The following is a 144,179-nucleotide window of genomic DNA, read 5'->3' as shown; positions in this document are numbered from 1 at the left end:
CCTTGAACCGATACAAAAGCAGCTATTGTCAACAAATCAGAGGAGCGCAACAGTCTTTTATTTTATTTCTCTCTCACTGCTATACTTCCTTTGCACACATCGATTCCCTCAGAACCCCTTCCTGTTTGTTCAAAAACACTTTCTCTACGCTTGTCTCTCCTTACTGTTCCACACCTTACATTTACATTTTGGTCATTTAGCAGACACTCTTATTCAGAGCGACTTACATGAGCAATTACGGTGAAGTGCCTTGCTCAAGGGCACAGACAGATTTTTCACCTAGTCGGCTCAGGGATTCAAACCAGCGACCTTTCGGTTAATGGCCAAACGCTCTTAACCGCTCGACTACCTGCCACTCCTCTTCTCTACATTCCTCCGCTCTCTCTCTATCCATCTCTCATTCCTGGGGGCTCAGCGATTGTTCTTGTTATCGTGGGACGGGTTGTGAAAAATGAGGCAGGTGGTAGCGATTCATCAACGACTGAGGTTCACGCAGCGCCTGGTGTTCTGGGGGAAAGGAGGAGGAGGAGGAGGAAGGGAAAAGAAGGGATGACTGGGTTTTTCATTCCTGAGGCCAAGCTTGATGAAATGATTGCGGATCCACTCTGCCGCATCAGACAGACAGGTAGATACTAGATTGGGGGTCTCCTCCCAATGATTTGCCTGGCATCGGCTTCTCTCCCCTTACACCCCCCACCCATCCCTCATCCCCGATTCCCCGCCTCTCCAGGTTGCGGTACAAAATGCTCATCTCCCTCCCTACCTCTCTTTTTATTCACTGTGTTTCGCCTCTGTCTATTCGGGTGGAAATTGATGACAGAGTAGCAGTAGAAAAGGCAAGAGATGGATGGTTGGAAAGATGGACAACTCCCCCTCCCTCCCCATCTCTCTCTTTTTGTGTCTTTGATTGCGCAGTCCCAGTGCGTGTTGGGGAAGAGAGGCATGGAGGCAGGCGCCGGGTATCCTGCCAACCCTCTTTGTGTCTACCAGAAAGGACCCAGATGCCTGCTGCCTCTCTAGTCTATACTCAATGGGCCTAGAGGGAGGGGTGGGAACGAGAGGAGGGGGCAGAGGGGCGATGGAAATAACCAGAGGGGGGACGGAGGGAGAGAGAAAGAGAAATGGGGCAGACGGAGAGAAAAAGAGAATGAGAAGAGAGAAAGTAAGGGAATTGAGGAGAGTTAAAGGTGAGAGAAAGAAAGAGGAGAAATTAGATTAATGTAAGTGAGGACGACAGATAAGATAGAGACACAGAGAAACAGGAGAAATAGGAGAAACAAAAGAAGGATGAGAGAGAGAGGAAATGAGAGAGGATGAGAGCATCCTTCAGGTTATTCCTATTTGGAGATCAAACCCCCTCATCATGTCTTCGGCTTCAACATCAAAAGGAACACTCGCCTTTTGCCCTTATCAGACAAGCACAATAACATCTGTGTAACTGTCAGGATTTGAACTCTGTTCTCCGACGGGAGAAGCCAACGTCTTGACCTTTGGACCAAGAGGACGTTTCCTTTTGGCTTGAGGGCTGACACTGATCTGGAAGTCGAAGGCCCACCACGTGACAATGAGAAACCATGACCGACTCCAGTCCGCTACACACTTTTCTTGTCTAATTAAAAGGTGTGTTGTCACTGAACCGTATTTTATTAGTGCATCTGAATCCCTGGGGAAATTCAGCATATATACCATCATGCCAGTGTTTTATCATTAAAGGTCGTATGCAGCAGTTTTTATCTCAACATCAAACAATTTCTGGGTAACAATTATATACCTTATTGTTTTCAATTATAATGGTTAAAAATAAACAAAAATAGCTTCTTAGCAAAAATGTTGCTAGAACAGTCTGGGAGTGGTCTGGGTGGGGAGGGGGAAACTGAAAAACAGCTGTTATTGGCAGAGAGATTTGGAACTCCCTTTCTTATTGGTTTATTAACTAATTTACCACCTGGTGAAGTCACCATGGCAGGCCAAAAATCCGTCCCACCAAAACAGGCAGACATTTCAGGCGGTCTTTTCAAACAGCTCTTACACGAAAAGGGCATTATCATAATTTTCACAATTTCACAGTATTATTCCAACCTGACAGTGTGGAAATATATATAAAACACAGAAAAAGCTCATTTTTAGACTGCACTGGCCTTTAAATAATCCAAAACAATCCCTACTTTCACCAAGAAGTTTTCTTATTAATTAGTTGTCCTCCTCCCTGCTGAGTCTATTCATCTCCACAACATTTCCCTGACATTTTGGAGATCAGTGGGAAAGGGCATCAGTGTGTATATCAGCATGAACCTAATTGAAAACTTCAACTCATTTAATTTAGTTTAACCTGAGGTCCACAGTTATTGGTTAGGACTGAGGGGAGGGTGGGGTGATGGAGGAGGATAGAGGGAAATGATTGGTTAAGAAAACACAGCATTGGGCAGCATCCATCAGTTCTGGGAGGGAAGAGCTGTACAGGTCTGTGAGGGACTATCGGTAATGTTACCGTGGTGATCAATGAGGATAAATACAATAGAAAATGTTGTTTTTTCTGCCTCGGATGGGTCACATGATTAGAAAAAAATCTGGGTTCTTGTTTGTAAAAGTTTAAGTAGATGAAAAAGCTAAACTCAGGTATGAATGCACACGCACACACACACACCTACCTCAAACCACTACAATAGCTCTCTCCCATCTGCATTGAATTCCTGTACTCCATTTCTCCCTCGCTCCTCATCCCCGCTCCTGTCGTCCCTCTCCTCCCCTCAGATCCCTTCATCTTCTCTCCTGCTGATCCATCTTTCATCCCCTCCTCGCTCTCTGTCAGAATCCTATTGCTTTCCTGCCACGCTTTCTCTCCCTCCAGCATGAGTCAGTGAGAGAGGTGCTCATTCCCTTTGCCCTGCAGGGGGCTATGAGGGGGCTGTGAGAAACAACAGGAGGCTCACAGTCCAGAGGCTTACAGAGGAATGGGTACTCCAGCTCTACCCAGTGGTCCAGGGGATGATAGGCTCTGGGTATCTACCAGAGGAGCACATTTTCTGTAATGGGATTCCATTGAGATAGAGATTGTGGACTTCAAGGGAGACCGGTTATGGGAAGGGAGCATGACGATTCTCTGCCTAACCCCTACAAGAAACCTGTGGAGTAGCGGAGTGCAATCGTAGAAGTATCCATTATCAATTTCCTTGAATTACTTTGATCTAAACCTGGAGACCCTATTGAGATAGAGCACAATGCTTCTCTGACTAAACTCTATAAGAAGGCTACAGTGCAGGGTTAGGCTACAGTGCAGGGTTAATCATACCAAGTATTTAAAAGCCTGTGCTTATACTGGCCCTTGCAGAGTAAGATTACCCACCATCCCTGTCTGTAGAGAAACGGTATGGGATAAACTTAACAAGACAGAGGCCTCCACTGATGAATAAAGCAACAGGAAGACCGAAACCCTGACCATATTGCCACTGCTAGAAACCACTACTGATCCATGACGCACCAAATCCTCCCCATTTTCTCGTTACCCACCATGTCGGAGACAGTAGCATACTGTACAGTTAGAGGGGTTGATCACAATCCAGCCCTCATCAGAACAGTGCCAGAACCAGAGGTTCCGTGCTAGACTTCTGGGCTGGGGAAAGTCCCACTACAGTAGTACAGAGGATGGAAAATATCTGCCCTGCATAGCTGATTCACAGAGGTTTTTAAATGGAAGGGCGTGAGGGGATTTTTTAAAGGGGAAGGGAGATAAGGGAGTTAAAGCCTGGAGATTCAGAGGGGCAGCCTTGCTCACTCAGCAAAAACCTTCCTGTCTCTTTTCCCTTTGTTGAGAGAATGATCAAAAGAGGACGAGGGGTGAGAGAGAGCATCGCTCCAGCCATGGGGGAGTTCAAAGGGGGATAACTTTGGAATGTCAGGATACGGGCTGCATTTCAAATGGGTGTGTGTGTGTCCAGTGGATGCATGCATCTCCGTGTGTGTGTATGCACGTGACTAAGCAAGAGTGTGCACGTCTCTATGTGTATCTGTATGTGTGCGCGTGCCTACTGTACTGAAACTGGGCATGCGTACATCCTTTGCATCCTCATACGACTCTTGAAGCGCTAGAGCTTTGATGACTCACTAAAAGGAGGGGATGATGGGAGACTGGCTGTTGTCTGGGAGGATGATCTCTGGATCTAAGGCTGCCTTAGCCATCCTTCTTTCTTCCCCCTCTCCCTCGCTCCATACCTCACACCAGTGGCTCCTCAGAGGAGGAGGATCATCCTACTCAGTGAATTTCATAAAAATAGTGAAACATTTAAATATATTCACATCACCAAATAACTGACTAAAACACACTGTTATGCAATGAGGGTCTACAGTAGCCTCAACAGCACTCTGTAGGTTAGAACCATAGTCGGAGGACAGCTAGTTTCCATCCTCCTCTGGGTACATTGATTTCAATACAAAACCTTGGAGGCTCATGGTTCCCATTCCATAGACTTACACAGTAATTATGACAACTTCCGGAGGACGTCCTCCAACCTATCAGAGCTCTTGCAGTACTAACTAATATCTTCTCCATCCAATCAAAGGATCAGAGAATTAATCTAGTACTGAAAGCATAAGCTACAGCAAGCTAGCACTGTAGTGCATAAAATGTGGTGAGTTGACTTAAAGAGAGAGAAAGACAATAGTTAAACAGTTTTGAACAAATTATCTTGTTCAAAAATTAAGGAGAAGCAGCAGAGAGAGCTAGCTATATTTTTCTGTTAGTTTACCTTCCACTTTGTTAGCTAATGCAGCTAATTTAGCCTACTCAACAACCTGACTCAGAGGAATTCTATTTATGTTAACTAGCTGGCTAAGGCTATCAAACAATGCAACTCTTCTAAGTCAAGGTAAGCTTTCGGTTTTGATTATTTATTGCCACCGGGATTCACCGGTGTAACTGCTAAACTGCTTGCTGTATATACACTGTACTGCATGATTGTACACATGGATTGGATTGTGAGTTTATTAACACTTTAGGTCGAGTTTGTAAACTATAACATTAATAAAGTGACAATGATGTAGGCTGTCTATCGGTTAGCGGTATGAAGGTTTGGCTTGGAGAGGTTTTTGCTCCTGGTCACAGACAGCTGTTGTGTTGTGCACTGAAGTCCACAAGCAAAGGGAAAAGGTGAGATGAGGAGAGCGTGTAGACGTGAGAAGGAATTATACAATGAGCAAAGTGATGATGCTGTATGTGGCTGCTATGAAAGTGAACTGTGTGTGCAGGTGATCAGGATGTATTTATTCCACAGATTCTGTTGCAAAATGTTTCTTCAGCTAACGCAAACGGAATGAAACAGGGAAGGACCTACCTACATTTGTCCAAAAGATACTCTTGTTTAAGTTGCAAACTGTTTGGACTAATGATTACACCCCAGATCAGGTAGATGCAGTCAAGAGTGTGCACGGTGGAATTAAATCAGTCACTGTCTGCCACAATGATTACTCCAATTTGTCTCACGAACCTGTGCACCTACATCCTCTCCCTAATCTTGAACGGCACAAACCGCCACTGCCTCACCCCCTTTTCTTTCTTCCCTCCCTCCCTCCCTCCATTCCTCTCTCCATTCCTCCCTCTTTCAGAGCTCAACCCAAGGTGGTCCCACTGGCTCACCTCCCACCCCTCCCCCTGCAGAGAGGCTGTCCTGGGAAAACACTAGTGCCTGGTATACCCTCTGTAAGGACATTAAGGGCTCAGCACTGGGCTGGCAGCCTGGCACAGATCCAAAGAGTACAGAGAGAGAGACAGAAGGGGACAGAGATGTAGAGAGAAAGAGAGAGAGACAGAGACAGAGAGAGAGATGGAGAGAGAGACAGAGACAGAGAGAGAGAAGGAGAGAGAGACAGAGACAGAGAGAGAGAGAAGGAGAGAGAGAGAGACAGAGAGAAGGAGAGACAGAGAGAAGGAGAGAGAGAGAGAGAGAGAGAGAGAGAGAGAGAGAGAGAGAGGAGAGAGAGAGAGAGACAGAGAAAGGGAGACACATCAATACCAGCAATATATCTGTTTGAAATGAGACTGTGTTTTATCTCCCTCCACAGCATTGGGGACTGCAAAAGTGTTAGTATTTGTAAGCCACAGCAAATGCCTGCAATGAGTGCTTTACCTGTGTGTGTGTGTCTGCAGAATCACCTACCCATCTCCTCTATGCTCAGGTGTCTGCAGCAGTTGGGAAGTGGACACGGAGGTACTCTCTGGAGCGCATGTCCGCCTGCAATCCCCAAAAGACAGCAGAGGGGTTAACTTCTGCTGCCGTCAACACCACCGATTAGGCCTCTTTCATAAAACCGCACACCTGTGTATTCTGCAATATCTCCGTGAATATTTGAGTTATGACACTACACCTCTCAACTTAGAATCCCCCCGTCCTCCTCTGCATAGGATTAGAAAAAAAGCAGCCTAAAACAAATCAACAAGAACACCCTCACAAAGATTTGCTGCATGCTTCATCTTGACATGACAATGCCAACAATTCATCCAATAAATTGCTTTAAAAACTCATCTACAAATGTTTATTTGATTTCCGACCTGCCTTTGTTCTTGCTATGTGACTCAGTAAGAGTCGTGGATTGTGTGTGTGTGTGTGTGTGTGTGAGATTTGTTTGTGCGTGTGTGGTTGTGCTTTGGCTGTAAGTGTATGCGTGTGTGTTTCTATGCGTATGTGTGTGGTTGTGCATTAGCTGTAAGTCATGGATGGTATAAGGTCGGTATGAGGATTTAGAATGAACGGGGGTTGAGAACGTGTTTGGTAATGAATGTGTGGCCTTGGTAAAGCCCAAGTGTCAGTTACCTTAATGAGAACCGTCAGAGTGTGAATTCCACTGGGGATTTTTCTTCTCTCTCTGTCAATCAGCAAGGACCCGAGTCATTCCATTTGCAGCTGAAGCCCCTGAATTACCCAGCACCCGCATGAAAACGTTTGTACACACACACACTGGCACATAGACAGACACTGTGCACAGACACACACAAAAAAACTTCACAACTGTGGTGAACAGGCACTCAAACAGATCTTAAAACACCCCCCCCCCCAAAACATCATAAAAGACCCGTGTCAAACTTAGATTCATCTGGAGGCTGGTCCCGTAGCTGTTGGCGTGGCACACTCAGAAATAACAGGTGGGTTCCAACTTCCTCATTATCATAACTTCCCATAGCACTCAGCGAAGCACAGAGACAACAACTCGGCTGATTTGCCACTGCTTTGGATGGGAGAGGGAGAGAATGGAGGGAGCAAAAGACAAGGAGAGAGAATGGAGGGAGCAAAAGACAAGGAGAGAGAATGGAGGGAGCAAAAGACAAGGAGAGAGAGAATGGAGAGAGAGAATGGACAGAGCAAAAGACAAGGAGAGAGAGAATGGAGGGAGCAAAAGACAAGGAGAGAGAGAATGGAGGGAGCAAAAGACAAGGAGAGAGAATGGAGGGAGCAAAAGACAAGGAGAGAGAATGGAGGGAGCAAAAGACAAGGAGAGAGAATGGAGGGAGCAAAAGACAAGGAGAGGGAGAATGGAGGGAGCAAAAGACAAGGAGAGAGAATGGAGGGAGCAAAAGACAAGGAGAGGGAGAATGGAGGGAGCAAAAGACAAGGAGAGGGAGAATGGAGGGAGCAAAAGACAAGGAGAGAGAATGGAGGGAGCAAAAGACAAGGAGAGAGAGAATGGAGGGAGCAAAAGACAAGGAGAGAGAATGGAGGGAGCAAAAGACAAGGAGAGAGAATGGAGGGAGCAAAAGACAAGGAGAGAGAGAATGGAGGGAGCAAAAGACAAGGAGAGAGAATGGAGGGAGCAAAAGACAAGGAGAGGGAGAATGGAGGGAGCAAAAGACAAGGAGAGAGAGAATGGAGGGAGCAAAAGACAAGGAGAGAGAGAGAGAGAGAGAATGGAGGGAGCAAAAGACAAGGAGAGAGAGAATGAGAGAGAGAGAATGGAGGGAGCAAAAGACAAGGAGAGAGAGAATGGAGGGAGCAAAAGACAAGGAGAGAGAATGGAGGGAGCAAAAGACAAGGAGAGAGAGAATGGAGAGAGAGAATGGACAGAGCAAAAGACAAGGAGAGAGAGAATGGAGGGAGCAAAAGACAAGGAGAGGGAGAATGGAGGGAGCAAAAGACAAGGAGAGAGAATGGAGGGAGCAAAAGACAAGGAGAGGGAGAATGGAGGGAGCAAAAGACAAGGAGAGAGAGAATGGAGGGAGCAAAAGACAAGGAGAGGGAGAATGGAGGGAGCAAAAGACAAGGAGAGGGAGAATGGAGGGAGCAAAAGACAAGGAGAGGGAGAATGGAGGGAGCAAAAGACAAGGAGAGAGAGAATGGAGGGAGCAAAAGACAAGGAGAGGGAGAATGGAGGGAGCAAAAGACAAGGAGAGAGAGAATGGAGGGAGCAAAAGACAAGGAGAGAGAGAGAGAGAGAATGGAGGGAGCAAAAGACAAGGAGAGGGAGAATGGAGGGAGCAAAAGACAAGGAGAGAGAGAATGGAGGGAGCAAAAGACAAGGAGAGGGAGAATGGAGGGAGCAAAAGACAAGGAGAGAGAGAATGGAGGGAGCAAAAGACAAGGAGAGAGAGAATGGAGGGAGCAAAAGACAAGGAGAGAGAGAGAGAGAGAATGGAGGGAGCAAAAGACAAGGAGAGGGAGAATGGACGGAGCAAAAGACAAGGAGAGGGAGAATGGAGGGGGCAAAAGACAAGGAGAGAGAGAATGGAGGGAGCAAAAGACAAGGAGAGGGAGAATGGAGGGAGCAAAAGACAAGGAGTGGGAGAATGGAGGGAGCAAAAGACAAGGAGAGGGAGAATGGAGGGAGCAAAAGACAAGGAGAGGGAGAATGGAGGGAGCAAAAGACAAGGAGAGGGAGAATGGAGGGAGCAAAAGACAAGGAGAGGGAGAATGGAGGGAGCAAAAGACAAGGAGAGGGAGAATGGAGGGAGCAAAAGACAAGGAGAGGGAGAATGGAGGGAGCAAAAGACAAGGAGAGGGAGAATGGAGGGAGCAAAAGACAAGGAGAGGGAGAATGGAGGGAGCAAAAGACAAGGAGAGAGAGAGAGAGAGAATGGAGGGAGCAAAAGACAAGGAGAGGGAGAATGGACGGAGCAAAAGACAAGGAGAGGGAGAATGGAGGGAGCAAAAGACAAGGAGAGAGAGAATGGAGGGAGCAAAAGACAAGGAGAGGGAGAATGGAGGGAGCAAAAGACAAGGAGAGGGAGAATGGAGGGAGCAAAAGACAAGGAGAGAGAGAGAGAGAGAGAAATGGAGGGAGCAAAAGACAAGGAGAGGGAGAATGGAGGGAGCAAAAGACAAGGAGAGAGAGAATGGAGGGAGCAAAAGACAAGGAGAGAGAGAGAGAGAGAATGGAGGGAGCAAAAGACAAGGAGAGGGAGAATGGACGGAGCAAAAGACAAGGAGAGGGAGAATGGAGGGAGCAAAAGACAAGGAGAGAGAGAATGGAGGGAGCAAAAGACAAGGAGAGGGAGAATGGAGGGAGCAAAAGACAAGGAGAGAGAGAATGGAGGGAGCAAAAGACAAGGAGAGAGAGAGAGAGAGAATGGAGGGAGCAAAAGACAAGGAGAGGGAGAATGGACGGAGCAAAAGACAAGGAGAGGGAGAATGGACGGAGCAAAAGACAAGGAGAGAGAGAATGGAGGGAGCAAAAGACAAGGAGAGGGAGAATGGAGGGAGCAAAAGACAAGGAGAGGGAGAATGGAGGGAGCAAAAGACAAGGAGAGAGAGAATGGAGGGAGCAAAAGACAAGGAGAGGGAGAATGGAGGGAGCAAAAGACAAGGAGAGAGAGAATGGAGGGAGCAAAAGACAAGGAGAGAGAGAGAGAGAGAATGGAGGGAGCAAAAGACAAGGAGAGGGAGAATGGACGGAGCAAAAGACAAGGAGAGGGAGAATGGACGGAGCAAAAGACAAGGAGGGGGAGAATGGAGGGAGCAAAAGACAAGGAGAGAGAGAATGGAGGGAGCAAAAGACAAGGAGAGAGAATGGAGGGAGCAAAAGACAAGGAGAGGGAGAATGGAGGGAGCAAAAGACAAGGAGAGAGAGAATGGAGGGAGCAAAAGACAAGGAGAGAGAATGGAGGGAGCAAAAGACAAGGAGAGAGAGAATGGAGGGAGCAAAAGACAAGGAGAGAGAGAATGGAGGGAGCAAAAGACAAGGAGAGAGAGAATGGAGGGAGCAAAAGACAAGGAGAGAGAATGGAGGGAGCAAAAGACAAGGAGAGGGAGAATGGAGGGAGCAAAAGACAAGGAGAGAGAGAATGGAGGGAGCAAAAGACAAGGAGAGAGAATGGAGGGAGCAAAAGACAAGGAGAGAGAGAATGGAGGGAGCAAAAGACAAGGAGAGAGAGAATGGAGGGAGCAAAAGACAAGGAGAGAGAATGGAGGGAGCAAAAGACAAGGAGAGAGAGAATGGAGAGAGAGAATGGACAGAGCAAAAGACAAGGAGAGAGAGAATGGAGGGAGCAAAAGACAAGGAGAGGGAGAATGGAGGGAGCAAAAGACAAGGAGAGAGAATGGAGGGAGCAAAAGACAAGGAGAGGGAGAATGGAGGGAGCAAAAGACAAGGAGAGGGAGAATGGAGGGAGCAAAAGACAAAAGACAAGCAAAGACAAGAGGGAGAATGGAGAGAGAGAATGGAGGGAGCAAAAGACAAGGAGAGGGAGAATGGAGGGAGCAAAAGACAAGGAGAGGGAGAATGGAGGGAGCAAAAGACAAGGAGAGGGAGAATGGAGGGAGCAAAAGACAAGGAGAGAGAGAATGGAGGGAGCAAAAGACAAGGAGAGGGAGAATGGAGGGAGCAAAAGACAAGGAGAGAGAGAATGGAGGGAGCAAAAGACAAGGAGAGAGAGAGAGAGAGACAAGGATGGAGGGAGCAAAAGACAAGGAGAGGGAGAATGGAGGGAGCAAAAGACAAGGAGAGAGAGAATGGAGGAGCAAAAGACAAGGAGAGGGAGAATGGAGGGAGCAAAAGACAAGGAGAGAGAGAATGGAGGGAGCAAAAGACAAGGAGAGAGAGAGAGAGAGAATGGAGGGAGCAAAAGACAAGGAGTGGGAGAATGGAGGGAGCAAAAGACAAGGAGAGGGAGAATGGAGGGAGCAAAAGACAAGGAGAGGGAGAATGGAGGGAGCAAAAGACAAGGAGAGGGAGAATGGAGGGAGCAAAAGACAAGGAGAGGGAGAATGGAGGGAGCAAAAGACAAGGAGAGGGAGAATGGAGGGAGCAAAAGACAAGGAGAGAGAGAATGGAGGGAGCAAAAGACAAGGAGAGGGAGAATGGAGGGAGCAAAAGACAAGGAGAGGGAGAATGGAGGGAGCAAAAGACAAGGAGAGGGAGAATGGAGGGAGCAAAAGACAAGGAGAGAGAGAGAGAGAGAGAATGGACGGAGCAAAAGACAAGGAGAGAGAGAATGGACGGAGCAAAAGACAAGGAGAGGGAGAATGGAGGGAGCAAAAGACAAGGAGAGAGAGAATGGAGGGAGCAAAAGACAAGGAGAGGGAGAATGGAGGGAGCAAAAGACAAGGAGAGAGAGAATGGAGGGAGCAAAAGACAAGGAGAGAGAGAGAGAGAGAATGGAGGGAGCAAAAGACAAGGAGAGGGAGAATGGACGGAGCAAAAGACAAGGAGAGAGAGAATGGAGGGAGCAAAAGACAAGGAGAGAGAGAGAGAGAGAATGGAGGGAGCAAAAGACAAGGAGAGGGAGAATGGACGGAGCAAAAGACAAGGAGTGGGAGAATGGAGGGAGCAAAAGACAAGGAGAGAGAGAATGGAGGGAGCAAAAGACAAGGAGAGGGAGAATGGAGGGAGCAAAAGACAAGGAGAGAGAGAATGGAGGGAGCAAAAGACAAGGAGAGAGAGAGAGAGAGAGAATGGAGGGAGCAAAAGACAAGGAGAGGGAGAATGGACGGAGCAAAAGACAAGGAGAGGGAGAATGGACGGAGCAAAAGACAAGGAGGGGGAGAATGGAGGGAGCAAAAGACGAGGAGAGAGAGAATGGAGGGAGCAAAAGACAAGGAGAGAGAGAATGGAGGGAGCAAAAGACAAGGAGAGAGAGAATGGAGGGAGCAAAAGACAAGGAGAGGGAGAATGGAGGGAGCAAAGACAAGGAGAGAGAGAATGGAGGGAGCAAAAGACAAGGAGAGAGAGAGAGAGAGAATGGAGGGAGCAAAAGACAAGGAGAGGGAGAATGGACGGAGCAAAAGACAAGGAGAGGGAGAATGGACGGAGCAAAAGACAAGGAGAGGGAGAATGGAGGGAGCAAAAGACGAGGAGAGAGAGAATGGAGGGAGCAAAAGACAAGGAGAGGGAGAATGGAGGGAGCAAAAGACAAGGAGAGGGAGAATGGAGGAGCAAAAACAAGGAGAGGGAGAATGGAGGGAGCAAAAGACAAGGAGAGAGAGAATGGAGGGAGCAAAAGACAAGGAGAGAGAGAATGGAGAGAGAGAATGGACAGAGCAAAAGACAAGGAGAGAGAGAATGGAGGGAGCAAAAGACAAGGAGAGAGAATGGAGGAGCAAAAGACAAGGAGAGAGAGAATGGAGAGAGAGAATGGACAGAGCAAAAGACAAGGAGAGAGAGAATGGAGGGAGCAAAAGACAAGGAGAGGGAGAATGGAGGGAGCAAAAGACAAGGAGAGAGAATGGAGGGAGCAAAAGACAAGGAGAGAGAGAATGGAGAGAGCAAAAGACAAGGAGAGGGAGAATGGAGGGAGCAAAAGACAAGGAGAGAGAGAATGGAGGGAGCAAAAGACAAGGAGAGGGAGAATGGAGGGAGCAAAAGACAAGGAGAGGGAGAATGGAGGGAGCAAAAGACAAGGAGAGGGAGAATGGAGGGAGCAAAAGACAAGGAGAGAGAGAATGGAGGGAGCAAAAGACAAGGAGAGGGAGAATGGAGGGAGCAAAAGACAAGGAGAGAGAGAATGGAGGGAGCAAAAGACAAGGAGAGAGAGAGAGAGAGAATGGAGGGAGCAAAAGACAAGGAGAGGGAGAATGGAGGGAGCAAAAGACAAGGAGAGAGAGAATGGAGGGAGCAAAAGACAAGGAGAGGGAGAATGGAGGGAGCAAAAGACAAGGAGAGAGAGAATGGAGGGAGCAAAAGACAAGGAGAGAGAGAGAGAGAGAATGGAGGGAGCAAAAGACAAGGAGAGGGAGAATGGACGGAGCAAAAGACAAGGAGAGGGAGAATGGAGGGAGCAAAAGACAAGGAGAGAGAGAATGGAGGGAGCAAAAGACAAGGAGAGGGAGAATGGAGGGAGCAAAAGACAAGGAGAGGGAGAATGGAGGGAGCAAAAGACAAGGAGAGGGAGAATGGAGGGAGCAAAAGACAAGGAGAGGGAGAATGGAGGGAGCAAAAGACAAGGAGAGGGAGAATGGAGGGAGCAAAAGACAAGGAGAGGGAGAATGGAGGGAGCAAAAGACAAGGAGAGGGAGAATGGAGGGAGCAAAAGACAAGGAGAGGGAGAATGGAGGGAGCAAAAGACAAGGAGAGAGAGAATGGAGGGAGCAAAAGACAAGGAGAGGGAGAATGGAGGGAGCAAAAGACAAGGAGAGGGAGAATGGAGGGAGCAAAAGACAAGGAGAGGGAGAATGGAGTGAGCAAAAGACAAGGAGAGAGAGAGAGAGAATGGAGGGAGCAAAAGACAAGGAGAGGGAGAATGGACGGAGCAAAAGACAAGGAGAGGGAGAATGGAGGGAGCAAAAGACAAGGAGAGAGAGAATGGAGGGAGCAAAAGACAAGGAGAGGGAGAATGGAGGGAGCAAAAGACAAGGAGAGAGAGAATGGAGGGAGCAAAAGACAAGGAGAGAGAGAGAGAGAGAATGGAGGGAGCAAAAGACAAGGAGAGGGAGAATGGACGGAGCAAAAGACAAGGAGAGAGAGAATGGAGGGAGCAAAAGACAAGGAGAGAGAGAGAGAGAGAATGGAGGGAGCAAAAGACAAGGAGAGGGAGAATGGACGGAGCAAAAGACAAGGAGTGGGAGAATGGAGGGAGCAAAAGACAAGGAGAGAGAGAATGGAGGGAGCAAAAGACAAGGAGAGGGAGAATGGAGGGAGCAAAAGACAAGGAGAGAGAGAATGGAGGGAGCAAAAGACAAGGAGAGAGAGAGAGAGAGAGAATGGAGGGAGCAAAAGACAAGGAGAGGGAGAATGGACGGAGCAAAAGACAAGGAGAGGGAGAATGGACGGAGCAAAAGACAAGGAGGGGAGAATGGAGGGAGCAAAAGACAAGGAGAGGGAGAATGGACGGAGCAAAAGACAAGGAGAGAGAGAATGGAGGGAGCAAAAGACAAGGAGAGGGAGAATGGAGGGAGCAAAAGACAAGGAGAGGGAGAATGGAGGGAGCAAAAGACAAGGAGAGAGAGAATGGAGGGAGCAAAAGACAAGGAGAGAGAGAGAGAGAGAATGGAGGGAGCAAAAGACAAGGAGAGGGAGAATGGACGGAGCAAAAGACAAGGAGAGGGAGAATGGACGGAGCAAAAGACAAGGAGAGGGAGAATGGAGGGAGCAAAAGACGAGGAGAGAGAGAATGGAGGGAGCAAAAGACAAGGAGAGGGAGAATGGAGGGAGCAAAAGACAAGGAGAGGGAGAATGGAGGGAGCAAAAGACAAGGAGAGGGAGAATGGAGGGAGCAAAAGACAAGGAGAGGGAGAATGGAGGGAGCAAAAGACAAGGAGAGGGAGAATGGAGGGAGCAAAAGACAAGGAGAGAGAGAGAGAGAGAATGGAGGGAGCAAAAGACAAGGAGAGGGAGAATGGACGGAGCAAAAGACAAGGAGAGGGAGAATGGAGGGAGCAAAAGACAAGGAGAGAGAGAATGGAGGGAGCAAAAGACAAGGAGAGGGAGAATGGAGGGAGCAAAAGACAAGGAGAGAGAGAATGGAGGGAGCAAAAGACAAGGAGAGGGAGAATGGAGGGAGCAAAAGACAAGGAGAGGGAGAATGGAGGGAGCAAAAGACAAGGAGAGGGAGAATGGAGGGAGCAAAAGACAAGGAGAGAGAGAATGGAGGGAGCAAAAGACAAGGAGAGGGAGAATGGAGGGAGCAAAAGACAAGGAGAGAGAGTGGAGGGAGCAAAGACAAGGAGAGAGAGTGGAGGGAGCAAAAGACAAGGAGAGAGAGTGGAGGGAGCAAAAGACAAGGAGAGGGAGAATGGAGGGAGCAAAAGACAAGGAGGGGAGAATGGAGGGAGCAAAAGACAAGGAGAGGGAGAATGGAGGGAGCAAAAGACAAGGAGAGAGAGAATGGAGGGAGCAAAAGACAAGGAGAGAGAATGGAGGGAACAAAAGACAAGGAGAGAGAGAATGGAGGGAGCAAAAGACAAGGAGAGAGAATGGAGGGAGCAAAAGACAAGGAGAGGGAGAATGGAGGGAGCAAAGACAAGGAGAGAGAATGGAGGGAGCAAAAGACAAGGAGAGAGAGAATGGAGGGAGCAAAGACAAGGAGAGAGAGAATGGAGGGAGCAAAAGACAAGGAGAGAGAATGGAGGGAGCAAAAGACAAGGAGAGGGAGAATGGAGGGAGCAAAGAGACAAGGAGAGAGAGAATGGAGGGAGCAAAAGACAAGGAGAGGGAGAATGGAGGGAGCAAAAGACAAGGAGAGAGAATGGAGGGAGCAAAGACAAGGAGAGAGAGAATAGAGGGAGCAAAGACAAGGAGAGAGAATGGAGGGAGCAAAAGACAAGGAGAGAGAGAATGGAGGAGCAAAGACAAGGAGAGAGAGAATGGAGGGAGCAAAGACAAGGAGAGAGAGAGAGAGAAGAATGGAGGGAGCAAAGACAAGGAGAGAGAGAGAGAGAGAGAGAATGGAGGGAGCAAAGACAAGGAGAGAGAGAATGGAGGGAGCAAAAGACAAGGAGAGAGAGAATGGAGGGAGCAAAAGACAAGGAGAGAGAATGGAGGGAGCAAAAGACAAGGAGAGGGAGAATGGAGGGAGCAAAAGACAAGGAGAGAGAATGAGGGAGCAAAAGACAAGGAGAGAGAATGTCTTTCTCTCCACCCCTCTCTTTCTGTCCACCCCTCTCTTTCTCTCCCTCCCTCTCTTTCTCTCCATCCCTCTCTTTCTCTCCCTCCCTCTCTTTCTCTCCATCCCTCTCTTTCTCTCCATCCCTCTCTTCCTCTCCATGCCTCTCTCTCTCCATCCCTCTCTTTCTCTCCACCCCTCTCTTCCTTTCCATCCCTCTCTCTCTTTCTCTCCATCCCTCTCTTCCTCTCCCTCCCTCCATCCATCCCTCTCTTCCTCTCCATCCCTCTCTTCCTCTCCCTCCCTCCATCCATCCCTCTCTTCCTCTCCATCCCTCTCTTCCTCTCCATCCCTCTCTTCCTCTCCCTCCCTCCATCCATCCCTCTCTTCCTCTCCATCCCCCTCTCTCTCCATCCCTCTCTTCCTCTCCCTCCCTCCATCCATCCCTCTCTTCCTCTCCATCCCTCTCTTCCTCTCCCTCCATCCATCCATCCCTCTCTTCCTCTCCATCCCTCTCTTTCTCTCCATCCCTCTCTTTCTCTCCATCCCTCCATCCATCCCTCTCTTCCTCTCCCTCCCTCCATCCATCCCTCTCTTCCTCTCCATCCCTCTCTTCCTCTCGATCCCTCTCATTCTCTCCCTCTCTCCATCCATCCCTCCCTCTCTCTCTCCATCCCTCTCTTTCTCTCCATCCATCCATCCATCCCTCTCTTTCTCTCCCTCCCTCTCTCTCCCTCCCTCTCTTTCTCTCCATCCCTCCATCCATCCATCCCTCTCTTTCTCTCCATCCCTCTCTTTCTCTCCATCCCTCTCTTTCTCTCCATCCCTCTCTTTCTCTCCATCCCTCTCTTTCTCTCCATCCCTCCATCCATCCATCTCTCTCTTCCTCTCCATCCCTCTCTTTCTCTCCCTCCCTCCATCCATCCCTCTCTCTCCCTCCCTCCATCCATCCCTCTCTTCCTCTCCCTCCCTCCCTCCCTCCCTCCATCCCTCTCTTTCTCTCCATCCCTCTCTTTCTCTCCCTCCCTCTCTCTCCCTCCCTCTCTTTCTCTCCATCCCTCTCTTTCTCTCCATCCCTCTCTTTCTCTCCATCCCTCTCTTTCTCTCCATCCCTCTCTTTCTCTCCATCCCTCTCTTTCTCTCCATCCCTCTCTTTCTCTCCATCCCTCCATCCATCCATCCCTCTCTTCCTCTCCATCCCTCTCTTTCTCTCCCTCCCTCCATCCATCCCTCCATCCATCCCTCTCTTCCTCTCCCTCCCTCCATCCATCCATCCATCCCTCTCTTCCTCTCCCTCCCTCCCTCCCTCCATCCCTCTCTTTCTCTCCATCCCTCTCTTCCTCTCCCTCCCTCCATCCATCCCTCTCTTTCTCTCCATCCCTCTCTTTCTCTCCCTCCCTCCATCATCCCTCTCTTCCTCTCCATCGCTCTCTTTCTCTCCATCCCTCTCTTCCTCTCCATCCCTCTCTTCCTCTCCATCCCTCTCTTCCTCTCCCTCCATCCATCCATCCCTCTATCCCTCTCTTTCTCTCCCTCCCTCCATCCATCCCTCTCTTCCTCTCCATCCCTCTCTTTCTCTCCCTCTCTACATCCATCCCTCTCTTTCTCTCCCTCCCTCCATCCATCTCTTCCTCTCCCTCCCTCCATCCATCCCTCTCTTTCTCTCCATCCCTCCATCCATCCATCCCCCTCTTCCTCTCCATCCCTCTCTTTCTCTCCCTCCCTCCATCCATCCCTCTTTCTCTCCATCCCTCCATCCATCCATCCCTCTCTTCCTCTCCATCCCTCTCTTTCTCTCCCTCCCTCCATCCATCCCTCTCTTCCTCTCCATCCCTCTCTTTCCCTCTTCCTCTCCATCCCTCTCTTCCTCTCCATCCCTCTCTTCCTCTCCATCCCTCTCCTTCTCTCCCTCCCTCCATCCATCCCTCTCTTCCTCTCCATCCCTCTCTTTCTCTCTTCCTCTCCATCCCTCTCTTCCTCTCCCTCCCTCTCTTTCTCTCCCTCCCTCTCTTTCTCTCCCTCCCTCTCTTTCTCTCCCTCCCTCCATCCATCCCTCTTTCTCTCCATCCCTCCTTCTCTCCATCCCTCCATCCATCCATCCCTCTCTTCCTCTCCATCCCTCCTTCTCTCTCCCTCCATCCATCCATCCCTCTCTTCCTCTCCATCCCTCTCTTTCTCTCTTCCTCTCCATCCCTCTCTTTCTCTCTTCCTCTCCATCCCTCTCTTTCTCTCTTCCTCTCCATCCCTCTCTTCCTCTCCATCCCTCTCTTCCTCTCCATCCCTCTCTTCCTCTCCATCCCTCTCTTCCTCTCCATCCCTCTCTCTCTTCCTCTCCATCCCTCTTTCTCTCCCTCCCCCCTCTTCCTCTCCATCCCTCTTTCTCTCCCTCCCTCCCTCTCTTCCTCTCCATCCCTCTCTTCCTCTCCCTCCCTCTCTTTCTCTCCCTCCCTCCATCCATCCCTCTCTTTCTCTCCATCCCTCTCTTTCTCTCCCTCCCTCCATCCATCCATCCCTCTATTCCTCACCATCTCTCTCTTTCTCTCCCTCCCTCCATCCATCCCTCTCTTCCTCTCCATCCCTCTCTTTCTCTCCCTCTCTCCATCCATCCCTCTCTTCCTCTCCATCCCTCTCTTCCTCTCCATCCCTCTCTTTCTCTCCATCCCTCTCTTTCTCTCCATACCTCTCTTTCTCTCCATACCTCTCTTTCTCTCCATCCCTCTCTTTCTCTCCCTCCCTCCATCCATCCCTCTCTTCCTCTCCCTCCCTCCATCCATCCCTCTCTTCCTCTCCCTCCCTCTCTTTCTCTCCCTCCCTCCCTCTCTTCCTCTCCATCCCTCTCTTCCTCTCCCTCCCTCTCTTTCTCTCCCTCCCTCCCTCTCCATCCCTCTCTTCCTCTCCATCCCTCTCTTCCTCTCCATCCCTCTCTTTCTCTCCCTCCCTCCCTCTCTTCCTCTCCATCCCTCTCTTCCTCTCCATCCCTCTTTCTCTCCCTCCCTCCATCCATCCCTCTTTCTCTCCATCCCTCTCTTTCTCTCCCTCCCTCCATCCATCCCTCTATTCCTCACCATCTCTCTCTTTCTCTCCCTCCCTCCATCCATCCCTCTCTTCCTCTCCATCCCTCTCTTTCTCTCCCTCTCTCCATCCATCCCTCTCTTCCTCTCCATCCCTCTCTTCCTCTCCATCCCTCTCTTCCTCTCCATCCCTCTCTTTCTCTCCATCCCTCTCTTTCTCTCCATCCCTCTCTTTCTCTCCATCCCTCTCTTTCTCTCCATACCTCTCTTTCTCTCCATCCCTCTCTTTCTCTCCATCCCTCTCTTTCTCTCCCTCCCTCCATCCATCCCTCTCTTCCTCCATCCCTCTCTTCCTCTCCCTCCCTCTCTTTCTCTCCCTCCCTCCCTCCCTCCCTCTCTTCCTCTCCATCCCTCTCTTCCTCTCCATCCCTCTCTTTCTCTCCCTCCCTCCCTCTCTTCCTCTCCATCCCTCTCTTCCTCTCCATCCCTCTCTTTCTCTCCCTCCCTCCCTCTCTTCCTCTCCATCCCTCTCTTTCTCTCCATCCCTCTCTTCCTCTCCATCCCTCTCTTCCTCTCCATCCCTCTCTTCCTCTCCATCCCTCTCTTCCTCTCCATCCCTCTCTTCCTCTCCATCCCTCTCTTTCTCTCCCTCCCTCCCTCTCTTCCTCTCCCTCCCTCTCTCTCTTCCTCTCCCTCCCTCTCTTTCTCTCCCTCCCTCTCTTCCTCTCCCTCCCTCTCTTTCTCTCCCTCCCTCCCTCTCTCTCTCTCCCTCCCTCTCTTTCTCTCCCTCCCTCTCTTCCTCTCCATCCCTCTCTTTCTCTCCCTCCCTCCCTCTCTTCCTCTCCATCCCTCTCTTTCTCTCCCTCCCTCCCTCTCTTTCTCTCCCTCCCTCCCTCTCTTCCTCTCCCTCCCTCCCTCTCTTCCTCTCCATCCCTCCCTCTCTTCCTCTCCATCCCTCTCTTCCTCTCCATCCCTCTCTTCCTCTCCATCCCTCTCTTCCTCTCCATCCCTCTCTTCCTCTCCATCCCTCTCTTCCTCTACATCCCTCTCTTCCTCTCCATCCCTCTCTTCCTCTCCCTCCCTCCATCCCTCTCCCTACTCCAGTGGGACTGGGTTTCTGGTTCAAGCTGAAAAAGTCAAACAGAAATATATTAACATTTAGAAAACCTGAGGGCTTCAACAAGCAGCAGCGTTTAATGCTGCAGTAGTATCACCTCCGCCGAGGGATAGAAACACACCTGCAGAGTCAAATCGTTCAAAGTAACTTATTTCTTTCTGCCATATTTTGAATATAAACTATTTCGGCAATATTTCACACATGACAAAACATTAATAACTGGTGATACTTGCTCAGGGCTAAAACGCAAGTTGTGTGGCGTGTAGGCTAGTTCAAATCCCTGGTAAGACCGTAGCTGGACACACGGTATACTTGCGCATGATGCGCTCGAGTGGAGAGTCAAATGTTGAGTCACATCTCCGAGCCTTCGTCAAGAAATCTTACCGTACACCCTGATCACCCGCTACGGTAGAACATGTGGCGTGCACTAAGCACACTAACCACCTTAAGTGAGATGCATTTGTCGCACTCAATCCCCATCCACGATAACACAGCAGGAAGAGGACAGCAGTTAGTGTGATGACTCTGCTGGTGTAATTCCTCATAGTTAGTGTCTAGCCTCTCTCCTGCATTGTGTTTTCTGCGTCTGCACTGTCATTTGTTTCCGTAGAGGAGAGGAGATCAAATACTATTTTAAATCATTTCAAAGCTGAGCTTGATTGATCTTGCCTGGATCAATGGACCAATAGAATAGTCCAAGAAAATTATTCTCGCCCATCTGACACTCCAGGCAGAGGAGTGTTTGAACCCAGGTCTGCAGTAGACTGAATGTGTTTGGGTTTGAACCCAGGTCTGCAGTAGACTGAATGTGTTTGGGTTTGAACCCAGGTCTGCAGTAGACTGAATGTGTTTGGGTTTGTACCCAGGTCTGCAGTAGATTGAATGTGTTTGGGTTTGAACCCAGGTCTGCAGTAGACTGAATGTGTTTGGGTTTGTACCCAGGTCTGCAGTAGACTGAATGTGTTTGGGTTTGTACCCAGGTCTGCAGTAGACTGAATGTGTTTGGGTTTGTACCCAGGTCTGCAGTAGACTGAATGTGTTTGGGTTTGAACCCAGGTCTGCAGTAGACTGAATGTGTTTGGGTTTGAACCCAGGTCTGCAGTAGACTGAATGTGTTTGGATTTGTACCCAGGTCTGCAGTAGACTGAATGTGTTTGAACTCAGGTCTGCAGGAGACTGAATGTGTTCGGGTTTGAACCCAGGTCTGCAGTAGACTGAATGTGTTTGAACTCAGGTCTGCAGGAGACTGAATGTGTTCGGATTTGAACCCAGGTCTGCAGTAGACTGAATGTGTTTGGGTTTGAACCCAGGTCTGCAGTAGACTGAATGTGTTTGGATTTGTACCCAGGTCTGCAGTAGACTGAATGTGTTTGGGTTTGAATCCAGGTCTGCAGTAGACTGAATGTGTTTGGGTTTGAACCCAGGTCTGCAGTAGACTGAATGTGTTTGGATTTGTACCCAGGTCTGCAGTAGACTGAATGTGTTTGGGTTTGTACCCAGGTCTGCAGTAGACTGAATGTGTTTGGGTTTGAACCCAGGTCTGCAGTAGACTGAATGTGTTTGGATTTGTACCCAGGTCTGCAGTAGACTGAATGTGTTTGAACTCAGGTCTGCAGGAGACTGAATGTGTTCGGGTTTGAACCCAGGTCTGCAGTAGACTGAATGTGTTTGAACTCAGGTCTGCAGGAGACTGAATGTGTTCGGATTTGAACCCAGGTCTGCAGTAGACTGAATGTGTTTGGGTTTGAACCCAGGTCTGCAGTAGACTGAATGTGTTTGGGTTTGAACCCAGGTCTGCAGTAGACTGAATGTGTTTGGATTTGTACCCAGGTCTGCAGTAGACTGAATGTGTTTGGGTTTGAACCCAGGTCTGCAGTAGACTGAATGTGTTTGGGTTTGAACCCAGGTCTGCAGTAGACTGAATGTGTTTGGATTTGTACCCAGGTCTGCAGTAGACTGAATGTGTTTGGGTTTGAACCCAGGTCTGCAGTAGACTGAATGTGTTTGGGTTTGAACCCAGGTCTGCAGTAGACTGAATGTGTTTGGGTTTGAACCCAGGTCTGCAGTAGACTGAATGTGTTTGGGTTTGAACCCAGGTCTGCAGTAGACTGAATGTGTTTGGGTTTGAACCCAGGTCTGCAGTAGACTGAATGTGTTTGGGTTTGAACCCAGGCCTGCAGTAGACTGAATGTGTTTGGGTTTGAACCCAGGTCTGCAGTAGACTGAATGTGTTTGGGTTTGAACCCAGGTCTGCAGTAAACTGAATGTGTTTGGGTTTGAACCCAGGTCTGCAGTAGACTGAATGTGTTTGGGTTTGAACCCAGGTCTGCAGTAGACTGAATGTGTTTGGGTTTGAACCCAGGTCTGCAGTAAACTGAATGTGTTTGGGTTTGAACCCAGGCCTGCAGTAGACTGAATGTGTTTGGGTTTGAACCCAGGTCTGCAGTAGACTGAATGTGTTTGGGTTTGAACCCAGGTCTGCAGTAGACTGAATGTGTTTGGGTTTGAACCCAGGTCTGCAGTAGACTGAATGTGTTTGGGTTTGAACCCAGGTCTGCAGTAGACTGAATGTGTTTGATCACAGGTCTGCAGTAGACTGAATGTGTTTGGGTTTGAACCCAGGTCTGCAGTAGACTGAATGTGTTTGGGTTTGAACCCAGGTCTGCAGTAGACTGAATGTGTTTGGATTTGAACCCAGGTCTGCAGTAGACTGAATGTGTTTGGGTTTGAACCCAGGTCTGCAGTAGACTGAATGTGTTTGATCACAGGTCTGCAGTAGACTGAATGTGTTTGGGTTTGAACCCAGGTCTGCAGTAGACTGAATGTGTTTGGGTTTGAACCCAGGTCTGCAGTAGACTGAATGTGTTTGGGTTGGAACCCAGGTCTGCAGTAGACTGAATGTGTTTGATCACAGGTCTGCAGTAGACTGAATGTGTTTGGATTTGAACCCAGGTCTGCAGTAGACTAAATGTGTTTGGGTTTGAACCCAGGTCTGCAGTAGACTGAATGTGTTTGATCACAGGTCTGCAGTAGACTGAATGTGTTTGGGTTTGAACCCAGGTCTGCAGTAGACTGAATGTGTTTGGATTTGTACCCAGGTCTGCAGTAGACTGAATGTGTTTGGATTTGTACCCAGGTCTGCAGTAGACTGAATGTGTTTGGATTTGTACCCAGGTCTGCAGTAGACTGAATGTGTTTGGATTTGAACCCAGGTCTGCAGTAGACTGAATGTGTTTGATCACAGGTCTGCAGTAGACTGAATGTGTTTGGGTTTGAACCCAGGTCTGCAGTAGACTGAATGTGTTTGGATTTGTACCCAGGTCTGCAGTAGACTGAATGTGTTTGGGTTTGAACCCAGGTCTGCAGTAGACTGAATGTGTTTGGGTTTGAACCCAGGTCTGCAGTAGACTGAATGTGTTTGATCACAGGTCTGCAGTAGACTGAATGTGTTTGGGTTTGAACCCAGGTCTGCAGTAGACAATGTGTTTGGGTTTGTTTTGGTGGGTGGGTGTTGTTAATGTGTCAGTGTCAACAGACAGAAACACAAAGCTCTGTGGGGGTTGAATTATTCAAAGGAGAGGGGAGAGAGAGGGCGAGGGAAGGACAGCAATAGATTGGAGGGGGGAGAGAAAGAGAGCGAGAGAAAGGGAGAAATGTGACAGGCATGCGCACCCACACAGACACACACACAAACATTGACACAAAGAGAGAGAGAGAGAGAGACACAATAGGCATGAGTTTCTGTACGTAGACTGTGCGTGTATCTGCTGCAGTAGGAAGAGAGAGACGCCCACAAAACACAAAACACAGATTAAAGCCTTCCCTTTAAACAAACACAGAAGCCAGAGTCCCAGCGGCACACCGGCACACAAAACTACCATCAGCATCCCTACCTCTGTCTACAAAGACCCACCCCGGCCCAGCGCTAACGCTGCCTCCAACAATCGCTCACTTCCAAATTCCATTTGTTACGGCAACAACCTGGGGAGCAGCATTTCCTGTTGATTTGGATGCAGAGCAGAGTAATGGATGAGTATCTCACCTCAGGGCTCTCAGGGCCGCAGGAAACACAATGTTACAGGGCAGGTGTGATGAGCAGAGCAGATATAGGCATAGTGTTGTGACATTTACACTCCCGAGTCAAATGTTCATATTTGCTGTTGAATAGAACGACTACCTCACTAGAGCAGCGAGTCATTGTTTGTTTTAGGCGTTTTTCACCAGTCTATCCTTTTAACATGGTTACCCTGTCTGCAGGACTTTTAACATGGTTACCCTGTCTGCAGGACTTTTAACATGGTTAACCTGTCTGCAGGACTTTTAACATGGTTACCCTGTCTGCAGGACTTTTAACATGGTTACCCTGTCTGCAGGACTTTTAACATGGTTAACCTGTCTGCAGGACTTTTAACATGGTTACCCTGTCTGCAGGACTTTTAACATGGTTACCCTGTCTGCAGGACTTTTAACATGGTTACCCTGTCTGCAGGACTTTTAACATGGTTACCCTGTCTGCAGGACTTTTAACATGGTTACCCTGTCTGCAGGACTTTTAACATTGTTACCCTGTCTGCAGGACTTTTAACATGGTTACCCTGTCTGCAGGACTTTTAACATTGTTACCCTGTCTGCAGGACTTTTAACATGGTTACCCTGTCTGCAGGACTTTTAACATGGTTACCCTGTCTGCAGGACTTTTAACATTGTTACCCTGTCTGCAGGACTTTTAACATGGTTAACCTGTCTGCAGGACTTTTAACATGGTTACCCTGTCTGCAGGACTTTTAACATGGTTACCCTGTCTGCAGGACTTTTAACATGGTTAACCTGTCTGCAGGACTTTTAACATGGTTACCCTGTCTGCAGGACTTTTAACATGGTTACCCTGTCTGCAGGACTTTTAACATGGTTACCCTGTCTGCAGGACTTTTAACATGGTTACCCTGTCTGCAGGACTTTTAACATGGTTAACCTGTCTGCAGGACTTTTAACATGGTTAACCTGTCTGCAGGACTTTTAACATGGTTACCCTGTCTGCAGGACTTTTAACATTGTTACCCTGTCTGCAGGACTTTTAACATGGTTACCCTGTCTGCAGGACTTTTAACATTGTTACCCTGTCTGCAGGACTTTTAACATGGTTAACCTGTCTGCAGGACTTTTAACATGGTTAACCTGTCTGCAGGACTTTTAACATGGTTACCCTGTCTGCAGGACTTTTAACATTGTTACCCTGCCTGCAGGACTTTAACATGGTTACCCTGTCTGCAGGACTTTTAACATTGTTACCCTGTCTGCAGGACTTTTAACATGGTTACCCTGTCTGCAGGACTTTTAACATGGTTACCCTGTCTGCAGGACTTTTAACATGGTTACCCTGTCTGCAGGACTTTTAACATTGTTACCCTGTCTGCAGGACTTTTAACATGGTTACCCTGTCTGCAGGACTTTTAACATTGTTACCCTGTCTGCAGGACTTTTAACATTGTTACCCTGTCTGCAGGACTTTTAACATGGTTACCCTGTCTGCAGGACTTTTAACATGGTTACCCTGTCTGCAGGACTTTTAACATTGTTACCCTGTCTGCAGGACTTTTAACATTGTTACCCTGTCTGCAGGACTTTTAACATTGTTACCCTGTCTGCAGGACTTTTAACATGGTTACCCTGTCTGCAGGACTTTTAACATGGTTACCCTGTCTGCAGGACTTTTAACATTGTTACCCTGTCTGCAGGACTTTTAACATGGTTACCCTGTCTGCAGGACTTTAACGTTGTTACCCTGTCTGCAGGACTTTTAACGTTGTTACCCTGCCTGCAGGACTTTTAACGTTGTTACCCTGCCTGCAGGACTTTTAACGTTGTTACCCTGTCTGCAGGACTTTTAACGTTGTTACCCTGTCTGCAGGACTTTTAACGTTGTTACCCTGCCTGCAGGACTTTTAACGTTGTTACCCTGCCTGCAGGACTTTTAACGTTGTTACCCTGCCTGCAGGACTTTTAACGTTGTTACCCTGCCTGCAGGACTTTTAACGTTGTTACCCTGCCTGCAGGACTTTTAACGTTGTTACCCTGTCTGCAGGACTTTTAACGTTGTTACCCTGTCTGCAGGACTTTTAACATGGTTACCCTGTCTGCAGGACTTTTAACATGGTTACCCTGCCTGCAGGACTTTTAACATGGTTAACCTGTCTGCAGGACTTTTAACATTGTTACCCTGCCTGCAGGACTTTTAACATGGTTAACCTGTCTGCAGGACTTTTAACATTGTTACCCTGCCTGCAGGACTTTTAACATGGTTAACCTGTCTGCAGGACTTTTAACATTGTTACCCTGTCTGCAGGACTTTTAACATGGTTACCCTGTCTGCAGGACTTTTAACATTGTTACCCTGTCTGCAGGACTTAACATTGTTACCCTGTCTGCAGGACTTTAAACATTGTTACCCTGCCTGCAGGACTTTTAACGTTGTTACCCTGCCTGCAGGACTTTTAACATGGTTACCCTGCCTGCAGGACTTTTAACGTTGTTACCCTGTCTGCAGGACTTTTAACATTGTTACCCTGTCTGCAGGACTTTTAACATGGTTACCCTGTCTGCAGGACTTTTAACATGGTTAACCTGTCTGCAGGACTTTTAACGTTGTTACCCTGCCTGCAGGACTTTTAACATGGTTACCCTGTCTGCAGGACTTTTAACGTTGTTACCCTGTCTGCAGGACTTTTAACGTTGTTACCCTGTCTGCAGGACTTTTAACGTTGTTAACCTGTCTGCAGGACTTTTAACGTTGTTACCCTGCCTGCAGGACTTTTAACGTTGTTACCCTGCCTGCAGGACTTTTAACGTTGTTACCCTGCCTGCAGGACTTTTAACGTTGTTACCCTGCCTGCAGGACTTTTAAAATGGTTACCCTGCCTGCAGGACTTTTAACGTTGTTACCCTGTCTGCAGGACTTTTAACGTTGTTACCCTGTCTGCAGGACTTTTAACGTTGTTAACCTGTCTGCAGGACTTTTAACGTTGTTACCCTGTCTGCAGGACTTTTAACGTTGTTACCCTGTCTGCAGGACTTTTAACGTTGTTAACCTGTCTGCAGGACTTTTAACGTGGTTACCCTGTCTGCAGGACTTTTAACGTTGTTACCCTGTCTGCAGGACTTTTAACGTTGTTACCCTGTCTGCAGGACTTTTAACATGGTTACCCTGTCTGCAGGACTTTTAACGTTGTTACCCTGTCTGCAGGACTTTTAACGTTGTTACCCTGTCTGCAGGACTTTTAACGTTGTTACCCTGTCTGCAGGACTTTTAACATGGTTACCCTGTCTGCAGGACTTTTAACATGGTTACCCTGTCTGCAGGACTTTTAACATTGTTACCCTGTCTGCAGGACTTTTAACATGGTTACCCTGTCTGCAGGACTTTTAACGTTGTTACCCTGTCTGCAGGACTTAACATTGTTACCCTGTCTGCAGGACTTTAAACATTGTTACCCTGCCTGCAGGACTTTTAACGTTGTTACCCTGCCTGCAGGACTTTTAACATGGTTACCCTGCCTGCAGGACTTTTAACGTTGTTACCCTGTCTGCAGGACTTTTAACATTGTTACCCTGTCTGCAGGACTTTTAACATTGTTACCCTGTCTGCAGGACTTTTAACATGGTTAACCTGTCTGCAGGACTTTTAACATGGTTAACCTGTCTGCAGGACTTTTAACGTTGTTACCCTGCCTGCAGGACTTTTAACATGGTTACCCTGTCTGCAGGACTTTTAACGTTGTTACCCTGTCTGCAGGACTTTTAACGTTGTTACCCTGTCTGCAGGACTTTTAACGTTGTTAACCTGTCTGCAGGACTTTTAACGTTGTTACCCTGCCTGCAGGACTTTTAACATGGTTACCCTGTCTGCAGGACTTTTAACGTTGTTACCCTGTCTGCAGGACTTTTAACGTTGTTACCCTGCCTGCAGGACTTTAACATGGTTACCCTGCCTGCAGGACTTTTAACGTTGTTACCCTGTCTGCAGGACTTTTAACGTTGTTACCCTGTCTGCAGGACTTTTAACGTTGTTAACCTGTCTGCAGGACTTTTTAACGTTGTTAACCTGTCTGCAGGACTTTTAACGTTGTTACCCTGTCTGCAGGACTTTTAACGTTGTTACCCTGTCTGCAGGACTTTTAACGTTGTTACCCTGTCTGCAGGACTTTTAACGTTGTTACCCTGTCTGCAGGACTTTTAACGTTGTTACCCTGTCTGCAGGACTTTTAACATGGTTACCCTGTCTGCAGGACTTTTAACGTTGTTACCCTGTCTGCAGGACTTTTAACATTGTTACCCTGTCTGCAGGACTTTTAACGTTGTTACCCTGTCTGCAGGACTTTTAACATGGTTACCCTGTCTGCAGGACTTTTAACGTTGTTACCCTGTCTGCAGGACTTTTAACGTTGTTACCCTGTCTGCAGGACTTTTAACATGGTTACCCTGTCTGCAGGACTTTTAACATGGTTACCCTGTCTGCAGGACTTTTAACGTTGTTACCCTGTCTGCAGGACTTTTAACATGGTTACCCTGTCTGCAGGACTTTTAACGTTGTTACCCTGTCTGCAGGACTTTTAACATTGTTACCCTGTCTGCAGGACTTTTAACGTTGTTACCCTGTCTGCAGGACTTTTAACATTGTTAACCTGTCCGCAGGACTTTTAACATTGTTAACCTGTCTGCAGGACTTTTAACATTGTTACCCTGTCTGCAGGACTTTTAACATGGTTACCCTGTCTGCAGGACTTTTAACATGGTTAACCTGTCTGCAGGACTTTTAACATGGTTAACCTGCCTGCAGGACTTTTAACATGGTTAACCTGTCTGCAGGACTTTTAACATTGTTACCCTGCCTGCAGGACTTTTAACATGGTTAACCTGTCTGCAGGACTTTTAACATGGTTACCCTGTCTGCAGGACTTTTAACATGGTTACCCTGTCTGCAGGACTTTTAACATTGTTACCCTGTCTGCAGGACTTTTAACATGGTTACCCTGTCTGCAGGACTTTTAACATGGTTACCCTGTCTGCAGGACTTTTAACATTGTTACCCTGTCTGCAGGACTTTTAACATGGTTACCCTGTCTGCAGGACTTTTAACATTGTTACCCTGTCTGCAGGACTTTTAACATGGTTACCCTGTCTGCAGGACTTTTAACATGGTTACCCTGTCTGCAGGACTTTTAACATTGTTACCCTGTCTGCAGGACTTTTAACATGGTTACCCTGTCTGCAGGACTTTTAACATGGTTACCCTGTCTGCAGGACTTTTAACATGGTTACCCTGTCTGCAGGACTTTTAACATGGTTACCCTGTCTGCAGGACTTTTAACATTGTTACCCTGTCTGCAGGACTTTTAACGTTGTTACCCTGTCTGCAGGACTTTTAACGTTGTTACCCTGTCTGCAGGACTTTTAACATTGTTACCCTGTCTGCAGGACTTTTAACATTATTACCCTGCCTGCAGGACTTTTAACATTATTACCCTGCCTGCAGGACTTTTAACATTGTTACCCTGTCTGCAGGACTTTTAACATTATTACCCTGCCTGCAGGACTTTTAACATTGTTACCCTGTCTGCAGGACTTTTAACATGGTTACCCTGCCTGCAGGACTTTTAACGTTGTTACCCTGTCTGCAGGACTTTTAACATTGTTACCCTGTCTGCAGGACTTTTAACATTGTTACCCTGTCTGCAGGACTTTTAACATTGTTACCCTGTCTGCAGGACTTTTAACATGGTTACCCTGTCTGCAGGACTTTTAACATGGTTACCCTGTCTGCAGGACTTTTAACATGGTTACCCTGTCTGCAGGACTTTTAACATGGTTACCCTGTCTGCAGGACTTTTAACATGGTTACCCTGTCTGCAGGACTTTTAACATGGTTACCCTGTCTGCAGGACTTTTAACATGGTTACCCTGTCTGCAGGACTTTTAACATGGTTACCCTGTCTGCAGGACTTTTAACATGGTTACCCTGTCTGCAGGACTTTTAACATGGTTACCCTGTCTGCAGGACTTTTAACATTGTTACCCTGTCTGCAGGACTTTAACGTTGTTACCCTGTCTGCAGGACTTTTAACATTGTTACCCTGTCTGCAGGACTTTAACATGGTTACCCTGTCTGCAGGACTTTTAACATGGTTACCCTGTCTGCAGGACTTTTAACATGGTTACCCTGTCTGCAGGACTTTTAACATGGTTACCCTGTCTGCAGGACTTTTAACATGGTTACCCTGTCTGCAGGACTTTTAACATGGTTACACTGTCTGCAGGACTTTTAACATGGTTACCCTGTCTGCAGGACTTTTAACATGGTTACCCTGTCTGCAGGACTTTTAACATTGTTACCCTGTCTGCAGGACTTTTAACATGGTTACCCTGTCTGCAGGACTTTTAACATGGTTACCCTGTCTGCAGGACTTTTAACATGGTTACCCTGTCTGCAGGACTTTTAACATGGTTACCCTGTCTGCAGGACTTTTAACATGGTTACCCTGTCTGCAGGACTTTTAACGTTGTTACCCTGTCTGCAGGACTTTTAACGTTGTTACCCTGTCTGCAGGACTTTTAACATTGTTACCCTGTCTGCAGGACTTTTAACATGGTTACCCTGTCTGCAGGACTTTTAACATGGTTACCCTGTCTGCAGGACTTTTAACATGGTTACCCTGTCTGCAGGACTTTTAACATGGTTACCCTGTCTGCAGGACTTTTAACATGGTTACCCTGTCTGCAGGACTTTTAACATGGTTACCCTGTCTGCAGGACTTTAACATGGTTACCCTGTCTGCAGGACTTTTAACATTATTACCCTGTCTGCAGGACTTTTAACGTTGTTACCCTGTCTGCAGGACTTTTAACATTATTACCCTGTCTGCAGGACTTTTAACATTGTTACCCTGTCTGCAGGACTTTTAACGTTGTTACCCTGTCTGCAGGACTTTTAACATTGTTACCCTGTCTGCAGGACTTTTAACATTGTTACCCTGTCTGCAGGACTTTTAACATGGTTACCCTGTCTGCAGGACTTTTAACATTGTTACCCTGTCTGCAGGACTTTTAACATTATTACCCTGTCTGCAGGACTTTTAACATTATTACCCTGTCTGCAGGACTTTTAACGTTATTACCCTGTCTGCAGGACTTTTAACATTATTACCCTGTCTGCAGGACTTTTAACGTTATTACCCTGTCTGCAGGACTTTTAACATTATTACCCTGTCTGCAGGACTTTTAACGTTATTACCCTGTCTGCAGGACTTTTAACATTATTACCCTGTCTGCAGGACTTTTAACATGGTTACCCTGTCTGCAGGACTTTTAACATGGTTACCCTGTCTGCAGGACTTTTAACATGGTTAACCTGTCTGCAGGACTTTTAACATGGTTACCCTGTCTGCAGGACTTTTAACATGGTTACCCTGTCTGCAGGACTTTTAACATTGTTACCCTGTCTGCAGGACTTTTAACATGGTTAACCTGTCTGCAGGACTTTTAACATGGTTACCCTGTCTGCAGGACTTTTAACATTGTTACCCTGTCTGCAGGACTTTTAACATGGTTAACCTGTCTGCAGGACTTTTAACATGGTTACCCTGTCTGCAGGACTTTTAACATGGTTAACCTGTCTGCAGGACTTTTAACATGGTTAACCTGTCTGCAGGACTTTTAACATGGTTACCCTGTCTGCAGGACTTTTAACATTGTTACCCTGTCTGCAGGACTTTTAACATGGTTACCCTGTCTGCAGGACTTTTAACATTGTTACCCTGTCTGCAGGACTTTTAACATGGTTAACCTGTCTGCAGGACTTTTAACATGGTTAACCTGTCTGCAGGACTTTTAACATGGTTACCCTGTCTGCAGGACTTTTAACATTGTTACCCTGTCTGCAGGACTTTTAACATGGTTACCCTGTCTGCAGGACTTTTAACATTGTTACCCTGTCTGCAGGACTTTTAACATGGTTACCCTGTCTGCAGGACTTTTAACATGGTTACCCTGTCTGCAGGACTTTTAACATGGTTACCCTGTCTGCAGGACTTTTAACATTGTTACCCTGTCTGCAGGACTTTTAACATGGTTACCCTGTCTGCAGGACTTTTAACATTGTTACCCTGTCTGCAGGACTTTTAACATTGTTACCCTGTCTGCAGGACTTTTAACATGGTTACCCTGTCTGCAGGACTTTTAACATGGTTACCCTGTCTGCAGGACTTTTAACATTGTTACCCTGTCTGCAGGACTTTTAACATTGTTACCCTGTCTGCAGGACTTTTAACATTGTTACCCTGTCTGCAGGACTTTTAACATGGTTACCCTGTCTGCAGGACTTTTAACATGGTTACCCTGTCTGCAGGACTTTTAACATTGTTACCCTGTCTGCAGGACTTTTAACATGGTTACCCTGTCTGCAGGACTTTTAACGTTGTTACCCTGTCTGCAGGACTTTTAACGTTGTTACCCTGTCTGCAGGACTTTTAACGTTGTTACCCTGCCTGCAGGACTTTTAACGTTGTTACCCTGTCTGCAGGACTTTTAACGTTGTTACCCTGCCTGCAGGACTTTTAACGTTGTTACCCTGCCTGCAGGACTTTTAACGTTGTTACCCTGCCTGCAGGACTTTTAACGTTGTTACCCTGCCTGCAGGACTTTTAACGTTGTTACCCTGCCTGCAGGACTTTTAACGTTGTTACCCTGCCTGCAGGACTTTTAACGTTGTTACCCTGTCTGCAGGACTTTTAACGTTGTTACCCTGTCTGCAGGACTTTTAACATGGTTACCCTGTCTGCAGGACTTTTAACATGGTTACCCTGCCTGCAGGACTTTTAACATGGTTAACCTGTCTGCAGGACTTTTAACATTGTTACCCTGCCTGCAGGACTTTTAACATGGTTAACCTGTCTGCAGGACTTTTAACATTGTTACCCTGCCTGCAGGACTTTTAACATGGTTAACCTGTCTGCAGGACTTTTAACATTGTTACCCTGTCTGCAGGACTTTTAACATGGTTACCCTGTCTGCAGGACTTTTAACATTGTTACCCTGTCTGCAGGACTTAACATTGTTACCCTGTCTGCAGGACTTTAAACATTGTTACCCTGCCTGCAGGACTTTTAACGTTGTTACCCTGCCTGCAGGACTTTTAACATGGTTACCCTGCCTGCAGGACTTTTAACGTTGTTACCCTGTCTGCAGGACTTTTAACATTGTTACCCTGTCTGCAGGACTTTTAACATGGTTACCCTGTCTGCAGGACTTTTAACATGGTTAACCTGTCTGCAGGACTTTTAACGTTGTTACCCTGCCTGCAGGACTTTTAACATGGTTACCCTGTCTGCAGGACTTTTAACGTTGTTACCCTGTCTGCAGGACTTTTAACGTTGTTACCCTGTCTGCAGGACTTTTAACGTTGTTAACCTGTCTGCAGGACTTTTAACGTTGTTACCCTGCCTGCAGGACTTTTAACGTTGTTACCCTGCCTGCAGGACTTTTAACGTTGTTACCCTGCCTGCAGGACTTTTAACGTTGTTACCCTGCCTGCAGGACTTTTAAAATGGTTACCCTGCCTGCAGGACTTTTAACGTTGTTACCCTGTCTGCAGGACTTTTAACGTTGTTACCCTGTCTGCAGGACTTTTAACGTTGTTAACCTGTCTGCAGGACTTTTAACGTTGTTACCCTGTCTGCAGGACTTTTAACGTTGTTACCCTGTCTGCAGGACTTTTAACGTTGTTAACCTGTCTGCAGGACTTTTAACGTTGTTAACCTGTCTGCAGGACTTTTAACGTTGTTACCCTGTCTGCAGGACTTTTAACGTTGTTACCCTGTCTGCAGGACTTTTAACATGGTTACCCTGTCTGCAGGACTTTTAACGTTGTTACCCTGTCTGCAGGACTTTTAACGTTGTTACCCTGTCTGCAGGACTTTTAACGTTGTTACCCTGTCTGCAGGACTTTTAACATGGTTACCCTGTCTGCAGGACTTTTAACATGGTTACCCTGTCTGCAGGACTTTTAACATTGTTACCCTGTCTGCAGGACTTTTAACATGGTTACCCTGTCTGCAGGACTTTTAACATTGTTACCCTGTCTGCAGGACTTAACATTGTTACCCTGTCTGCAGGACTTTAAACATTGTTACCCTGCCTGCAGGACTTTTAACGTTGTTACCCTGCCTGCAGGACTTTTAACATGGTTACCCTGCCTGCAGGACTTTTAACGTTGTTACCCTGTCTGCAGGACTTTTAACATTGTTACCCTGTCTGCAGGACTTTTAACATTGTTACCCTGTCTGCAGGACTTTTAACATGGTTAACCTGTCTGCAGGACTTTTAACATGGTTAACCTGTCTGCAGGACTTTTAACGTTGTTACCCTGCCTGCAGGACTTTTAACATGGTTACCCTGTCTGCAGGACTTTTAACGTTGTTACCCTGTCTGCAGGACTTTTAACGTTGTTACCCTGTCTGCAGGACTTTTAACGTTGTTAACCTGTCTGCAGGACTTTAACGTTGTTACCCTGCCTGCAGGACTTTTAACATGGTTACCCTGTCTGCAGGACTTTTAACGTTGTTACCCTGTCTGCAGGACTTTTAACGTTGTTACCCTGCCTGCAGGACTTTTAACATGGTTACCCTGCCTGCAGGACTTTTAACGTTGTTACCCTGTCTGCAGGACTTTTAACGTTGTTACCCTGTCTGCAGGACTTTTAACGTTGTTAACCTGTCTGCAGGACTTTTAACGTTGTTAACCTGTCTGCAGGACTTTTAACGTTGTTACCCTGTCTGCAGGACTTTTAACGTTGTTACCCTGTCTGCAGGACTTTTAACGTTGTTAACCTGTCTGCAGGACTTTTAACGTTGTTAACCTGTCTGCAGGACTTTTAACGTTGTTACCCTGTCTGCAGGACTTTTAACATTGTTACCCTGCCTGCAGGACTTTTAACATGGTTACCCTGTCTGCAGGACTTTTAACATGGTTACCCTGTCTGCAGGACTTTTAACGTTGTTACCCTGTCTGCAGGACTTTTAACATGGTTACCCTGTCTGCAGGACTTTTAACGTTGTTACCCTGTCTGCAGGACTTTTAACATTGTTACCCTGTCTGCAGGACTTTTAACATGGTTACCCTGTCTGCAGGACTTTTAACATGGTTACCCTGTCTGCAGGACTTTTAACATGGTTACCCTGTCTGCAGGACTTTTAACATGGTTACCCTGTCTGCAGGACTTTTAACATGGTTACCCTGTCTGCAGGACTTTTAACATGGTTACCCTGTCTGCAGGACTTTTAACATGGTTACCCTGTCTGCAGGACTTTTAACATGGTTACCCTGTCTGCAGGACTTTTAACATGGTTACCCTGTCTGCAGGACTTTTAACATGGTTACCCTGTCTGCAGGACTTTTAACATTGTTACCCTGTCTGCAGGACTTTTAACGTTGTTACCCTGTCTGCAGGACTTTTAACATTGTTACCCTGTCTGCAGGACTTTTAACATTGTTACCCTGTCTGCAGGACTTTTAACATGGTTACCCTGTCTGCAGGACTTTTAACATGGTTACCCTGTCTGCAGGACTTTTAACATGGTTACCCTGTCTGCAGGACTTTTAACATGGTTACCCTGTCTGCAGGACTTTTAACATGGTTACCCTGTCTGCAGGACTTTTAACATGGTTACCCTGTCTGCAGGACTTTTAACATGGTTACCCTGTCTGCAGGACTTTTAACATGGTTACCCTGTCTGCAGGACTTTTAACATGGTTACCCTGTCTGCAGGACTTTTAACATGGTTACCCTGTCTGCAGGACTTTTAACATGGTTACCCTGTCTGCAGGACTTTTAACATGGTTACCCTGTCTGCAGGACTTTTAACATTGTTACCCTGTCTGCAGGACTTTTAACATGGTTACCCTGTCTGCAGGACTTTTAACGTTGTTACCCTGTCTGCAGGACTTTTAACGTTGTTACCCTGTCTGCAGGACTTTTAACATTGTTACCCTGTCTGCAGGACTTTTAACATGGTTACCCTGTCTGCAGGACTTTTAACATGGTTACCCTGTCTGCAGGACTTTTAACATGGTTACCCTGTCTGCAGGACTTTTAACATGGTTACCCTGTCTGCAGGACTTTTAACATGGTTACCCTGTCTGCAGGACTTTTAACATTGTTACCCTGTCTGCAGGACTTTTAACATTGTTACCCTGTCTGCAGGACTTTTAACATTATTACCCTGTCTGCAGGATTTTTAACGTTGTTACCCTGTCTGCAGGACTTTTAACATTATTACCCTGTCTGCAGGACTTTTAACATTATTACCCTGTCTGCAGGACTTTTAACGTTGTTACCCTGTCTGCAGGACTTTTAACATTGTTACCCTGTCTGCAGGACTTTTAACATTGTTACCCTGTCTGCAGGACTTTTAACATTGTTACCCTGTCTGCAGGACTTTTAACATTGTTACCCTGTCTGCAGGACTTTTAACATTATTACCCTGTCTGCAGGACTTTTAACATTATTACCCTGTCTGCAGGACTTTTAACGTTGTTACCCTGTCTGCAGGACTTTTAACATTATTACCCTGTCTGCAGGACTTTTAACATTATTACCCTGTCTGCAGGACTTTTAACATTGTTACCCTGTCTGCAGGACTTTTAACATTGTTACCCTGTCTGCAGGACTTTTAACATTATTACCCTGTCTGCAGGACTTTTAACGTTATTACCCTGTCTGCAGGACTTTTAACGTTGTTACCCTGCCTGCAGGACTTTTAACATTGTTACCCTGCCTGCAGGACTTTTAACATGGTTACCCTGCCTGCAGGACTTTTAACATGGTTACCCTGTCTGCAGGACTTTTAACATTGATACCCTGTCTGCAGGACTTTTAACGTTGTTACCCTGCCTGCAGGACTTTTAACGTTGTTACCCTGTCTGCAGGACTTTTAACGTTGTTACCCTGCCTGCAGGACTTTTAACGTTGTTACCCTGTCTGCAGGACTTTTAACGTTGTTACCCTGCCTGCAGGACTTTTAACGTTGTTACCCTGTCTGCAGGACTTTTAACGTTGTTACCCTGTCTGCAGGACTTTTAACATTGTTACCCTGTCTGCAGGACTTTTAACGTTGTTACCCTGTCTGCAGGACTTTTAACATTGTTACCCTGTCTGCAGGACTTTTAACATTGTTACCCTGTCTGCAGGACTTTTAACATGGTTACCCTGTCTGCAGGACTTTTAACATTATTACCCTGTCTGCAGGACTTTTAACATTGTTACCCTGTCTGCAGGACTTTTAACATTGTTACCCTGTCTGCAGGACTTTTAACATTGTTACCCTGTCTGCAGGACTTTTAACATTATTACCCTGTCTGCAGGACTTTTAACATTGTTACCCTGTCTGCAGGACTTTTAACATTATTACCCTGTCTGCAGGACTTTTAACATTATTACCCTGTCTGCAGGATTTTTAACGTTGTTACCCTGTCTGCAGGACTTTTAACATTATTACCCTGTCTGCAGGACTTTTAACGTTGTTACCCTGTCTGCAGGACTTAACATTATTACCCTGTCTGCAGGACTTTTAACGTTGTTACCCTGTCTGCAGGACTTTTAACATTATTACCCTGTCTGCAGGACTTTTAACGTTGTTACCCTGTCTGCAGGACTTTTAACATTGTTACCCTGCCTGCAGGACTTTTAACATTGTTACCCTGCCTGCAGGACTTTTAACATGGTTACCCTGCCTGCAGGACTTTTAACATGGTTACCCTGTCTGCAGGACTTTTAACGTTGTTACCCTGTCTGCAGGACTTTTAACGTTGTTACCCTGCCTGCAGGACTTTTAACGTTGTTACCCTGTCTGCAGGACTTTTAACGTTGTTACCCTGTCTGCAGGACTTTTAACGTTGTTACCCTGTCTGCAGGACTTTTAACGTTGTTACCCTGTCTGCAGGACTTTTAACGTTGTTACCCTGTCTGCAGGACTTTTAACGTTGTTACCCTGTCTGCAGGACTTTTAACGTTGTTACCCTGCCTGCAGGACTTTTAACGTTGTTACCCTGTCTGCAGGACTTTTAACGTTGTTACCCTGCCTGCAGGACTTTAAACATTGTTACCCTGCCTGCAGGACTTTTAACGTTGTTACCCTGCCTGCAGGACTTTTAACGTTGTTACCCTGCCTGCAGGACTTTTAACGTTGTTACCCTGCCTGCAGGACTTTTAACGTTGTTACCCTGCCTGCAGGACTTTTAACGTTGTTACCCTGCCTGCAGGACTTTTAACGTTGTTACCCTGCCTGCAGGACTTTTAACGTTGTTACCCTGCCTGCAGGACTTTTAACGTTGTTACCCTGCCTGCAGGACTTTTAACGTTGTTACCCTGCCTGCAGGACTTTAACGTTGTTACCCTGCCTGCAGGACTTTTAACGTTGTTACCCTGCCTGCAGGACTTTTAACGTTGTTACCCTGCCTGCAGGACTTTTAACGTTGTTACCCTGCCTGCAGGACTTTAACGTTGTTACCCTGCCTGCAGGACTTTTAACGTTGTTACCCTGCCTGCAGGACTTTTAACGTTGTTACCCTGCCTGCAGGACTTTTAACGTTGTTACCCTGCCTGCAGGACTTTTAACGTTGTTACCCTGCCTGCAGGACTTTAACGTTGTTACCCTGCCTGCAGGACTTTTAACGTTGTTACCCTGTCTGCAGGACTTTTAACGTTGTTACCCTGTCTGCAGGACTTTTAACGTTGTTACCCTGTCTGCAGGACTTTTAACGTTGTTACCCTGTCTGCAGGACTTTTAACGTTGTTACCCTGCCTGCAGGACTTTTAACGTTGTTACCCTGTCTGCAGGACTTTTAACGTTGTTACCCTGTCTGCAGGACTTTGTGTGACACTGGACACATCAGTGTGCTTTGTCTCGTCAACAATTCACCCCTTTGGGTACAGTAAAGCTTAACTAAATTGAATTGATTACTACTACTAGCCCGAGCTGATTGGCAATGGTCAGTGCCACAATACTGGCGCTGTTCCTGAGCTGCAGTAATCAACTTCCCTGGTGAGCCCTCTGAGTCCTTCCTCCCTAAAGGAAAGAGAGCAGAGTGGTGTTATGTCTTTAGCATTAGTTCCTTGTTGTCCATTAACAACTTTATGTCTTCCTGTCAGTTAGTATGGATTTCTGCTGTCCGGAGATAATTACCAGACAAGCGGATGTGGCCATATATATATATATATATATATCAGTGTGCTTTGTCTCGTCAACAATTCACCCCTTTGGGTACAGTAAAGGCCACATCCGCTTGTCTGGTAATTATCACATGTGTGTGTGTGCACACAGTTCACTGGGAGTGTGTGAATGGTGCGGCGTTATTCACTGTACGGTCTGCATGGCCTCCGTCAACATTCGGTGAAAGGACTCTTACTGTCCATTAGCTTTGTTTGTGGCCTCATTAGGAAAGGCTAGGAAGAAGGGAGTGTGTGTGTGTGTGTGTTATTGACACAGACTTGTCAATCTTCCTCTCAGGGCGCGAGTGGGTGAGATGGAGAGCTTCATCATGTCCATGTAAAAGTGCGTGTTCCTCCGCACTCAACGCACTGTGCATACAGACTCTGCTGCAGTGCCTTGACTCTTCCCTCAGCCCTCTGCACCATCAACTCTTCACTGCAGACTCCAACCATGATGTCACCTTTCTCTTTCATCTCTCTCTCTCGCTCGCTCTCTCTCTCTTTTAACTGTAGAGATCAGACAGACTGAGGGTTTTTCTTTCTCTCAGCTTTAACAGGTACAGTGAGGAGGGGAGGAGGAGAGGAGGGGAGGGGGAGAGGAGAGGAAAGAGAGGAGGGGAGGGGGAGAGGAGAGGAAAGGAAAGAGGAGAAGAAGGGAAAAGATGAAAGAAGGGAAGTGGAGAGGACAGGAAAAGATAGGAGAGGAGAAGAAGAATGGAAAAAGAGGCAAGGGGTTTAAGTTTACATTCTGAACAGGTGCCACTGCAACCTAGTTAAAATAATTTTGCTACAGTATGATCCCCAACCTACATACCCAGGTTCTTACCCCAACCTGTCAACCCAAATCCCTACTTCCGTTGCCCCAAAACACCTCATTAACGTACACGCTCCAATTTGTCCCTCTTCCTGAATGCATAAACAATGCCTGTGCCCTTATTTGGCAAACCTCCGCCACCTGCTCCTGTGTTTGGGTCCCAACAGTAAACTGCAATTAAACGCTGAGGAGCACGAGCATATTGTTGTTTCCACAGCACAAGAAAACTTGGCAACCTGTCGCTGCTGGCTCTGAGCTATCATCAGTGTGCGTGTGTGTATGTGTACACACCTGTTTGAGTGCTGGCTGGCAGCAGTACAGCTTATCAAGGGTCAACGTTGATGACCGTCTGGAGAGAGAGGTGTAGAGAGACAGAGAGAGGTGTAGAGAAACAGAGAGAGGTGTAGAGAGACAGAGAGAGGTGTAGAGAGAGAGAGAGAGGTGTAGAGAGAGAGAGAGAGGTGTAGAGAGAGAGAGGTGTAGAGGGGGAGAGGTGTAGAGGGGGAGAGGTGTAGAGGGGGAGAGGTGTAGAGGGGAGAGGTGTAGAGGGGGAGAGGTGTAGAGAGGGAGAGGTGTAGAGAGAGAGAGAGAGAGAGGTGTAGAGAGAGAGAGAGAGAGAGAGGTGTAGAGAGAGAGAGAGCGAGGTGTAGAGAGAGGTGTAGAGAGCGAGAGAGGTGTAGAGAGAGAGGAGAGGTGTAGAGAGAGAGAGAGAGGTGTAGAGAGAGGAGAGGTGTAGAGAGAGGAGAGGTGTAGAGAGAGGAGAGGTGTAGAGAGAGGAGAGGTGTAGAGAGAGGAGAGGTGTAGAGAGAGGAGAGGTGTAGAGAGAGGAGAGGTGTAGAGAGAGGAGAGGTGTAGAGAGAGGAGAGGTGTAGAGAGAGGAGAGGTGTAGAGAGAGGAGAGGTGTAGAGAGAGAGAGGTGTAGAGAGAGAGAGGTGTAGAGAGAGAGAGGTGTAGAGAGAGAGAGAGGTGTAGAGAGAGAGAGGTGTAGAGAGAGAGAGAGGTGTAGAGAGAGAGAGAGGTGTAGAGAGAGAGAGAGTGTAGAGAGAGAGAGAGGTGTAGAGAGAGAGAGAGGTGTAGAGAGAGAGAGAGGTGTAGAGAGAGAGAGAGGTAGAGAGAGAGAGAGGTAGAGAGAGAGAGGGGTGTAGAGAGAGAGAGAGGGGTGTAGAGAGAGAGAGAGGGGGTGTAGAGAGAGAGAGGGGTGTAGAGAGAGAGAGAGAGGGGTGTAGAGAGAGAGAGAGAGAGAGAGGTGTAGAGAGAGAGAGGTGTAGAGAGAGAGAGGTGTAGAGAGAGAGAGAGAGAGAGAGGGGTGTAGAGAGAGAGAGAGAGAGGGGTAGAGAGAGAGAGAGAGAGAAGTGTAGAGAGAGAGAGAGAGGTGTAGAGAGAGAGAGAGAGAGAGAGAGAGAGGTGTAGAGAGAGAGGCGTAGAGAGAGAGAGAGGTGTAGAGAGAGAGAGAGAGGTGTAGAGAGAGAGAGAGAGGTGTAGAGAGAGAGAGAGAGGTGTAGAGAGAGAGAGAGAGGTGTAGAGAGAGAGAGAGGTGTAGAGAGAGAGAGAGGTGTAGAGAGAGAGAGAGAGTGTAGAGAGAGAGCGTAGAGAGAGAGAGAGTGTAGAGAGAGGAGGTGTAGAGAGAGAGAGAGAGTGTAGAGAGAGAGAGGTGTAGAGAGAGAGAGAGGTGTAGAGAGAGAGAGAGAGGTGAGAGAGAGAGAGGTGTAGAGAGGGAGAGAGGTGTAGAGAGGGAGAGAGGTGTAGAGAGGGAGAGAGGTGTAGAGAGAGAGAGGTGTAGAGAGAGAGAGGTGTAGAGAGAGAGAGGTGTAGAGAGAGAGAGAGAGAGGTGTAGAGAGAGGGGTGTAGAGAGAGGTGTAGAGAGAGAGGGGGGTGTAGAGAGAGAGAGAGTGTAGAGAGAGAGAAAGGTGTAGAGAGAGAGAGAGAGAGGTGTAGAGAGAGAGAGAGAGGTGTAGAGAGAGAGAGATGTAGAGAGAGAGAGGTGTAGAGAGAGATGTGTAGAGAGAGAAGTGTAGAGAGAGAGAGGGGGGTGTAGAGAGAGAGAGAGGGGTGTAGAGAGAGGGGGTGTAGAGAGAGAGAGAGAGGGGTGTAGAGAGAGAGAGAGGTTTAGAGAGAGAGGGGTGTAGAGAGAGAGATTTAGAGAGAGAGAGGTGTAGAGAGAGAGAGAGATGTAGAGAGAGAGGTGTAGAGAGAGAGAGAGAGGTGTAGAGAGAGAGAGGTAGAGAGAGACAGAGGGGTGTAGAGAGAGAGAGGGGTAGAGAGAGGGGGGTGTAGAGAGAGAGAGGGGTGTAGAGAGAGAGAGTGTAGAGAGAGAGAGAGGTGTAGAGAGAGAGAGAGGTGTAGAGAGAGACAGAGGGGTGTAGAGAGAGAGGTGTAGAGAGAGACAGAGGGGTGTAGAGAGAGAGAGGGGTGTAGAGAGAGAGAGGGGTGTAGAGAGAGAGAGGGGTGTAGAGAGGGGTGTAGAGAGGGTGTAGAGAGAGAGGGGGGTGTAGAGAGAGAGAGGGGTGTAGAGAGAGATGTAGAGAGAGAGAGAGAGAGGTGTAGAGAGAGAGAGAGAGATGTAGAGAGAGAGAGGTGTAGAGAGAGAGAGGTGTAGAGAGAGAGAGGTGTAGAGAGAGAGGGGGTGTAGAGAGAGGGTGTAGAGAGAGGGGTGTAGAGAGAGAGAGGTGTAGAGAGAGAGGGGTGTAGAGAGAGAGGGGTGTAGAGAGAGAGAGGTGTAGAGAGAGAGAGAGAGAGAGAGAGAGAGAGAGAGGTGTAGAGAGAGAGAGAGAGAGGTGTAGAGAGAGAGAGGTGTAGAGAGAGGTGTAGAGAGAGAGAGGTGTAGAGAGAGAGAGAGAGAGGTGTAGAGAGAGAGAGAGAGAGAGAGGTGTAGAGAGAGAGAGAGAGAGAGGTGTAGAGAGAGAGAGAGAGAGAGAGGTGTAGAGAGAGAGAGAGAGAGAGAGGTGTAGAGAGAGAGAGAGAGTGTAGAGAGAGAGAGAGAGAGGTGTAGAGAGAGAGAGAGGTGTAGAGAGAGAGAGAGGTGTAGAGAGAGAGAGAGAGGGTAGAGAGAGAGAGAGAGGTGTAGAGAGAGAGAGAGAGGTGTAGAGAGAGAGAGAGAGGTGTAGAGAGAGAGAGAGAGGTGTAGAGAGAGAGAGAGAGTAGAGAGAGAGAGAGAGAGGTAGAGAGAGAGAGAGGTGTAGAGAGAGAGAGAGTGTAGAGAGAGAGAGAGGTGTAGAGAGAGAGAGAGGTGTAGAGAGAGAGAGGTAGAGAGAGAGAGAGGTGTAGAGAGAGAGAGAGAGGTGTAGAGAGAGAGAGGTGTAGAGAGAGAGAGAGGTGTAGAGAGAGAGAGAGTGTAGAGAGAGAGAGAGAGGTGTAGAGAGAGAGAGAGAGGTGTAGAGAGAGAGAGAGAGGTGTAGAGAGAGAGAGAGGTGTAGAGAGAGAGAGAGAGGTGTAGAGAGAGAGAGAGAGGTGTAGAGAGAGAGAGAGAGGTGTAGAGAGAGAGAGAGAGGTGTAGAGAGAGAGAGAGGTGTAGAGAGAGAGAGAGGTGTAGAGAGAGAGAGAGGTGTAGAGAGAGAGAGAGGTGTAGAGAGAGAGAGAGGTGTAGAGAGAGAGAGAGGTAGAGAGAGAGAGAGGTGTAGAGAGAGAGAGAGGTGTAGAGAGAGAGAGAGGTGTAGAGAGAGAGAGAGAGGTGTAGAGAGAGAGGGGTGTAGAGAGAGAGGGGTGTAGAGAGAGAGAGAGAGGTGTAGAGAGAGAGAGAGAGGTGTAGAGAGAGAGAGAGGTGTAGAGAGAGAGAGAGGTGTAGAGAGAGAGAGAGGTGTAGAGAGAGAGAGAGGTGTAGAGAGAGAGAGAGGTGTAGAGAGAGAGAGGTGTAGAGAGAGAGGGGGTGTAGAGAGAGAGAGAGGTGTAGAGAGAGAGAGAGGTGTAGAGAGAGAGAGAGAGTGTAGAGAGAGAGAGAGGTGTAGAGAGAGAGAGAGAGGTGTAGAGAGAGAGAGAGGTGTAGAGAGAGAGAGAGTGTAGAGAGAGGGGGTGTAGAGAGAGAGAGAGGTGTAGAGAGAGAGAGAGGTGTAGAGAGAGAGAGGTGTAGAGAGAGAGAGAGGTGTAGAGAGAGAGGTGTAGAGAGAGAGAGAGGTGTAGAGAGAGAGAGAGGTGTAGAGAGAGAGGGGTGTAGAGAGAGAGAGAGGTGTAGAGAGAGAGAGAGGTGTAGAGAGAGAGAGAGGTGTAGAGAGAGAGAGAGAGGTGTAGAGAGAGAGAGTGTAGAGAGAGAGAGAGAGGTGTAGAGAGAGAGAGGTGTAGAGAGAGAGAGGTGTAGAGAGAGAGAGAGGTGTAGAGAGAGAGAGGTGTAGAGAGAGAGAGAGGTGTAGAGAGAGAGAGAGGTGTAGAGAGAGAGAGAGGTGTAGAGAGAGAGAGGTGTAGAGAGAGAGAGGTGTAGAGAGAGAGAGGTGTAGAGAGAGAGAGTGTAGAGAGAGAGGTGTAGAGAGAGAGAGGTGTAGAGAGAGAGAGGTGTAGAGAGAGAGAGAGGTGTAGAGAGAGAGAGGTGTAGAGAGAGAGAGAGATCGACAAAGACAGATAAGTGAGATGAACCAAATAAAGCGGGGAACGAGAGACGAGGGAGAGAGTTGAAGAGAGGGAGAGATACGAAGAGAGAAAGAAACATTGTTGTTATCTCTCTGCCAGTCCCCTTGCTCTCAGCGATGTCCAGGTTCAATCTTATTGGACAAACCCCTAGCACCTACTAAACACATTAGCACACTCACTGATGAAATGAACACACACACAGGAGGAGATGAGTTAGCCAAGGATACACTACTGCTGCAGCTCTCCTGGCAATATACTGAGAATAGAGGTGTGTGAAATGCTGTGTGTGTGTGTGTGTGTGTGTGTGTGTGTGTGTGTGTGTGTGTGTGTGTGTGTGTGTGTGTGTGTGTGTGTGTGTGTGTGTTGACTGCAGTGGAGAAAAATGACAGTGAGAGACAGAGAGGGGGGGGTAGAGAGAGTGAGAAAGAGCGAGTGAGTGAGTGAGTTTATGTGTGTGTGTGTGTGTGTGATAGCACTGGGTGCAGTGCAGGGCTGATTTTGACAGCAGCACAGTGTGTAAGGCAGATGAGTTATGGCACCACACTTTTCTCTAAGGGAACAGCACAGTCTAGTGGCAGGAATGCAGAATAACACTAACAGACTCCAAATCAAATCAAATTTATTTGTCACATACACATGGTTAGCAGATGTTAATGCGAGTGTAGCGAAATGCTTGTGCTTCTAGTTCCGACGATGCAGTGATAACCAACAAGTAATCTAACTAATAATTCAAAACTACTGTCTTATACACAGTGTAAGGGGATAAAGAATATGTACATAAGGATATATGAATGAGTGATGGTACAGGGCAGCATACAGTAGATGGTATCGAGTACAGTATATACATATGAGATGAGTATGTAGACAAAGTAAACAAAGTGGCATAGTTAAAGTGGCTAGTGATACATGTATTACATAAGGATGCAGTCGATGATATAGAGTACAGTATATACGTATGCATATGAGATGAATAATGTAGGGTAAGTAACATTATATAAGGTAGCATTGTTTAGTGGCTAGTGATATATTTACATCATTTCCCATCAATTCCCATTATTAAAGTGGCTGGAGTTGGGTCAGTGTCAATGACAGTGTGTTGGCAGCAGCCACTCAATGTTAGTGGTGGCTGTTTAACAGTCTGATGGCCTTGAGATAGAAGCTGTTTTTCAGTCTCTCGGTCCCAGCTTTGATGCACCTGTACTGACCTCGCCTTCTGGATGATAGCGGGGTGAACAGGCAGTGGCTCGGGTGGTTGTTGTCCTTGATGATCTTTATGACCTTCCTGTAACATCGGGTGGTGTAGGTGTCCTGGAGGGCAGGTAGTTTGCCCCCGGTGATGCGTTGTGCAGACCTCACTACCCTCTGGAGAGCCTTACGGTTGAGGGCGGAGCAGTTGCCGTACCAGTCGGTGATACAGCCCGCCAGGATGCTCTCGATTGTGCATCTGAAGAAGTTTGTGAGTGTGACAAGCCACATTTCTTCAGCCTCCTGAGGTTGAAGAGGCGCTGCTGCGCCTTCTTTCACGATGCTGTCTGTGTGAGTGGACCAATTCAGTTTGTCTGTGATGTGTATGCCGAGGAACTTAAAACTTGCTACCCTCTCCACTACTGTTCCATCGATGTGGAAAGGGGGATGTTCCCTCTGCTGTTTCCTGAAGTCCACAATCATCTCCTTAGTTTTGTTGACGTTGAGTGTGAGGTTATTTTCCTGACACCACACTCCGAGGGCCCTCACCTCCTCCCTGTAGGCCGTCTCGTCGTTGTTGGTAATCAAGCCTACCACTGTTGTGTCGTCCGCAAACTTGATGATTGTGTGCAGACTGCAGGTGGAGATGAGCATAAAGTTAGAAAGAGAGCCAGCCCACCCTGTTTTTGCCATTATAAACTTCAATGGCGCTGCCCATGCTACAACAGGCTTTGTGGCAAGTGCAGCCGCTATCCCGCTCTATGAGAGAAGCATAGACAGGTGAACTTCACATGGTGTCCCCTGTCCAGCAAGCCGTATTGATTTGCTCTGTTCCTCCCAGCCATTTGACATTTAACAGGGTTCATCACAGTTGGCTTTCATTGATCGGACTGACTTCTAATCTGGTGACGGAGTGGCTCTTTTCGTATGCGTGTGTTTTGTGTACCTGTCTGATATGCTCTGGGACACGGTAGCAGGAGTGTGTGAGGCGCAGGGCCGTGTCCAGGTTGATCTTTTGACCCACTGAAACATACACTGGTTTGGTACTGCCGTCAGGACTACGCAGGGCCTAGAAAGAAAGAGGACGAAAAGGGATGAAGCGAGAGAGAGGAGAAACAGAGAGACAGACAGAGGAGAGACTGTATGTTTAGAACTACTGATTACGTGTTTGTGTGCAAACGGTGAACGTGTGTGTGAGTCTAACCCTCCCCAGCACTTTTCCTGAGTCGGTAGTCAGAGGGAATCTGTCTCCTCCCTTCTGCAATGAAGCAATCTGAGGAGGAGGAGTGGAGTCAGACCATCCTTCATCCACACTACTACTGTCTGTCCGACCGTCTGTGCATGTCTGACTTTCTGTCTGTGGGTGTATTTTTCTTGCAATATCAAAGTCTCTCTCTCTGCCATCTCCTCGGTCTCTCTTTTCTTTGAGGGGAGGATGAGGCCCTGACATGTTCTTCACAGCCCCGTCAGCCATGTTCCTGTCTTTCTCACAAGGCAACATACTAGTAGCTGTCCTGTTCCCTTCCTGGTAATATACTATGTATTAACTGAGCAAAAAAAGAAACGTCCCTTTTTCAGGACCCCGTCTTTCAAAGATAATTCGTAAAAATCTAAATAACTTCACAGATCTTTATTGTAAAGGGTTTAAACACCATTTCCCATGCTTGTTCAATTAACCATAAACAATTAATGAACATGCACCTGTGGAACGGTTGTTAAGACACTAACTGCTTACAGATGGTAGGCAATTAAGGTCACAGTTAAGAAAACTTAGGACACTAAAGAGGACTTTCTACTGACTCTGAAAAACACCAAAAGGAAGATGCCCAGGGTCCCTGCTCATCTGCGTGAACGTGCCTTAGGCATGCTGCAAGGAGGCAAATAAATTGCAATGTCGGTACTGTGAGACGGCTAAGACAGCGCTACAGGGAGACAGGACGGACAGCTGATTGTCCTCGCAGTGGCAGACCACGTGTAACAAAACAATATCAAATCGTACACAATGTGTAATGGCGGATGGTTGTAAATCTGAGTCCATAGAGGTGTGCTCAGGTTCTATCTGCAAGGTTCTATTTTGGGCCCACTGTTGTTCATTTTGTATATCAACAACATTGGGGACCTTATTGAAACAGAGGATGTTCACTTTTATGCAGATGATACTGTTCTTTATTCAAGTGGTAGTAGTTTATCTTTAGCTTTTGAAAATGCCCAAAGAGCATTTAACATTATACAACAGAATCTGTGTGATTGTAAAACTGGTTCTAAATTCAGGTAAAACAAAATGCATGGTATTTTCAAATGCCCGGCATGTTACCAATCATGTCATTGCTACATTGGCTGGACATACTATACAGCAAGTTAAAGTGTAGAAATATTTGGGTGTGTGGGTTGATTATAAGCTGAGCTTCACTGTGCATGTAGAGAACTTGATAAGGAAGCTCAAGCTGAGAATAGGTTTTTATTACCGGCATGAGGCTTGTTTTTCTTTTGAGGCCAGGAAGGAGCTGGTACGATGTACATTACTATCGGTTTTAGATTTGAGTGATGTTGTATATACAGTGGGGCAAAAAAGTACTTAGTCAGCCACCAATTGTGCAAGTTCTCCCACTTAAAAAGATGAGGCCTGTAATTGTCATCATAGGTACACTTCAACAATGACAGACTGATATACACTGAGTTATAAGGCCATATTGGGTAAAAATGCCATTTTATCTCTGTTCTTTAGTCAGGTCGGTAAATAAATATAAATGACGGTCCCATTCTCATTTGCTTCTAACAGTACCAAACATCAGAACAGGTCATGGTAGAAATAGTTTTAGTTTACTCAGCTCCGTGGCCCTGGAATTCTCTCCTGAATATTAAAAAATGTGATGATCTAGTTTCGTTGATGGATTTTAAACACTTGATCAATGAATATATCACAGAAGAGTGTAATTGTCCTTAGGCCAGACTTTCGTGTTATTAACGTAAAATGTTTTTGTTGTACTGTATGTGTGATTATAGTTTTGTTTAATGTTGTGTTAGTGTATGTAAGTTGTTTTGTCTGAAACGTTGTTCCCCCTGCTGCTATTGGACCAGGTCTCTCTTGGAAAAGAGAAGTTCTCAATGAGAAAAAACCTGTATAAATAAAAGGTAAAAAAACAACACCTGCACAGGATCGGTACATCACACCTTCACAGGATCGGTACATCACACCTTCACAGGATCGGTACATCACACCTGCACAGGATCGGTACATCACACCTGCACAGGATCGGTACATCACACCTTCACAGGATCGGTACATCACACCTGCACAGGATCGGTACATCACACCTGCACAGGATCGGTACATCACACCTGCACAGGATCGGTACATCACACCTTCACAGGATCGGTACATCACACCTTCACAGGATCGGTACATCACACCTTCACAGGATCGGTACATCACACCTGCACAGGATCGGTACATCACACCTGCACAGGATCGGTACATCACACCTGCACAGGATCGGTACATCACACCTGCACAGGATCGGTACATCACACCTGCACAGGATCGGTACATCACACCTGCACAGGATCGGTACATCACACCTGCACAGGATCGGTACATCACACCTGCACAGGATCGGTACATCACACCTTCACAGGATCGGTACATCACACCTTCACAGGATCGGTACATCACACCTTCACAGGATCGGTACATCACACCTGCACAGGATCGGTACATCACACCTGCACAGGATCGGTACATCACACCTTCACAGGATCGGTACATCACACCTTCACAGGATCGGTACATCACACCTTCACAGGATCGGTACATCACACCTGCACAGGATCGGTACATCACACCTGCACAGGATCGGTACATCACACCTTCACAGGATCGGTACATCACACCTTCACAGGATCGGTACATCACACCTTCACAGGATCGGTACATCACACCTTCACAGGATCGGTACATCACACCTGCACAGGATCGGTACATCACACCTGCACAGGATCGGTACATCACACCTTCACAGGATCGGTACATCACACCTTCACAGGATCGGTACATCACACCTTCACAGGATCGGTACATCACACCTGCACAGGATCGGTACATCACACCTGCACAGGATCGGTACATCCGAACATCACACCTGCACAGGATCGGTACATCACACCTGCACAGGATCAGTACATCACACCTGCACAGGATTGGTACATCCGAACATCACACCTGCACAGGATCGGTACATCCGAACATCACACCTGCACCAGATCAGTACATCCAAACATCACACCTGCGGGACAGGTACAGGATGGCAACAACAACTGCCCGAGTTACACCAGGAACGCACAATCCCTCCATCAGTGCTCCGACTGTCCGCAATAGGATGGGAGAGGCTGGACTGAGGGCTTGTAGACCTGTTGTAAGGCAGGCCCTCACCAGATATCACTGGCAACAACGTCGCCTATGGGCACAAACCCACCGTCGCTGGACCAGACAAGTCTGGCAAAACGTGCTCTTCACTGACGAGTTGCGGTTTTGTCTCACCAGGGGTGAAGGTCAGATTTGTGTTTATCATCGAAGGAATGAGCATTACACCGAGGCCTGTACTCTGGAGTGGGATCGATTTGGAGGTGGAGGGTCCGTCATGGTCTGGGGCGGTGTGTCACAGCATCATCGGACTGAGCATGTTGTCATTGCAAGCAATCTCAACACTCTGCGGTACAGGGAAGACATCCTCCTTCCTCATGTGGTACCCTTCCTGCAGGCTCATCCTGACATGACCCTCCAGCATGACAATGCCACCAGCCGTTCTGCCATGGCCAGTGAAGAGCCTGGATCTCAATCCCATTGACCACGTCTGGGACCTGTTGCATCGGAAGGTGAGGGCTAAGGCCATTCCCCCCCAGAAATACCTGGGAACTTTCAGGTGCCTTGGTGGAAGAGTGTGGAGATGCACTGCAGCACTTAATGCAGCTGGTGGCCACACCAGATGCTGACTGTTACTTTTGATTTCGACCCCCCCCTTTGTTCAGGGACACATTATTCCATTTCTCTTAGTCACATGTCTGTGGAACTTGTTCAGTTTGTCTCTCAGTTGTTGAATCTTGTTATGTTCATACAAATATTTACACATGTTATGTTTGCTGAAAATAAATGCAGTTGACAGTGTGAGGTTTCTTTTTTTGCTGAGTTCAGTATGTGCACACCCCTTAAAGTGAGTGAATTCGGCTATTTCAGCCACACAGTGTATACAATCGAGCACACAGCCATGCAATCTCCACAGAGTAGAATGGCATTACTGAAGAGCTCATTGACTTTCATTACGGTACCATCATAGGATGCCACAAGCTCACAGAACAGGACCGCCGAGTAATGAGGTGTGTAAAAATCATCTATCCTTGGTTGCAACACTCACTACCGAGTTCCAAACTGCCTCTGGAAGCAACAAGCACAAGAACTGTTCATCGGGAAATGGGTTTCCATGGCCACACACAAGCCTAAGATCACCTTGTGCAATGCCAAGCGTTGGCTGGAGTGGTGAAAGCTCGCCGCCATTGGACTCTGGAGCAGTGGATATACGTTCTCTGGAGTGATGAATCACGCTTCACCATCTGGCAGTAGAGTTTGGTGGAGGATGAATAATGGTCTGGGGCTGTTTTCCATGGTTCAGGAGTCTTAGTTCCAGTGAAGGGAAATCTTAACGCTACAGCATACAATGACATTCTTGACGATTCTGTGCCTCCAACTTTGTGGCAACAGATTGCGGAAGGCCCTTTCCTGTTTCAGCATGACAATACTTGACCGGCCTGCACAGAGCCCTGACCTCAACCCCATCAAACACCTTTGGGATGAATTGGAACGCAGAGCCAGGTCTAATCGCCCAACATTAGTGCCTGACCTCACTAATGCTCTTGTGGCTGAATGGAAGTAAGTCCCCACAGCAATGTTCCAACATCTAGTGGAAATCCTTCCCAGAAGAGTAGAGGCTGTTAGAGCAGCAAAGGGGGGACCAACTCCATACTAATGCCCTTGATTTTGGAATAAGATGTTCGACAAGCAGGTGTCCACTTATTTTTGGTCATGAAATGTATATCTCGTTTGAAGTGCATAGGCTGGTGTGAGTCATCGGTCCGTAAAAAAGGCACAATCCCGTCTTCACTCGACCTTAAACTTGAAAGGTAAAAATCTGATATTACACATATTGGATGATATCGTGTTAAAATGAGAGAGGCTCTCAGATCCTGCAATCAGCTTGAGTTACATTCAGATCAAAACGAACCATCCTCAACCCTGTTGCCAAGACTGATGCTGTAACAGGTGTCTCATTGGAGATGAGGACTTGGCTTTAAACTAATGAAAGCATTGATGTCCTATCCACTTCACTATAACTAATTATAATACAGGACGTGAAGATACGCCATGTGAGGGGCCAGGTAGGGCCCAGGGCCCATCTGGTGGCATTTAGGAGACCAGTGTGTCTGTCGGAGTTAGCTACCCTGGGCAGTAGGACATGAGACAGACCAACCATCAATAACACAGTGGTTTGACTCAGTGCCAGAGAGGAAGAGGAAGAGGGAGGGGGAGAAAGAGTGCGTGAAGGGTTCTGGGAGAGGTAAAAAATTACGATGAGATATTGAGAGACGGCAGTTGCAGAGAGAGTAGAGAGAGGAGTGAAAGGAGTGAGAGCTGGGAAATAGAGTGGAGACAAAGAAAGAGAAGTGAACAAGAGAGACAGAGAGGAATTCCAGCCACCTATCATCAGGCAGGGGCAGCAGATGTCGTGTGAATGGAATGAAGCCTCTATCCATCAAGCTCATCTCATTCAACAGTCCTCAGTGAGTCACTCCCTGGCAATGCACACAATAGAACCATTGATGGTCTGTACACCTGGGACTGAATGTGTTGCAGTGACGCATAACACACACATTGTACACATGCTCGCGCACACACGCACACGCACACGAGAGAAGACCAGTGGCATGTCCATACAAACCTTTAGCCCATAATAAGACACAGTGGGTAACACGGACACAGAAATGTGATGTCACCGTGACAACAGAGGCTCCATGATTAAAGGAACTTCTATACAAGCCTTCATGTTTAAATCCCATGAACTATTCACGTAAATTGTAATGCGATGTTTCAATGGACACTTTGCTTGAATTCGAATTGATTGTCCAACAGTAAACCTATTGGGCGTCATCGCAATGTTACCAAAAACACTTGGACATTTCATAACCCGAGGGACACATTGGGTGTCTGAGTGTCTGACGTCTCCTTCACTCTAGATGTAGGAACACAGATTACACTAATCGAATTTCAGGTGAGAGCAGTTGGAGGAACAAATATGACTCATGTTGCATTGATGTGATTAACGAGCAAAAACAACTGCACACATGGCAGTTTAACGCTACGCTTGCATCTAAGCAATATTGAAGTCAGGGAGGTCACATCTATCATTCTACAATCTGCAGTGAGTCATCGTTTGAAAACGGACCCTGACGCCAGTCTCAAAGTCAAGATAAGAGGTGTTCTAATGTTCCATTTAAAATAACTGGAGCGTCGCTCGCTAAAAGCCTGAGGGAAATGTATCTGGACGGCTAAAAGCTACCTGATACCTTAATGAAAGACTAGCTAAGAGCCAGCGCTTCTGAGCCTCTGAACAGATACTGTTCAGAGACTCAGAAACCTCAGCCAATGCAATCCACACCGCGGCTACAGTAGTTCGGTTAGCGAGGCTTACGCGATCGCTATCGTCTGTGAGACGCTAACTGTCGCCTGAGAGAGATCGAATTAACTTGGGAGTCGCTACCAGTTTCTCTGGTCATAAACAGTGGAAACCTAATCTGAGTCTAAACATAACAGCCGTTAGAGCTGAGGGACATCAACTGTTTTTCACAAAGTGTTATGTAAGATCAGTGCGGTACATTAACATAGATGTGTGTCGCGGGGACAGTTTGAGCTGCGGTTATTGCCTGGTAATTGAGTTTTTAGGGTGCGGAGGCCTTTTGGCAGTTGATTGCTGGTGGCGCGTGTTCAGGGTACTGAGTTAAACTCCCATGGCCTTTTGCGATGGAAATCTGTTACCATTGTGGTCACATTAGTCATGTTAGTACCATGTCTGACTGTCCGACTGTTTGTCTGTCTCCATCTCTCGCATTCAAAATCCTTCACCAGAAGAGAGTGAAACCCTTACCTCTGACATTACTACCACCCCTGCATCAGTCATTACAGACACCAAACCATCACACTATAGTATTGCTCTGTTGCAAGCCTGAAGCATGCAATTCATTTCCTTAAAATTAAATGATTTGTAACTTTGGATTGGAATTTCCCACAACGAAACAAAGGGTACATTTACAGTGCCTTACCTAAAGTATTCGGCCCCCTTAAACTTTGCGACCTTTTGCAACATTTCAGACTTCAAACATAAAGATATAAAACTGTATTTTTTTGTGAAGAATCAACAACAAGTGGGACACAATCATGAAGTGGAACGACATTTATTGGATATTTCAAACTTTTTTAACAAATCAAAAACTGAAAAATTGGGCGTGCAAAATTATTCAGCCCCTTTACTTTCAGTGCAGCAAACTCTCGCCAGAAGTTCAGTGAGGATCTCTAAATGATCCAATGTTGACCTAAATGACTAATGATGATAAATACAATCCACCTGTGTGTAATCAAGTCTCCGTATAAATGCACCTGCACTGTGATAGTCTCAGAGGTCCGTTAAAAGCACAGAGAGCATCATGAAGAACAAGGAACACACCAGGCAGGTCCGAGATACTGTTGTGAAGAAGTTTAAAGCCGGATTTGGATAAAAAAAGATTTCCCAAGCTTTAAACATCCCAAGGAGCACTGTGCAAGTCGATAATATTGAAATGGAAGGAGTATCAGACCACTGCAAATCTACCAAGACCTGGCCGTCCCTCTAAACTTTCAGCTCATACAAGGAGAAGACTGATCAGAGATGCAGCCAAGAGGCCCATGATCACTCTGGATGAACTGCAGAGATCTACAGCTGAGGTGGGAGACTCTGTCCATAGGACAACAATCAGTCGTGTATATTGCACAAATCTGGCCTTTATGGAAAAGTGGCAAGAAGAAAGCCATTTCTTAAAGATATCCATAAAAAGTGTTGTTTAAAGTTTGCCACAAGCCACCTGGGAGACACACCAAACATGTGGAAGAAGGTGCTCTGGTCAGATGAAACCAAAATTGAACTTTTTGGCAACAATGCAAAACATTATATTTGGCGTAAAAGCAACACAGCTCATCACCCTGAACACACCATCCCCACTGTCAAACATGGTGGTGGCAGCATCATGGTTTGGGCCTGCTTTTCTTCAGCAGGGACAGGGAAGATGGTTAAAATTGATGGGAAGATGGATGGAGCCAAATACAGGACCATTCTGGAAGAAAACCTGAGACTGGGACGGAGATTTGTCTTCCAACAAGACAATGATCCAAAACATAAAGCAAAATCTACAATGGAATGGTTCAAAAATAAACATATCCAGGTGTTAGAATGGCCAAGTCAAAGTCCAGACCTGAATCCAATCGAGAATCTGTGGAAAGAACTGAAAACTGCTGTTCACAAATGCTCTCCATCCAACCTCACTGAGCTCGAGCTGTTTTGCAAGGAGGAATGGGAAAAAATGTCAGTCTCTCGATGTGCAAAACTGATAGAGACATACCCCAAGTGACTTACAGCTGTAATCACAGCAAAAGGTGGCGCTACAAAGTATTAACTTAAGGGGGCTGAATAATTTTGCACGCCCAATTTTTCAGTTTTTGATTTGTTAAAAAAGTTTGAAATATGCAATAAATGTTGTTCCACTTCATGATTGTGTCCCACTTGTTGTTGATTCTTCACAAAAAAATACAGTTTTATATCTTTATGTTTGAAGCCTGAAATGTGGCAAAAGGTCGCAAAGTTCAAGGGGGCCGAATACTCTCGCAAGGCACTGTACATAACACAAATTGCTGCATAATTGCTTTAAAAACATATATATATTTACCGGAGACTTCTCCCACCAGTATTCTCTTCAGTAAGAGCTGCTTCACGGTTTTCACCAACAGGTTTTTGTTTTTGCTCAACTTGGGGGAGAGAAACACTGGGGAGAGAAACTAACATCCCACAATAAAATATTACAATAGATCCAGGCAAGAAAAGACAGTACCTTAAAAACATTTATCACAATAGAATGATGAATAATGCATTGTGCTCTCTGTGCTCCAATTTCAACACAGCTACAATATGTTTAAGTGTGAAAAATAGAGCTCAAAGGTAGACAAGAGCCCACATGAATGATTCATGAAGATGAAATTAACATTATAAAACTGTATGCCAATAATTATTTTGTTGTTGCATTCAAATGTTGTTTGATACAGCAACAGGCAAAGGGACCATGCCACGAGTATGGTACGGTCCCCAGAATGGTGATGGTCCCCAGAATGGTGATGGTCCCCAGAATGGGGATGGTCCCCAGATGGTCCACAGAATGGGGATGGTCCCCAGATGGTCCACAGAATGGGATGGTCCACAGATGGTCCACAGAATGGGATGGTCCACAGAATGGGATGGTCCCCAGAATGGGATGGTCCCCAGAATGGGATGGTCCCCAGAAGAGGAGAAGAAAAGCTTGACAAAAGCTTGACATTGGCGGTCAGACATTTGATCAAATGCAGACCTACTGTAGGTAGGCTACAGTTTCGTAGTCCAATGCCAGTTGAGATCTCATTTGAGTGCTATCCATCAGAATGTCTTAACCAGTTGTTATTGTAAAAACAAAAAACACATTAAATATAACTAGCGAACACTCCGCCATTAAATCAATGGAAACTAGTCCTTTGATTCAAAACAATTCCACCCCTCTGCAAAAATGTGTTTATCTGTTCATCATTTTGTTCTCTACCGGTGTGAAATGTGAGCGGTAGAGCTCTCACCTGTGACTGGTCTCCTCGTTCATCTCCACATCCTGCACCTGCAGGAGGTTCTTGGCCACACCTATACAGGGAAGCCCTGACAGAACTCCCAGGTGACACGCCAGGCCAAACTCTGGAAAAAAGACAACCCCGTATATATAGTAGGGGACATGACCGTCACAACCAGCTGAAGTCTGAATTGTTATGCAAGTATGTAGCAGGCTACTGTTAGTAGTAAATAGTCAATGCTATTAGTAGACAGTATGTAGCTTGAGACAGTAAGTAGCTCAGTCTCAGTTTGAGACCAAGACTGTCTGTTCCACTACTCACTTGGACACAGTGGTCCTTCTGTAGCTCAGTTGGTAGAGCATGGCGCTTGTAACGCCAGGGTAGTGGGTTCGATTCCCGGGACCACCCATACGTAGAATGTATGCACACATGATTGTAAGTCGCTTTGGATAAAAGCGTCTGCTAAATGGCATATATTATATATTAGTGGAACAGACCATTTCCATCCACCAAGACCACTTATTGGGGACAGATACAGAACGAGCATGGGCAAGAACAAATGGGCAAGAACAGAAAGGGGCAACGGGTGAGAGATGGGCAAGTACAGAAAGAGGCAACGGTGAGAGATGGACAAGTACAGAAAGAGGCAACGGTGAGAGATGGACAAGTACAGAAAGAGGCAACGGTGAGAGATGGGCAAGTACAGAAAGAGGCAACGGGTGAGAGATGGGCAAGTACAGAAAGAGGCAACGGGTGAGAGATGGACAAGTACAGAAAGAGGCAACGGGTGAGAGATGGGCAAGTACAGAAAGAGGCAACGGGTGAGAGATGGACAAGTACAGAAAGAGGCAACGGTGAGAGATGGACAAGTACAGAAAGAGGCAACGGGTGAGAGATGGACAAGTACAGAAAGAGGCAACGGTGAGAGATGGACAAGTACAGAAAGAGGCAACGGTGAGAGATGGGCAAGTACAGAAAGAGGCAACGGGTGAGAGATGGGCAAGTACAGAAAGAGGCAACGGGTGAGAGATGGGCAAGTACAGAAAGAGGCAACGGGTGAGAGATGGGCAAGTACAGAAAGAGGCAACGGGTGAGAGATGGACAAGTACAGAAAGAGGCAACGGTGAGAGATGGGCAAGTACAGAAAGAGGCAACGGTGAGAGATGGGCAAGTACAGAAAGAGGCAATGGTGAGAGATGGACAAGACTCAAAGCAGCTCTCTGCTGTCCCTTGTACTTCTAAGCATGAGGTCTTTCTTCATTACAGACTAACAAAATAAGAGTTTTCCCAAGACTTCGTGAGATTTTGTTGGCTGGATGTATTGAACTGTGCCAACCGCCCTTTCACTGATTTGTTACAGTGTCAAGGTGGTTGTACAGGCATGTTTCTGCTGTGAATCATAAGCCATGTAGAAGGGGCTGTACATACAGCAGCGGGGACTGGTCTGTCAGTGTCCGTGGCTAAACGTCAGTGTCCGTGGCTAAACGTCAGTGTCCGTGGCTAAACGTCAGTGTCCGTGGCTAAACGTCAGTGTCCGTGGCTAAACGTCAGTGTCCGTGGCTAAACGTCAGTGTCCGTGGCTAAACGTCAGTGTCCGTGGCTAAACGTCAGTGTCCGTGGCTAAACGTCAGTGTCCGTGGCTAAACGTCAGTGTCCGTGGCTAAACGCCAGTGTCCGTGGCTAAACGCCAGTGTCCGTGGCTAAACGCCAGTGTCCGTGGCTAAACGTCAGTGTCCGTGGCTAAACGCCAGTGTCCGTGGCTAAACGTCAGTGTCCGTGGCTAAACGTCAGTGTCCGTGGCTAAACGTCAGTGTCCGTGGCTAAACGTCAGTGTCCGTGGCTAAACGTCAGTGTCCGTGGCTAAATGTCAGTGTCCGTGGCTAAATGTCAGTGTCCATGGCTAAATGTCAGTGATAAATTCATGAGGGCAGTGTGCATGTGTTAGGCAGAAGACGGCGAGTGTGTGTGAGTGTTTTGCGCTGGAGAGGTGTTTTGCGTGTGTGTGCATGTGTGGATAGGGACCAGACTTGAGGTGGGAGTGAGTGATTTGTGTGGGCTGTGACTAACACAGGAGAGTGGGAAGGTATGGATGGCACAGAGCTGACTTATGGACACACATCGTGGGAGAGGAAGACGAGGGGTTATTGGACAGCTGAAAAGAAAAGCATTAACACCCAGAGCTGCATCGCTCTGAGGTGAACAGTTGGACACAGCAAACCGGAAACATCAATGAAACGGAACATTTAGTCTCAACAGAAGTTAGAACAGACCGATTGAGACATGTCAGAGTGAGATTTAGTAAATTGAACTAAATGTAAACATTAGTGTTCTGAGTATAACAGTAAATACGTCAGTTAAACCGAAACATCTCCAATGCCAAAGTGGCCAGACCCTGACCAGAGGTAGCTGGCTGCGGTAGCCGGCTGACGTAGCAGGGGGGGCTGCTGGGTCGTCTCCAGGCGCTGCATGGCCTCCAGCAGATAGGTAGTCTCCCTGAAGGCCAGGAACCCTGAGATGTAGGGGGCGGTCAGTGTCACCGGCCACTGACTGTCCTCATACAGCAGCTGGTAGTGGACACAGGGAACAGACAGCAGAGAACACCAGTATAAACGTATGCCTGTGTTCTATCTAATGCAGCGCCTTCAGAAAGTATTCAACCTCCTCAACGTATTCCACATGTTGTGGTGTTACAGCCGGAATTTTAAATAATAATAATTCTCACCCATCTACACACAACACCCCATAATGACAAATTGAAAACATGTTATTAAATCAAATCACATTTTATTTGTCACATACACATGGTTAGCAGATGTTAATGCAAGTGTAGCGAAATGATTGTGCTTCTACTTCCGACAACGCAGTAATAACCAAAGAGTAATCTAACCTAACAATTCCACAACTACTACCTTACGCACACAAGTATAAAGGGATGAAGAATATGTACATAAAGATATATGAATGAGTGATGGTACAGAACGGCATAGGCAAGATGCAGTAGATGGTATCGAGGACAGTATATACATATGAGATGAGTAATGTAGGGTATGTAAACATTATATTAAGTGGCAATGTTTAAAGTGGCTAGTGATACATTTACATCAATTTCCATTATTAAAGTGGCTGGAGTTGAGTCAGTATGCTGGCAGCAGCCACTCACTGTTAGTGGTGGCTGTTTAACAGTCTGATGGCCTTGAGATATACTGAAAAACAGCTTCTCTCGGTCCCAGCTTTGATGCACCTGTACTGACCTCGCCTTCTGGATGATAGCGGGTTGAACAGGCAGTGGCTCGGGTGGTTGTTGTCCTTGATGATCTTTATGGCCTTCCTGTGACATTGCGTGGTGTAGGTGTCCTGGAGGGCAGGTAGTTTGCCCCCGGTGATGCATTGTGCAGACCTCACTACCCTCTGGAGAGCCTTACGGTTGTGGGCGTAGCAGTTGCCGTAGCAGGTGGTGATAGAGCCCGACAGGATGCTCTCGATTTAGCATCTGTAAAAGTTTGTGAGTGCTTTTGGTGACGAGCCAAATTTCTTCAGCCTCCTGAAGTTGAAATACAGAAATATCTCATTTCCTTAAGTATTCACACCCAATACTTTGTTGAAGCAAACAATTCAAGTGCTTAAATTGGATGTTGATCATTGCTAGACAACCATTTTCAGTTCACATGGGATGATTACACTGAACAACAAAATAAAGGAAATATTGAATGATCCATCGCATCTCCCAAAAACCTTTACAATATACATCTGTAAAATGATAGTCTAGAAACTAAAGCTTTGGTTGTCTTTAGAGGTCGACCGATTAAGATTTTTCAACACCGATACCGATTATTGAAGGACCACCAAAAAAGGTCGATGCCGATTAAATCGGCCGATTTTTAAAAATGTGTATTTGTAATTATGACAATTACGACAATACTGAATGAACACTTATTTTACCTTAATATAATACATCAATAAATTAATATAATACATCAATAAATATCAATTTAGCCTCAAATAAATAATGAAACATTGACCATTTGATTTAAATAATGCAAAAACAAAGTGTTGGAGAAGAAAGTAAAAGTGCAATATGGGCCATGTGAAAAAGCTAACGTTTAAGTTCCTTGCTCAGAACATGAGAACATATGAAAGCTGGTGGTTCCTTTTAGCAGGAGACTTCAATATTCCAAGGTAAGAGGTTTTAGGTTGTAGTTATTATAGTATTTATAGGACAATTTATCTCTATACCATTTGTATTTCATATACCTTTGACTATTGGATGTTCTTATAGGCACTTTAGTATTGCCAGTGTAACAGTATGGCTGCCCTCCCTCTCCTCGCCCCTAAATGGACTCGAACCAGGAACACATCAACAACAGCCACCCTCGAAGCAGCGTTACCCATCGCTCCACAAAATATGTGGTCCTTGCAGAGCAAGGGGAACAACTACTCCAAGTCTCAGAGCGAGTGACGTTTGAAACGCTATTAGTGCGCACCCTGCCTACTAGCTAGCCATTTCACATCGGTTACACCAGCCTAATCTCGGGATTTGATAGTCTTGAAGTCATAAACAGCTCAATGCTTGAAGCACAGTGAAGAGCTGCTGGCAAACGCATGAAAGTGCTGTTTGAATGAATGCTTACGAGCCTGCTGGTGCCGACCAGCGCACAGTCAGACTGCTCTATCAAATATCAAATCATAGACAGAATTATAACATACAGAAATACGAGCCTTTGGTCATTAATATGGTAGAATCCGGAAACTATCATATTAAAAACAAAACCTTTATTATTTCAGTGAAATACGGAACCGTATATGCAACGGCCCAAACTGTTGCATAAACCCTGACTCTGCGTGCAATGAACACAAGAGAAGTGACACAATTTCACCTGGTTAATATTGCCTGCTAACCTGGATTTATTTTAGATAAATATGCAGGCTTAAAAATATATACTTCTGTGTATTGATTTTAAGAAAGGCATTGATATTTATGGTTAGGTACAGTGGTGCAACGATTGTGCTTTTTTCCGCAAATGCGCTTTTGTTAAATCATCTCCCATTTGGTGAAGTTTGCCCTCTTTGTCAGGAAGAAAGTGTCTTCACACAGTTCGCAACGAGCCAGGCGGCCCAAACTGCTGCATATACCCTGACTCTGTTGCAAGAGAAGTGACACAATTTACCTAGTTAAAAGAAAATCATGTTTGCAGGCAATATTAACTAAATATGCAGGTTTAAAAATATATACTTGTATTGATTTTAAGAAAGGCATTGATGTTTATGGTTAGGTACACGTTGGAACAACGACAGTCCTTTTTCCGCGAATGCGCAATGCATCGATTATATGCAACGCAGGACACGCTAGGTAAACTAGTAGTATCATCAACCATGTGTAGTTAACTAGGTTATGATTGATTGATTGTTTTTTATAAGATATAAGTATAATGCTAGCCTGGCTTCTTACTGCATTCGCTTAAGGCAAACAGGCTCCTCGTGGAGTGCAATGAGAGGCAGGTGGTTAGAGCGTTGGACTAGTTAACAGTAAGGTTGCAAGATTGAATCCCCGAGCTGACAAGGTAAAAATCTGTCGTTCTGCCCCTGGACAAGGCAGTTAAACCACCGTTCCTAGGCTGTCATTGAAAATAAGAATGTGTTCTCAACTGACTTGCCTCATTAAAAAAAAGGTGTTTATTTAATTAATTTATATATATTTTTTAAAAATCGGCCAGATTGGTGTCCAAAAATAACGATTTCCGATTGTTATGAAAACATGAAATCGGCCCTAATTAACCGGCCATTCCGATTAATCAGTCGACCTCTAGTTGTCTTCCTCTCAGGCTTCCATGTCCTCTCCCTGGATCTCCTCAATGTCCACGTCTTGAACATCAGACTGAGGCCTCATCTTCACTGTCACTTTACAACCTTTTTGAGGATGGCTTGTTGTCAGCCTCAAAAAGCCTCAAATTTGCCCCGATGGCCACCAATTTTTCAACCCAGACAGTGTAGTAGTGTGGGCTCAATAGCATCTCAGTGTGCAAGATTTTGAGAATCAGATGTACATGTGATGGAAGAATGCACTGTGCATGCAAAGGGTTGCAATTCCTTTTAATTGGGGATAAAATTGCCTCATGTGTATCCCACAAAAAAGGTTCACTGTTATAAGCATAACAGTTGTTATGCTTATTATTAAGCATATCAACTGTTATAAGGTTCACTGTAATCATCACAAATCTAAATATGTTATATTTCAGATTCTTCAAAGTAGCCACCCTTTGCATTGACGAAAGTTTTGCACACGCTTGGCATTCTCTCAACCAGCTTCATGAGGTACACATGGAATGCATTTCAATTAACAGGTGTGCCGTGTTAAAAGTTAATTTGTGGAATTTCTTTCCTTAATGTGCTTGAGACAATCAGATGTGTTTTGACAAGGTAGGGTGGCATACAGAAGACAGCCATATACAAAGTCCATTTTATGGCAAGAACAGCTCAAATAAGCAAAGAGAAACTACTTTACATCATTACTTTAAGACATGAAGGTCAGTCAATGCAGTCGCAAAAACCATCAAGCGCTATGATGAAACTGGCTCTCATGAGGACAGGAAAGGAAGACCAAGAGTTACCTCTGCTGCAGAGGATAAGTTCATTAGAGTTGCCAGCCTCAGAAATTGCATCCCAAATAAATGCTTCAGAGTTCAAGTAACAGACACATCAACATAAACTGTTCAGAGGAGACTGAGTGAATCAGGCCTTCATGGTCGAATTGAAACCACTGCTAAAGGACACACATTCTAAGAAGAGAGTAGCTTGGGCAAGAAACACGATCAATGGACATTAGACCGGTGGAAATCTGTCCTTTAGTCTGATGAGTCCAAATCAATTTTTCGGTTCCAACCGCCGTGTCTTTGTGAGACGCAGAGTAGGTGAACGGATGATCTCCACATGAGTGGTTCCCACCGTGAAGCATGGAGGAGGTGTGATGGTGCTTTGCTGGTGACACGGTCTGGGATTTATTTAGAATTCAAGGCACACTTAACCAGGTTGGCTACCACAGCATTCTGCAGCGATACATCATCCAATCTGCTTAGCGCTTAGTGGGACTATCATTTGTTTTTCAACAGGACAATGACCCAAAACACACCTCCAGGCTGTGTAAGGGCTATTTGACCAAGGAGAGTGATGGAGTGTTGCATCAGATAACCTGGCCTCCACAATCACCCAACCTCAACCCAATTGAGATGGTTTGGGATGAGTTAGACCGCCGAGTGAAGGAAAAGCAGCCAACAAGTGCTCAGCATATGTGGGAACTCCTTCAAGACTGTTGGAAAAGCATTTCTCAAGAAGATGGTTGAGAGAATGCCAAGAGTGTGCAAAGCTGTCATCAAGGCAAAGGGTAGCTACTTAGAAAAATCTAAAATCTATTTAGATTTGTTTAACACTGTCATGGTTATTACATGATTCCATATGTATTATTTTATAGTGTATTCACTATTATTCCACATTGTAGAAAATTGAAAAAAAATAACAAAAACCCTTGAATGAGTAGGTGTGTCCAAACTTTTGATGGGTACTATATAAACAAAGAAAGAGAAACGCTTGTGCACGGCTGTTTTTTTCTCTCCAGAAACTAGCATTAAAAAACAAGAGTATATACAGTATATATACAGTGCCACACCCTGAAAAAATATAGGTGACCGACCTTGACTTAAGTGCTTTACAATCAGTTCAAATATGAAAAGTAAATAAACACTAAAGTCAGGGTCGGTCACCTGTCTTTTTTTCAGTGTGGTTTTTATAAATATAAATATGTAATTTCACAGAACTATCCCTTTAAAGCCACACTGATTCTGGTGCAAAACATAATGTCTCTGTTGGTCTTGAGAGGTAGAGACGCGAGTCTGTGTTTCGAAGTCAATACTGTACTCAGTGTACTGCATACTCACTTAAAAGGGGATGTGATTGATCAAATGTTATTTCCCTCTCTTGTGTGTGTGGTCTTTCTAGATGTCTCAGGAGGGCCTTGAGTTTAACCCAGAATATCTTTCCACTGACCTGCACAACTCTCGCTACAGTGTTCTGGCTTTTACTTATTTTGACAAAGTTGGGTCTCAAGTAAAACATTTAGTTAATCATTGAACAGAGATATATATCTTGGTCCCCAGTGATGGATCCATTGGAGCGGACGGTATCTACCTGAAGTCGATGACAAAGTCTGGGATTTTTCCTCATTCTTTTGCGACTTGTCGTGTTACACAGGGGGAGTTATTTTTTAAAATGAAAAATTAAATCTAGTGTTTAAGTCTACCAAAAGGTTTATAGATGGTCCTGAGTCCTGGAATTTAGTTACCCTGCTTTAGTAAGAACATTATGATACAATAAAAATTAATCGGAATATACAGTATATATTTTTTTTAATATTAATGTCATCTTGGGGGTGAATTTTTTTAAATGAGGCATTTTAATTGATGCGGTAATGCAATAAATAATGCAAATATTTATTGATTGATGGAGGCGTTTTGGTGTATTTGATATGTCCCCAGGGAAGACATGTGGAGAGAGTTAGTCTGTTGTTGTTGGAAATTCCATCATCAGAGTCATTCTTGAATTACGTTGGCTTTTGGGCATGGGGGGGTACCTTAATAAGCATCTCAACAATAGACGGGCTTGATAAAATTCCATTATATAATTTGTGCAAACAATCCTTCAAAAACACAGAGAGGATACATTTCTTCTGAAATTCGTCAGAAAACTAAATACTGATGTTGACATACTTTCAAAGATTGAAGAATGTATGTGTGGTTTGGTAAGAGCAATGTTTGAGGAAAAAGAACTCATAAAAAGCCTTGTAGAAGTGAGGAATGACATGGTGCTCACAGATCTGGGTGGGGAAGTCTTGCTGACGCATTATTAGATTGCCTTTAGTTTACAGCGCTCGTTGGACCACAGCTGGTATGGCACATTTTGCTCTTTCTCCCTCACCAGTTATTTGTTCCAATTTTTAGATCAGGTTTATCGGAAGATATGAATCTCTTACAGAGGCTCAGAAATATGTTTTTATGGCATTATGGTTAACCAGGAAATTATAGGGTTCAATATATACTATGATGAGCTTTGTGATAAATACTTTGGCCGGGATATTCATTATTACACATTGCTTTGTTCAGCTGACCTATGGTTGATTCGCTCCGATTTTGTTTTCGGGTCTCTACATCCAATTGTGCCAAACATCGTATCCACATTGATGGCTTCTACTGCAAGCCTGTTCAACCGCTCCACTGAAATTGCTTCTGCCTTTTCCCAACGCCTCAGAAAGTCATGTGGAGACATGTTAGCGATAAACCCTCCATTTCGGGTAACAATACCCTCCTGGTAAAATGGCTGGCTCAGTCTGACCTCCTTGGTCATGACAAGATCAGAGCATTTGTGTCACATGGGGTTACAAATGTTGTCAAGGAGGCCATTTACCGTGGTGTTGAGTTTGCCACTGTTCCAAGACCAATTTGACAATCTTCTCCAGCTGGAAGAAGGAGGAGCCAAGGTTTTAGACATTGGCAGTTTCAATAGAGGGATCTTCCTTCAGGGCTTGCAGGAAGTTCTCCACAATGGGGCCTACAAGTTCAACATGCAGAAGCACTCTAGACTGCAAGGAGACCATTCCATGAAGCCACTGGACAGGGCCGTCTACTGGATCAAGTTCGTCATGAGACACAAAGAAGCTGCTGATTTGCGCTCAGAGTCCCACAGGATACCATGATACAGCTACCACTCAGTGGATGGCATCACCATGTTGTTGGCAATGGTGCTCCTCTTCCTCCTGCCTAATGCAGCTATAGTAAAATACTGTTGCTGCAGGTTGTTGGAAAATAAAAATGTATCATCATATTGTACTCATAAGTAAAAGTTATTATTTCTGAGAGCTTCAAGTATTTGTGACTAACTTGATGGGAAATGGGTATATCACAAGTGTATATTTTGTTTAAGAAATTGTGTTGATTTATTTCACATTGTCGGAGTACTCCTGCTAAAATGCCCGTCCTTGTCAGAATTTTAATTTAGTATTTTACTATCTTCTACGTTAATTGTCATGTGAATGTCACATAAATTACTATGATTCAGAAAATTACTCAGATATTCATCCTTGGATATTCAAAACTATTTTAAACTTCAAGCAGCCAATTTGTAAAAATTCATTGTGGCTCTTGACTATTCTGAAATTGTTTGGGCGGATGATGCAAAAACCACTGTGTTGTGAATTAATCCAGTAAAAACCAATGGGAGAGACTCTGGGTAAATGATTGTGTCTGCACTGACTGGGGGACATTTAATTAGTCTTAGTATAATAAGATTACAACAAAATTGGTCCATATATCAACAAAACAAGCTGGCAAATATCATTAATTATGATGGGTTGTGTTTCAGAATGTGTTGACAGCCCTTGATGGAGAATTAGGGTCGGGTCCAATAGAGGGAGCGGAACGGTTAAGAATGAAAAATAGAGGCAATGAAAAGTTGAGGCAAGACTCATGGTCACAAACTGCTAGGATGACTGAACAGACATGGCCTGTGTGTCAATACCTTCAAGTCACTTCCTTTCCTTGTCTCCTTTCTTTGATCCACACTAATGCAGAAGAGCTATTCAGGTGAAATACAAAAAGAACACCATCTTTCTTTCATCTAGTATGCTCAAACAGTGCCTATGAGTCAAGAGGAGAAAAGGAAACCACTTTATAGTACTAAGACGCAGCCCATGGTTAGCATGAGTGTCGAAATGGTCTGTTTGGGCTTTATAGAATTAGGATGCAGCCAATGGTTAGAATTTGCATAGAAATGGTCAGCTGAAAAGAGTCAGTGCCTTACCTCTATGTCTGGGTAGCTGAGCACCACTAGCTGGGCACAAGCGTTGACGTCATCTCCTTCGATGAACGACAGGTCCACTCCTCCAACCCGGTGAAGTCTGGACATCTCTGCCAATCCTGTGTGTCCTCCTCCACCACCTGCTGCCTCCGGCTGGCCGGTTCACTAGGAGAGAGAGAGAGAGAGAGAGAGGAGCAAAAACAACAAAGGGTTAGGGCCAAGGGGGAAGAGGTTGGGAGAACATTTGGACCAGCCAACAGATGAAGACTTCTACTAGTAAGGAGGCATTCTACAGCACCGGTCCCCCTACACCATCTGCTTGGCTTCTACATCTCTAGTGTCAGACACAAATCTACCAAGGAGGCGGCGCTGGGAAAAGGGACATGATACCATTATCAGTGACGGTCACAATAGATTCACAAGTCAACGGCTGATAGCTGATACTGGCAGCATTCCTGTTGGCAGGGAACTTTTCTCTTGCGGAAAGGTCTCACCTCACCTGCCCAGTTGCTGTGTCCCTCACCTGGTGTCATAGGGAAACTTACTGCTGTTCTCCCAAGACAACCCTACCTGAACCTCACAAGGGCTATCCAGTATCGAACAAGAATAACTAGGCTTACATTCAAGACCTTTTACATGGTTATGTGGTTGATATGTGATATTCAACCATAGGGTTTAAAATACCAACTTGTGCAGGGCTGGTTCCAAGCCAGAAACTCAGTCTGGGTCTCAACTTACTGTTGAGAGCAAGAATAGTAGAATACACAAGGTGCAATTTCTACATTTGGTTGTGCATCAGCAGTTTTTCTCTTGTTCTGTCTGTCCCCCAGGGGCGCTGACCTCCAGGAGGCCCCCTTTGTTCTGTCTGTCCCCCAGGGGAGCTGACCTCCAGGAGGCCCCCTTTGTTCTGTCCGTCACCCAGGGGCGCTGACCTCCAGGAGGCCCCCTTTGTTCTGTCTGTCCCCCAGGGGCGCTGACCTCCAGGAGGCCCCCTTTGTTCTGTCTGTCCCCCAGGGGCGCTGACCTCCAGGAGGCCCCCTTTGTTCTGTCCGTCACCCAGGGGCGCTGACCTCCAGGAGGCCCCCTTTATTCTGTCCGTCACCCAGGGGCGCTGACCTCCAGGACGCCCCCTTTGTTCTGTCCGTCACCCAGGGGCGCTGACCTCCAGGAGGCCCCCTTTGTTCTGTCTGTCCCCCAGGGGCGCTGACCTCCAGGAGGCCCCCTTTGATTTTGTTAGTCACTCTCACTCAGTTACCATTAACATGGCATAAGTCATGTAGGAAATGAGCTTTAAAAATGTCCCCCTTGTAAACTGAGTAAATGTGGATATTGAATTGACCACTTCAACATGGTTTTGTGGCACAGTCGATGCCACTGTCTCACTACACTACAATCAGACGGGGAAATCAGATTTACATTTTTATGATACCTATAATTGTAAGCCAGGTGGTTCGAGCCCTGAACGCTGATTAGCTGAAATCACTGTTTACTGTTCTAATATCGTTGGTAACCAGTTTATAATAGCAATAAAGCATCTTGGGGTTTGTGGTATTTGGCCAACATATGCATCGTTTTCCTACCAACAGGTTTCTGTGCCAATGCACCACACACAACCAATAAGCAATGCGTAACTGCATACCGATTATCGACTTCCTCTTGGTTTACGTTTTCAACACTAGTCAAATAGAGTACAGTCAACCTGGACAAACATAAAATAGATCCCTCCCTACTCAGTATCAACGGCTTGGCTTGACAATCTATGAATGTCATTACATTTGTGGGTGTTTTGTATCAAATGTCTCTTGCCATTGATTGAATGGCCAGTGTGCAGTTTGGATGCTGGATTTATATTTGAGTGGAGTGGATGAACGTGCGCAGGTAGGTTACATGACACTTTTGACGTAGACTAATCAGATTAAAACATCGTGACTAGTTATGTTTCTGACACACAAAGAAAGGTAATACATTTTAAAAGTTAAGTGACAAATATGTCGGCTATATTGAAGCCTTGGGTTCTAGATCGAGGAATATCCGCTCGTGTCGGAAAGGAGGCAGAACGTGCGTTAAATTTCGCGGAATAACAAGGCCTGCTGGGAGTATAGGGCTATGTGACTTCACTATATAGGAAGACTTCGGGGAATGATGATCTGCAACAGACAGTGCATCAGAAGTACAAATACAGCCGGACTGTCCTGTACTCTGCTTTCTAGATTTTATCATCTGAGAGTAGACACACAATTGATCCAAATGGAATTAAACATTCAAATAAACAGGGCTTTTGCCCCATTATTTCAATTGCATGTTCATTCCAATTGACAGTCTATAGGAGAACTGTACTGACTTGAAAACAATAATGTCCCTAAGACTTTACAAATTGAATTAACTGTATAACGGATAAACCATGTTGAAATGTAAAACGAGCCAGCAAAAAAACAACAATCATAATGTTAGAATGTTATTAAACTTGCACCCCAATAATACTAAACCTGTGTACAACACCTAGCAACCTCACCAAGAGACTTTAGTGTTTTAGTATTGTAGCGAACAGTGGAGCAGGGAATTACAACTAAGATCGCTGGCGTGAAAGACAAACATCGTGCCAAAAGGGTTAACCCAGTTGCTGGGAATTGTAACGTGGCTCATATAGTGAGGTTTTCTACACTGCCCCCTCCATACTTGAAGGCACGTCGCTGTGCTTCGACAACTCAGCCACCGAGCACATCCGAACCGTGCGTTCCCTCCATCCCACTTCTAACAATGTTTCTTAAACAGAAGCAAACGGGGATAAACATATTTGAATTTGTCCAACAAACGCTTGCAACTGTTGGGACTAATGATTACATCCAATATAAGCTTGATACAGGCAAGAGTGCGCAAGGGGCAGTATTGAATGTCACTGTCACCTCAAATGTATCTATCAGCCTGTGTGCACCTACGTTAACTTTCATTCACAGGCTAGGTTGTAGCAACATGATGGGTATAGGGACAATTTGAGCATAAAGTAGTTGCCTAAACATGTCGCTTGTTACATTGAACTGGGTGAATGGAATTTGAATGACATTCATCCAATATGCTTTAATAGAAAAATAAGGTCATGCTTAGGAAAATAAAATCATCCTCTCTCATCTTGAACGGCACTTACGGTCAATACTCCATGTGCCAAACAACTGCTCTGCCTCTTGTAATGTCTGGCTTGATTTATACTAACTAGCTAGAAAGCACTGTAGCTACCAAGAGGCTGGCAAATGATGTGAGCTTGCTAGATAGCTAGCTGTCACACCTGTCTGTGGTGTTCTACAATCTGACACAGGTGAGGTGGAGCAGCGCGTGCTCCTTTCCACTGCGAGTAGCTGTGGAATACAGTTGACATATAGCCATTCTATTTCTTCTTGAGGAAGAATAGACATGTAGTTATTCGAAAGGAACAAGCAGAAGTGTCAAATTATTGCAGCGAATATCTTCTTTTTGTGTACCACTGACGTTCAAAAATAACGTTTGTACCACAGACAGGAGAAACTCGAGACACTTGACAGGGACTATAAATCTGAAACATTCGTTTTCTTATCACCAAATATGGTAGTGAGAGGAAGTACAGTCGCGGGTAGTGGAAGAGGATGGAACTAGGTGAAACTGGGCCGAATTCTCTCTTCTTTCGAAACATCTGCTCTCAATACATTTATGTTCGCAAAACTATAATATGTTACGAACACAGTGCACTAAGTTTTATAGACTTGGTGCTTTGCCTAAGTTTAAAAAGGAGTGCAACGTCGAATTGAGTTTGTGCACACACGCACTTCGGAGGAGGCGTTCCCTAACGAAAATATGCAAATACATGTCACAACGCCCCAATAGGATTTCACTACCTCGTGCTTGGCTTTGCCCACTGCGGCTATTGCCCCCACTGTAAACGAGTGTCTTGGGTTAGTTATAAATATCGTTGGTCGTACCTTGTTGTGTTGTTTCGTGACATCTCTCCATGTGGGCAGACCAGAGGCGGAACCAAACAGCGCTTGCCGCGTTCAGAACAACTGGAAACTCAGGAATGTTCGACTTCAGTGCTTTCGAGACAGCTGGAAACTGGTGAAAAAACGAACTCCAACGGGGAAATTTGTTTTGAATGATCATCCAAGTTGGAATTCCAAGTCGGAAACTCGGGCATCTTTCTCGAGCTCCGGCTTTCCGACCGGACGATCACGGACGTTATGATTTTACCTAGTTTTTCCCCCCGGGTTTCCAGTTGTCTTAAACACCAAGTGTCACTAAAAAGTTCACATTTAGCAGTTCCATTGCAGTGGCACTTGTACTGTATTTCAAACACAACTGAGACAGACTCATAACATATGCATTGTACAAAATGTGCAGTTCAAATCCTAAATCCTAACTGTTCAAATCTTAATTTGTCTTTTGGACCTGCATCCTGACTGGTTGCATAACTGCCTGGTACTGCAACTGCTCGGCCTCAGACCGCAAGGCACTACAGAGGGTTGTGCTTATGACCCAGTACATCACTGGGGCCAAGCTTCCTGCCATCCAGGACCTCTATTACCAGGCAGTGTCAGAGGAAGGCCCTAAAAATTGTCAAAGACTCCAGGCACCCTAGTCAGACTGTTCTAACTGCTACCGCACGGCAAACATTACAGGAGCGCCAAGTCTAGGTCCAAAAGGCTTCTGAACAGCTTCTACCCCCAAGCCATGAGACTCATGGACAGCTAATCAAATGGCTACCTAGAAGCTTCTTTTACACTGCAGCTACTCTGTTATCTATGCAGTCACTAACTCTACCTACTACCTTGACTAACATGTACCCCCACACATGGACTCTGTACCGGTACCCCCTGTATATAGCCTCACTATTGTTATGTTACTGTTGCTCTTTATTTGTATTTTTTTTTGATTAAGCAAGCATGTTACTGTAAGGTCTACTACACCGGTTGTATTCGGCACGTGACAAATAAAATGTTGATTTGACTGTGCATATTCTGTTTGATATTTGATGATTGCCACCTACTGGGCATTAGGCAGTAGTACCTTGGACAGCTCCTCAATACCCATACAGTAATTAACTATTTTCATGTTGCCAAGAAATCACTTTCAAATGAGGTTATAGGCTTCAAACAGTCCCTTCGTACATGCTATCTGCTTGTAATTCAGAGATCATCTTCCATTCCAGTCTAAAAACCACAGCGTGCATGTAATCCCGTCCATCCATTGGTTCACCTATTCAACCACTCAATGTTCAACTCTTTCTGCTTATCATTTTGCCTGAGATAGCTCAAGTCACCTACAGATAACAAAACATTGACAGTCAAATTGAGTTTAAACTAAGATTGCTGCGTGCATTGCAGGTTGAAGCCGGATCAAAAGTAGAAAGATATGTTACACAAACAGGACAGCTTTTAATTCTCAGAATTCAAGTTTAATGGTTTGAAAAATTGGAAAGACGCGATTTTATATTAATTTGAAGTTCTTTCTTTAAACATAATTATGAATTTCAAGGGAAATAAAGATATGCAACATTATCGTTGTCTTACAGGAAGGGAGGCTAGATGAGAGAAATGGAGAAATCAGGATATGGTTGGTGACAAACAAGACAGAAATAGCCCTCATATGTAAATGAGTTAAGTAAAAGTGAAGGTTGACAAGTAGAGCAAAGCAGGTTACATAGCAGACACATTTCAGTAGTAGCAGTGACATTATGTTGAGGTCAGTTGAAACTGAAAGGTAACTGAAGACATCGGTCTCTGGTTTAAAACAACAGTGAGCCACTTCTAAAGCACTGTTCCAACTCAGCTAAAGGAAAAACTAACATCGTCTCCTCTCACACGCATGTTGTGTTCAAAGAGGACTGGAACCTTTCTCTAAAGCTTGGTGAACCGTTGAGCACGTTACACATTGTGTTGATATTATGCTACACATTGTGGACATTATGAGTTTCCTTTGATAGAGAGCTGGAAAGTAGGAAACTACGCTAGTCTCTCTCTAGACATGCTTCAAGGTTAAAATGAGTACAGAAGACAATAAGTACAACTATACATCCTCAGTCCTGACATGGGTGACACCCTTACAGACATTTAGTTACTCATTATCCCATTCATTCAATAAGTTAATGAGTTCGTTCTGGACAGCTCTCATTCTGAGCGGGTCCTTTCCCCAGTGAGCAAAGCATTTCATGCTATTCAGTTAGACACACACTGTACATTAGACTGTTCACTTTGACCTTGGGTTTTCGTTATCATCGTTAAAAAAGTAGCATCTCAAAAAGCTGTTAAAAACAGACGTGCTGCTCGCCTGATTGGCCGATAATCCTTGAAGTGAGATCCAACGCCCCATCAACAAACACGTCGTTGGCCCTCAACGTCAAGCAGCAGCATGGTGACTTGTCTTGAGAGCCTCAACTTGTAATGCAAGGCAAAAGCTTATCAAACCTTTGAACAGCCAACAGTAATCGGTAGAGAAGTTCAATATCTCTTTTGTGAGCTTGAAGCTCACAAAATATCCCCTAAAAACACTCAAAAATAGTTTGACAAAAACAAACATGGAAACTAAGACGGAACAGTTTTGTTTCTCGTCGTCTTTGGTGCTTTAGAAGCACAAGGTTGAGGTCCAGAACATTATTTGCATGGGTACGTTGCATTACAATGGAAACATCCTCCACTTCACTCAGTCGAGGCAAAGGGGGTGTCCCCTAACCAAGCAGATATATTTCTTATACACATGGTTAGTTACAAAGGCTAAAATGGTGCTAACAAATGGTTCATGAGTAGTTACTATGGTAACTCCTAAACTAAAATCAACCATATCCCAATATGAACATGCAGCAACCCACTTCACTTTCAATGAAAACTAACAATCCAACCAGCACTAGCCCAGGTACATGTATGCATCAATACATTTCCATGAATGGCGCAGTAGCAAATGATAAGCTTCACCACAAAAAACATTCACTTCCTCCCTCTCTATATCTACCCCTCTATAAAGAATAGCAGTTTGACCTAGACCTGTGACCCTGACAGTTCGGGGCATTCCATTGGCTAGCAAAAGCTCACCTGACCATCAGTAGCACATTCAAACCAATGACCACAACCACACCTAGCTACGGGTCAGGTTCATTCCTGCAGACAGGGACAGATGGGAAACACTCATTTTGGGGTGGAATCTATTCAAATTCAAGTCACAGTAATTGAAATTCAAGAATTTAAACGTAATCATTGGTTAAGTGTCTTGAGCCCAAAAGAGACTGGTAGATGTGTAGATGAATTTGCAAACACATTCAAAATGTGTCAATTCAAATTTCAAAAATAACCTCTGGCAATTTCTTTTGGCTATTTCTCCAAATGAAAGTTCAGCTAAATTAAATGTCTGTCTGTCCATCTAGTCACCCGGGAACTGGAAGGTCACCTATACATTGCACACATAGCACCCATGAGGAAAAACCTCCATACATACAATTTTCATGGTAAATAGAAATGTAATTATTTCAATAGTTGCTATTCGAACTCTGCTTATTGCTTCTAAATGATACCTCGCTACGGCTTTACCCCCAATCCTTACATCAACAATTCACCAGGTAGAGACCAACCCCACTGATGATATGGCAAATACTGTGTTTCTCTGCATGTCATTGCAGGTGTGTTTATGGTTTGTGTCTATACAGTATGTGAGTGTGTGTGTCTTCCTATGTTTGAGCATGTTTTGTCTGCAGGTAACAGCGCATCCCGTTTCTTCAACCTATAAAAAGTGTCCATGTTCTTATGTAACAGCGCATCCAGTATCACCAAAACCTTGGAAGTGTGTGAAGTCTTCTAATGCACATATGTATCGCCGCATCCCGTTTTTATCCAGTCCCACAGCTCCTTAAAGGAGTGTGACAATTGCTTGAACTGGCATTGCGCTCCATGGGTGCGACACTTCCCACACCTACCAAAGTTTCAGCAAGCAGAAAACGTTCTGCCAACGTTCTGTTCAGCAGCCCAGGAGAAAGCTGGGAAGAAATATACATGGACTGCTGCAAGAAAATAGGAGCCCTTTAAATCACAAGTCTTTGTTTTCAGTTTTTCAACCGCCGACATGTTCTTTCTCCTCTGTTGTGCAAGCATGCTTCAGTTCCATATTGTGACTGACTAATAGTAGTACAGGTTTGAGGTGGTTAGGGCGGAAAGTGTAGACTGTGAAGGCTGGAGGAGCTGGGACTTGTAGTTCAGCAGAGGGAGAATTGTAAGTCCTTGGCAGGAGATGTAGTCCTCTACCTGGAGATCATGGAGCTGGACTGGGAGTGGTTAGAGGAGGAGGTAGCGTGGCTGAGCTGGGAGAAACCACTGTGACTCGACTCCAAACTGGTCATAGAGCCCCTGAGAGAAAAAAGGTTAGATTTTATTTAAATGTATTGTTGGCCTAACTAAGGTTTTAGAACTACATACTAAATGGGCTTAAAAATCAGACCTGGGTGCAAGTACTATTTGAATTCTTTCAATTACTTTGAGCGTTTGCATTAGGAGTGACCAGTGGGAGGGGTTTGCACTTGTGGGACTCGTTTATTGGTTATATTGCAGCAGGAAAGCTCAATCAAGCACAGCTGAAGTATAAACAAACAAAAAAATTATCTTGTCACATAGGAAACGATTTCAAATAGTATTTGATCCCTGGTCTGGTATTAATGATGCCCAGCTCAAGCTCCTGCTTTGTCAAGTCTAGTGCCGAATAGTGTAGATCATGCAGCAAGTCAAACCAAACAGAGGTGAATCCACTCTGTGTGACATTCATTTAGCATACTGCACTAAATAGGTTGTCCTTCTAAACCACGGGGCCTAAAACATGGCCTCTCATGCTTCAGTGATAGTTTTGAGGGGCACGAATGAAAATACTTCTTATCCTTATCAACCAATTTGCAGAGGCAGAAAAACACAGCAGGGATCATCAGCTACATTCAGCTGTGTGGTGATTTGGTCTTGAGCAGATGGTCAGGGGGCCGGAACAGAATTACAAATCATTTGTAGGACTGCAAATTGACCACAAGAAGCCCAAACAGATATCATATCTCGATAAAAACCTTTTTTATTTTAAATGTACATAGATTTGTATGACATCACGTACTTCTATTATGCATGGCAATATTCGGGAACAGATTTCCTAAATTAAAAATAACTTTTATCCGTCTTTTATTTAAAAAACAAACAAAAAAACACCCGCAAGCAGCCAGTTGGGGAACCCTGAAATACAGGTAGCCCTTTGTGGCAAAGGAGGAAGGCAATTCAAACTAAAAAGGCATGTGTCTGTTAGTCATTCATGCAACGGTGAGACTAGCTAGCTTAGTGAGTGGCCTTTCTCTAGCTGAAGCACACAGAGAAAGCCTAGCATTACTGGCGAGGTAACACTCAAATAAAGCCATAAGCGAAGGGTCAAGATGCTAGCATCTTAGAGTTGTCGCTAACTGTTAAAAGGGAGTTCTCATAAGCAACCAAACGCAATGCAAAGCTAAGGGAACACAAGTCCACTTACAAACTTTGAACATCAAAGCAAGCCATTCTTCACAGGAAGAGACAGAAAGAGAAGGGATAGAAGGAGGAGTGGAAGAGGGGTTGGTGAGCGATAAGAGGACAGGAGCGCATTGAAAAGAGAGTGGAGGGTAAAACGGACATCTCTCTTTAGGAGGGGAAGCCTACACTTGGCACTTCATAATGGATACAATGTTGATGTCAATATTGTATACAAAAAATATCAAATGGAAAAAAGTGATGATACAATACAATCATAACACAATATACAGTATGATTTAAAAAATAATTAAAGTTACTTTGATGACCCATTTGATATCAACACACACACACTAACCTGAAGTCCTCGGAGCCAATGACCTCTGTGTAGTACATGACTTTGCACTTGTGTGAGGAGACCTGCAGGGAGGCGAGGACGTCGTCCACGCGGGGCAGGTTGGTGGAGGCGCTGCCCGGCATGGTGTGGAACTTCCACTGCAGGATGTAGAACCCGGGCCACCTGGTCACGTGGGAACCCTGGGAGAGGAGGAGGAGAGGGACGGCGAGAGGGAGAGATGGGTTTTAATCATTGTCAATCTGAATGTTTTTAACATTAGATCTATTAAGTATCGAAAGGCATTTAAAATCACACTTAACACTAAACTACTGGTTTCAACGGTGTAATATGCAAACCTGTATATTTTAACGAGTCAATCTTAATTCATTCATTCAGTCAAGAGATTCTCTCAGGCACTGACAAAGAGGCACCTGCATGCCTCATGTCTTTCTCAATACTATGAACATCTAGTCTGCTGTTCCAGTGCTGACCTGCACGCTCTCCCCCTCCTTGCAGGTGAGTGGTGACTCCACCATGCTGTAGTCCAGGCCTAAGTTCCAGGACTTGTCTATGAGCTGGACGTTGTTCCCCCCGGGGGTGGTGATGCTGCTGTGTTGCCCCACTAGGGGGTCCTTGCGGGGGGTTTGGGGGGCGCGCTTGGAGTGGTAGAGGTGGAAGACCACGTCGCCCTTACACACGTCAAAGTCCCAGGTGATCACGGAGGAGGCGTCGATGATCTCGATCACCACCTGGGAGGGAAAGCAGGGAGGAGGGAGAGAGAAAGAAGAGGGTTGAAGATGAGGGGAGAGAAAAGGAGAAAGAGAGGGAGGGATGAGAAAAGGAAGGATGGGAAAATCAGGAGAAAAAGAGATGAGAAGAGTAGAAGTAAAAGAGAGATTGAGAAAGAATTAAAGAGAACAGATGACCGAGGGAGGGAAGACAGCAGATTTCTACCGAGTAGTATCCACATGGCTTCGTTTATAATAGATTATATAATCTACTTTCCTGTAACAGAAACAAAAGAACAAATGGGTGCAGATTCCTCTCAAAGCAACGTTCATGTTCAATTTGTGACAGAACAGTGTGACAGAACAGTGTGACAGAACAGTGGCTTAATGTCTGAAGATCGGTTTGAATGCACTTTCAGGATTTCTCCAGTCGGTGGCAGTGTTGGTCAAGTAACTTCAGCAGACCAACGTTTGGCTTGTTAATTATTTTCCTCTCTCTATCCACATCTTTCGCTCATTCTTCCCATACCTCTTTCCCCATCTCTCTCTTTCTCTCCTCCCGCCTATCTCCCTTCTCTCTTCTTTCTTATTTCTCCTTCTCCACAAATGACTTCAAAGCTCCAGCTAAGGCCACAGTCTCACCTCGTGGGGCGCTCCCTTGAAGACGCTGGCACTCTGGTAGATAGTCTCTGTCCACAGGCTGATGTCTTCGTTCTCCAGCTCCTCTGCAGTACGGTACAGAGACTTGGGAACCAGGCCTCCCTCTGGGACTTCACACTGCACACAGATGACACACAAAGAACGAGGCCATAGGAGAACGAAAACTGCATAGAAAGTACATCTTTGCTACAATCTTAAATTCAAATCATAATATAATTTATATAAAGGGATACAAACGTTTTCATGGCAACCACACGACAATGTGACTATGTTGGGTGATGACACCACACACAGTGACTCACCATACACTCTCCTCCCAGGAAGTCAGGGATGACCTCCTTGTCTATGTAGTCCAGCAGGCCACCGGGGCCCTGGTAGTCATTTCCAGCATAGATCAGGAACTTCTTACGGGTGTTCTCGTCGATGAACGGGCTCACCTGAACACAGGACAGAGACGGTGGGACGAGTCAACACCCTACTGCTCCCGCCTAAACACATCATGCCTAACTGCAGCTTATCTAGTGTCCTATGAGCACTATATAGGGAATAGGGTGTCGTTTAGGAGTCTCCAGCCATAGTATTTCATAGTGTCTCACCAGGGTCCAGAGCACAGGGAAGACTCTAGGAGCCCTCAGTATGAGCAGACGTCCCAGGGTCTCTGGGTAGTTGGCCTCCACCACCTCAATGATTCTCAGAAGGGCCTTAACCCCCGGTCGCCACAGGTGGCGCATGTTTAACCCTTCGAGGTCCACCAGACAAGTCCAACAACTACACACACAGAGAGAGACAGAGAGAGATTGTAAGTACTCTACACAGATTGCAAGTACAATACACATTACATTTCCAAATACGACCTTATGACGTCAAAAAGGGAAACGGACAGATTCCTTCCCTCTCTCAATCAGGGGCTCTGGCTCCCTGTCTTACATGAGGGAAGCTCCATGGCATTCCACTCTAGCACACTTGAGATTCCTGCATGGCTTCTCTCCACAGTCGCGTCCATCTGATAAGCCTGACAGCTGCCAGGTAGCACCCACCCCCCCTTCTCACCTTCTTTCTTCTCTCCCCTCTCTTTTCCGCTTCTCCTCTCACTCGCTCCATTTCTGTCACTTAATCAATTTCCCTCTCTCTCACCCACACCCTTCAGAGAGGAACCGTCCATTCTTTCCATCTTGCCTAGAGATAACTTTAAAGAGCATCCCCAACACTCAGCACTCTGTGTTAATAACCCCACTGCACCAAAGCAATTCCCATGATACACATTAGCTTAGCAACAGAGGTACCATAGGACTCATTACCGTTTAGTCCCCCTTCTCCCAAGAACTTGTGTCCTGTAGATCTGAGAAGCCTGGATAGGTGTATGCAATATGGCTTAAACTCCACTTGACCTATCAGAGGGAGTGGTGGAGATACTACCTAATAGCAACAGGGTGTGTACCTGATTGGTCGGCCGAAGACTTTGGTGTTCTCCTCACAGCGCCTTAGGCCCTCCTCGTTTATGGATAGAACCTAAAGGGTTAAAAACACACACACACTTAATGTAGGTATGCTCACACACACTTTAGTTATCACGTGTGACTGACAGCAAAAGAGGCCCCCTCACGTGTCTGAGTAGAGACTCCTCCCCCAGGGCTCGGACCAGCCCCTTGGTGTCCATCTGTCCCAGACGCAGGATATAGAGAGGACGACCCTCTGGAAGGACACAGACAGACGCATATTGAGGGATGCAAATTTCGGTCCAGTTTGCTGCAGACTAACTAACCTTCGTTAACCAGTCAAACAAAAAATACAATTCCAAACAGTAAAATATTATGCATGCATACAAGGAATGGACATTTTTCATTATGAGAAACATGCAACAGCAAGTCTACCGTCTTCCAGTCAAAAGGCTAATTACAGTCTATTATTGAACATTCAACTCCTGTAATGAAGCAGCTAATAAAGCATATTTTTCAAACATTTACCAAAATGCAATTTGTGGGAAACCAGTTCTAAAACAGTGTGCCTAATGCAAGTGGCTCCATATGACAGTGATTCAAATCTCTGCTAGAAACGTAGAGGGGGAATCTAATAGCAACAACTAGGATGGGTTGGGTCTTTGGCTTCTGGACAACAAAATAAAGTTAATATGAAAACCAATAGAACAGGTGAGAAATGCTGGTTAAATGGGATGGGGAAGTCTCTATAAAATCCTACTGGTTAAATGGGATGGGGAAGTTTTTATAAAATCCTACTGGTTAAATGGGATGGGGAAGTCTCTATAAAATCCTACTGGTTAAATGGGATGGGGAAGTTTCTATAAAATCCTACTGGTTAAATGGGTTGGGGAAGTTTTTATAAAATCCTACTGGTTAAATGGGATGGGGAAGTTTTTATAAAATCCTACTGGTTAAATGGGATGGGGAAGTTTTTTTTATAAAATCCTACTGGTTAAATGGGATGGGGAAGTTTTTTTTATAAAATCCTACTGGTTAAATGGGATGGGGAAGTTTTTTTTATAAAATCCTACTGGTTAAATGGGATGGGGAAGTTTTTATAAAATCCTACTGGTTAAATGGGATGGGGAAGTTTTTATAAAATCCTACTGGTTAAATGGGATGTGGAAGTCTCTATAAAATCCTACTGGTTAAATGGGATGTGGAAGTCTCTATAAAATCCTACTGGTTAAATGGGATGTGGAAGTCTCTATAAAATGCTACTGGTTAAATGGGATGGGGAAGTCTTTATAAAATGCTACTGGTTAAATGGGATGGGGAAGTCTATAAAATGCTACTGGTTAAATGGGATGGGGAAGTCTCTATAAAATGCTACTGGTTAAATGGGATGGGGAAGTCTCTATAAAATCCTACTGGTTAAATGGGATGGGGAAGTCTCTATAAAATGCTACTGGTTAAATGGGATGGGGAAGTCTCTATAAAATGCTACTGGTTAAATGGGATGGGGAAGTCTCTAAAATCCTACTGGTTAAATGGGATGGGGAAGTCTCTATAAAATCCTACTGGTTAAATGGGATGGGGAAGTTTTTATAAAATCCTACTGGTTAAATGGGATGGGGAAGTTTTTATAAAATCCTACTGGTTAAATTGGATGGGGAAGTTTTTATAAAATCCTACTGGTTAAATGGGATGGGGAAGTTTTTATAAAATCCTACTGGTTAAATGGGATGGGGAAGTTTTTATAAAATCCTACTGGTTAAATGGTATGAGGAAGACTTTATAAATTCATACTGGTTAAATGGTATGAGGAAGTTTTTATAAAATCATGCTGGATAAATGGTATGAGGAAGTCAATATAAAATAATTAGTTCCACATTTCTATGGATGGATGCTACTTCGAAGCAAGGTAAGACATGCCTCATTATTTGAAGTAAAGTAAAACGTTCAGGTTTCAAACAATTATGCTGCCTCACGCTCACATTGCAAAGTGGTGTGTGACACGCTGATAGCCTGCCTACCTCTGACTAGCTTATGCACTTGAAAGGCGAATTGGAGGCGGGCTTTAATTACAAGTTGAGATTGAGAAAAAAACAGTAGCTCTTTTTCCAATCGTGGCCATCAAAACAGTTTACACACGATTGCATTTAGAGTTGTTTGCTGCTTAGAAAAGCACGGAGCTGCTCTCGCGCTGCTCTTATACATTTAATTGTGTGATGAGCGCAATGCCTTGGGACTGCCGTGAAGACATGCAATAAACCAGTGCATGCAAATACCCAGGGCAAGTATGAAGTAACAAATATGTATTTGAAATTGGGACTGGTGAACTGCAATGTCAATTCTAAGTTGTATTCCTTCATTGGACCAATATGGTGTATGACAGGAAGTTGTGGCTTCGACTTCTTTATCTATCACAGTGAAATACAAAGTGACGTTTTGGGAAGTTATTTACAAGAAACCGGACACACACAACATTTTTCTTTTAACCAATAATAAGAGTAAATAATACGAGTACAACAGTGTTTGTGCCGTGTGTGTCTGAGTAATTCTGAGTGACTACTGTATATTGTGAACATCATATGACTATCCCTCTACATCAAATCAAGACTTCATGACAATTATTAGCAACTAATTGTGTGTGTGTGTGTGTATGCCTGAGCACCTCTCTCGGTGTCCATACGCCATACCTTTATCATGGTGGTGCCACCCTCCAGTGTAGTAGTCATTGAGGACCTGTGGTGAGGTCCACGTCTCTAACAGATAGTCCACCTGGTGCTGTTTCCTCCATGTTAAGGACTGACACAGGATCTCCCTGGCCTTCTCCATGTTAAAGTCCCTGGCCCGCAGGAAACGAAGGATGTGTTCGTCCTTAGGGATCTGGAAAGGTGGCGAGGAGGGAGAGGAGGGAGTGAGGGTAAGGGTCTCCATGGGGGGGTCAGAGGGGGCAGGGTAAGAGCGTGTGTGTGTGAGCATGTCACACATGCCTCTATATTTGTGTCTCAAGTAGCAGAGTATGATTTTAAAGATATAATATGCTTTAGTATGTGTGTATTGACAGCTGTAAGGATGTGTCTCACCTTGCCCTTGTGGCTCTCCTGCAGCCACTGTCGTAGTCTGATCAGACAGCTCTCCTGCAGAGGTGTCAGGTCTCCCAAGTAGCGCTTGATGTAGTCTGCATCCAACTTGTCTACAACACACACAGACAACTTTAGGGAATTCTCAAGTCAGTCAATTCAAACTCCAAAATCAATCACGCAGCTAAACGCCACTTAAAAATAGTGTTTACCATTTTCCTAGTGTATTGAAACTTTTGAACAGTGTCTCAATCATTCATTAGTACTAACCATCAGGTGTGCCCGTCTGGTTCTCTGTCTGGTTGTCAGGTTGGCTAGCGGCATCGTTGCTGGTGGCATCACTTTGGGTGGCATCATTATTGGTGGCAGTGGCAATCTCATGGTCACTGGCATCAGTGGACACGGGGATTGAGACGGCGGGCGTGACAGGCAGCTCCAGGTGGAGGAGCTTTGGGGTGGCAAAGACATGTTTGGTGGTGACGGAGGAGGAGGGGGGAGCATCCAGGGAGGGAGTCCAGCGGGGCACGTGGCTTATCCCCTCTTCCTCTAGCTGGTTTAGGTAGAACTCTATGATCTCCTTACCCTGAAGATGAGGGAGGGGGAGGGAGAGCAAGAGAGATGGGGGAGAACGAACGACAGAGTGAGAAAAAGATAGTTACTAATATGGAAGGAGGCTAAATAGGGAATAGTAGCTTACCTTTGTTTACATTGGCTCAGCAAAGTGGCTTACATTACATAATAAGAACCACTTAGCCAGAGACCTCACCACTCACGGCCCAATGGCATGTCTGCTGTATTAACACTGGATTCCATGGTCGGGCCGGTTCCTTTTCATTTTACTCAATGCAGGAGACAAATTAAATTCCCAATACAATTAGGTTATTTGGAATTTCAATTCACTTATTGAGTTGAAATGGAAACTAGTTGGATTAATTATTTGTTGCATGAGGGGAATGTTTGACCTCTGGTGAATTCTCTACATACATCTGGGTTGTATTCATTAGGGCGCAACGTACCAACGGTAAACGAAAACCAACATTTCTTACTGGACAAGGTTCAGGTAGTCCTTTCACCTTTCAGTCTAATTCTTACTGTTAATGTCTAATGAATATGACCCTGATCAGATCTGGATCACACACACACCTTCTTGATACTGCTGGCGTACTGCTTCATGGCCATCTTCTCCACCGTGCTCTCGAAGCCAAAGAACGATTTGATGTCCAGGCTGGCCGACTGTTCGAAACATGTCCAGTCCTCATTCTCAGGGTGGGCCTGCGCGCGCGCACACAAAAGAGAATATACAAGTGTTACCGTGGCAACCACATACACCAATATGACTGGGCCGAGCACTGACGCACACTACAAGCTACACATCCTCAGCTATGTGTGGGAGTGCGTACCGATGACACTGCCCACTGGCATTATACCAATACTGACAGGTTGTGTCGTTATATGCCAACAAATATTGATAGGAGGGAATTTTGTGCCGGTATCAAGCACAGACAGCACATTCACACACAGCCCGAGACTGTATCAAAATAGATTTTGTCGAATGTCAGCGAGTGGAGTGTGTTAGATAGGACTGGGAGTGAGAGTGTTGAATGTCAGACACCGCTAGGCAAACCGAGGCACGTCATACAGTGATCCCTCCGTGACAACTTCTGAAAGAGCTTATTTTACTATGTAGCTCTTCGGCTAGCTCGGGCGTTGGATATATGTTATCTCTGGCTACCAAAATATGTCAGCTTTAGCCAACTTTAGCTGTCTAATGGAGCTACCTAGCCCTGTTAGCTTCCGCTAGCTAACTGTAACGGTTCTTCCCATAAGGAAAGCTGCATAACGGACCTAAAATAGGCCCGCGAGCCTCGTTAGATGCTAGCGCAATGACCTCATTAACTCAGAGCGCATTCATTCACCACGGGAGTCTGGTGAGAGTAGCACTGAGGTCAGAGGGAGTGCCGCAACACACTGCAGTAGGCCTGGGCGGTGTGAAAGAACTGACTCCAGACCAGTGTGCGAGTGCGTTGAGGCGGAGTGCTGCAGGGAACAATGGGAGGTCTGAATTATTCAGTGGGAAGGAAGCAGCACATGAGAGGCTGGTCGGAACACAGCTTTCTCTGCATTGTGATTGCATTGTAGGGAAGGTCTTTCAGACAAGTGTGCCGTCGACAACTTGCTTTTACAGGGCTGTGTGCGTGTCAGTGTCGTGTGAGGTAAGGTGATAGAAAACTAAGACTGAAGTGGCATGTGGGTAGCTTCATATCAGGAGCTGGTTGGAACACAACTTGATCCGTCCATTTGAAGAGACATTGTGAATAAACAGGTGTGCTGCCGACAGCTGGCTTCAAAGTGGTTTAACAGGGCTTTGTGAGTGTGTGATTGAGTGCGAGTGTGTGTGCATGCGTTTGACAAAATAAAGCCAAGGCTTGAATGTGTGTTAGCGAATGGACAGGTAGCTTATATAACCATACTAACCAAAGGTACATTTTAAGATGTGTGTGTGTGTAACACACCGAGTAGCTGCAGAGTTCGTGGATGATGACTCTGTTGGAGAAGGTCTCGTTGTGGGACTCTATGTGGAGCGTCCTCTCTCTCTTGTTCAGAGTGTTCTCCTGGCTGAAGTACACATAGTCCACCCCCGCAATCTGCACACAAAGAACACCCATGAAACCAGTTGCAGCAAACTAAATGGTCAAAAAGGAAAAACGGACACACTGATTACAAAATGGCCGATGCCTGATTTGCGTGTTACCTAAGGTATTTTTATTTATTTATTTGTCATGTCAGCTTCGCTTAGAATATAAGCTACAGATGTTTCAAATGCAACTTTATTTCAACTGCCCCCTGAAAATCTCACTTAAAATGAATATTCTGTTAACCCGTATCCAAATAATGTTGCCGACTCGTCTAATTCTCGTACTTGTGGCCAAAGCATGAATTGGAGAAAAACACCTCAAACTTGTATCTCAAATAAACCGTAAAAAAATGCTAGCTATTTCCTCATAGAAGTGATCATCTTCTTGAGGAGGATGAGCTGGCCAATCAGCCATCTACTCACATCACTATTTTTCATGACCGGTATACATCAACACCACTCTTTGTTTGGGGTAAGCCAACACCATTCCAACACAGAAAATATACTTTATAACATAACAAATTAACATTTCTGGAAGGAAAACTATTTCACTCATATTTGAAGTAATTATAGGTCATATTTCACAGAAGTCTGGAAACATTGAGCGGAAACTTTAAACAATACTCAAACACTCATATGGCTTTCTGCTTGGCCTTTGGGGTCTAGACTGTGTTACTGTAAAGCACTTTGACAGCCCCTGACATGCAAAAAGGGCTTTATAAACACATTGGATTGGTTGATTGATTGATTGACTCACATTGACTGACAATGGTTGATAAAAATACATTTGATTGATTGACTGACAAGACTCAAGAGAGAAGTTAGCGATAGGTTGGCCGTACCCGTTTGAGGAGACGAGGGGCGTCCACGTCCAGTTTGCAGCGGCGCTGGACCTGGTGTATGGATCCGTCCTCGCTCTCAGTTTCCTCCAACACCTCGCTGTCCACAAACATGGGAATCAGGTGACACGTGGGGAATCGCCTCTCGTAGGCCTGCGAGAGACGGAAAGAGAAAGGGTTATTAGTGTGGGACTCATTTGTTGAAACAACGCAAACGCCTTCACATTCCATGTTAATAAACTTGATATTATAGCCAACAATGACATTTAATAGATGGATATTCTAGTTCCCAAAATCTATTTTGTCAGCTGTTTTCATATCTCAAAAAAGTGAGTAAGAGAGAAAGAGATAAAGGTGGGCATGACAGTTTAGGACAGAGAAGATAGACAGCGAGAGACAAAACACCCTTCAGGTCTATTAAACTCCCTGACCCGCACTCTGGTTCTATCGTTGACTCGTATCCAATTGTCTCAGCAGCTGGCACACATTCCAGCATTACACAACACATCGTTCTTTATCTAGGTTGCAAAATAATAGGCCCAGTAATAATAGGCCCAGTAATAATAGGCCCATTAATGGCACCCCAGGCACAATATAGCAGTAGAATTCTGCTCATAAACACATACCACCTAGGTCACGACCAAAATGGCACCCTATGGGCCCTGGTCAAAAGTAGTGCATAATGTAGGGAATAGGGTATCATTTCAGACACAGCCCTCGATTTATTGTGCTGCTGAAGGCAGCTGTTACACAATGTAAGGTCCTTGGCACACAATGGGCCTGCATTGGTTTCATAATGGTTTGATTACTGATCCTGGACCTAATTGGCAGGGCTACGTAAGCAGCAAGGGGACATGAGAGGACATGTATCGACAGGTCCCCGATCAGTTTGGAGAGGTGTGGGAGTCAAGGTTAATGCTTCAGCCCACCTAAGTGACACTGCACTCAGTACAGTCAAGAGACTTGTACATTATGACAGCGTCTTTGCTAATTCTAGGCCAAGTGTGTGCCATGTGTTGTAATAAAGGAACTAATTTTGTCTACTTCTTCCTGGCTGCTCTAGACACCATTATTTATTTCATTTTGTGCTGAATGGGCAGATTCTTATCCTGGCCCAGCTGGAGTCTGCAGTCTTGAGAGAGCGAAAGGAGAGAGGAAGGAGAGAGAGCAAGAGAAGAGAGGAAGGAGAGAGAGCAAGAGAAGAGAGGATGGAGAGGAGAGAGGATGGAGAGGAGAGAGGAAGGAGAGAGAGCAAGAGAAGAGAGGAAGGAGAGAGAGCAAGAGAAGAGAGGATGGAGAGAGAGCAAGAGAAGAGAGGATGGAGAGAGAGCAAGAGAAGAGAGGATGGAGAGGAGAGAGGAAGGAGAGAGAGCAAGAGGAGAGGAAGGAGAGAGAGCGAGAGGAGAGAGGAAGGAGAGAGAGCGAGAGGTGAGAGGAAGGAGAGAGAGCGAGAGGTGAGAGGAAGGAGAGAGAGTGAGAGGAGAGAGAGCGAGAGGAGAGAGAGCGAGAGGAGAGAGAGCGAGAGGAGAGAGAGCGAGAGGAGAGAGAGCGAGAGGAGAGAGAGCGAGAGGAGAGAGAGCGAGAGGAGAGAGAGCGAGAGGAGAGAGAGCGAGAGGAGAGAGAGCGAGAGGAGAGAGAGCGAGAGGAGAGAGAGCGAGAAAAAGGAGGGAAGTTGCGTTGGGGCAATGAGAGGCCACCACCGGGCACAAATCCACCACTTAGTCAAGATGGCTCAGACTGAAAACACACATGTAAAAGCACTCACTAAAAGCTAAGTAAGAGCGCGAGTGAGAAAGAACAAGCTTTTTTACAAATGTTTTACTCAAGGTTGGCAGGGTTCGAAGCTCAATCATCAGTTATTATGGAGCAAGATGTCCCCGTCCTCTAAAAGGGCTTTGGGTTCAGCTTAGGTCCTCTAAAACCAGTGTTTTGAAATCCTTTCATACCAGGGACTCGCAAGCTATGGCTTTTCCTTTTTGAGGCCACAGACTGGAGGTTGAGAAACACCCCTGTAGCCGAGACAACTACCTCATGCCCATACTGTATTTCCTTTGCACCCCAGTATCTCTACTTGCACATTCATCTTCTGCACATCTACCATTCCAGTGTTTAATTGCTATCATTCCAGTGTTTAATTGCTATATTGTACTTACTTCGCCACCATGGCCTATTTATTGCCTTAATTCCCCTATCTTACCTCATTTGCACTCACTGTATATAGACTTTTTTTCTACTGGTCTTATTGACTATGTTTTGTTTATTCCATCTGTAACTCTGTTGTTGTATGTGTTGAACTGCTATGCTTATCTTGGCCAGGTCGCAGTTGCAAATGAGAACTTGTTCTCAACGAGCCTACCTGGTTAAGGTGAAAAAAAGGGCGTTGTCATATAACTGTAATAAGGGCTAGAGCTTACCCTGCTAAAATGGGACCGGTATTCAGGTTGGGGTGTGAGGTGACAAGCAAACCAGGCTAACTAGGGGCTTAGAAAATTGGCAATAGCTGCACCCCCCATTCTTGGTAGCTCCAGTCAGCATGGTACCAGACTGCCTAATAACACTGCCAGGGCTGTTGGATGTGTCCCAAATGGCAACATATTCCCTAAAGTGCTAAGGTAGTGCACTATATAGGCAATAGGGTGCTATTTGGGTTGCAACCATTGAGCCGTGTCCACTATCATCATGCTGAGTTCTGTCTCTCTCTCTGGTCTAGAACAGAGGCTCTCAGAGGTGTACAGTCAGCACTATGGCAGGAGTAAACACGGTGTTTGGTGTTCGCCCATCAAAACAGGCTACTGCATCAACAAATGCTCTCAACAGCACTAAACATCACATGAAGCGGTAGGCCAAATACAACAAACAATTCCTCACACCCAACAACATACCTCAACACAAAACAGACATATACTGCTCAAAGAAGTAAAGGGAACACTAAAATAACATCCTAGATCTGAATGAATGAAATATTCTTATTAAATACTTTTTTTCTTTACATTGTTGAATGTGCTGACAACAAAATCACAAAAATTATCAATGGAAATCAAATGTATCAACCCATGGGAGGTCTGGATTTGGAGTCACACTCAAAATTAAAGTGGAAAACCACACTACAGGCTGATCCAACTTTGATGACTTGTTTTAAGGACATTACAAAACGGTGTGTGGCCTCCACGTGCCTGTATGACCTCCCTACAACGCCTGGGCATGCTCCTGGTGAGGTGGCGGATGGTCTTCTGAGGGATCTCCTCCCAGACCTGGACTAAAGCATCCGCCAACTCCTGGACAGTCTGTGGTGCAACGTGGCGTTGGTGGATGGAGCGAGACATGATGTCCCAGATGTGCTCAATTGGATTCAGGTCTGGGGAACGGGAGGGCCAGTCCATAGCCTCAATGCCTTCCTCTTGCAGGAACTGCTGACACACTCTGGCCACATGAGGTCGAGCATAGTCTTGCATTAGGAGGAACCCAGGGCTAACCGCACCAGCATATGGTCTCACAAGGGGTCTGAGGATCTCATCTCGGTACCTAATGGCAGTCAGGCTACCTCTGGCGAGCACATGGAGAAAGAAATGCCACCCCACACCATGACTGACCCACCGCCAAACCGGTCATGCTGGAGGATGTTGCAGGCAGCAGAACGTTCTCCACGGCGTCTCCAGACTGTCACATGTGCTCAGTGGCGAATTTGCCAATCTTGGTGTTCTCTGGCAAATGCCAAACATCCTGCACGGTGTTGGGCTGTAAGTACAACCCCAACCTGTGGACGTCGGACCCTCATAGAGTCTGTTTCTGACCGTTTGAGCAGACAAGCACATTTGTGGCCTGCTGGAGGTCATTTTGCAGGGCTCTGGCAGTGCTCCTCCTTGCACAAAGGCGGAGGTAGCGATCCTGCTGCTGCGTTGTTGCCCTCCTACAGCCTCCTCCACATCTCCTGATGTACTGGCCTGTCTCCTGGTAGTGCCTCCCATGCTCTGGACACTACGCTGACAGACACAGCAAACCTTCTTGCCACAGCTCGCATTGATGTGCCATCCTGGATGAGCTGCACTACCTGAGCCACTTGTGTGGGTTGTAGACTCCGTCTCATGCTATCACTAGAGTGAAAGCACCACCAGCATTCAAAACATCAGCCAGGAATCATAGGAATTGAGAAGTGGTCTGTGGTCACCACCTGCAGAACCACTCCTTTATTGGGGGTGTCTTGCTAATTGGTTATAATTTCCACCTGTTGTCTTTTCCATTTGCACAACAGCATGTGAAATTTATTGTCAATCAGTGTTGCTTCCTAAGTGGACAGTTTGATTTCACAGAAGTGTGATTGACTTGGAGTTACATTGTGTTGTTTAAGTGTGTATATAGAGCAGTGTATATAAAAAAACACTCAACATCCAACATGTTCAATCTCAATTTACACCCCAGACTGCATAAACAAAGCAAATATTTCTGGGCAAATACCTTTGAATTCAATCACTTTTTGACAATACCCTTTTTGATTTGAATGAAACATTCCATAAATATTTTCCCATTGTAGAAGTGGTCAGAAAGTGAGTTGTTGGACCTGAACGCCAAAACATTCATGAGATAAAGGTGATCAAAGTTGACCTTTTGCGTACCCCATCCATGTCTTCATCACTGGAAAATAAACAGTTGAGTGATAATTTAAAAGCTTACAAAACAGGGTTGTAAAACTTTTAGAATTTCTAGAGAATTGTTAAAAAAAATTGAATGTTTTTTAACCTTTAATGTCAATTACACATTCGCATAGCTTAGACCCTGTTTTGCATCAGGTTGTGATGAGACAACATGCTCTTGAATACAGGGTGGGTGTTATGTTTTGGCTGACAAATGTACTAACATGGGAATAACAGACATTTCTACTTTCAAATGGGAACACAAAGATGGTTGGAGGTCCACACCAGAGAATGGGAATATCTGTTTTAAATTATACTGTCAATCTTCCATAGGAAACCTATTGAAATCCTAAAAATATAAATAGAATAGACATGACCATTTAAGTTGACATTCAGTGGGTGGAATAATGGGCATCTTTGGGGTTGTAATTTTTTTTAAATGAAAAATAAGCTAAATTGCAGTGTTCTGAAGGGATAGGTCTTTTCGATGGATTGAAATTACACCTGCCCCTGTATTCAAGAGCATGTTTTGCCTCAACCGATGGCAGGCACAACACAAAAATCTCAGACGATATGAAAAATGGTCTAAGATACAAAATATGCAACATTTGAGATGAAACAAATCGGAGTTTAAAAAGGTTTAACATTTTAGAATTTATGAAAAACTTTTTTCCCCATGAAATAATAAAATTGTTTGACAACACTAAGCTTTTAAATGATAAACTCCAGTTTCTCTTTTCCATTGGTGTTTCATGGTATGGTAAAGTATGGAAAATTGGAAAACACGTATGGGAAAACGGGAAAACACGTATGGCAAGTTGTTTTAATTAAAAAGGTACGTAGTTAAAAAGTGATTGAATTCTAAAATGAATTTTCTCTCATGTCCAACACGATGTTTCAGACCAAAAACAACACACTAGGCTATAGGCTACAGGTAACTGCCAAAATAAAGGAAACCCCAGCATAAAGTGTCTTAATAGGGTGTTGGGCCGCCACGAGTCAGAACAGCTTCAATGCACCATGGCATAGATTCTACAAGTGTCTGGAACTCTGTTGGAAGGATTTGTCACCATTCTTCCATGAGAAATTCCAGAATTTGGTGTTTTGTTGATGGTCGTGGGAAAACGCTGTCTCAGACGTCACTCCAGAAACTCCCATACGTGTTCAAGTGGGTTGAGTTCTGGTGACTTGAGGGCCATGGCAAAATGGTTAACATCGTTTTCATGCTCATCAAACTCTGTGGATGGGGGGCATAGCTCTGGTTGCCAAAATAATGGCCTTGCCAGCATTTTAATACACGGCCTTAAGCATGGCGGGATGTTAATGGCTTAATTAACTTAGGAACCACACCTGTGTGGAACCAACTACTTTTAATATAGGCCTACTTTGTATCCCTCATTTACTCAAGTGTGATTGATTTTGGAGGATAGATGTACTTAAAGAGTCAACATACACCCAATGCTAAACAAAGGTCACACATGACAAGGGAAAACAAACCCCACAATGAATAGGAAAGCAAAACAGGAAATGTAAAGGACATGATAGTGACTATTTTTAACAGAGAAACACAACACTACTCAGGCCAGTACTCAGTGTCCTGAGGGGGGGGACTGACTCCAGATCAGTGTGGGGAAAACAATGATGGTAACTAGAAATCACATAACCCGCCAAGTGCCTTCTAAACACGGTGCAGTGTGTAATATGTAGCGGCTGTTAGTGGTAGCCCAAAGACAATGTACTAGCTTGTTGAGGGTGTCGCTTGATGCTAGAGATGCCCTTGAGATACACGTCAAATCGATCCGGGATGCTTCTTCAAAACAGGAAATGACCTACTTATTACATATTTTCAAATTCCATATCAAAAGGCCCGAGTCACATCACTGAAACTCAAATACCACATTTGCAAGCATGACTCATTGCTCGGTCACAGCTGAGCACATCTTCAAACATCTGAAACTCACAAGGGAGACTGGGTCAATATTTAGGCCTTAGGCCGTCTAATATTGACACAAAGCATCATGGTCTTTTTAAAGTCAATTCAAGATAAGGGTGTCGGTAAAGGTCACGGGAGAAGTATGTCAAGGAAGAGGGAAATATTTAAGAATATTCAAAAGATGAAAAGGTAATTGGGACAAAGGCCTAGGCAGTCACGCGAGCCACCGCCCCATTGTCACATGACTAACAGAGCTACAGTCAGTCAAATGCAGCAGTTAATCCAAACAGACCCAACCGGCAGAGCTCCACCACAGCACGGCAAATTTGGATTCGATTGCCTCCAGCTCAACTCTTCCCCGAAGCAGATTAGGCTCGCTATCAAACAAAACGGAAAGAGACATTTGACTAAAATTGGCTATATCAGGTTTCCAAATAAGCACGAAAGCATGCGTGTGTGTTTATGTGTGTGTCAGCTCAGGTCTCCATAGCTACAGGATACACTAAGAGGATAGGCAGGCCAAGTGTGTGAGTAACATTCCCAGGAATTTAGCTGGGACGTTTATAGGATCACTTTCCAGACATGCATGGGGAAATGTCAAAACAATACACAATACCTAATCCTTTCCAGGAAATAGAAAGGCCTTCTTCCTTTAGGAAAGGATAGTAAGACAGAGGGTGGAAGACTGGAAGAGGAACTATTTCTTAGTGTTTTCAGGAAGGGGAACGGAGCACACTTTGGAATGGAAGTGAAGCACAGTGGGAATAAATGAGCTGGGTGGAAAAGGAACCGAAGGATATTATCACGACTATTTCCAGACTAGAGGGGACTAGATGGTGTGTGAGTGTGGCTTTGAAAGAGACTGGTCTTTAGAAAGGGAAGGACACTGGCCAAGGTCAGGCTGCTGGAGCTGACGTGTGGGCGGGTGACTGCCTTAGTGTTGCCGATGACGTTCGTCAGTAGCAGTGATAATGTTTGAGTGTGTGTAAATGTGTGTGTTGGGAAGGGAAATTGACGTGCCCTGCGATGGTCAATGACCACTGAACCGCAGTGTGTTTATGAGACCTGTTCTGCTATTTATGCCTACTGTATGTGTGAAAGAGGTTGGGTAGGGTAGAGACTCATGTAGCTTGGGGCGGAGCAGCCTGTCTGCACGGCACACACACAATCATCCTCACATCACAACAATTACATCAGCTCTAATTAAGCTAAGATTTGCTCTGGGATCAGTTCTTCACCCTACTTGGCAATCAGCAGAGGTCTAGCCCGACACTGAGAACTGACTCTAGATGAGATGACAGGATCTGATTAAGAGCAAAAAAATAAAAAATGGACAATGCACAGGCCCAACAACAATCTGAGATCACAAATACCTAGTCCTACACTCTCCCTAACACACACACACACACACACACACACACACACACACACCCAGAGGGCATATTGATGTAATTGCACAGTGCTGACGTAGCCTAATGGTTAAATCAATAGTAATGGGGGACCCATGGCTTATATCAAAACACTGTTTATAGTGAATACTACAGTGCTGGGGTTACACAACGCAACTTTCACACAGTTGCAAGGGACATCATCTCAAACGCAATTGAAATTGCCTGGGACTCCAGTGGACTTCCTAGATGGGTGTGAGTGTCGTCTCCGGACTGTATCAGCATTGTTGTGTAAAAACAGAGCCAAGAGCCAACAGGACGTCAGTTCCTATATTTATAACAGCTGTTCAACGGCGACGAGCAGGACATTTTGGTGAGGGGCCGCTTTTGAGATTAAAACATTTTATGAGGTTGCCACGCAACATCAAAACAAAAGCAAAAAAACAAGGCATTTAGATGTCTGTGATATGGCCGGAATGTTTTTTTTCTTTGGTTTTTAATGGTTGACAAAACAATTATCTTGTTCAAAAAGACAGATGTTTACCTTAGAATTAAGCTATTTGTACAAAAGAGATTGAGGTATTTGGAGTGTTCGGTTATGTACGAAGCTCTTTGGTCCAACATAGACTTTCAGATGAAGTCTTTCAGATTACATTTCATAGTAATATTTGAAATGAGAACAATTCCCTTTTTTACATTCCCTAAATCCATTATTCCATTTCTCTTCTCTTTTTCCAGCACAAAGTGGATTTAATTCAGGGCAGCCCCCCCCCCCCCACGCACACACACAGTAAACAGAGAAACAAAAGGAGCATTATTGTGATTGCCTTCAGCACTATTCTGGAAAGTACTGTACTGTCAATGCCAGGCATGGTAGCCAGGGGAATGCAGTGTTGCTGACTATGATGGCAGTGATCAATGGATGCTTTGAGTGTGTCTGAATTGGTACCCTATTCCCTATATAGTGCACTACTTTTGACCAGGGCCCCTATTGAACATGGCCCAGGGTTCCTGGTGGTTCAATATGTTGAATATGTTGAATATGTTGTGCCACATGCGGGCTGTAGCCAGGTGAACGGTACAGGGTGGCTGTTGATTAGACTGACTGGGTCGTGTCTACTGACCTAGCTGGCAGAGAGGATGGGGTGTGTGTGTGTGTGTGTGTGTGAGACGTGTGTTGGTCAAATAACCACTTGACACCAGAGTACATGTGACGCCTGTGGCTGGGTCCTCTGCAGTGGCTGGGTCCTGTGATGTTGCTATGTAGTCCAACTGGCAATATTTTTGGCACCTCTTCCACTGGCATTAAGCTGAAATATGAAGCATAATTCCACATCTATTCAAGAGATCACACACACACACACACCTGCTTACACAACTTGATTACAAGACTGCATCCATCCTAAAAGGGTCAGGGCAGGCGTTCAGGTGTGCTGCACTCTGCACCAAATGTAATGTGAGGGAAAAAAATTCCTCATGATTTCTATTTTCAGAGTTTAGCCAGAAAAGCAGGTCACAGTGGAGTGAGAGAGAGAGAGAGAGAGAGAGAGACAGCTGTGTTCCAGACTGTTCTGAACGGTCGAAATGCTAAGAAAATATTGTGGTTTTGTGCAAGTCCAGACTTGGTAAGTTCCACAAAAATAGGGATAAAAAAAACTAAAGAAAAAACTTGTCTTAATACTCCTGAGTGACTCCCTTTCCTTGTCTCCTTTCCTCTGTGAGTACTGAAAGGGACTGGATAGATTTCCTAAATGTTCAACCATCACATCCTTGAAAGATTAGGGGTCAAGGAAAGGAGATTAGGAAGGAAGCCATTACAAGCTACTGAGACACAGCCTAGAGGCTTTAAGGATCCCTTAGAGTATTCCTAGTATATTTCTATCGTTTGTCCTTTCTGTAGGCAGTTTAGAATAGCCTAAATTCCCTTTAAATGGCAAACTCCTGCCAGGTGTCACAGCCTCCATTTAAGTCTTTTCACTGCTCATCAAAACCGGTTTCCTTATCCTGCCCAGTCCCTCACCTCTCCTGTTTAATAGGATGATAGCTATTGACTGAGTGTGGCCTGGAGTAGGTGGAACCGCACCGTTGGGAGTCCTTGGGTAATACACCGAGGCCTGTCACTCCTGCTCAATACAGAGCATAGGCTAACAGGTTATACAGCTTTAAAGTGGGGCATATGAGGATGCAATGGCTTCCCTGTTATACACAGAGTACAAATCATGAGGAACACCAATCCACTTCAAATCAGTGTAGATGAAGGGGAGGAGACATGTAAAAGAAAGGTTTTAAAGCCTTAAGACAATTGAGACATGGATTGTGTATGCGCCATTCTGAGAGTGAATGAGTAAGACAAAAGATTGAAGTGCCTTTGAACATGGTATGGTAGTAGTTGCCAGGTGCACAGGTTTGAGTGTCAAGAACTGCCACGCTGCTGGGTTTTTCACACTCAACAGTTTCCTGTGTGCATCAAGAATGGTCCACCACCCACTTGACACAACTGTGGGAAGCATTGGAGTCAACATGGGCCAGCATCCCTGTGGAACGCTTCGACACCTTGCCCTGCCGAATTGAGGCTGTTCTGAGGGCAAAAGGGAGTGCAACTAAATATTAGGAAGGTGTTCCTAATGTTTTGTACATCATGTATGGGCTATTTTATTGTTCATATCCTGATTGTTTCCACACTTAATCTCAATGCTAAGTAGCTACAGAGTTTAACTGCAGTATTCAGTTTGGTGCACAAGCATCATGACTGTACAGCACACTCAAGAAGATTGTGTTTCGGTGTGTAGGGATGAAAACTATTAGAACTATTTGAATAGCTACATAGCTAGCCTAAGCTCTGTATATGGCAGCTACTAGGTACCCACCACAACCCACTCTACAGCTCTCATCAACACAGAGGGTAATGTCAGGGCAATATTCTTAGCTCTGCCAAGGACGGTATAGTGGGCCCCATTTCTGGGAATGCAGTCGGCATGAGATGGTAAGTGTGTGTGTGTGTGTGATAGAGAGAGAGGACTGAGGAGAGCTGAGGAAGCCCATCTGTCAGCTGTAAAAAACACTCTTGCCATCAAAACAGGAAATGCTGAGCTAAAAGTAGACACTCACTGTGCCACGGCCAGACAGGCATTTAGAGAGGCCACTGCCACCGTGACACACACAAAGCTGTTGGTGTTGCCCAGTAATGCTACACATGGTTCTACTTCTGCAACATAAAGTAGTCCTGATATTTAACCAACTGAGTTAGGCTACTTTAAAGGTGTCACAGGGCGGAACGGGGCAGAACCGGGCGGTCACAGGGCGGAACGGGGCAGAACCGGGCGGTCACAGGGCGGAACGGGGCAGAACCGGGCGGTCACAGGGCGGAACGGGGCAGAACCGGGCGGTCACAGGGCGGAACGGGGCAGAACCGGGCGGTCACAGGGCGGTCACAGGGCGGAACTGGGCGGTCACAGGGCGGAACGGGGCGGTCACAGGGCGGAACGGGGCAGAACTGGGCGGTCACAGGGCGGAACGGGGCAGAACTGGGCGGTCACAGGGCGGAACGGGCAGAACTGGGCGGTCACAGGGCGGAACTGGGCGGTCACAGGGCGGAACGGGGCAGAACTGGGCGGTCACAGGGCGGAACGGGGCAGAACTGGGCGGTCACAGGGCGGAACGGGGCAGAACTGGGCGGTCACAGGGCGGAACGGGGCAGAACTGGGCGGTCACAGGGCGGAACGGGGCAGAACTGGGCGGTCACAGGGCGGAACGGGGCAGAACTGGGCGGTCACAGGGCGGAACGGGGCAGAACTGGGCGGTCACAGGGCGGAACGGGGCAGAACTGGGCGGAACGGGGCAGAACTGGGCGGTCACAGGGCGGAACGGGGCAGAACTGGGCGGTCACAGGGCGGAACGGGGCAGAACTGGGCGGTCACAGGGCGGAACGGGGCAGAACTGGGCGGTCACAGGGCGGAACGGGGCAGAACTGGGCGGTCACAGGGCGGAACGGGGCAGAACTGGGCGGTCACAGGGCGGAACGGGGCAGAACTGGGCGGTCACAGGGCGGAACGGGGCAGAACTGGGCGGTCACAGGGCTGATTTCAAGTTTTCATAACAAATCGAAAATCTGTATTTTTGGACACCTATTTGGCCAATTGTTATTTTATTTTTTACCCCTTTTTATTTAACCTTTATTTAACTAGGCAAGTCAGTTAAGAACACATTCTTAATTTCAACGACGGCCTACGAACGGTGGGTTAACTGCCTTGTTCAGGGGCAGAACGACAGATTTTTACCTTGTCAGCTCGAGGATACAATCTTGCAACCTTACAGTTAACTAGTCCAACGCTCTAACCACCTGCCTCTCATTGCACTCCACGAGGAGACTGCCTGTTACGCGAATGCAGTAGGAAGCCAAGGTAAGTTGCTAGCTAGCATTAAACTTATCTTATAAAAAACTATGAATCATAATCACTAGTTAACTACACATGGTTGATGATATCACTAGTTTATCTAGCGTGTCCTGCGTTGAATATAATCGATGCGGTGCGTATTCTCAAAAAAGGACTGTCGTTGCTCCAACATGTCCCTAACCATAAACATCAATGCCTTTCTTAAAATCAATACACAGGTAAATATTTTTTTAAACCTGCATGCATTTAGTTAATATTGCCTGCTAACATGACTCTTTATGAACTGTGTGAAGACTATTTCTTCCTAACAAAGACAGCTAACATCGCCAAACAGGGATGACTTAACAAAAGCGCATTTGCCAAAAAAGCACAATCGTTGCACGACTGTACCTAACCATAAACATCAATGACTTTCATAAAATCAATACACAGAAGTATATATTTTCAAACCTTCATATTTAGTTATCCAGGTTACCAGGCAATATTAACCAGGTGAAATTGTGTCATTTCTCTTGCGTTCATTGCACACAGTGTCAGGGTTTATGCAACAGTTTGGGCCGCCAAATTTGCCAGAATTTTACGTAATTATGACATAACATTGAAGGTTGTGCAATGTAACAGGAATATTTAGACTCATGAATACCACCCGTTAGATAAAATACGGAACGGTTCCGTATTTCACTGAAAGAATAAACGTCTTGTTTTCGAGATGATAGTTTCCGGATTCGACCATATTAATGACCTAAGGCTCGAATTTCTGTGTGTTATTATGTTATGACTAAGTCTATGATTTGATAGAGCAGTCTGACTGTGCGCTGGTCGGCACCAGCAGGCTCGTAAGCATTCATTCAAACAGCACTTTCATGCGTTTGCCAGCAGCTCTTCACTGTGCTTCAAGCATTGAGCTGACTTCAAGACTATCAAATCCCGAGATTAGGCTGGTGTAACCGATGTAAAATGGCTAGCTAGTTAGCTAATAGCGTTTCAAACGTCACTCGCTCTGAGACTTGGAGTAGTTGTTCCCCTTGCTCTGCAAGGGCCGCTGCTTTTGTGGAGTGATGGGTAACGCTGCTTTGAGCATGGCTGTTGTCAATGTGTTCCTGGTTCGAACCCAGATAGGGAGGGCAGCTATACTGTTACACTGGCAATACTAAAGTGCCTATAAGAACATCCAATAGTCAACGGTACAGTGGGGCAAAAAAGTATTTAGTCAGCCACCAATTGTGCAAGTTCTCCCACTTAAAAAGATGAGGCCTGTAATTTTCATCATAGGTACACTTCAACTATGACAGAAAAAAAAAATCTGAAAATCACATTGTGGAATTTAATTAATTAATTTGCAAATTATGGTGGAAAATAAGTATTTGGTCAATAACAAAAGTTAATCAATACTTTGTTAAAAAGTTTCTCAAACGTTTTCTGTAAGTCTTCAAAGTTTTCACACACTGTTGCTGGTATTTTGGCCCATTCCTCCATGCAAATCTCCTCTAGAGCAGTGATGTTTTGGGGCTGTTGCTGGGAAACACGGACTTTCAACTCCCTCTAAAGATTTTCTATGGGGTTGAGATCTGAAGACTGGCTAGGTCACTCCAGGACCTTGGAATGCTTCTTACGAAGCCACTCCTTCGTTGCCCGGGCGGTGTGTTTGGGATCATTGTCATGCTGAAAGACCCAGCCACGTTTCATCTTCAATGCCCTTGCTGATGGAAGGAGGTTTTCACTCAAAATCCCACGATACATGGCCCCATTCATTCTTTCCTTTACACGGATCAGTCATCCTGGTCCCTTTGCAGAAAAACAGCCCAAAAGCATGATGTTTCCACCCCCATGCTTCACATGCTTCCACCCCCATGCTTCCCATGCTTCTTTGTCCTCCAAACACGACAAGTTGAGTTTTTAACAAAAAGTTACATTTTGGTTTCATCTGACCATATGACATTCTCCCAATCTTCTTCTGGAACATCCAAATGCTCTCTAGCAAACTTCAGATGGGCCTGGACATGTAAAGGCTTAAGCAGGGGGACGTCTGGCACTGCAGGATTTGAGTCCCTGGCGGCGTAGTGTGTTACTGATGGTAGGCTTTGTTACTTTGGTCCCAGTTCTCTGCAGGTCATTCACTAGGTCCCCCCGTGTGGTTCTGGCATTTTTGCTCACCGTTCTTGTTATCATTTTGACCCCACGGGGTGAGATCTTGCGTGAAGCCCCAGATCGAGGGAGATTATCAGTGGTCTTGTATGTCTTCCATTTCCCAATAATTGCTCCCACAGTTGATTTCTTCAAACCAAGCTGCTTACCTATTGCAGAGTCAGTCTTCCCAGCCCGGTGCAGGTCTACAATTTTGTTTCTGCTGTCCTTTGATAGCTATTTGGTCTTGGCCATAATTTGCAAATAAATTCATTAAAAATCCTACAAAGTGATTTTCTGGACTTGTTTCTCATTTTGTCTGTCATATTTGAAGTGTCCCTATTATGAAAATTACAGGCCTCATCTTTTTAAGTGGGAGAATTTGCACAATTGGTGGCTGACTAAATACTTTTTTGCCCCACTGTATATGAAATACACATTGTATAGAGAGAAATAGTCCTATAATTCCTAGAATAACTACAACCTAAAACTTATTACCTGGGAATATTGAAGACTCTTATTAAAAGGAACCACCAGCTTTCATATGTTCTCATGTTCTGAGCTTTCTTACATGGCACATATTGCACTTTTACTTTCTTCTCCAACACTTTGTTTTTGCATTATTTAAACCAAATTGAACATGTTTCATTATTTGAGGCTAAATTGATTTTATTGATGTATTATATTAAGTTAAAATAAGTGTTCATTCAGTATTGTTGTAATTGTCATTATCACACAAAAAAAAGGGCGATTAATCGGTATCGGCTTTTTTTGGTCCTCCAATAATCAGTATCGGTGTTGAAAAATCATAATCGGTCAACCTCTAATTCAGACCTTGACTTTTTCTACATGTTATTCTAAAACTGATTTTAAAAAATTAAAATCCTCAGCAATCTACACAATATCTACACGCAAATGTATAAAAAAAAAAATTGAAATACCTTATTTGCACAAGTATTCAGTCCATTTGCTATGAGACTTGAAATTGAGCTCAGGTGCATTCTGTTTTCATTGATCATCCTTTAAATGTTTCTACAACTTGATAAGACAAGATTTGTAAAGGCACACACCTGTCTGTCTATGTAAAAAAAGGTCCCACAGTTGAAAGTACAAGCAAAAACCAAGCCATGAGGTCGAAGGAATTGTCCGTCGAGCTCCGAGACAGGATTGTGTTGAAGCACAGATCTGGGGAAGGGTACCAAAAATGTCTGCATCATTGAAGGTCCCCAAGAACACAGTGGCCTTTATCTTTCTTAAATGGAAGAAGTTTGGAACCACCAAGAATCTTCTTAGAGTTGGCCCATCCTGCCAAACTGAGAAATCGGGGGAGAAAGGCCTTGGTCAGGGAGGTGACCAAGAACCCGATGGTCACTGACAGAGTTCCAGAGTTCCTCTGTGGAGATGGGAGAACCTTCTAGAAGGACAACCATCTCTGCAGCACTCCACCAATCAGGCCTTTATGGTAGAGTGGCCAGACAGAAGCCACTCCTCAGTAAAAGGCACATTAACAGCCCGCTTGGAGTTAGCCAAAAGGCACCTAAAGACTCAGACCAATAGGAAACAATCTTCTCTGGTCTGATGAAACCAAGATTGAACTCTTTGGCCTGAGTGCCAAGCGTAACACCTGGAAGAAACCTGGCACCATCCCTATAGTGAAGCATGGTGGTGGCAGCATCATGATGTGGGGGTGTTTTTCAGCGGCAGGGACTGATAGACTAGTCAGGATCGAGGGAAAACTGAACGGAGCAGAGTACAGAGAGATCCTTGATGAAAACCTGCTCCGGAGCACTCAGGACCTCAGGCTGGGGCAAAGGTTCACCTACCAACAGGACAACGACCCTAAGCACACAGCCAAGACAGCGTAGGAGTGGCTTCGGGACAAGTCTCTGAATATCCTTGAGTGGCCCAGCCAGAGCCTTGAACCCAATTGAGCATCTCTGGAGATACCTGAAATTAGATGTGCAGCAACACTCCCCATCCAACCTGACAGAGGTTGGGAGAATCTCCCCAAATACAGGTGTGCCAAGCTTGTAGCAACATACCCAGGACTTGGGCGGCAGGTAGCCTAGTGGTTAGAGCTTTGGACTAGTAACTGAAAGGTTGCAAGATCGAATCCCCGAGCTGACAAGGCTAAAAAAAAATCTGTCGTTCTTGCCCCTGAACAAGGCTGTACCTAGGCAGTCATTAAAAAATAAGAATTTGTTCTTAACTGACTTGCCTAGTTAAATAAAAGGTTAAAAAAATACTCCCGGCTGTAATTGCTGCCAAAGATGCTTAAACAAAGTACTGAGTAAAGGGTCTGAATAATTATGTAAATGTGATATTTTTTATAAATTAGCAAAAATTAAAACAAATGTTGCTTTGTTATGATGGAAACAATCTACAATGTGTATTTTGATGAGGGAACAAACTATTTGATCAATTTTAGAATAAGGCTGTAACCTAACAAAATGTGGAAGAAGTCTAGAGGTCTGAATACTTTGTGAAGGCATTGCACCTCCATTGACTTACAAGAAACACATATCCCTGGCATCTTTATTGATGGCTGTGGGAAGTTGGCAATCTATAACATCTTCTCATCCCCATTTACTAGTTATAGAAAACAACTTGCCACTTTTGCTGACAGCCTTTGGAAACTGGTTCTCTTTTCATAATTTCTTCCCATCCTCACTGGCTGTGGAGCAACTCTATTGATTGCATTAGTGAATGGTGCAGAGGCTGCATTGAGCGTGTCATCGCTTCCTGGAAATAAAGGCTGCTGTGTCAGGAGGCTATGGGCCGTGAAGCATGGGACAACGAGGAAGACTGGGGGAACAGGGCGCAGGTGATTTGTGGTGTACTGCGTCAGAGGGAAATAACGGCACAGAAGGAGAGTGTGTGTTATTGTTTGTGTAAATGAAGACGCAGAATGGGGGAGGGACTCACACACTGTACATATAGCCTAGCCTACATACTGGTATACAATACATATGTACACACATACACAAACATTACACTGTATGGGAATATGTAGGTCAATCATATTCCTATTAACGTCACACTGGCTCCCTACGTCTGTAGTGAGTCACATTGACTGCAGCTTGGCTCTACGTAGACTGCAGGGCTGGGGGAGGGCTGTCGTCGATAAGTCGTCGCAGCATCTCGACCTTGCAATGGGGAGTCCTGTGATAAGTGAAACAGATCAGGATAATTCTCACAGTCCCAGAGTCAGTTGATAGAAACTCTGATTAATACAGCTTACTCGCACATAGCAGGCCCAGAGTCAGTCTCATCAATGCTGCCTCACAGAGCAGAGCGCTTCTCTAGGGGCTACAACCAGTCTCTGGCAGACGCAGAACTGTATCCGACGAAGTGAATTACACTCCGTAGGCGGATGCTGCTTGCTGAGAGACTCATTCACAAAGTGTGTGGAGGAACAATTCCGAATCAAAATATAGTCATAACGCCAGCCACAGGGGAAAAGGCAACTCTCTGCATAATGCATAAACAACTCGCATCACAGAGAATGGAAATAATACTGTAGGCAATATGTAATGAGTTCCCATGTTTCTAAAACGTCAATTAAAAAGACCTCTAGCCTAACCCGAAAGAATGGAAAAATGCCTCCGTCTTGTATAAAATTCTCATTAGCGCAGTAAGTGCATTTGAATTCCCATTAGCTCACATGGTCAACATAGGAATGAAACAGCTGTACTTAGCCTACTACTGTTGAAATCCTAATGACAAAAGCCTGAAAGGTGACACGCTGGACAGGATGGATTGAGAGAATAAATGGACAATCCCCAGGCTTAGGGGCCTATAGGAGATGGTAAAGAGATTAGAATAACAATACAGCTAGAGATGGAGATGAAGAGAGAAACTACAACACTTCAGGTGAGAATGTGGCGAGTGCTGAAATAGCCTAGATCTGGGATGGAGGAAGAGGGATGAAGGAAGTGGGTCAGGATGAGGGATGGGATGAGACGGCTGCCAGGTCATACTGGAGTTGTACTTCTACACTGGGCCAGAGAGACTACTAGACAGAGCACAGCTAGTCAGGTCAGCAAGCTAGTTTAGAAATGGGAGGTAAGCAGATCCACCTGTAAATCCAATCTTATTGGTCACATACACATGGTTAGCAAATGCTAATTTGAGTGTAGTGAAATGCTTGTGCTTCTAGTTCCGACCATGCAGAAATATCTAACACGTAATCTAACAATTTCACAACTACCTTATACACACACGTGTAAAGGAATGAATAAGAATATGTACATATAAATATATGGATGAGCGATGGCCGAACGGCATAGGCAAGATGCAGTAGATGGTATAGAGTACAGTATATACATTTGAGATAAGTCATGTGGGGTATATAAACATTATATAAAGTGCCATTGCTTAAAGTGACTAGTGATACATTTATTACATCCGATTTTGAATTATGAAAGTGGCTAGAGATTTGATTCAGTATGTTGGCAGCAGCCACTCAATGGCCTTGAGATTGAAGCTGTTTTTCAGTCTCTCAGTCCCAGCTTTGATGCACCTGTACAGACCTCGCCTTCTGGATGATAGCGGGGTGAACAGGCAGTGGCTCGAGTGGTTGTTGTCCTTGATGATCTTTTTGGCTTTCCTGTGACATCAGGTGTTGTAGGTGTCCTGGAGGGCAGGCAGTTTGCCCCCGGTGTTGTGTTGTGCCGACCGCACTACCCTCTGGAGAGCCTTACGGTTGTGGGCGGAGCAGTTGCCGTACAGGCGGTGAAACAGCACGACAGGATGCTCTCGATTGTGCATCTAAAAGTTTGAGAGTGCTTTTGGTTGAAGCCAATTTCTTCAGCCTCCTGAGGTTGAAGAGGAGCGGTTGCGCCTTCACCATGCTGTCTGTGTGGTTGGACCATTTCAGTTTGTCCGTGATGTGTACGCCGAGGAATTTAAAACTTTACACCTTCTCCAATACTGTCCTGCTGATGTGGATAGGGGGGTGCTCCCTCTGCTGTTTCCTGAAGTCCACGATCATCTCTTTTGTTTTGATGACATTGAGTGCGAGGTTATTTTCCTGACACCACACTCCGAGGGCCCTTACCTTCTCCTTGTAGGGAGTCTCGTCGTTGCTGGTAATCAAGCCTACCACTGTAGTGTCGTCTGCAAACTTGATTGCGTTGGAGGCGTGCATGGCCACGCAGTCATGGGTGAACAGGGGGTGCAGGAGAGGGCTGAGAACACACCCTTGTGGGACCAAATTCGCAGAATTTCAGAAAAGCTGCCGCAAAATCAAGCATTTTTGGCCACAGATATCACAAAAACATTTTGCGAAATCCTGGAGGGACTGTATGGTGCGCGAAGCTCAGAGGGATAACCAAGCGTGGCAGCAAACAGGCCTATTTGATTAAACTGGCCATAGGCCAGACCTGCTGCACTGTTGGCACACCTTTACACTGAAGCCGAACACCCCACATAGAGAAAGTGAGAAAATTAGAGAGAAACAGAAGTGACAAGGAGAGGGAGGAAAGTAAGAAAGAAAAAAGGTTAACCAGCCAGCTGACTACACACCGCACAGAGATTGAGAGAGAGAAACAGAGAGAAAGTGAAAAGGAGTGAGGTTCCAAGGAGAAAGGACAAAGAGGAAAGATGGAGCGAATTGGAACCAGTTGACTGGGGTCTAGTCAACAGACATCAGCTTTGTCCAGCGGTTGCTAAGAGCAGTTGTTATCCTCATAATGAGCTGGTTAAACACATAGTTACTGCAGATATAGGGTCTGCGTCTTCACAGCCAATCCAACACCCAGTGCTGCCTTGGCCCAAGGGGAGTCGAGTACCCGCAAACCTGGAGTGAAATCTAAACCCTCTCCACAAAAGGTCTTTATATTTTACAACATATACGCCTAGACATTGCCTCTACCTAAAGATTCCACATGTACTACTGTATACATTCAGAAGCCTCATTTTGTAAGGTAGAGGGGTTGGACGTCTTGTCAATGATTTCATAATTCTATAGGTTCTGAGGTTTCTACAGCCAAGCCTCTGATTCTCAGTGTAGAATCATAGTGGAGAGAAAAGGCTACAGTGCCTTCAGAAAGTATTCATACTACAGCCTGAATTCAAAATGGATTAAAACAAAAACATTCACCCTTCTACACACAATAACCCATAATGACAAAGTGAAAACATGTTTTATAGATTTTTGCAAATGAAATATAAAATGTCATGTATATGTATTCACACTCCTGAATCATTACTTTGTATAAGCATATTTGGCAGTGATTACAGCTGAGTCTTTCTGGGTAAGTCTCAGTTTTTCACACACCTGGAATATACAACATTTTGCCCATTATTCTTTTCCAAATTCTTCAAGCTCTGTTAAAATTGGTTGTTGATCATTGCTAGACAACCATTTCAGGTGTTGCAATATATTTTGAAGTAGATTTAAGTTAAAACTAACTCGGACCCTCAGGAACATTCTCCATCTAAGCAACTCCAGTGTCGATTTGGCCATGTGTTTTAGGTTACTGTCCTGCTAAAAGGTGAAACCATCTCCCAGTGTCTGGTGGAAAGCATACGGAACCAGTTTTTCCTACAGAATTTCCCCCGTGCTTTGCTTTGCCTGAAAATCTCCAGTCCTTAATGATTACAAGCATACCCATTACATGATGCAGCCAGCCAGTCACCAGTAATGTGTTGTATTTGCCCCAAACATAACACTTTGTATTCAGGGACAAAAAGTGAATTGCTTTGCCACATTTCTTGCAGTACTACTTTAGTGCCTTATTGCAAACAGGATGCATGTTTTGGAATATTTGTATTATGTACCGGCTTCATTTTCACTCAGTCAATTAGGTTAGTATTGTGGAGTAAATACAATGTTGACCATAGCTGTGGTTAGAAGTTTGGAGAGGGGAGGAAAGAAATGACGGTTATATAGGTCCACTAATACAGGACTAGGGTTGCCATCCGTTCGATAAAATACGGAACGCTTCCGTATTTCACTGAAATAAACTTTTTGTTTTCGATTTGACCATATTAATGACCAAAGGCTAGTATTTCTGTGTGTTTATTATATATATTTATATGATTTGATATTTGAAAGAGCAGTCTGACTGAGCGGTGGGAGGCAGCAGCAGGCTCGTAAGCATTCATTCAAACTTTACTCCTTTTGCCAGCAATGCTTGAAACACAGCGCTGTTTATGACAAGCCTATCAACTCTCGAGATTAGGCTGGCAATACTATAGTGCCTATAAGAACATCCAATAGTCAAAAGGTATATGAAATACAAAAGGTATAAGAGAAGTAGACGACGAGTCATAATTCTTATAATAACTACAACCTAAAACTTCTTAACTGGGAATATTGAACCACCAGCTTTCATATGCTCTGAGCAAGGAACTTAAACGTTAGCTTCTTTACATGGCACATATTGCACTTTTACTTTCTTCTCCAACACTGTGTTTTTGCATTATTTAAACCAAATTGAACATGTTTCATTATTTATTTGAGGCTAAATTGATTTTATTGATGTATTATATTAAGTTAAAATAACTATTTTCATTCCGTATGGTTGTAATTGTCATTATTACAAATATATAAATAAATCAAATAAAAAATATATATTTTTAAAATTAAAAATAGGCCGTTTAATCGGTAGCGGCTTTTTTTGGTCCTCCAATAATCGGTTTCGCCGTTAAAATCATAATCGGTCGGCCTCTAGGAAGGACACCGGTATCTTTGTAGTGACGGTGTATTGATAGACCATCCAAAGTGTAATAAATAACTTCACCATGCTCAAAGGGATATTCAATGTCTGATTTTATTTTTACCCGTCTACCAATAGGTGCCCTTCTTTGCGAGGCATTGGAAAACCTCCCTGGTCTTTGTGGTTGAATCTGTATTTGAAATTCACTGCTCGACTGAGGGACCTTACAGATAATTGTATGTGTGGGGTACAGAGATGAGCTAATCATTCATCTAACATGTTAAACATTATTATTTCAAATAGTGAGCCCATGCAACTTATTACGTGACTTGTTAAGAACATTTTTACTCCTGAATTTATTTAGGCCATAACAAAAAGGTTGAATACTTATTGACTCAAGACATTTCAGCTTTTCATTTTTAATTAATTTGTAAAAATTCCACTTTGACCTTGTGGTATTGTTTGTAGGCCAGTGACAAAAAAAAAACTGGATTTAATCCATTTAAATTTAGGCTGTAACATCAAAATGTGGAAAAAGTCAAGGGGTGTGAATACCTTCTGAAGACAGTATAATACGGAATGCAAAGCTTTCGTAGAGAGATTCGAGATGAGAAAAGTTCTAAATTCTGAGATGACGTTTAAATTGTGTTGTTCTACCAGACAAATTATATCGAAAGAGAGTAAAGAGTCCACCAAAAACAGGGCCCACAAGGTTAAAATTATATGCAGAAATTCTTGGAATCTGGCCTGAAAATCCACTCATCAGGACCACACAGACAAACATAGGCTACTCTCTCCTCCCTTCCGTCTCTCACGCCATCTGCATAAACGTGATGCTGTATGATACAGTATCAGAGCTCCAACCCTTATTAGCCTATAGGCTACTATCCACTAGCATACAACCATCTGCCCAATGACATTAATTAGTGGAAAAGCTACTTAATTCACTAGTGCCATGGAAATGGCATCAGTAGTCTATACCACACAGATGCTTGGCTGATGGCAAAACACAGACATTTCCATTAAATATTAAGGGAGATTACACTGCGATGGCCTATCTCTATCCGCAAGAGTGTGCGGAGGTAGCAAGGCTGCAACCCAAAGAGGATTTGACTAAAAAGAGGACTCTTCCGCTTCCCAAATGGTGCACAGATGTGCAGCTGCAACAGCAGGTTGGCAATGGACACACTGTTCATTCCCAAGGTCTGAGGCGTTTTGTACTAGCAGATTAGCCTAGCGCAACCCTCCACTTAAAAAAATGGGCATGCTAGACTAGGCTAGGCTTACGGCCACACTAAATATCACCTTTCTGACCGCGCCCAGATGTGCAGCAGGCTGGCATGGGACACTCTGTTCCTTCCCTGATGGCCCGGTGGTGCTGTGTCCTAATCTAGTGGATTAGTGCATCCCCCTGTCTGTTGTGGCTCAGTTGGTAAGAGCGTGGCATTAGCAATCCAAAGGATGTGGATTCAATTCCTGCAGGGATCACAAACACATAGGCTAGACCCACTAACAATGTATGTACTGTACTCTAAATTGCTTTTGGTGTTGTCTGCTAAATATTGAGCCACGCTACTCTAATTCATCTGGACACTATTGGAGTCTGAGGGAGAGAGAGGAGTGGGGGGTTGGTTGCTTGCTTCAAATCAGAACACAGAGCCTCTCTTCACCTGAAACAACAAATAGTGTTAGTTTCTCGCCTACTTTGGGAACACAATTTCCCACAAAGGGCAAAACTTAAAAAACCCATGTAGTCCGTGGGGGAAATAGCAGTTGTTTGTTTCAAGGAGGACAGAGTCCTCTAAACTGGAACAACAAGTCTCGACATCCCTCTCTCCTCCCATTGGGAACACCATCTCAAATCAAATGTTATTGGACGCATACACATATTTAACAAATGTTCTTGCGGGTGTAGCGAAAAGTTTGTGTAGCGAAATGCTTGTGAAGTGCTCATGGGCTCCATGAACCGGCACGGCGTGCTAATAGCAACAATAACATCAACTACACTTCCTGTTATTGCGGAGAAGGCACGCACGAGTCGGGAGTGTATGCTGAAGGGAGACTATGGACCACTACTGTGTTTCTGTAGCTATTGTTTTATTTCCTTCATAAGCCCTTCCTCTAGAGAAATATTACTCGGGTGAAAGCTGGACGGTATTCGTGCGACCTCATGCATATGCACGTGTCCAGATTACTGAAGCATACTAGTTAGCTGAGGCAGTAGCAGCCCATGGACACTTTCTTCTGAGAGACTGACATCATCTAGCCTTGTTAAAGAGGAAGTTGCGTTTTCCATTGCTGGGCTCGGTGTTTCTCAGAAATTCTCAGTCCTTATCAGTCACTTTCACAGGAGTCCTGAGCAATTATTTTCTGACTCCCCCCTCAAAAAAAAACTAATTTTGAAAAATGACAAATCATTCAAGTTAGCGGTCTTATCTTTTTGAAATAATGTTCAGTGTTCCCTCTATTTCTTAGGAGGGGTGCCAAGGCAAACTAATCGGAGTGATATTGTATAATAGCATGCTACATAGGCCTAAACGGCCCCCAATACATTTCACCTTTATTTAACCAGGTAGGCAAGTTGAGAACAAGTTCTCATTTACAATTGCGACCTGGCCAAGATAAAGCAAAGCAGTTCGACACATACAACAACACAGAGTTACACATTGAGTAAAACAAACATACAGTCAATAACACAGTAGAAAAACAAGTCTATATACAATGTGAGCAAGTGAGGTGAGACAAGGGTGGTAAAGGCAAAAAGAGGCCATGGTGGTGAAGTAAATACAATATAGCAAGTAAAACACTGAAATGGTTGATTTGCAGTGGAAGAATGTGCAAAGTAGAGAGAAATAATGGGGTGCAAAGGTGCAAAATAAATAAATACAGTAGTGAAAGAGGTAGTTGTTTGGGCTAAATTATATATGGGCTATGCACAGGTGCAGTAATCTGTGAGCTGCTCTGACAGCTGGTGCTTAAAGCTAGTGAGGGAGATAAGTGTTTCCAGTTTCAGAGATTTTTGTAGTTCGTTCCAGTCATTGGCAGCAGAGAACTGGAAGGAGAGGCGGCCAAAGGAAGAATTGGTTTTGGGGGTGACCAGAGAGATATACCTGCTGGAGCCCCTGCTACAGGTGGGTGCTGCTATGGTGCCCAGCGAGCTGAGATAAGGGAGGACTTTACCTTGCAGGGTCTTGTAGATGACCTGGAGCCAGTGGGTTTGGCGACGAGTATGAAGTGAGGGCCAGCCAACGAGAGCGTACAGGTCGCAATTGGTGGGTAGTATATGGGGCTTTGGTGACAAAACGGATGGCACTCTGATAGACTGCATCCAATTGATTGAGTAGGGTATTGGAGGCTATTTTGTAAATGACGTCGCCGAAGTCAAGGATTGGTAGGATGGTCAGTTTTACAAGGGTGTATGTGGCAGCATGAGTGAAGGATGCTTTGTTGCGAAATAGGAACCCAATTCTAGATTTAACTTTGGATTGGAGATGTTTGATGTGAGCCTGGAAGGAGAGTTTACAGTCTAACCAGACAGCTCTAAGTCAGAGCTGTCCAGAGTAGTGATGTTGGACAGGCGTGCAGGTGCAGGCAGCGATCGGTTGAAGAGCATGCATTTAGTTTGACTTGTATTTAAGAGCAATTGGAGGCCATGGAAGGAGTGTTGTATGGCATTGAAGCTCATTTGTTAACACAGCGTCCAAAGAAGGGCCAGAAGTATACAGAATGGGGTCGTCTGCGTAGAGGTGGATCAGAGACTCACCAGCAGCAAGAGCGACATCATTGATGTATACAAAGAAGAGAAGTAGTTGGTGAACCAGGTGAGGCAATCATTTGAGAAACCAAGGCTGTCGAGTCTGCCGATGACGATGTGGTGATTGACAGAGTCAAAAGCCTTGGCCAGGTCAATGAATACGGCTGCACAGTATTGTTTCTTATCGATGGCGGTTAAGATATCGTTTAGGACCTTGAGCGTGGCTGAGGTGCACCAGCTCTGAAACCAGATTGCATATGGTGGGATTCGAAATGGTCGGTAATCTGTTTGTTCACTTGGCTTTCGAAGACCTTAGAAAGGCAGGGTATGATAGATAGGTCTGTAGCAGCAGGGTCAAGAGGGTCCCCCACTTTGAAGAGGGGGATGACCGCAGCTGCTTTCCAATCTTTGGGAATCTCAGACACAAAAGAGAGGTTGAACAGGCTAGTAATAGGGGTTGCAACAATTTCGGCAGATCATTTTAGAAAGAAAGGGTCCAGATTATCTAGCCCGGCTGATTTGTAGGGGTCCAGATTTTGCAGCTCTTTCAGAACATCAGCTGACTGGATTTGGGAGAAGGAGAAATGGGGAAGGCTTGGGCGAGTTTCTGTGGGGGGTGCAGTGCTGTTGACCGGGGCAGGTGTAGCCAGGTGGAAAGCATGGCCAGCCGTAGAAAAATGCTTATTGAAATTCTCAATTATAGTGGATTTATCAGTGGTGACAGTGTTTCCTATCCTCAGTGGAGTGGGCAGCTGGGAGGAGGTGTTCTTACTCTCCATGGACTTTACAGTGTCTCAGAACTTTCTTGAGTTAGTGTTGCAGGAAGCAAATTTCTGCTTGAAAAAGCTAGCCTTGGCTTTTCTAACTGCCTGTGTATATTGGTTTCTAGCTTCCCTGCAAAGTTGCATATAACGGGGGCTGTTCGATGCTAATGCAGATTGCCATAGGATGTTTTTGTGTTGGTTAAGGGCAGTCAGGTTTAGAGAGAACCAAGGGCTATATCTGTTCCTGGTTCTAAATTTCTAGAATGGGGCATGCTTATTTAAGATGAGGAAGGCATTTAAAAACATTACCAGGCATCCTCTACTGACGGGATGAGATCAATATCCTTTCAGGATACCCCGGCCAGGTCGATTAGAAAGGCCTGCTCGCTGAAGTGTTTCAGGGAGCGTTTGACAGTGATGAGTGGAGGTCGTTTGACCGCTGACCCATTACGGATGCAGGCAATGAGGCAGTGATCGCCGAGATCTTGGTTGAAGAAAGCAGAGGTGTATTTAGAGGGCAAGTTGGTTAGGATGATATCTATGAGGGTGCCCGTATTAATAGCTTTGGGGTGGTACCTGGTAGGTTCATTGATAATTTGTGTGAGATTGAGGGCATCAAGCTTAGATCGTAGGATGGCTGGGGTGTTAAGCATGTTCCAGTTTAGGTTTAGCAGCACAAGCTCTGAAGATAGATGGGGGGCTATCAGTTCACATATGGTGTCCAGAGCACAGCTGGGGGCAGTCTATAGCAGGCAACAACAGTGAGAGACTTGTTTTTAGAGAGGTGGATTTTTAAAAGTAGAAGTTCAAATTGTTTGGGTACAGACCTGGATAGTAGGACAGATCTCTGCAGTAGAATGCAACACCGCCCCCTGTGGCAGTTATATCTGCTCTGAAAATGTTGTAGTTAGGGATGAACATTTCAGAATTTTTGGAGGTCTTCCTAAGCCAGGATTCAGACACGGCTAGAACATCCGGGTTGGCAGAGAGTGCTAAAGCATTGAATAAAACAAACTTAAGCAGGAGGCTTCTAATGTTAACATGCATGAAGCCAAGGCTATTACGCTTACAGAAGAGAGCGCCTGGGGAATAGGAGTGGAGCTAGGCACTGCAGGGCCTGGATTCACCTCTACATCACCATAGGAACAGAGGAGGAGTAGGATAAGGGAACAGCTAAAAGCTATGAGAACTGGTCGTCTAGAACAGAGAGTAAAAGGAGGTTTCTGGGGGCGATAAAATTGCTTCAAGATATAATGTACAGACAAAGGAATGGTAGGATGTGAATACAGTGAAGGTAAACCTAGGTATTGAGTGATGATGAGAGATATTGTCTCAAGAAATATCATTGAAACCAGGTGATGTCATCGCATGTGTGGGTGGTGGAACTGAAAGGTTGGATAAGGTATAATGAGAGCAGGGCTAGAGGCTCTACAGTGAAATAAGCCAATAAACACTAACCAGAACAGCAATGGACAAGGCATATTGACATTAAGGAGAGGCATGCTTAGTCGAGTGATCATAAGGGTCCAGTGAGTAGTGAAGTTGGTTGGGGTCACGGCGACTCAGACAGCTAGCCGGGCCATCGGTAGCAAGCTAGCATAGGATGGAGGTCTGTTTTTAGCCACCCCGTGCGTTTCTGTCGGTAGATTAGTGGGGTTCCGTGTGGTAGAGGGGATCAATCCAAATGGCAAAATAGATATAGTTATAGTGACCCAAGACAAATTGTCCGATAGACTTATTCAGATAGCAGCCGTTAAGACAGCTAACGATTAGCGGGCCGCAGATGGGCAGTCAGGTAACGTTGCGATGGAGGGGCCAGTTGGATAACTCCCTCGGGCAGATAACGTCGGTAGTCCAGTCATGAAGGCCCGGTGGGGCCTACATGGGCACAGCACAGGAAGTTGGTGGCACCTTATTTGGGGAGGATGGGCTCGTGGTAATGGCTGGAGCAGAATGGTATCAAATACAAACACATGGTTTTTCATTTCAAAAAGCGATTTAATGCAACGTAGGCCTACTTTAAACAAACTCCTCTCAAATTGCCCCAAGTCAAAGCAGGATAGAACCATTTTAATACTTTAAGAAAATAGACATCATGATGCTGTTAATACATTCCTTTGAGCCTAATGGCAACACTGCTAGAGGTGGAAACATTTCCCTTCAATCCTGTCAATGCCTTGAGTGGGTGGTTGAGGCAAAGCAAAGAAAGAGACTGTATTTTTTCTAGAAGGAATGCGTTTAAAAAGGTAATTGACAGACCGTCAGAGGAATGTAGCGCTTCAGTTCTCTCCTTCCAGAGACGGTAAGAGGGTGTTTCAGAAGACTGACAGTTTCCAAACAGAGAAGAAAAGTGGACAGGGAGAGATAGAGACATACAACATTCCTCAAAGCAAAATGCCAAATAAAATCCCTTAAAGAATGAAAAGCCATGTTTGCCAAATTTCAAGTCTGTTGAAAGAAGAACTGCAAGACTTGTCATACCAAACAGAATCTGATGACAACACAGCACTGTTTATAAACACACCCACAACAACATATCAAATTACACGGGCCCTGCAAAAACACCGAAACACAGGTACATTCTCATGCAGTAACGCCCACAGCTATGCTGCCTGAAGGTGTGGCACAAAGTAGGGACACTCAAATAGGTGCAGTCAAGGAGTTAGCTGAGAGCAGAGCAGGGACAGACAGCTTGCATGGCTTTGTGATCTCACTAGGGCATCAATAACACCAGTCTCTCAGCTCCATGGCAGAATATTTAGAGTTGCAGGAAATTGCTTTAAACCTGCAACAATCTCTCAGCTCGATGGAGAAATCTGTATAATTGCAAGAAATTGTCTTAAAAATGCTAACATTTCTCTACGCCGCCCAGATGGGGGGACCACCATCTCAGCCACTTTTTGATTCAGAAAATACCCAAAGTGTCTGCCAATTTGTAATTTCCCCGTGGAGAGAGAATATATCAAACTGCCTCTTCAAATGCACCAGCTTTAGGAGGGGCCATATCAGTCAGTGTAAATGTACCACTCACATCAATAAAGAAAAGAGCAGACAATAGGCTAGAGAATACGTGGCATAGTGAACCACCTCTTCTACGAGGCTACATCATTCTGACAACTGAGTCAGGCCGACCTGTTGAAGAGATATCAAATTTAAAAAATACAGGAGACAGACAGACAATTGACCATTACGACACACAATGAACCACTTGTATCTGCACATAAACGTGTGCATCGTTCAACCATTTTTCCTGCCAAATAACCCTCTGCCTTGATTCCTCAGCTTCTTATGTTGGTTCTCTACCCCTCTGCTTGTGCCCCAGATTAACAGAACCCGTCCCATCTGACTCTAAAAGGCATCTGCATGCTTCCCATTTGACAGTTCCTAACAGTTTGTGCTTATATCATGATATTTAGTGAATTTGTTATTCGTTTTGGTCTTCAGCAAAGTGTTTTTGTGGGGGGAGGGGGGGCTGTTCGTGCACACACACACAAACATTTTGAGGCAAGCCGAAGACTGTAGTGAAGTCTTGGCCCCTTCGTTGATGTTTGGTCAACAGGAGGGATTATTCAATCAAGTGTTTGTTGTCATTCAACAAGAGACAACTCGTGTGTCATTTTTTTCACTTGAGAAATACTGCACCAAACAAAATTGCATGACTGAGATCTCAGGAAAAACGTCAAAATTAATGACAGATCTCTTGCGTTACATTAATTCTGACTATTTTGAGGAAGTGTATACTGGCTACAGCGTCTCAAGATGGACAAAGTACTATTGCAGCTTATTTCACGTTTCTCAAGTGAAGGTCTTTTAAGAGCAACATTAAATCGTTTCACCTAGCCGAACCGAAACCTTAAGGCAGCTCATCCCAGCTTGGATGCCCCTCAGGCAGCCCAATGTGGTTTTCCTGCCATTTCAGTCCAGCCCCCCTCCCCTCATCCTCCCCTGCTGTCCCCCAGGTGTAGTGTTCAAGCAGCTGCCACTCACTGACTATTTATAGCCCCCTGTCCAATGCTTGCCCACCATTCACAAAGGCCAGCGCTAAGGACATTTGCCTCTTCTTCACTTTAATGGAGAAAGCTTATTTGAGGCAGCAAATAAAACCTGCATGCATGGCTACAATAGCCAAACTCAAAATAGTTTATTGAATCACATTCAATTGAAGCGCAGTTAAATGGGATTGAACAAAAAACAATGCTTTGATTGCATGTCTTCTGGAAATAGTTACAGGTCTTAAAGTTGGCCAACCTTGATTTTCCAATGAAAACTGAGTAACAACACCTATTAAGTAAAGCAAGATGAGGTGGTTAACCAAAATGATGAATTATCGTCCTCCTCCTAACTATGTGAAACATGGTCATGAAGTAACACTACCAAGTTACCACAGTGAATTAACCCAGTTTAATGTAGTGAACATGCGCCTCCCGGCCTGTACATTTACATTTAAGTCATTTAGCTGTAGCCACTGTACTGTGGTACTGTGGAGAGGCGGAATAAGCCAGTGTTTTTCCACTGCTCATCTGCTACTGAACCGTTTACTCAGTGAACCCTCTGTGACAGCCCTGCCTGACAGTCCTGTCCTCTAGCTCTGGAGGCTGAGAAGAGATAGAAAGAGAGGGGGAGGAAGAGAGGTGCCAAAATAGGGAGAAAGATGGAGCAAACGAGAATGAAAAAGAGAAGGACAGTGAGTGCGTTAACGTTTACAGTAATAATTTGATATTAAACTGGTTAAGGCAGTAGGCATATTATGCAATAGTCATGTCAACACCTTACGTCGGCTCAAGGTCAAAATCTATGTTACGCATACGCGTATTACAACACCTGGTTTTAAATCCAGCTGTGCGCTTGATCTGCGCATGTGCCAGCACCAGCCGAGTGAGAGTCCCTCTTTAGCGTGAGTGAAGTGAGTTTGGAACAGCTGAATATATGCAAAGTAGTTTTCAGAATTAAATATGCTTCCCAAAAATAACATGGTCGCTGTGGTAGAATGTTTATTTTGGATTTCCTGCATTTATCAGAGTGCCATCAGGTAGCCCGATTTCAGATGTCTCCATGGAAACAAGACTATTAAGGAAATTGTTCTTGCAAAGCATGTAAACGTTTTAAACTATTATATTAATCTGACTATGCACAAAGGGTCACATTATTGTGTGCATGTAACCATACTCATTGAGGCAGAGAGAGTGGAGGAGAGAGAAAGTGATAGACACCCAGAGAGAGAGAGAGATCGACAGACCGAGGCAGATGCTACGTCTATACTTCCAGGTTGTGTACTGCACGCATCCCCTCACCTTATCTGAGTGAGTGAGTACAACTCAAGCACACGATAGGAGCCAGAAGACACTCACTCACCAAAAGCCTGCACAGGTGCTGCATTTAACAGAGGAAACAGACCAGCAACCAATTCAGCAGTGGTACTTCTGTTCAACATAACAGTGCCCACCATTTACTATTGAGATATTAAAAGGGTTGGTGCACAGACATGGCCTGAGATGGTCTGGAGGTTTGAGTTGTCTACATACTAGATGGACTAGAAGAGATTTGTGCATCCTGGACTGGACTTGGCTTGACAATTCTTGAACGGTCTGCTTGGTACATTACAAATGATCAGTCAAGAAGACCAGTCGAAGACCATCAAAGTATTATGACTGCTAGTGCATGTTAGACCCAGGCAGCTAGATTCGTACGCCACAGTGCAACACGACCACACATCATGTGGCACACATGTTCAATATGAAGCCAAGGTTGCCCTAACGTACTTTACCAACCCTTCCCTCAAGGTGGTCTTGGGGACCCATTCATTACCATTACATAACCCAACCACTACTGCCTGGGTATTTGTTAGACCTAGGCTACATCTCAAACAACCATGTTGTCAAGTTCAAGTCAATCATATGAAGGACAGGGTTGCCCTAACGTCCTTACCAACCACTTCCTCGAGGTTGTCTTGTCGACCCATTCATTACCGTTGCATAACCACCACTATCTAATATTCATGTGGGGCGTCAATGGAGGTCAAGAGTCTAGGGTAGAGTAACACTTACCTCCATCACCAGCTCAAAAGGCTGCTTGTACACCCTGATGGGTGACTGATACTTCTGCACCATGGTGGGAATGACTGTGGTGCCAACGACCTGAGAGAAAACAATCTGATATTAGAGCTTATATAACCAACATCATAGACTTTTCTTGGTGAGAGAAGACAAAAATGGGCCAGACTGCATTAGACTGGGTGCGTAACATACGAAGAAAATTGTTCTTGAGTTGGTAAAATAGCAGTATAGTTCTGGATGGCCCCGCTGGAGGCATCTGACATGTCATTAAGTAAGCCACGTTTGTTTGTGTGTGCGTGTGTGTGTGGCAGCTGGCGGGGAGCCCGGAGTACTTGGCAGTTTGTCTGCAGTGATTGCCTGCAGGAAGGCACTTTGCTCTGCCGTGGGAGAGGAAGCGCGTCTCATTGAACTGATCAATGAATGCAGAGTTTCGCACCATGCATCACACACTCAGGTACTGAACTGCATAGGGAACAGAGATGGAGATAGACATGGCCAAATACTGGAAAGTCAGGGACTGCCAAGTGCCAATTAGTCACAACCGCATGGCTGATAAACTATTCAGGTAAACCTACATTGATGCGTATGTAAATATTATGTGGAGCTAGCGGTAGAACTGAAAGCTTGGGAGTCATTAATACTGCACTACAGCCTACGTAAATGCACGAATGCGTGCTTGGCCGTAGAGAACTGATGAATTAACGCATCCTCTGTGATGTAAAATGTAAGCAGCGCATTCCAAGAACTTAGTGGTGGTAACCACCACAGTGCAGACGTTGGCAAATACAGTAGGACTAGGCTATGGTCCTGACAGAGCCAACAGATGTGGACCCTGAAAACGCTGGAATGTTCCACTGCATGTTATTTGGATTGGTCGAAATGTTAAAATGTGTATTTTTCAATATATAGGACACACCCTGTGTTTTAATAAAATCAACAAGCTATGCATAGAGCTTGTCTGATGCCTTAAGCACACCTTTGATGAAATAAGACAAATGACTCAAGAGGGAGCCAGAGATCAAGATAACAAAAAACTCAAACTTAACCCGACCATTCTCCTCCCACTTCTACTGACTCGCAGATTCTGCCATTACTCTCTCGAAGTTGCCTGTAATGGGTTACACGAGGAATCGGCAACCTTTCTCACGTGGAATACCAATTTATCTTACAATTTCTACCGATCTGCGTGCCAGTTAAAGTTTTCATGTGCATATTTTCGTGAAACTGTTTCATCTCATTTATAACATCTTCATATTTCAAAATAATTGTCATGTGGTTAATCTAAATTATATCCAAATGAAAATGATACAATTCTAAAAAGGTTACTTATATTGCCATTGCCAACTATGTAAAAATTGCCTATAAAGCCAACAAATAAAAACATTGTAGCTTGCAGGTAGAGAATATCCTGATAATAAATATCCTATGAATCACATTGTCTGCAACATACTTGAAACGTATCAACTATTAACATGGGATATATGATAAATTATTCTGGGCCTTCAGAGTTTCCTGTAGGCTATTTACGCAACGGATAAGAAGTCATTAAGTAGTCCTATTGTATGACATTTCCACTGGATCAGAGCATGACATTTTCCCCTTTCATGCCGAGTGGTTATCGAAAGGGAGAAAGCTGGAAAGATCTTTTGAAAACTTTTAGGAACTATTGTAATTCTCAATTAATGTAAAAACAGGGCTGCTTGCTGTCTGATGTGAAGAAAACATTACTTTGAGATGCTCCACAGCTCATTAGTGGTGGTGCGTTAAGCCAATCAGAAATACGATCAGATCCCCAAATGGACACATTTATATGCCTACATTTGCACGCAGGCCAGTAATTGTACTACTGGTGATCTACTGTATGTAATGGGGAATTGATAGACACTAACAATCAAACAATGAAGTTATGAAACAATGAATGTGCACAAATTAGCAGGAGAGACCACATTCTGGAGAAAGACGTGCATTCTGCATGGTCAATCCAACTTCTGCATTGGCCTTGCAACATTTACGGTGATACGGCATCTGCAGAAGTCAGGACATTCATACTTCTTATGCTCCGTGGAGCAGCTCAGAGCTGTTGTGAAGTAAGTTGTCAAGGATGTGAGTTTGTGTTTATACAGAAACCCCTGCCCTAACATAACCAACAACTAATCTAGTAGAATTCAATCATCTTTTCTGACTCGCGTGTCTAACAGCTGATAATCAGATAAATTGACGAGCTGTACCAAAATAAACTAATTGTGGGAGTCAACGCAATTGCAACAAATTCGGAGTGCTATTTTCAAAATGTCACATACTATAACTAGTGATGCACCGATATGACATATGTCCGATACTCGATATTTTCCTAGCCATCAAAAAACGATAGCCGATATTTACATTTTTTGCAGCCTTTTAAGCATTCTAGTACAGTTAAATAGTTAACACACACACAGCGGTCTAAGGCACTGCATCTCAGTGCAAGAGGCGTAACAGTCCCTGGTTCGAATCCAGGCTGTATCACATCCGGCCGTGATTGGGAGTCCCATAGGATGGCGCACAATTGGCCCAGCGTCATCCGGGCAGTCTTGTTAATAAGAATTTGTTCTTAACTGACTGCCTAGTTAAATAGTTAAACACGCAATGACCCAAACTGCGTTCCATAGTATGTATAACAGTGACGCTATTACTGTGCATCTCCGGTAGGGCAACATCTGAAAAATAGCACACTTGGTAGTGTGTACCGGTGCTCGACCAGTCGGTGAAAGCCAACATCACCCACGACAGAGAACGGTTGATTGTCAAGGGCAATGAATTCCATTATCTTGGCTTTAATGGACTTCGCCTTTGAGTTGTCTCGCTGAAATCTTCTTACTCTTTCAAAGGACTGCTCGATCCACACAGAAGACATTGTGGGCTAGGTTAGGAATGCTGTGTTGCATGTGTAGCGCAAAATTTTAACGTGGTGTCATTAAGTCATGTACCTACGTTATAAAAGTATGCACGGTAGCTTTGACATCGGTTTAACATCAACATTAACCTAGACATTGGGCCGATACCGATGTCGGCAATTTGAGCTAATATCGGCCGATCCCGATACATTCACCGATATATCTTGCATCCCTAACTATAACACTTTCTTTTTACGCGTACTATTTCGTACGCTAGTATGGTTATTTGGACACAGATGTTATCTTGTACGGTTCACAGTTCATAGGGTCTTACAGGAGGAATGTAGGCCCTATAGTCTAAAAAGGCCTAAAATTGCCACTAATGGTTTGTGATACAAATGTAAAAAGAATGTTTGACATTCTTCCTCCCAAAGTTTCTATGTGAGAATTGCCAGACCAATCTGAGATATGTTAAATATTTCCGGGCTGTCCAGGTGTGGAATTGCCCTGTTGTCAAACAGGTACGAGCGCTTCTTACTGGACAGGTTCAGATTGTACTACCTCCCTGTTTCAGACCATTTTCTTATGCTTTGTGCCTACTGAACACAACCCAGATGTACAAGATCTCAAAACAAAAATCACATTGTGAAATGTAAGTGTTGCTGTAAACCTGCTCCGACAAGGACATGTAAAGACAGGCAGATTACCTGCCCAGTCTTAGCACATGACATACCATACTCGTTCAGTGTTGTTGATTTATTTAACGTGCAGATACATGTTACTAAGCAAGTGTTGCTTTACTTTTTCAGTAGCCGTGCGGCAAGGAAGGGACATCGTGTGATAGAAAGTGTTTGACACCCCTACACAGCACTACTTCTGGTAGGTCTGATCCAACCAGGGCGTTAGGGTCGGCTTGAGCCTCCAACGTTTAAGGCATAAGCCATATGTAACGCACTGGACCAGAGCTATACTTCTGAGTGATATGGGGCTTTTCAACTAAAACGTCCCACTAGCCTGTGTGTCAGCCTGTTTTTCAAATGAAATTTGGCATAACAATTTCATATGAGTTGGCAAGAGAGCAGAAGACCGGCACCAAGCTACATCTATGCTACTGTATGTAAAAGCTAATCATATTCTACTAAAGTAAAACTAGGCTAATCCTTTCCATTTAGGCAACCATAGGGGTTATTTAGGCTACTTAAAACAGGTGAACAATGGTTACCGTCATGTATTAGAGAGAGATGATACTTCCCTGCTGAACAAAAGATGTAAGTCAAAGGGAAAAGAACAGGTGACATTTCAGAAACCAAACCAGAATACAATACAGGTTCGTTCACTGTTAACCAATACGCCATAGCCAGCAGCACTGTAATCTACTGTACAAACAAGCTGTGCCAGTGCCACTCAAACATTTATAGCTGAGCCCTTCAGAAATCAAGAACACTCACTCAGTGATGCTCAGTGAGTGACACTCTCACACACAGACATCCTATATAGCTATACCATGTAGAAGCCTATGTCGTTAAAAGCATGATTTAGGCTATTTAGCCTACATTAGCTAGTCATCACTGTACACAATCACTACAGGCATGTGCCTTGCAGGTAATACGAATTTACACATGTATAACGTTAAATTAACAAATATAAATTACACTCACCAATGAATTATCGAATTTCTTTAACAAATATCTGCTTCTTTCGATATATTTGTATCGTATTGTTTTGACTGAACGGGAAACTCAAGTACACTTCTAACTATTAATCCATAGCCTTATTCGGTTCCCTTTTTGCCGGTCGGTGATGAACGAGTGCTTGAGGTTAGCTAGCTCTTTTGCTAGCCAATTAGCCATCGACCTGATAGCGACAACAGCAGTTCAAAAAGGCATAGCTAGCTAACAGGTTCAGAATTGGGTTTTCATAACGAAGAGTCCAGATGCAGCTAGCGAGCTAAAGACAGCCAGCTGAAGGTTTGAGCCTTGAGGACTGGAGAGAATGAACGTATTTGAAAGCTTGAGCTTTCTCATTGACAGCTTCGCCCCTCCCCCTTTGGGACAGACAGAGCTCAGCAGTGCCGCGGTGTGGTGCATATGCGGTTCCAATACAAATCATAGAATATAAATCCGCTAAATCTATATGTAGGCCTATCAGAAAAATAATAGTTGAGTGATGGGACAGAATATTAGTAGACATGACATATGAGCTGGCATTGCGATTGAAAATTTTTTTTTTTATGCTTCCAGCTCAGCTGTCATAAGATTAATGTCAAATGTCATTGTGACAAGCAACAGGGAAAAGCTACATGATATGAGTAAAGCTGTCATCTTCACTGAGCAGAGAACTGTGCACATGCACATTTGAAAAAAAAAAATGTTTAATTTCATGACCATGCATCAATTCATGATATTAGACAATATACCCATGTGACATGTGTTAAGTCTCTTTCACCATACTTCTGTTTACAAAATGAGTATTTTACTGTGTGGATCCCCAAAAATCCATACTACAAAAATAAAATATTTGCCCAATTCTGCACTCAAATATAATCTCAATCCCTCAATCTCATAATTTATGAGAGCTTTATCCATTTAAAATACAGCATGGCATGCACTTCACAACTCAGTCTCTAGAAACCATTTACTGGATTTCAGCTTAGTTCTCCTAAAGTCCATGTGCACGTGCCAGTCTTTCAAAAAAGTGTGTGGCCAAAGTTGGCAGTACAGTAGATCATAAGCATGAGTTGAAGGGTCCCCCAAAATGATTAGGCTATGGTTACTGTATAAGATACAATTGCATGAGCAATATGTTCAGTAGGCTTCAGAGTCAACATTGGGAATTCAAATCACCAGTATACGGCAAAATGAGTCATGGGATACAAAGGATGAACCATGACAAGATAGATGGAAATCATGAAGCTAACATGAAAACGTATTTGACTTTGTTTTACTTGACTGAGCTGGTAATGACATTTTCAATACTAACCTCATTAGCCATGTATTATCTGCTTCCGCCGCTGCAATGCCTTTATCAACATTCCATTGATTCAATTTGATAAAGTTAGGACATTATGGCACAGGGGGACTGTTGTGTAAGGCATAGCCTTGTCAAATGTTTTACATGTGAGGTTCCACAATTACCCACTTCCCCTAGGGCAGGGCTTCCTGTTGGATAACCATTTGAGAACGCCAAATCCCAGCAGGGAAATTAAGAGGTAGGAATAATTTGCATTCAGCTGCAATATGGAAACATTTCACATGGCTGTGGAATCATGCACATGTAGTTATCTGCAGAGTTTAGATCTAAGTAGAACTAAGATAATCCTCTAAGATCCACACAGGGCAATGTCAGTCTATCCGTGCCATTCTTAGCACATGTGCGTGTCAAACACAGGGATTTTAGCTCATATTTCATAACAGTGCCATCAATGACAAGGCCTTCTGGGAATAAGCAGCAGCCTTGGGACGAAGCTTATTCTTCAGGCCACGGAATTACACACGGAGTATGCAACACATTTAGCACAGATGGCTAGTGCTGACTGAAATGTAGTCGACTCCATTCTAAGGCAAACTAGTAACATGACATCCATTCAGCACCAAACCAAGGTCTACCATCAAACCCACCAAGGTTAAAACTTCAGATGGTGCAAATGCTTTCATGGTGAAATTTTTACAGCATTAAAATTAATAGATTTGACATGGAAAAAATGAATTTGTTTACTAGTTTTATTGATGAGTCATGAACAATTGTACAGCAAAACTACAGTTCTGACATCATGCCACATTAGTTTACACCAAGAGAACAGCATGTTCCAGAAATACAGTCACACAAATGTGATATGGTCTTGGCTGAGAGTCAAGTTGTTACAGAGCCCCCTGCAAGGTCATTCTGTCATGAACACATTTTATGGTTGTAGCGTTTGTTGCTTGCTACAGGAAGTGGATAATAACATACATCACTGAATCTTTGACAAATGGTTATCGTGATGACAATACACCACTATACATTTAATTTAGTTCTATGAATATACATCAGTCAAAACATTTTTTTTGCGTTCTTTTGCGTTCTAACGGTCATACAAAGCTCCCGGCTGCTATCCAATCAACACCACATTGACATTATCCCACCCCTGGGTAGCAACCATTGGCTTAAAAAGACAAACGTAACAATATCTGCCAATTCATTTCCAGCAATATTGCCCCAGTCTGTCTGTTTGGTGTGCGCATTTGTCTAGCACTCCGTATATATCCAGTTAGGGATGCTAATAATAGCCGCCTTGCGGGTAGACGCGCGCCAATGCTCGCCGCCTTGCGGGTAGACGCGCGCCAATGCTAGCCGCCTTGCGGGTAGGCAGACTTTCCCCCAAAACCAATTAAAATGGTAACTGCATAGTAGGCTTACCTGACAAAGAGATGATTTGTAGTATCAATTGGGTTGCCATTGTTTTGCAAACTGTGCTGCAGCAGGCCTAACAGCAGAAACATAGCTAGACTGACATTCCTTTCTTGCTTAATGCATTAAACTCAAATGTGTTAGTTTCCACCAGACCTCAATTTACCTGATTTAAACATTGACATTGATAACTTCTCAATGCACATTTGTAATAAGCCTATTGAGTGTAATATTTTAAAAAAATACCTTAATGACCCATTATTTGACCAGTTATCAACAAACAAATCCCGTGGAAGAGTTGCAGAGGAGAATGTGCCAATTTGAACGCTATAAAAAATAAATAGTTTTAGTAGCTCTCATTAGTGATGCACCGATGACAATTTGCAGATATCCAATATTTTCCTTAAAATTAATAGATACAAATAAACATTTTAGGGGGCTTTTAAGCATTCTAGTACAGTTAAATAGTTACACACACAGCGGTCTAAGGCACTCAATGCAAGAAGCGTCACTACAGTCCTTGGTTCGAATCCAGGCTGTATCACACCCGGCCGTGATTGAGAGTCCCATATGGAGGAGCACGATTGGCCCAGGGTCGTCCGTGTTTGTCTTGGTTAAGCCTTTATAGTAAATAAGAATTGGTTAACAGACTTGCCTAGTTAAATAAAGGTTACACACACACCAAAAAGTTATTTTGTTGGCATTTACGCATGTCCCCATTACAAGTAAAACAATCAAAACCTATTTCTTTCACTTACATGCTGTGCTGTTTCGTTCATTTGTTAATTTGTTTCATTCTCAACCAGGATTTCTATGGAACGCTGTTTGGGTCTTTGCGTGTCAAATAACACTAAATAAGCTTGTCGACCAATCAGGACCTGAATGACTGCACGGCACATAATTTAACACGTTTATACGTTTCTTACACATTGATTACAGTATCACGTCACAACTATTCATCGATATGTATGATATGCTGGTAAAGTTGTCTCACGCACCTACAATGCAGGTCATAAAAAAAGCTGGCTAGCTCATGGATGCAAACAATGTTCTTCTCCAAAAACATAGCAAAAAGACAACCGTTTCAGTAGCTATAGTTAGCTAACTATATAGGTAGATGTCATCTAAATTAACCCTATTTATAAGACAGTTCTTATTTGATTAATGGTGGTCAGACACCTATGTGAAGCTAGCCACAATAATTAGCCACAGTAGTGGACTTTGCAATTATCCTTCAAAATAAGTTTGGCATAGGTCTACTTTGTATTAATTTGCATCACTGTCAATTACATACGTTTATTTTGAAGGCAAACCGCAATTTCCACTATTGTGCCTAATCCTTAATGTGGTTAGCTTCACAACATAACCCGGTCCTGTCGAGCATCACTAGCCAGATGAAGCTCGCTGGCTGCTTATAACGCTAGCTTTGGGCAACATGGTTAAGTAGCTGGCTAGTTACAATTTCAATAGTCGAATAACAATACTTACTCAAAAGGATTCCAAAATTATTTCTAAGAATAATGAAAATTACTGCAGTTTATAATTGTCATTGTTTTCAGGCTGGTTATATTGGTGCTAGCTAGGTACCAAGGTAAAGATAGCTACCGCAGAAGTTGCGGTCGAACAAATGATGCTTTATTACCAATGCGGTATTGTAAACACATCGTTCGTGGCCGGTGTTTGCAGACCTTTTTTGTACAGATTTGACAGTGCTACTGTATCCTTTTTGACACGTAAAGACCCAAACGGCGTTCCATAGTATGCATGTCGTGAAGCTAATAGCAGTGACGCTATTACTGTGCATCTCTGGTAGGGCAACATCTGAAAAATAGCGCACTTGGTAGTGTGTACCGGTGCTCGACCAGTCGGTGAAAGCCAACATCACCCACGACAGAGAACGGTTAATTGTCAAGGGCAATGAATCCCATTATCTTGGCTTTAATGATTTTGCCTTTTGAGTTGTCGCGCTGAAATTCTTACTCTTTCAAATGATTGCTTGATCCACACAGCAGACATTGTGGGCTAGGTTAGGAATGCTGCGTTGCATGTGTAGCGCAACATTTTACGTGGCACCATTACGCCATGTACCTACGTTATATAGGTATGCACAAACTTTGACATCGGTTTTGAACATAAGTGTTAAACTAGGCATCTAGTTTCTGATATGTTCACAGATATATCGTGCATCCCTAGCTCTCATGCTAGAAAACGTTGGAGACCACTACTTTATACGATGGAATTGTTAAATACTCGTTTCGGATTGGCATTCAAGAGTATGCATTATTTCCCTATAATGCCATGTAAGAATTTGTTCTTAACCGACATGCCAAGTTAAATAAAGGTCAAATAAAATAACAGTATAATTCAATGGCTAGAGTTCATTCTTCCATGTTTGAACTGCTTTTTACAGCAAAAGTCAAATTGAAAACATTTTCATAATAGTAAAATAAGACTGCTGGTTTGGTCAGATACTTTTGAGAAGCGGAAATTCCATTGGAATTGTATTAACAGCCATTGTGTAAATTGACCATGTGTCATCAATGGGGCCGTCCTCTGAATTCTGGGACAAGGAAAGCTCTCTTTCAAGGAGTTCATGTGACAAAAACATTAGCATGAATTTCATCAACTACAACATTACACATGTTTCTCTCGAGATTATTAACTTGTTCTCAGTGACATTACGTACTGTTGAGGAAAATTGGCAGATTTTCACAAGCATGACAATTAGCTAACAACCGTGTGATGCTGCATGACAATGTGAACATGATTGGTGACAATCTGTTGACAGAGGAGTTATACATTCCTCCATTGCCCAACGGCAGTCTTCTCTAGTTCGGTAAGCTAAATAAGCAAGTCTGTTTGGTTACTAAGGCAACTACTGTAGCTATCAATTAAACTTGCTAGCTACTTCAGTGGATTTGGAACACACTTCTGCTAATTATGTCAAATTATAGCCATGATACAAAATTATAGCCATGATACAACGCGGGGGTTCTATGCGTTCTCTGGAACGCAACACACTGGGAGATAAGTTCCACTCCGCTAGTGCGTCTTAGAACATGCTTTCCAAGTCGTTCATAATTTTCCACAGAACAAATAGCTCCTTGATTATCGCTTATGTAATTGACAAATCTTTACACAAGATAAGTTGAAAATGGTGGGCGTAGCCTACGAAGCATGACACATGCAATGAGGAAATAGGCTGGGAGTTGCACAATACACCTACAGCATTTAACCACCATAACATATATATAAGGGAGGCCAGCATACATCTGTTTTCTAAAGACATTTGTCTGCAGTATCATACATGAGCATCAAACTTCTGTATACATGCTCACACCTGCAACTGCCAGGGCAGCTTCACAGAACCCCCTGTTATAGTCTAGGTCCTACAAGACACGCTGCAGCATACAGCCATGATGGCTAAACTGCAGCACCTGCCCAAGACCAGATTATCAAAAGCATGCACGTCCAGAATGACACACCATTCCCTATATAGTTCACTAACTTCTGACCAGAGCCATATGTGCCCAGGTCAAAAGTACTGCATTAAATAGGGAGTCATTCGGGACAGACACACTATAGGCCAAGCCACGTAGCCTACTTACCAGGTAGGCCAATTACAGAGGTGAGAGGGATCCATGGATGGTGGCGACACGGAAATAGAATCGGTCATTCTATTTCTATGCTTTGGCCCTTCATGCATCTGGTCTCAATGCCGCACGTGACTTCAAGGACATTGACTTGTTAAAATATCCTGAACCACTACAGGTGGGAAAGATTACAGAAGTGTTTTAGTATGCAGTTTATTGTTGAAATAATTTACAGTTTCATATGTCAGACAGTTCAATTTATAAAACAGACTATTTGATCTGTCCCTCATGACTATTGATATTATCCTGGTATGCCTCACTGGAAGATGTGTATCATTACCACCAACAGGGAAATCTTTCTGGGCCTAGACTACTAGCTAAACCTGTGTACGCTTTTCACGACAGTACCCCTTTGCCACTAAAGTTAACTAGCTGGTCAAATCTAGTTTCATTGAATTGCAAAGACGTCTACAGCATTTGATTCATGTCAACACAAAAGGGACACTTCTGTTATCTAAAGACAAAGTTTGTCTGCAGTATCATACATGAGCATCAAATTGCTGTATACATGCTCACACCTGCAACTGCCAGGGCAGCTTCACAGAACCCCCTGTTATAGTCTAGGTCCTACAAGACACGCTGCAGCATACAGCCATGATGGCTACACTGCAGCACCTGCCCAAGACCAGATTATTTACATAGTGATTCCCTAATGGCACCCTAGTACCTATATAGTGCACTACTTTGACCAAAGCCCTAGACAAAAGTAGTGTACTAAATGGAGAATAGTGCCATTTGGTGAAGAGGCCAGACTATAGCCCAAGCAACATAGCTTAAAAAGTAGTGCACTACGTAGGGAATAGTGTGCCATTTGGGACACACAGACTATAGGCAAAGCCATGTAGCCTACTTACCAGGTAGGCTAATTACAGCAGCGGTGAGAGGAACCCATTTCTAACAGAAATCGAATGTGATAATATATTTCTATGCACCTTCACTGTCATCATGCATCTGGTCTCAACAGACGACCCATCATGCGAGTTCATCAAGGACATCGGACACGATGAGATGCAGACCCACTACAGGTGAGAAACAGAAGTTATGTTTTTATTACAGTAGTTTGCTGATCTGATAAACATTGGTTTCATATGTGGGACAGTTCAATTTAAGAATTTGATCGGCTCCTCATGAGTTTATTGATATTATCCAAAGTATGCCCTCTACTGGACAACGTTATCGTTACCACCAACAGGGAAATCTTAGTCACGAGACCATGTGGTCAAACTCATTCAGTGGAGGGACGACTGTCTGCGTGTTTTCACTTCTCCCTCGTACTTGCGTGATCAATTGAGCTCATTGATTAGTTTTAAACTCCAGTCACCTGGTTGTTTAAGTCTATTACACACAAATTGAAAGGAAATTAAAAGGCAGCATACACTCAGCCCTCCATGGAATGAGTTTGACACCCCTGCACTAGACTACTACCCCTGTATAATCTTCTACAGTACCCCTTTCCCACTAAAGTTAGTTGGCGAAAGCCAATCTTGTTTAATTTAATTGTAAATACGTCTACAGCATTATTTCAACACAAAAATATAGAAGGGACACTTCTGTTATCTAAAGACACAGTTTGTCTGCAGTATCATACATGAGCATCAAACTGCTGTATACATGCTCACACCTGCAACTGCCAGGGCAGCTTCACAGAACCCCCTGTTATAGTCTAGGTCCTACAAGACACGCTGCAGCATACAGCCATGATGGCTACACTGCAGCACCTGCCCAAGACCAGATTATTTACAGTGATTCCCTAATGGCACTCTAGTACCTATATAGTGCACTACTTTGACCAAAGCCCTGGACAAAAGTAGTGCACTAAATAGGGACTAGTGTGCCATTTAGGAAAAAAGCCAGACTATAGGCCAAGCCATGTAGCCTACTTACCCAGTAGACCAATTACAGCAGAGGTGAGAGGGATCCATGATCTTGGCTCCACAGAAGTGTGTACCATTGTCAGCATGCATCTCTTGACTTCCAAGGAAAACCGACTCGTTGAGATATGCTGAACCACTACAGATGGGAAACATAGGAGATTAGTGTTTTAGAAGAGCAGTTTATCGTTGATGGTAAACATTGGTTTCATATGTTACAATATTTTCTGTTCCTCTTGAGTTTATTGAGCTTATCTTAGTACCCACACCTTTTACTGGACAACATGTATCATTACCACCAACAGGGAACCCTTTATGGCAGTGGAGTACTAGCCAAACCGGTACTCTTTTCTATAGTACCTCTGTCACTAAATTAGACAGCTGGCTAGTAAAAACGAATCTAGTTTCATTGAATAGTAAATACATTACATCATTTTAGATTAACACACAAAAAAACTGAGGGAACGTGTTACTAAAGAAAAAGGTTTGTGCACAGTATCATGAGCGTCAAACTGCTGTATACATATTCACAACTGCCAGGCTTCACAGAACCCACTGCTATAGTATACGGGTAACTACCAACATAAAGGAAACGCTTGAGTAAATGAAGGATACGACGTAGATTTGAAAGCGTCTACACAGGTGTTGTTTCTGAATTCATCAAGCAATTAACGTCCCATAATGTTTTGGGTCATGTATAAAAAAAAAAAAATCAAAGTCGCCTATTATTTTCACTACCATCGCTAGAAGAGTTTTGAATCTTTGAAAGAGGAGTCTCAAAAGAGCATATATGGTTTAAAGTGTGTACGTCATTTTAACACGCGAACTGTTACAGCCTACCGCCATGATGGCTACACTGCAGCACCTGTCCAAAACCAGATTAGCTAACGCGACACCGTGGTTGCCGAATGACACCCCATTTCCTAAGTGCCCTGGTCAAAATAGGGAATACGGTGTTATAAATACAGTCACCAGAAACAAGTTCCCGTTTTTTTTTACAAAATGTGACTCAGTCATTGTCCTAGCTAACGTTACACTTTTTTGGCCTGGTTGGACGTTTAACAAACGTAGCAAGCTAACGTCAGCTTTTGGCTGGTAGGTTAGCAAGGACACATTTCTTACCATGTTCATCAATGTGTTTCGGTCATTTCCATCCATGCGAATCATCTCCTTTCCTCAAAACATATACGCATGCAGGGTTTTAACAAAAGTTACTTTGCTAGCATGCCGCCTCAATGACAAAAAATACTTCTTCTTTGGGATTGTGTTGGCGGATCGCACCCAATTTAAGATGCATACACCGCCACCTACTGGAGTGTGAGGCCATTCACGAGCGACATATGTTGAACAAAAATATAAACGCAACATGTAAAGTGTTGGACCCATGTTTCATGAACTGAAATAAATGATCTCAGAAAGGTTCCATACGCATCAAAAGCTTATTTCTCTCAAATGTAGTGCACTAATTTGTTTACATCCCTGTATGTGAGCATTTATCATTTGCCAAGTTAATGAATCCAGTTGGCAGGTGTGGCATATCAAGAAGCTGAGTAAACAGCATGATCATTACACAGGTGTACCTTGTGCTGTGGACAATAAAAGTCCACTCTAGAATGTGCATTTTTGTCATACGACACAATGCCACAGATCAAGACATCAGTCAGGAAGTTAAAGCTTGGTCACAAATGGGTCTTCCAAATGGACAATGACCCCAACTGTACATCCAAAGTTGTGGCAAAATGGCTTAAGGACAACAAAGTCAAGGTATTGGAGTGGCCATCACAAAGCCCTGACCTCAATCCTATAGAAAATGTGTGGGCAGAACTGAAAAAGTGTGTGCGAGTAAGGAGACCTACAAACCTGACTCAGTTGCACCAGCTCTGTCAGGAGGAATGGGCCAAAATTCACACAAACTTATTGTGGGAAGCTTGTGGAAGGCTACCTGAAACATTTGACCCAAGTTAAACAATTTAAAGGCAATGATAACAAATACTAATTTAGTGTATGTAAACTTCTGACCCACTGGGAATGTGATTAAATAAATAAAAGCTGAAATAAATAATTCTCTATACTATTATTCTGACATTTTACATTCTTAAAATAAAGTGGTGATCCTAACTGACATAACTGAACTTTTTGGACTCACATTGTTGTGCTTGGCTCACTTTAACAGGATGGTGACCCAGCGGTCCTCCAAGTTTACAGTTGTTTTGACCACGGCACAAATCATACTTCATTGACAGCATGGCCAATGTTGATTGTTTATCATTTTAAACTTGGAAAATAGCCCCTTAATCCTAGATTTGGGACCACACAGCCACTGTCCCTGATTCCTTCCAAACCACTCATTGAATTTGCGATTTCCAACTTGTGTAGTGTTAATGTCCGATAGCCGATGAACACCTATACGTTTTATATATAATTTCTCTTCATATGACAAGGATTAAAAAGGATTTGCCAGTAGATTGTCAATTTGATTCATGATGATGAGTGCTAGCTAAGATTTTGAATGTATGATGTTGACATGATCAGTCCAATCAAAGCTACTGTACACATAATGTGATTTGATGTCATTTTATCTGTGGGCACTGACCTTGAGCCTTCTTGGATGGGCACTTCTACAGCAGCAGCCGAAGGACTAGAATTTTCAATGTCTCCTCTTACACTTGGCAGTGACGTAAAGTCCCCACGAGTGATGGAACACTGAGCCAATCATGGCGCAACGTTCCATATTGTCTGCTGGCTCCGCCACCACCACAGAAAACACTGAGCTCGGCTGAAACACCTGCATTTTGGAGCTGCTTTACTCGAGAAAACAAAAAAAGAGACCGTGTTTGTATGTGGCTTTATTAACTCTGCTAAATGACTTAAATGTAATGTAAAATGTAACTCAATGACACATTATTTTTTACATTGTTTGTGAACTGATGTGACACGTATTAATGCCAAAATAACATGCAAAACAGGCAAGCCCCCCCCAAATTCTTGACAGGTCGCCACTGTCTGTACTATGTTTAGTGACTGCCACCCCACATTCCTGTAATAGGTTTCCTGACTGCCCCCCCCCCACATGTTAAACCAAATCGTTTCTAGTCATCTCTCCTCCTTCCAGGCTTTTTCATCTTTGAACTTATATGGTGATTGCATCTACACTTTCATAGTATTACCACGACAACCGGCAAAACAGTCCGTCTTTCAATCACCCACGTGGGTATAACCAATGAGGAAATGGCACGTGGGTACCTGCTTCTATAAACCAATGAGGAGATGGGAGAGGCAGGACTTGCAGCGCGATCTGCGTCAGAAATAGAAAGGAGTTCTATTTTAGCCCTTGGCATCGCAGATGCTCATTGGCGCATGAGCAGTGTGGGTGCAATAATTGAATAACATGGATTTCTACATTTATTTTGTGACGCTCGCGCACGCGACATGTCAGTCTGGTCAGCATGTTACAGATGCGGAGATAGAAATGTAGACTAAAGGTCCGATTGAGACGATATTTGCAGTGTTTACGTGAATGTAGTATTTAAACATTCCATTTCAATCACGCTGTAAAGTTGGACTTCAGCGATGCGGACTGAATATACCCCTAAAATGAATTGCCACTCATGCAGTCTAAAGCATTCGTTGACACACACCCTAAAATGTTGGAGAGGTGCTGACTAACAGAATATGGTCCCAATAATTGAATGGATCAACACCAACCCTGAAGAATTTTATGGTAAAAGTCTACTTTAAAGCCTTTGCACAATGGCTTTCATTATTGAAATATCAAATAGAGGCAACATCATATCATGAAATGCTTTATTCAACTCATCACATCAACATGCAGAAATTCCTCAGATTACTTCACAAGCAATACAGCTTTCATCATCAGAGGTCCCTATTCACAAAAAGAGACATCATGAAAAAAACGAAACTTCAATAACTTCTAAAGCAAGTTGCCAATCTATTAAACTATGTGAAGCACACTAACAGTCCATCTATCTGGGGGAACACTGCTGCTGGGGGGACAGTTCTAGGATCAGCTTCCCCTCCCTCAATCCTAATCTTAACCATTAGTGGGGGAAATGCAAACTTAACCGAACATTGAACATTGCCCGTTGTTCACACTCCTGCTCAGTGGGTTGGTCAGTGCTGAGTGACTCAGGTGACAAGTGAAGGTCTGTCCGGAGCTCCAGCGTGTTGAGGGCAGACTAAGGAGGCTGCTCAGGGTGTACTTGCCGTCAGCCTGGCGCTGAGACTCGCCCTTCTGGACTTCAGCACCCGTCAGAGAGCCACCGTCATCAGACCAGGACAGGGAGGCACCGTCAGGGTGGAAGCCCTGCGCCAGGCACACCAGGGTGGTTTTGTCCCCAGAGAGAGGGGCCTGGGCTGGGGCCATCAGAACCAGAGAAGGGGGTGATGGAGGACGGGCTGACAGGGGAGGACACAAAAGATACAGACTGCAACAGTGAGATGGATCAAGATACTTTCTCATTGAACAAAACAAGAATAGAATTTAACTTAAAGTACACTGTAATTGTTTGAAATTCAGTCAAAATTAAAATAATTCATTATTTATCTTTGAACATAGATGTAATATCCTAGTGTTAAACTATCAACTGCCTCAGTAGTCTATTTATATTTTCCAGAATATCACTTATAATTCTGAAACAAAAAAATACATGCTTTCCTCTTTCTCATAAGACAATTAGTGTACTTGACTTAATTATGTTTATTTGAAAGGGACTATTCACATTGATCAAGATCATCTCTATAAATGTGTCAGATTTAACAAGCTGGCAAATTGTCAACTGTAGTCCCCGTTCCCATAAATTAAATAAATGAATGTACAGTATGATTTTAACTAATATATTACCTCAACAATGATTAATATTCATTATTATTGATCATGTATATTTTGTGTTATATACATTTGAATCAACACATGCTGAAGATTTGAAAATATATTCTAACCATTACATGTCACTTAATAAAGGTTAAAAAAAAATACAGATTTGTTGATATAAGACATTTTACTCACCAATGGTGACTTCAGTTCCTTGTCCAAACTTGGTACCATGTCTTCACAGTGATACATCTCGATACAAAAACATCTGTGCTGAAGACCGTTCTTCATGCTCTTCTCATTGTCAAGTCTCCATTCATCAAGATGTAGAAATCCATTAAAAAATGAAGCAAAGGACTTCGTTTGATATTGAATTGTTACCCAACGCAATCCCCTTTTATACACGGTGGTATTCAGTGACCTGTGCACATTTAATAAGTATTATTTTCCAATCTGAAGCTGTTGGATTTTTGTACGAGCAGTCTACTGAACTGCATCACTGTGTTATACACTGGTGCCACAGCCACCAACACAAGCACAGATATACACTGCCTCATCCTCAGCCGTGATTTCATTGATGTGTAGATACTCAGTGTAGCCAGATCCTGGTTCAGAATATGTGAACCTGTTAGGAAGCCCAGTTGCTCTTGTGGTGTCAGCAAGCAAAAAACTTGGGCCACCTCCAGCCTTCTGTCAGGACCATGAAATTGTCCAGGTCCGAGAGCTATCACTAACAGCGCAGGATATTTTCAAATTATCTCCCAGGTTCACAGAGAGGGACTTTTCCTGGGTCAGTACGAGATACCTGCAGAAATATAGAAAGATTTAGTTGTAATTGGGGATAAAAATACTACAATACATCATGATCCTACAATACAAGACCATTGTGCCTCCTATTGAGTGCAGAGTATATCAATGGATCTGGTATTAATACTTCTGAAAGTAATCACTCTAGTGGTAGCATGAGACGGAGTCTACAACCCACACAAGTGGCTCAGGTAGTGCAGCTCATCCAGGATGGCACATCAATGAGAGCTGTGGCAAGAAGGTTTGCTGTGTCTGTCAGCGTCGTGTCCATAGCATGGAGGCGCTGCTTACAGCCCAACACCGTGCAGGACGTTGGGCATTTGCCAGAGAACACCAAGATTGGCAAATTTGCCACTGGCGCCCTGTGCTCTTCACAGATGAAAGCAGGTTCACACTGAGCACGTGACAGACGTGACAGAGTCTGGAGACGCTGTGGAGAACGTTCTGCTGCCTGCAACATCCTCCAGCATGACCGGTTTGGCGGTGGGTCAGTCATGGTGTGGGGTGGCATTTCTTTGGGGGGCCGCACAGCACCTCCATGTGCTCGCCAGAGGTAGCCTGACTGCCATTAGGTACCGAGATGAGATCCTCAGACCCCTTGTGAGACCATATGCTGGTGTGATTGGCCCTGGGTTCCTCCTAATGCAAGATAATGCTAGACCTCATGTGACTGGAGTGTGTCAGCAGTTCCTGCAAGAGGAAGGCATTGATGCTATGGACTGACCCGCCCGTTCCCCAGACCTGAATCCAATTGAGCACATCTGGGACATAATGTCTCACTCCATTGCACCACAGACTGTCCAGCAGTTGGCGGATGCTTTAGTCCAGGTCTGGGATGAGATCCCTCAGGAGACCATCCGCCACCTCATCAGGAGCATGCCCAGGCGTTGTAGGGAGGTCATACAAGCACTTGGAGGCCACACACACTACTGAGCCTCATTTTGACTTGTTTTAAGGACATTACATCAAAGTTGGATCAGCATGTAGTGTGGTTTTCCACTTTAATTTTGAGTGTGACTCCAAATCCAGACCTCCCATGGGTTGATAAATTTGATTTCCATTGATAATTTGTGTGATTTTGTTGTCAGCACATTCAACTATGTAAAGAAAAAAGTATTTAATAAGAATATTTCATTCATTCAGATCTAGGATGTGTTATTTTAGTGTTCCCTTCATTTTTTTGAGCAGTGTATATACCAATATACCACAGCTTTCAGCCAATCAGCATTCAGGGCTTGAACCACCCAGTTTATAATATAACTTAATGCATAGAGGTCATAAAACATGTCGCAGAAGACCTTTGTGTTTTAATTTTCAAAGTGGACTCATGAGTAAGCTGAATCATGATCTGGAGAAGAAAATCACGGACCACTTTTATTATTACCTCCCTGTGTCATCTATCTGAATGTTTATGCATCTCAAATGGCCTATTCCCAATATGGTGCACTACTTTTGACCAAGGCTCTGGTCAGAAGTAGTGTACTATAAAGGGTAGAGGGTATCATTTGGGACGCAGCCATGTTTGTAAAAGAATGTGGGTGTGTATGTGCACTGACTTGTGGTTTGAGACAACATTTCGGTTCCCCTTCTTCTGTATCACTGTGCAGCTGTTGTCTAAGTTTCTCTGTCTTGGGGAGCTCCCCACCCCTCTCTGGTACTAAAAATACCCCAGAGCTCTCACACCTGGACAAGTGCAGAGGACATCACTGCACACTCACTAGGCACCTCTGAGAATGAGAGAAATGCTTGCAAAAGTCTAACATTTGTAATTGTAGAGGGAAATGAGTGAGACACAGTTGAACACAATAATTAAAAATAAGTCATGGCCCATGGAATAGTCAATGGCAATGCGAAAGCAGAGAAAATACAACTTCAAACTTGACCTATTTTGAAGAAATGTAAGAGAGTACGATTATCCTGAATACATCTTGTGTTTATTACATTTTGAAGATGCTGTTTCATTAGATGTCATGAACGTTTCAACAACGCCTTTTAAGATGCTGTTCAGGATCATGCCTCGAGAACTCCTTCTGATTTTGGGGTTAGATGATTGAAAAAGAAAAGTCAATTACTGCATGAGAAGAAAAAACAAACCGTTATCTTCTTCATAACAAATACAAGGTCAAGAAATCAAGCTTCTGACTGATAATGTGTTGTTTGAGACGTTCATTACCAGGTATAAAGCTGTGTAACACAGTGGCTGACATTATTGGAGTTAAAACCACATGTTGACTAAAACAATCACCTGCTCTCATAGAGTACATACATGTCGACTCCTTTAGGAGTGCCAGCAGAGTCCCCGTTCCCTCAATGAACCACCCCTCAGTCTTTGGGGCAAATGAGCTGGCCTCATTGGGAGGTGGGGCGTCGACTTTTGGGGACTGCCTAATGGCAATGGAGGGAGCAATAGCCTGGGAGATAGGCTCCTCCTCATCGGCCATGGGTGGAATTGTGATGGTCTGGTAGGAGTAATGGAAGGGTCGCATCTCACGCCAAACCTTGTCCGTTGTTGAAATGGGATCCTCATCCTCCATTGTATCGTTAGCTTTGGTAGTGTTGTCCTGGCCATCGACATGGGTGGAGGTCTGTACCTCACCCCAAACCTTGTCCTGTGAAATGGGCTCCTCAACATCTGTGGGGACATGGTTGGATGTCTGTGTGTTGTCCATAGGAAAGGAGCTGACTGGCTTCTTCTCCTTCTTCCTCTTCTCTCTCTTCTCCTTATTATCCCCAGGTGTGTGCAAGGGCGTGTGAAGGCGAGGGGAGGGTGGCTGGGCTGACAGTAGACTGCTTGCACCTTCCCTCCGCATGTCCTCCTTGGATCTGCCTCAAGGTGTTTTCCCAGCCGTACTGAGTACAGCACTTCGGACTCTTTCACTCATCTGACAGGGCTGCAGCTTGTCCACACGGGCTCCGCACCAACTGACACTGCTGCTCGTCGACGAGGGGTGTGCCGTTGATCTGTGAGGACAGCTGCAGGTCACGGAGTGGAAGTAGTATCACCCTCTAGAGTCCTTCACGTCTTCGAGTTTGAGTGGTTTTTCGTTCCCCCTCAGGAAGGTCTGTATGTTGTCACAGAGTGGGGGTTCATTGTCAGGTGGGCTATCGATAAGTTTGTCGTCCAGGGGTTTGGCTTAACCCTCCGTACAGGTCTGTAGGACATCATCGCTGGATGGAGTATTCATCTCCTGAGAGGGCTGGTTCAGGTTCGTCTCAGGAGTACTTTGAACCACCGGGGAGGACCTGCACATTATCCAAGATGTACACAGCATACTCTGTGATCATCATCATTTTCATCACCAACCAATACTTGGCTGACGATACTCACTTTAACGTGGATGCAGAAGAATACAATAAACTGCCACAGGATGTAGCCAAGGAGGAAACTTCCTCTATGTATATCATATCTAGAGAAGAGAAAACACATGACGTTTTTTTTAACAGGCTGAAGAGAAAAAAAGGAGGCTTCACAGTCACACCATGGCCTTTGGAGCACCTTTAGGATTTGATTGGAGAATCTTTATGATTCTCGAAGATTTCTCCTCCTAATTAGTGATGGTCAACAAACTGAATCGGAGCTCCTCACACCCGCTACCTGTGGTTATCTGGCGACTGTCCCCTCTGCGGTCCCGGTTTTTGCTGGCTGCCCAGCTGCTTAGTCCAAGCCTGTTCCTGCATTCCCTGGTCCCGGATTACCATTGTGGCCTCCACTCCGTCAGCTGGTCAGTCAATGTCCCGGTCTGAGTTCCACCGTGGACACACAGCAACCTATCACGTCATTCTTGGTCATTCTCACTGACTTTAACTTGTTACTCTGCAGAATCACATCATTCATAGACACTTTCACGGAAAACATGTTATTCTAACAAATAGCATGCGAATTATGGACATTCCAATGGACGCTTAAAATGTTTCATATAGACACTGTACCTGATATTCTATCATACTTATTGCTGACCGTCTACTATCTATGCTGACTGTTTTTATTAAGTGTCGTGTTGTGGCCATGCGTTTCTGTCCCGTGGTGTGATATCTGTTCTCCTTGTGCTGTAACTCTTCTGTATTTGTGTTTGTCAATTGTCCCTGTCCTTCTGTCTGTCTTGTCCTGTGATTTCAATGTTGTTTTGTTATTTGATGTATTGCTCTGCACTTGCCAGTTGTCAGTGGCCAGGCTGTCATTGTAAATAAGAACTGGTTCTTAATAACTCACCAGAACCATCTAACATTGAGTGTTGTAAAATACTGAACCTCCTCTTTAAATACACCATTGGGAAAACCATCCTCCAGGTTGGCAAAAAATAAATTGACTGTAAAGTGTCACGCCCTGATTTGTTTCACCTGTCCTTGTGTTTGTCTCCTCCTCCCTCCAGGTGTTGCCCACCTTCCCCATTATCCCCTGAGTACCTACACCTGTGTTCTCTGTTTGTCTGTTGCCAGTTTGTCTTGTTTGGTCAAGTCAACCAGTGGTTGGTCTCAGGCCCCCCCAAGTCGCTCTTTTTCCTCACCCGTCTGGTTTTGACCCTTGCCTGTCTTGACTCGGAGCTGAGTGTCTTTGCCGGTGCCTTTGCCCCTACTCTGGATTACCGATCTCTGCCTGGGCCTGCCTGCCGTCCTCTACCTTTGCCCCACTACTCTGGATTACCGATCTCTGCCTGGGCCTGCCTGCCGTCCTCTACCTTTGCCCCACTACTCTGGATTACCGATCTCTGCCTGGGCTTGCCTGCCGTCCTCTACCTTTGCCCCACTACTCTGGATTACCGATCTCTGCCTGGGCCTGCCTGCCGTCCTCTACCTTTGCCCCACTACTCTGGATTACCGATCTCTGCCTGGGCCTGCCTGCCGTCCTCTACCTTTGCCCCACTACTCTGGATTACCGATCTCTGCCTGGGCCTGCCTGCCGTCCTCTACCTTTGCCCCACTACTCTGGATTACCGATCTCTGCCTGGGCCTGCCTGCCGTCCTCTACCTTTGCCCCACTACTCTGGATTACCGATCTCTGCCTGGGCCTGCCTGCCGTCCTCTACCTTTGCCCCACTACTCTGGATTACCGATCTCTGCCTGGGCCTGCCTGCCGTCCTCTACCTTTGCCCCACTACTCTGGATTACCGATCTCTGCCTGGGCCTGCCTGCCGTCCTCTACCTTTGCCCCACTACTCTGGATTACCGATCTCTGCCTGGGCCTGCCTGCCGTTCTCTACCTTTGCCCCACTACTTTGGATTACCGATCTCTGCCTGGGCCTGCCTGCCGTCCTCTACCTTTGCCCCTACTCTGGATTACCGATCTCTGCCTGGGCCTGCCTGCCGTTCTCTACCTTTGCCCCACTACTCTGGATTACCGATCTCTGCCTGGGCCTGCCTGCCGTCCTCTACCTTTGCCCCTACTCTGGATTACCGATCTCTGCCTGGGCCTGCCTGCCGTTCTCTACCTTTGCCCCACTACTCTGGATTACCGATCTCTGCCTGGGCCTGCCTGCCGTTCTCTACCTTTGCCCCACTACTCTGGATTACCGATCTCTGCCTGGGCCTGCCTGCCGTTCTCTACATTTGCCCCACTACTCTGGATTACCGATCTCTGCCTGGGCCTGCCTGCCGTCCTCTACCTTTGCCCCTACTCTGGATTACCGATCTCTGCCTGGGCCTGCCTGCCGTCCTCTACCTTTGCCCCTACTCTGGATTACCGATCTCTGCCTGGGCCTGCCTGCCGTTCTCTACCTTTGCCCCACTACTCTGGATTACCGATCTCTGCCTGGGCCTGCCTGCCGTCCTCTACCTTTGCCCCTACTCTGGATTACCAATCTCTGCCTGGGCCTGCCTGCCGTTCTCTACCTTTGCCCCACTACTCTGGATTACCGATCTCTGCTGGGGCCTGCCTGCCGTCCTCTACCTTTGCCCCTACTCTGGATTACCGATCTCTGCCTGGGCCTGCCTGCCGTTCTCTACCTTTGCCCCACTACTCTGGATTACCGATCTCTGCCTGGGCCTGCCTGCCGTTCTCTACCTTTGCCCCACTACTCTGGATTACCGATCTCTGCCTGGGCCTGCCTGTCGTTCTCTACCTTTGCCCCACTACTCTGGATTACCGATCTCTGCTGGGGCCTGCCTGCCGTTCTCTACCTTTGCCCCACTACTCTGGATTACCGATCTCTGCCTGGGCCTGCCTGCCGTTCTCTACCTTTGCCCCACTACTCTGGATTACCGATCTCTGCCTGGGCCTGCCTGC

At 44.9% G+C, this 144,179-nt stretch overlaps 3 protein-coding genes and 2 long non-coding RNA genes across 44 annotated transcripts in view; 1 reads left to right on the top strand and 4 right to left on the bottom strand.

The window, feature by feature from the left end:
• Positions 1-41,863: 41,863 nt before the first annotated feature.
• On the top strand, positions 41,864-44,866 carry LOC127932297 (uncharacterized). Of its 5 annotated transcripts, XR_008144719.1 has the most exons (4): positions 44,157-44,241; positions 44,292-44,329; positions 44,419-44,570; positions 44,648-44,866. It is a non-coding gene; the product is annotated as an uncharacterized LOC127932297 (long non-coding RNA). The 5 variants fall into 5 exon arrangements; XR_008144720.1 differs by lacking the exons at positions 44,157-44,241; positions 44,292-44,329 and adding an exon at positions 41,864-41,958 and having other exon boundaries at positions 44,403-44,570; XR_008144717.1 differs by having other exon boundaries at positions 44,163-44,329.
• Positions 44,867-44,993: 127 nt separating this feature from the next.
• LOC127932296 (uncharacterized) lies at positions 44,994-50,017 on the bottom strand. 30 transcript variants are annotated; one of them, XM_052527636.1, is made up of 3 exons: positions 49,351-50,017; positions 49,255-49,302; positions 44,994-49,182 (listed from the first exon to the last, which is right to left on the bottom strand). In XM_052527636.1, the coding sequence occupies exons 1-3, from the start codon at positions 50,015-50,017 to the stop codon at positions 48,767-48,769; spliced, it is 1,131 nt and encodes a 376-aa protein (XP_052383596.1). In that variant the 3' UTR covers positions 44,994-48,766. The 30 variants fall into 30 exon arrangements, with proteins under 30 accessions (XP_052383596.1, XP_052383604.1, XP_052383598.1 ...); XM_052527644.1 differs by having other exon boundaries at positions 44,994-49,110; XM_052527638.1 differs by having other exon boundaries at positions 49,375-50,017.
• On the bottom strand, positions 44,994-56,225 carry LOC118389582 (uncharacterized). The gene is made up of 3 exons (XM_052527654.1): positions 55,909-56,225; positions 46,838-46,960; positions 44,994-46,525 (listed from the first exon to the last, which is right to left on the bottom strand). The coding sequence occupies exons 1-3, from the start codon at positions 56,079-56,081 to the stop codon at positions 45,823-45,825; spliced, it is 999 nt and encodes a 332-aa protein (XP_052383614.1). The 5' UTR covers positions 56,082-56,225; the 3' UTR covers positions 44,994-45,822.
• Positions 56,226-73,054: 16,829 nt separating this feature from the next.
• On the bottom strand, positions 73,055-133,739 carry LOC118389226 (SEC14-like protein 1). Of its 7 annotated transcripts, none has more exons than XM_052527619.1 (20): positions 133,444-133,739; positions 132,335-132,460; positions 131,305-131,469; positions 130,406-130,562; positions 119,530-119,619; positions 86,840-86,989; positions 85,876-86,007; positions 84,506-84,634; positions 83,633-83,945; positions 83,366-83,475; positions 82,976-83,210; positions 80,459-80,547; positions 80,294-80,364; positions 79,452-79,623; positions 79,158-79,292; positions 78,838-78,972; positions 77,959-78,216; positions 77,489-77,667; positions 77,156-77,182; positions 73,055-76,008 (listed from the first exon to the last, which is right to left on the bottom strand). In XM_052527619.1, the coding sequence occupies exons 5-20, from the start codon at positions 119,590-119,592 to the stop codon at positions 75,903-75,905; spliced, it is 2,304 nt and encodes a 767-aa protein (XP_052383579.1). In that variant the 5' UTR covers positions 119,593-119,619; positions 130,406-130,562; positions 131,305-131,469; positions 132,335-132,460; positions 133,444-133,739; the 3' UTR covers positions 73,055-75,902. The 7 variants fall into 7 exon arrangements, with proteins under 7 accessions (XP_052383579.1, XP_052383578.1, XP_052383580.1 ...); XM_052527618.1 differs by having other exon boundaries at positions 131,383-131,469; XM_052527620.1 differs by lacking the exon at positions 131,305-131,469.
• An 8,792-nt stretch (positions 133,740-142,531) lies between these two features.
• Positions 142,532-144,179, bottom strand: part of LOC127932692 (uncharacterized) — a 2,472-nt gene continuing 824 nt past the window's right edge. The window contains exons 2-3 of the long non-coding RNA XR_008146359.1: positions 142,694-143,099; positions 142,532-142,635 (exon numbers count right to left, since the gene is read on the bottom strand). This is a non-coding gene — a long non-coding RNA (uncharacterized LOC127932692). The remainder of the gene's footprint in view (positions 142,636-142,693; positions 143,100-144,179) is intronic.

This window comes from Oncorhynchus keta, chromosome 10 (assembly GCF_023373465.1).
Source record: "Oncorhynchus keta strain PuntledgeMale-10-30-2019 chromosome 10, Oket_V2, whole genome shotgun sequence".
In the NCBI taxonomy this organism is placed as follows: domain Eukaryota; kingdom Metazoa; phylum Chordata; class Actinopteri; order Salmoniformes; family Salmonidae; genus Oncorhynchus; species Oncorhynchus keta.
The sequence above is the reverse complement of the archived record's forward strand: the minus strand, read 5'-3'. Positions and strand labels throughout refer to the sequence as shown.

What these genes read in the sequence shown, in the direction of transcription:
- LOC127932296 (XM_052527624.1), bottom strand. Translation starts at nt 50,017, where the DNA reads ATGTACCGATCCTGTGCAGGTGTGATGTACCGATCCTGTGCAGGTGTG. An exon ending in GATGTACCGATCCTGTGCAG is followed by an intron (nt 49,159 to 49,206) that starts GTGTGATGTACC and finishes GATCCTGTGAAG; the next exon opens with GTGTGATGTACCGATCCTGT.
- LOC118389226 (XM_052527619.1), bottom strand. Translation starts at nt 119,592, where the DNA reads ATGGTGCAGAAGTATCAGTCACCCATCAGGGTGTACAAGCAGCCTTTT. An exon ending in ACGAACTCTGCAGCTACTCG is followed by an intron (nt 84,635 to 85,875) that starts GTGTGTTACACA and finishes GCGCGCGCGCAG; the next exon opens with GCCCACCCTGAGAATGAGGA. An exon ending in GTCTTCGGCCGACCAATCAG is followed by an intron (nt 79,624 to 80,293) that starts GTACACACCCTG and finishes CTGTGTGTGTAG; the next exon opens with TTGTTGGACTTGTCTGGTGG.
- LOC118389582 (XM_052527654.1), bottom strand. Translation starts at nt 56,081, where the DNA reads ATGTTTTTAAGGTACTGTCTTTTCTTGCCTGGATCTATTGTAATATTT. An exon ending in ACTGGTGGGAGAAGTCTCCG is followed by an intron (nt 46,961 to 55,908) that starts GTAAATATATAT and finishes CTTTCTTTCTAG; the next exon opens with GCCCTGCGTAGTCCTGACGG. An exon ending in TCCCAGAGCATATCAGACAG is followed by an intron (nt 46,526 to 46,837) that starts GTACACAAAACA and finishes CTCCACCTGCAG; the next exon opens with TCTGCACACAATCATCAAGT.